General features: G+C 43.5%; 1 protein-coding gene and 1 pseudogene across 2 annotated transcripts; one reads left to right on the top strand and one right to left on the bottom strand.

Annotated features, from left to right (window-relative positions):
- Positions 1–23,958: 23,958 nt before the first annotated feature.
- pkia (cAMP-dependent protein kinase inhibitor alpha) lies at positions 23,959–110,757 on the top strand. 2 transcript variants are annotated; one of them, XM_033019250.1, is made up of 4 exons: positions 23,959–24,517; positions 97,943–98,120; positions 106,521–106,625; positions 108,454–108,562. In XM_033019250.1, coding segments are annotated over exons 2-4 (258 nt in total). In that variant the 5' UTR covers positions 23,959–24,517; positions 97,943–97,969; the 3' UTR covers positions 108,456–108,562. The 2 variants fall into 2 exon arrangements, with proteins under 2 accessions (XP_032875141.1, XP_032875143.1); XM_033019252.1 differs by lacking the exon at positions 106,521–106,625 and having other exon boundaries at positions 23,990–24,517; positions 108,454–110,757.
- LOC116972680 lies at positions 63,727–63,830 on the bottom strand (annotated as a pseudogene).
- Positions 110,758–126,274: the final 15,517 nt, after the last annotated feature.

Raw genomic sequence — 126,274 nt, 5'->3', positions numbered from 1 at the left:
CATCCCCCGACCCGCACCTCCTCGCCCCTCTCATGGTCTGAAAAACGACCATCTGACATTCTTGAACAAAATCATTTGAAAGGGTCACAAAATCCCTCACAACTGTGTAATTACTGTGAAGTATTTGTATTTTAAGTTAATATTCGTGACCTGGAAATGCTGGCCATTTCCATTCATTCCCATTACACATTTTAATCACTACGAGACAATGGCCCACTGCTCTGAAATCCCCCACCCTCCCTCTAATTCCACAGATCAGCACTTTGTATTTTTGCTTAAAACCCAGCTCCTTATCATTTTGCATTGTTCAGTGTCAAATCGACTTCAGGAAGCAAAGTGGTACACAGACCTATACATACCCATCCACACACATTGACTGTGCCAAAGTTGAGAGGGTTGAAAGCTTCAAGTTCCTAGCAGTAAATATCACCAGCAACTTGTCCTGGAGTAAACATAGAAACATAGAAAATAGGTGCAGCTGTAGCCTATTCGGCCCTTCGAGCCAGCACCACCATTAAATATGATCAGTATGTTCCTGCTTTCTCCCCATATCCCTTGATTCCGTTAGCCCTAAGAGCTATATCTCACTCTCTCTTGAATACATCCATACCAAAGAGTAGCCATACCAAAGAAATGACCAAAAAAGCACACCAACGCCTTTACTTCCCTAGGAGACTCAGAAAGTTTGGCATATCCCCAACTACTCTCACCAACTACTACAGATGTGCTGTACAGAGCACCTTATCAGGGTGTATCTGTTTTGGGAACAGCTTCATCCAAGACCACAAGAAATTGCAGTGAATTGTGGGCACAGCCCAGACCATCACTCAAACCAACCTCCCTTCTATTGACTCCATTTATACCTCACGCTGCCTCAGCATAGCCAGCGGCATAATCAAGGATGAGTAGCACCCTGTTCACTCCCTCTTCTCACCTCTCCCATCAGGTAATAGGTACAGAAGTGTTTCTTTTCAGCTACTATCATCAATTACTGATATAAACATCCACCTGGTAATGTCAACAACCAGAAAGCGGTTCTGACCTAGCATTTACTTCATTGGACACCCTCAGACTATCTTAAATCTGACTTTCCTGGACTTTATCTTGCACTAAACGTTATTACTTTAATCCTGTATCTGTGGGGGGGGGGGGGTCTGTGCCAGAGGTAAAGTTGCGGGGAGGGCGGGAGCGTTGAGAAGGAGGGGGTCAGTGTTCATACACATTGATCAACACAATCGTCGTGGCTATCTCTCGAGGTCGAGGATGATGGTCTACGTTAGTTGTTTTTATGGACTCTCAGGTGGCTTATTTGTCCAACCCTGGCTTTGAAAGTTCTTCGGCATTCAGGACAGGTAGTTCCAGATGGCAGATTGGGCTTTGGTTGTGGCTGCCTCTAATTCTGCACATCTGTTGGCTTCGAAGGTCGCTGTTCCTTCTTGGATGATGGTTCGCCAGGGTTTACTTCCCTGGCATTGGTTTAATACTGCTACCAAACAACTTTCCTGCTTCTGTCCAAAGTTGGGCGATTGAATCAAGTATTCACCGCTTCCGTGCTGGTTCTTGACTAGGAGCTTCCAGCCATCACGTGGCCTGCTCCCGTCGCCCTTCTCCGACCGCCGAAAGTCTTGAAAAGTTTTGTGCTGCTCACAGAACGAGGACGCCTGTGTGTGTGTTTGTTGAATGTGTACTTGATGTTGCACTCCAAGAAGCACACAGTCCTTCGCAAATCAATCAACTAATTCCAATGGCAAGGAAACCAAGACGATTGGAGCTGATAGATCTGTTGCAGCCTTCATCTGCCTTCACAGCCATTGAGTTCAAGATAACTTAGTTTGCCTGGTCCGCCGTTGAGATCTTGTAGGTTGGATTGTTCTTAGTCTGGACCCTCATCCTCGAACATACCACCATGGGTGGTCCTACCAGAAGCTGGTGCTTCCGATGGCATAGTGCTTGGAATCATGGGGTCACGCAAGCCTCTTCACCACGACAAGGTGGACATTAATGCAGATGGTGGAAAGATGTTATGAAGTCAGGAGACAAATGCAGATGTTAATATTGGCTAAATTAAAGACACCATAAAATGGAGGATCCCTGCACTTGTCAGAATTGCTTAACCCTTGTCAGCTGAACTTTACACACTTTGATTGGCACCAGGCAGTCCAGGCTCAGACTGATATGCAGGATGGTAAGGGGGTCCAGGTGTTCTTCATGTTTCTCTTAAATTGATAACATGTATAGTGGTTTTGCAAACCTTAAATGCATAATTTCTATTGGGTCGCTGCAAAAGCATAGTAAACAGTATTAATGATGTTGCAAGAAGGTCATCCTGTTAATTGATGATTGGTCGAACTGTTCAGCCTTGGAGAAATTGTTTGATTCTCAGGGCACATGTTTCAATGTTTGTTCCTGGTTGCTTCCTTTGAGAGCTTTCTTTCTTATACAATGTATGAGCTGTTGTATTATTGGGTTAGGGAAATGTCTGGTATGTATGGGGTTAATCGATATCTGTAATTGGGTTAATAAGAGACCACCCCCATGTGGTTCAGCCCCTCGAGGTCCCGGGACATATAAAAGTCCACTACCACGAGGTTCAGCATCGATCTTCTGGAGAGCGCTTGGGACTGCGTGAACTTCCGGAGTGTCTCTGTCTGAGCGAGGCCTAGAACAGGCAGATACGCGGATCGAACCCGCGGTGGGATAGGTAAAGTAGTTGAACTGACGCGCTTTTGTTAAAAGAAAATTTAGCTGTTTCAAGTGTTTGATTCAGTGTTTTTACTGAGATTAGACTGGGGGGAAGCTTAAAAACGAGCAATTATCACAGGCTAACCAGTTTTTTAGCTGCTCTTGGTATTCGCGTAGCAAGACTTGCTAAGTTTTTATCAGCACTGATTCCTGAGAAGTTGATGGGAGAACTTTCAATGTGTTGAATGGGCAAAAGGTTAGTTCATGATGGTAATTGTATGGCACTGGGGTGACTCTTACTTGACTGTCCCTTAAGGTTGTCCAGGGCTTTCTGCATTGTCAGGAACAGTTCGGTGAATGGAGACACAAGAGATTAGAGATTATAGGATCTTGAGTGGAAAAACAAAGTGCTGGGGGAACTCAGTGGTTCGGGCAGCATCTGTGGAGGAAAGTGAACAGGTTTTTTTTTGGTTTGGGCACTTCCTCAGACTGATGGAGTAGAGGTGAGACAATTGGTACAACTGGGAAAGAGCTAAGAAATAATAGGTGGGTCAGGAAAGCTAAATATTCTAAATTACAGACAAAAGAAACCCATCAAGTGAAGCACAACACACATTGAAAAAAAAAATTCCTCAGTAACTCCCTTGGTCAGGCTTGAAACAAAAAAAGAAACGTCACACATTGTGGATTAACAGGATTGGAAAAAAAGCTGTAACATTACAGACTTCACCCAATACAAGCACTATATTGCTGTTGGAAAGAGGATTTATGGTTTTAAATGTGTATACATGTCTTCCCCCTATAATTGTGTTTTATGTAACTGAAGAAAGCCACAGACAGTTTTCAAAAGCTTTTCTTTTCAGTGAGGCTGTATCTTGCAAGAGAAATAAAAACTGAAATCCATTTCAATTATGTCAAACAACAATCATTATACAATTCTACGTGCTTTGTTGTTGTTCAAATCCAAAGCATTACTTTTCCTCAGAGAGAGAAATTGCATTTCTATTTGTAATTTTTTTCAAATAGATGGAGATTTAACCCAAATAGAGAGTCAGATCAACTTCTTAAATTTGAAATGGCCAAGGAAAACAATGAAAATAGAGCTGTTCTAAATCAAGTTCTATCGTATCGCTTCCATTCATTGCATTGGACATTTCACCATCTTTACATAGAACAGAAAAGTACAGCACAAGAACAGGCCCTTTGGCCAACAACGTCTGTGACGAACATACTAAAATAAACTAAAGGTAGACAAAAATGCTGGAGAAATTCAGCGGGTGAGGCAGCTTCTATGGAGCAAAGGAAATGGGTGACGTTTCGGGTCGAGACTCTTCTTCAGACCTAAAATAAACAAATCTTATTTGCCTGCACACGATCCACTTCCTTACATTCCCAGCAAATTTATGCGCTACTCTAAAAGCCCCTTGAATGCCACTATCGCATCAGCCTCCAGCTCCACACTGGCAGCGCATCCAGGCATTCACCACCTTCTGTGCACAGAAACTTACACCGCGCATCTACTTTAATAGACAATTGACAATAGGTGTAGGAGTAGGCCATTCGGCCCTTTGAGCCAGCACTGCCATTCAACGTGATCATGGCTGATCATCCCCAATCAGTACCCCGTTCCTGCCTTCTCCCCATATACCCTGACTCCGCTATTTTTAAGAGCCCTATCTAGCTCTCGCTTGAAAGTATCCAGAGAACCTGCCTCCACCGCCCTCTGAGGCTGAGAATTCCACAGACTCACAACTCTGTGAGAAAAAGTGTTTCCTCGTCTCCGTTCTAAATGGCTTACTCCTTATACTTAAAATGTCTTAATCTTTGCCCCTATCACCTTAAAGCTATGCCCTCTAGTCTTTGACGTTTCCACCCTGAGAAAAAGGTTCTGAACTGTCAACTCTATCCACTCCTTTCATAATATTATATATATTTCTATCAGGTCCCCTCAACCTCTGACATTTCAGAAAAAAAACATGAATTTTTGTCCAACCTCTCCTTATAACAAATACCCTCGAATCAGCCAAGATCACAGGGAATTTACTATTCGATGCAGAGACCACATGGGAGCATCAACAAGACCAGATGACTGATCGGTACGGCACTGTGGCGCAGCGGTATACTTGATGCCTTACACCGCTTGCAGCGCCGGAGACCCGGTACAATCCTGACTATGGGTGCTGTCTGTACAGAGTTTTATGTTCTCCCCATGACCGCATGGGTTTTCCCTCAAGACCTTCGGTTACATCCCACACTCCAAAGATGTACTGGTTTGTACGTGGATTGGCTTGGTGTATGTGTAAATTGCCCCTGGTGAGTGTAGGATAGTGTTAATGTGCAGGGATTGCTGGTGGATGTGGATACGATGGGCTGAAGGGCCTGTTTCCGCACTGTATCTCTAACCTAAAGACTGGTTTGCACAAACGGTCGCATGCACAGTAGCATACTGCTACCGAGACCCAGAATTAAAGCAGTCGGCTTAAAGAATTGCTCACGTAATTTTGAGTTTACTTAAGTCGTCTATTACGCAAGTCGGAGAGTATCTATACTTAAACTTTATCATATCCAAAATTAGGTAATGTACCTTTCCTGCTTGGATCAGAACTCGCCGGTTCTGCCGTAAGTTACCCAACTATAACCCTTAGCTTTTCTCACTTTACTGACATTGCGTGATCTGCTGAAAGTTTACTAAAGCTCTGACATGCATTTTTTAAACTTTTACATATCACTTTTTGCACACCCTTTAACTGCCTTCATTAATGTATGAACTAGAACATTTCATCAACATCTGACCGTCTCGACTATCCTGGCTCCATATTATTAAATTACTTGATTGATAGATGCAAATTGCAAACAGGCCCTATGGTCCACCAATTCCATGCCAATCATCAATCACTTGTTCATACAAGTTCTATGTTATCCCACTTTCGCCTCCACTCCCTACAACCCAGAGGCAATTTACAGAGGCCATTTATCTTTCAAACCCACCCATTTTTGGGATGCGAGGCAGTGGGGAAACTGGAGCACCCTGAGGAAACCCACGTGGTCACAGGGAGAATGTGCAAATTCCACACAGACAGCATCCAAGGTTAGGATGGAACCCAGGTCTCTGGTACGGTGAAACTGCAGCACTACCAGTCCCTAACATTCCACCCTTATCTCTCCATTCTCTGTAGCTTAAAAATAAACTTGTGTAGGAATGAACTGCACATGCTGGTTTACACCGAAGACAGACACAAAATGCTGAAGTAACTCAGCGGGTCAGACAACAGCTCTGGAGGAACGGAAGAGGTAATAGAATATAATAGAATGCCTTTTATTGTCATTCAAACAGTCAAGGTTTGAACAAAATTTCATTCCAGCAGTCTTGACATTACAAAAAAAAACAAGACACACACTTAACACAATTTACACAAACATCCCCCCGAGTGAATCTCTAACACCTCTTCACTGTGATGGAAGGCAAAAGTCTTATCTCTTCCCTTTGTTCTTCTCCCGCAGTCCAGCTGTCCAACTGCAGCGTCGAGGCGACTGGGGCTCACGATGTTAAAGCCCCCGGCGGGCGATGGTAAGTCCCGTGGCCGTTTAAGCTGCGCTGGGCGATGTTAGGCCCCGCTCCGATTCTGGCGGGAGTAGTTGCCGTTGAGGGAGCTCCGAAAAGCAGTCTCCCACCAGGGACCAGCGAGCTCCCGATATTCCTGTCCATCGGGCCTGCGTCCGGAGCCTCCGAAACTCTGAAGTCAGGTTACAGCCGCACGCTACCACAGCTCTCCCCGTTCCGAAGTCGGCCAGCTCCGCAATGGCGAATCCGCAGGCTCCGCGACTGGAACCCTCAGGTTGGAGACCGCCGCCGGCTCCACGATGTTAGGCCCTATGACACCGGAGACCCGACAGGGAAAAAGTCGGGAAGAGATTAAACGGTTTCCCTCAACCCCCACATATACACAGCTAAAAAATAATTTAAAATTAAAACCAAAAACATACATCTAACGGGACAAAAAATGTTTAAAAGACAGACGGACTGCAGTCGAGCCGCTGCCGTTAGGCGCCGCCACACAGGGAGATAATGTTTCTGTCTGAAGTAGGATCCCGACCCGAAACATCATCTATTCCTTAAAAATGAACTTGTTTTCTAACTTTCCCAGAACTGAGAAAGGGCCTTTGAAATGATAACCTTGTTTCTCTTTCCATAGATGATGGCTGTGTAACTGACTACTTCCAGCATTTTTGTTTTGCTTTTATCCCACACAGACATATCCAGGGTTGACACATACCTGCTGAAAATCCTAGACACACTGAGAGATGTGTGCATCTGCCATTTCATTCCGTTGCTTATCTCTGCAAGGAATTGAAATGTACCGTCTAGCCTTGCTTTGTTTCAACCTCTCCAATCCTATGTAAATTGCACCTGTAGTAGAAGGAGAGACACTATTCATTTTAATGGGAGTCTCAGCTGTGGATCAATGAAATTAAGTGGTCCAATTATTTGATTTCAATATATTGGTTGATTTGTAATTGTGTTAAATAGCTTTTAACAAGCTTTATTTTTTTTAAAATAATTTTGAATGTTCAAACTTAAAAAAAAGGTTACATCTCTTTGTAATAGTATGTAAAAATCCCTGCAAGTGAACCGTTTAAAAAAAAAAAAAGTCTTCATGGTTTTTTAAAGGAGGCAATGGCCCATTCCCATCTTTGCTGTCTGGCAGTGACTGTGTAGGTAACAGGATGGATAGGGATTAAAGGCATAAATGGGACAGAATACTAAGGCTTACACCGTTTGATTATATCTGAGTGAGTGGCTTCAAGGAAGATGGAATTATTAGCAAAGAATAGAATTATTGAAAGAGCAAAAATAATAATTTTGGTCTTTGTGATGGTAAGTTATTCGAGGTACCTTATTTGTAAGTTTTTGAATTATTTGCAAATATTGGATTTTTATCAGGAACTGTCATGTTGCAATGCTGAGTAACTATATTCGACAGTCTGGTACCTTTCTCCCTGCTCTCCTTGATCTCCCTTCTGTACTTATTTTTGCCTTGATTATATTTGTGTGTAATATTATCTGATTTAATTGGATAGCACACAGACAAGAGCTTTTTTTTCTGCACCTTGGTGCACATTTGAATAATGAACCTGAACTTAATTCTGGAATTGAGGTAGGTGTCGTTTCTTCGCAAAAAATTATCAGCTCATTTTCAATTCCCAATATATTCAGATCTTGAATCCCTTTCTACATCTACAACTTCTCTTTGAAACTATGGCAGCTTTTCCAATGGCCTTATTAAGGAGAACAGGGGTAAAGGTTGGAGATACATTGCTCCAATTATAAAAGGCTCTGGAACATTGTGCACAGATCTGGTTTCCTTACTCAATGGAAAGATTTTGTTGCAATGTCATCAGTGCACCAGATTTGTGGCTGAGACATTAGAATTAAAGTGACAATTAAAGCAGCCTGGGCTATACTCTCATGAATCTTTAAGATTGAGATGTGATTCCAGAGGAATGTACAAATTTATTTCTGGGCTTTATATTTTTCATCAGTCTTACCATCACCTAATCCAGATACGTCATGACATTTTACACAGATTGTCTTGAAAGGCTGAAGTAGTGAATATGGAGGCAAGATGGTTTAGTTAATGAGACTCCCTTAATGAAACAAGGTAGAAAAACTGTAATGTCATATCAACAGCTCTATTATAGTAGTGGCCTTTAGCGAAACATTCACTTCTTGTGTATGTATCAAAACATCACACCATAATCTAATCACGCAACCATTTGATGATTCATCACAAGAATATCTTCTGTCATTACAAAATCAACAGGAAATGTTTTGACAGAATTGCTTAAAAGAGGAGTGCATGGGAAACCTATGAGGATGTTAAGATGCATTCCTTGTATGAGTGGTATAGTTGTAGGTCTGTGCATATTTAGCTTTACCAATTGTTTACCAATTCTAACAAATGCTTCGGAGTCACGTGAGTGACTACGTGAAGAACCCGTCCAGCACCCATGCGCGACATGAGCGTTCACGCAGTGCAACAGCGACGAACGGGAGTACAGGCGCTCCCGCTACAGCTTTAAAAAGACGGACCGTCAGGTAAGTTTATTCTGAGGTTGTTTTTTCGAAAAGAGTTGCTTTGTTTTGTCTCACCAGGTCGAGACAACTGGAACATGAACAAAACAAGGCAAGCCAATTCCGGAAGTGGCGGCGCTGTGAAACGGCTGCGGCTCGCCTGCAGTCTGTCTGTTTTTACTTTTTTGTGTTGTTTTTTTTTGTCTAGTTCAGTTAACTTTTTGGTTATTAGGTGGTGTTATGTGTGTGGGGGGGGGGGGTGAAACAGGGCTTTCTGTCTCTCCCTTCGGGGGAATGCGACTTTTTTGTCGTATCCCCCTTCTCTTCCCCCGCCTGAGCTGAGGCCTAATGGCGGAGCTGGCGGCCTCCAACCTGCGACCAACCTTGAGGATCCGGAGGTAGAGCCAGCGAGGCTGGCCGTCTTCGAGCTGCGGTGACGTTCGGGCAGCGGCACGACTCGGCACTCCGGCGAGGGCGGACGGCGCGGGGCTGAGACACTCCCGTGTGGGCGGCGCAGCTACCGGCTGGAAGGCGCTCCCGTGAGGGCGGCCTGGGTCCCGGCTGGAAGGTGCTCCGGTGTGGGCGGACCGGCTCCCGGCTGGAAGGTGCTCCCGTGTGGGCGGACCGGCTCCCGGCTGGAAGGTGCTCCCGTGGGGGCAGCCCGGTGCGGGGCTGAGACGCTGCCGTGTGGGCGGCCCGGTGCGGGGCGGAGACGGTGCTCCGGTGGCTGAGGCGGCGTTCTGGCGGCAGCGACCTGAATCCGGGGCTTGGCCGTGGGCCAGTGGACGACATCGTCGGGAGCTCGCAGGTCACAGGCTGGTGCCTGTTTTCCGGAGCTCCCGTGGCAACAGCTGCGTCCGCTGGACTGGAGGGCGGCAGCTTCGACCACCCCCGGGCCGTGGAGCTTGAACCGCGGGACTGACTTACCATTGCCCGGTGGGGTATCGCCTCAGCGCAGAGGGAGAAGAGGAGGGAAGAGACAGTAACTCTAAGACTTGTGCCTCCATCACAGTGAGGAGGTGCTTGGTGAACTCACTGTGCTGGATGTTAATTTGTGTTTATTGTGTGTTGTTATTATTACATGTATGGCTGCAGGCAACAACATTTTGTTCAGACCGAAAGGTCTGAATGACAAATAAAGGATTCAAACATAAAGGATTCAAAGCCAAGAAGATCGCCCCCCCGTTCGACTCCAATGGAGGAGCGTCCCATCAGTGGGTGGCAAGAGGTGGTAGGACCGCACACCCTGCAATCCGCCATCCCCGACACCAAGTCGAGCCCAGTCCCGCTAGCGCAGCCTGAGCAGCGGGCTGGATGTAAATCAACGCGGAAGACAAACTGGCCGGTGGTATCCGACTCTTCGGACGGGGACGTCTCACCGCCCGAACGCGGCAGAGACAGCCGCCTGAGCCGCATGGAGCGGCTCATGGAGCAAATGCTCCAGCGAGACTTGCTTCGGGAGCTGGAGCAGTCTTGCCAAGGGAGTTTAGGCACTCCCACCACAGTGCCTCACAAGGCACTGGCCATCGTTTCACCCTCAGCCGAGGGCAGCGTTGGCGACCAGAGCTGGGCAGGTCAAGAAGAGGGGTCACTGGCTGAAGATGTCGGGAGTACGCTTGGGGTACAGGACCAGGTAGAGCTGCTGGGTGTGGTAGACCGCTACGTGGCAGCTCCACGAGCAGGACGGCCATTAGAGCCAAAACTGGCGGCCAGCATTGATTACCTAACCTTCAAGCCCCTACAAGAGCAGGTAGTTAATGAGGCACTAGAGCTGTATTCGGCCCCAGAGAATTGTGCCTCGCTCAACGTGCCGGCCGTCAACAGCCAAATCTGGGGGCACGTTGGGCAGAACATCCGCAACCAAGAACTCAAATTACAGCGGATTCTCAGGCTCCTGACGTCAGCCATCACTTCCTATGCTCGTTCCGTGGATGGGGTGGAAATGACCACGAACCAGCAGGATACATTAGCTCTGCTGTGTAACACCCAATTCGAGATCAACAACCTCCATAAGGAGATAATAAGACCTGCCCTCAACCCAAAATTCGCAGGGTTGTGCAAAACACCGGCCTCAGAGCCACAAATCCTGCTCTTCGGCAAGGATCTCTCCAAAAAAGTGAAGGACCTGGAAGAGGAGTCCAAAACATTTGGCCTCATGAGGGCAGGCCCCGGGACGAGCAAAGCCACAAAACCCAAGCGGCAGTACCCCACCGCGTCCACCAGTCGACGTCAACCTCATGGGACTGGTGAAAGCTTGGGGTCCACACATTACTCCCGAAAGCCTTTTTTAGGTCAGGGCCCAGAGCGGACCCCATGGAAAATGCGCCACCCCCAACCAGCAGCACATCAGACAACACATCGTCCGGCGAAGAAGCAGAAGAAAAACCCGTAACCATGGAGGTAGGTGGGTCTGGTTCCTACCAGCATATAAGAAGTGGGGGTTCTATACTAACGGGGGAGATTACACCTGTTTGTGGAATCATGGAGATCTATCACGAATGATAAATATATACTCAATAGCATTCGTGGATACAAAATAGAATTTGCTCAAGAAACATGCCACCAGTTCAGCATACACCCCAAAGGGTATTTTCCCTCTCAGTTAAAGAAAAACTAGAGGGCCAAGCAGAACTGGTGAGACTACTCACAAAGGGTATCATTGAAAAAAACAAACATGAACCCTTGGAATTTGTCTCAAATATATTCACCAAAACTAATAAAGATGGTGGATGTCGCATCATCATTGACTTAACTTCACTAAATATGTTTGTTAAGTATATACATTTCAAACTGGAAATGTTTGTAACTGCCAAACAACTGATTTCCAAAGGATAATTCATGGCAAGCATTGACCTCAAAGATGCTTACTATTCAGTACCCATTCAAAAGGATCATCGCAGATACCTTAAATTTACCTGGATGGGGCAACGATGGCAGTTTAAAGCGTTGCCTAATGGGTTAACATCAGCCCCAAGATTGTTCACCAAGATATTAAAACCAGCCTTGGCAATATTAAGAAAACAGAAACATATTGTCATGGCATATCTTGATGATATCTTAATAGTAGGCAAAACCATGGAATTGGCTATATCAGCTGTGTCAGCTACCAAACAATTGTTTGAAACCTTGGGATTTGTCTTACAGCCAGATAAATCTAAGTTGACGCCATCCACAACCATGGACTATCTGGGATTCACAATTAACTCAGTCCACATGTCTGTAACCTTGCCAAAAGACAAAGCAGCAGAATTGGCACAAACATGTAACAATTTAATGGTCAACGATCGACCAACCATTCGACAAGTGGCAAGAGTAATTGGGAAAATGGTAGCAGCATTTCCAGCTACACAATTTGGACCTCTGCACTATCAAAACTTACAAAGAGCAAAAGTGCAGGCGTTAAAACGACATGCAGGTCACTTTGACCGAGTCATGAAATTACCCACTGAAGCAATATCAGAGTTACAGTGGTGGATAGGGAACATTTGGCATAGTTTCAGCCCTATCATCATCATTAACCCTACGTTCATTATTCAAACAGATGCCAATGCTCAATGCTGGGGAGCAACTAATACTATATCCAGCACAGGTGGTAGATGGACTAATCTAGAGTCATCTTTACTACAAACACTGGGTATAAATTATCTGGAAATGTTGGGTGCATTTTATGGCTTAAAAGCATATTCAACAAATATGCATCACTTGCATGTTCATTTACAAATAGTTAATACCACGGTGGTGGCCTATATTAACCATATGGGCGGTATAAAATCGATATCATGTGACAAATTGGTCAACACAATCTGGCAATGGTGTGTCGACAGACATATTTGGCTATCAGCAACTTACCTACCAGGTAAGCTAAATACAGTGGCAGACACCAGGTCACGCAAATTCAATGATAACACCGAATGGATGTTAAATCCCAAAGCATTTGCTAAAATTACAAAGCAATATGGCACACCAGATATCGATCTCTTTGCATCCAGACTAAATCACCAGGTACCAATGCATGTCGCTTGGGAACCAGACCCTGAGGCAGCAGCGATAGATGCATTTGCGCTGGACTGGGGAAACTATTTATTTTATGCCTTTCCCCCCCCTTCTGCCTCATCAGTCGGGTATCACGCAAAATACAGATGGACTCTGCTTCAGGTATTTTGATAGTACCCGACTGGCCTACACAGCCATGGTTCCCAGTGGTCCTCGACATGGTCGTAAGGACCCCAATGACTTTTCCCAGTAGCCCAGAATTGCTAACTCACCCAGTATCAGGCATAAGCCACCCATGCCACGATAAAATTAAACTCCTGGGTTGCAGATTCTGAAAAGGCCTCTGCTGGGCCTGGGATTGTCAGAAAACACCATCAACACAATGACAGCATCCCACCGCGTACCCACAAGGAAACAATACTTGTCAAGCATCAAGAAGTAGGAAAAATACTGTTCGGACACAGGAACCACATACTCAACCACAACTGTAACCAATGTACTGCAGTTCCTGGCAGGCCTTCACCAAAATGAAGGACTCAGCTACAGTGCCATTAAGACGGCCAGAAGTGCTCTGTCAGCCTATTTAATTCAGGCACCAGGACAACAGGCCATGGGATCCCACCCGATGGTGATCCAGCTCATGAAAGGCATATTTAACTCCAATCCCCCCAGACCTAGGTACACCCAAATCTGGGATGTCAGTGTGGTCCTGACATACCTTAGGGGATGGTCACCAGCCAGGTCCCTCACCCTGGAATAATTAACTCTGAAGACGGTCATGCTGATGGCATTTGTCTCAGCACAAAGAGTCCAGTCACTTCATCTATTACGATTGGACAACATGGTTGTAACACCAGACCGTGTCTCATTTACAATCCAGAGGCTGGTCAAACAGAGCAGGCCAGGAACATCAAACCCAGTCATGGAATTCCGGGCTTACCCACCTGAACCACGGTTATGTGTCATGACCCACTTATTGAACTATATTGACACAACAAGAATTCCCCGAGGGAGAGAAAAATCCTTATGGGTCAGCCACAAGAAACCTCATGGTCGGGTGACGAGCCAAACTATTTCAAGATGGCTCAAGCAGGTGCTGAAAGCCGCTGGTGTAAATACTAACGTGTATAAATCTCACTCCACCAGGGCAGCATCTACGTCGGTGGCTAAGAGAATGGACGTACCTATGGACCACATCCTGGCTACAGCGGGGTGGTCTGGGGAAAAAACGTTTCAATTTTTTTATAATAACCCGTTGGCAGAACCTGCATCATTTGCAGAAAAAATATTAGAATCTGCAAATATATAATTTAAGCCCGGGGGAGCAATTTGTTTTTTGTTATTGTTTAATAAACACCATTATTGTTTTTACAAACAGATTCATGGTTGATTACGATAACATACTTCCTCCCTCGAATGACTTCGGCAGTGAGTGAAGTATGAACTGTTAAACGGTTTGAAATCACAGGGCTTTAAAATCTTCCCGTAGTCACTCACGTGACTCCGAAGTAAAATAGTAAGATTAAATGAGAACTTACCAGTTTGAAGTTTGATCTGTATTTTATGAGGAGTTACGATGAGGGATTACGTGCCCTTCGCTCCCACCCTCAATTATAGAGATTAACTGGCATCTATCGCTGCACCACAGAGAGCATATTAATGTATGGCATCTCTGTGTGGTATCTCAGCTGCACGGAGGCGGAGAGGAGACCTCTTCAGCGCATCGTCCACAGAGCGCAGAGGATTATTGGGACACAGCTACCAGCCTTGGAGGGCATCTACTACATACGGTGCCTCAGGAAGGCCGTCAGCATCCATAAAGACTCCTCACACCCTTGTAACGGACTGTTCAAACTACTTCCCTCCGGCAGACGTTACAAGACCTACGCCCGAACCTCCAGACTCAGAAACAGCTTTATTCCCAGAGCTATAGCGGCTCTGAACTGGCCCTGCTGAGTGCCCCCCCCCATCCCCCCTGGACTGTCTCCCTCGGATGGTCACGTCACACAGCTTATTTATTTATTTTACTTTTCTTTTACATCGGTTGGAAGCGGCATACTAAATCTCGTTGCACTGATGTGCAATGACAATAAAATATATTATTATTATTATTATTATTTAAGTTCTCCTTTTCTTTACTATGTTTATTTCAATTATTGTGTCTTTCTGTGATTCCACACCGCTGCTTTGAAGTATGTCGCGCATGCGTGCTAGACGGGTTCTTCACGTAATCCCTCATCGTAATCCTCATAAAATACAGATCAAACTTCGAACTTAGAAGTTCTCGTTTAATCTTACTATTCTAACAAATGCTTCAATAGTATTATTAAGTGCTAATCTTATTCTGGAAAGATTTTTCAAATTCCGTGAGGTGTATTAGCTATAGAAGCATGCTGTTGATATTGTATTTATATTTGTCATGCGCTCATAATTTTCCAGTGTTCTATAGATTGAGGGTCAGCTCCTGTGAATTGGAGGATAGCTAATGTTATTCCACTTTTTAAGAAAGGCGGGACAGAGAAAACAGGGAATTATAGACCAGTTAGCCTGACATCGGTGGTGGGGAAGGTGCTGGAGTCAATCATAAAAGATGAAATAGCGGCACATTTGGAAAGCAGTAACAGGACCGGTCTGAGTAAGCATGGATTAATGAAGGGGTAATCATGCATGACCAATCTTCTGGAATTTTTTGAGGATGTAACTAGGAAAATGGACAAGGGAGAGATGTAGTGTACCTGGACTTTCAGAAAGCATCTGATAAGGTCCCAAATAGGAGATTAGTGGCAAAATTAGGGCACGTGGTATTGGGGGTAGAGTGCTGACATGGATAGAAAATTGGTTGGCAGATAGGAAACAATGAGTAGGGATTAACAGGTCCCTTTCAGAATGGCAGACAGTGACTAGTGGGGTACCGCAAGGCTCGGTGCCGGGACCACAGCTATTTACAATATACATCATTGATTTAGATGAAGCGATTCAAAGTAACATTAGCAAATTTGCAGATAACATAAAGCTGGGTGGCAGTGTGAACTGTGAGGAGGAAGCTATGAGAATGCATTAACTTGGACAGGTTGGGTGTGTGGGCAGATGCATGTCAGATGCAGTTTGATGTGGATAAATATGAGGTTATCCACTTTGGTATCAAAAACGGGAAGGCAGATTATTATCTAAATGGTGTCAAGTTGGGATAAGGGGAAGTACAACGGGATCTGGGGGTCCTTGTTCATCAGTCAATGAAAGTAAGTATGCAGGTACAGCAGGCAGTGAAGAAAGCGAATGGCATGTTGGCCTTCATAACAAGAGGAGTTGAGTATAGGAGCAAAGAGGTCCTTCTGCAGTTGTATAGGGCCCTAGTGAGACCCCACCTGGAGTATTGTGTGCAGTTTTGGTGCCCTAATTTGAGGAAGGACATTCTTGCTATTGAGGGAGTGCAGTGTAGGTTTACAAGGTTCATTCCCAGGATGGCGGGACTGTCATATGCTGAGAGAATGATGCAGCTGGGCTTGTATACTCTGGAGTTTCGAAGGATGAGAGGGTATCTTATTGAAACATGTATGATTATTAAGGGTTTGGACACGCTAGAGGCAGGAAACATGTTCCCAATGTTGGGGGGGGGGGGGGGTCCAGAAGCCGGGGTCACAGTTTAAGAATAAGGGGTAAGCCATTTAGAACAGAGATGAGGAAACACATTTTCACACAGAGAGTGGTGTGTCTGTGGAATTCTCAGCCTCAGAGGGCAGTGAAGGTCAGTTCTGTTGATACTTTCAAGAGAGAGCTTAATAGGGCTCTTAAAGATAGCAGAGTCAGGGGATATGGGGAGAAGGCAGGAATGGGGTACTGATTGGGGATGATCAGCCATGATCACATTGAATGGTGGCACTGGCTCGAGGGGCCGAATGGCGGACTCCTGCACCTATTGTCTAATGTCTACCTCAGGAAAAATGGAATAGGTGACGTTTCGAGTCGGAATGAACGTCGGGGAGAATTATGAAAAGGTACAGAACACATAAAACCCGGCACTGATGGCCAAGGAGCCTACAGTGGTGATTAGAGGAGATGATAATAAAAGGATATGAACAATGAAGGAGCAGGACGACTAGGGTGGGGAAGGGATGGTGAAAGAGGTAATTCAAGCATTGTAGTTTAGATATACATGCACGTTTAGCACTCTAACATAATAATCATTGTTGTTGCTGAGAGGCTGTTGCCTCATGGGCTCGAGCTCTGCTCCTGCTGAGGTGGCAGGACACTCTCACGAAGAGAGAGGAAGAGCGAGAGAGAGGGGGTTGTCCCGGGGTTTGTTATATATACCAGGACACACCCTATACCCCGTGACTACTCCTCCTTGCCATTGCCCAGTCACGTGACCCTACCCCCGACTGCTGAGAATTTGTGTAGCAAGTGGCACAACCATCGGGTGCTGCCACAAAGTTAGAGAAATCAATATTAATACCACTGGATTGTAGTGCTGTTCCCCCAATTTGCTTGTGGCCTCACTCTGACAATGGAGAAAGCTGTCATTCCTAATTGGTAACATTTTCCCTGAAATGATGGTGTTGAGTTGCATTATTAAATGGCCTCAGTCCACGAGATGAAGCTATTATTTGTAGAGGAGTTTTGAAATTTTACATATTTGATAAATAAGAACAGAGGATGTACTTCTCAGCCAGTGAGTTGTATCTTTTTATGACAGAGTAAAGATCACCAATGAATTAGTTGAAAGGAATTGGGTTTGAAAAACTGCCCTGACAAACCTAAAGAGACACATTGGGTTGACTGCCTTCCATCATTCATAACATTTCCATTGTGCCACCTATGCCTCGAACAGGAGGGAATTATTTTCATTCTTATTGCCATTGGCTTCAACTTCAAATGTTGACCAAATTAAAGATACGATAAAATGTAGGATCCCGGCATTTGTCAGAATTGCTTAACCTTTGTCAATGGAAATTTACAGGCTGTGGATGGTGCTGACCAGTTTGAGGCTCAGATTGATATTCAGGATGGTGAAAGATCCAGGTGTTCTCCTCATTTCCCCTTAATTGATAATATGTATTAAAACTCTGTAAATAAACTTAAATACATTGATATGATTGGATTGCTGCAAAGGAATTGTAAATAATGTAAATAATGTTGCAAGACAGTTACCCTGCTGTTTGTTGATTGGCCAAAGTGTTAAGCCCTGGCAGGATTGTTTTGAGTACCAGAATAAATGTTGCAATATTCAGTTACTTAGCTTCCTTCCAGAAGCTTCTACCAGAAACATTGTATGGAAGACTCTGTAATTGGTTTGGGGAACTGTCAATAATGTATTGATGTAATTAATATGTTTGATTGGACTGTAAAGAGATCACCCCCATGTAATTCGGCCCCTCAAGGTTTGTGGACCTATAAAAGGTAGCCCCATTTTAGATCGATATCGATCTTCTGGAGGAGCGCTTGGGACTGCGTATCCTTTTGGAATGTGTCTGTTTGCACGAGGCTGAAGGGCTTGGCCAGGCAGAGACAAGGATCGAACCCGCGGTGGTTTAGGTGTTGTATAGGGGAATTTGCTGTTCAATCTAAAAATAAAGTTTAGTTGTTTTTTACTGAACTAGACTATCTTTAGAAGAGTATTTACACAATAAGACTCCTTGGTGCTATACTAAGTCAAATACTTGTTCAAAGCCAAGGCACTCACTTTCACCTCATCCTGAAATTCAGCTCTTGGCCTACCTTTAGGACAAGAAGTTAGTAATGTCCTGAGCCAAATGTCCCGGACAGATTCCAAACGGAGATCAGTAGGCATGTTATTGTTAAGTACATGTCATCTAATAGAACTGTCCGATATACCTTCCAAAGCTTTTATGATAGTGAAGTGTAAACTAATGTGATGATGATTGACTGGTTTGGGTTAATCCTGTGTTTTTTGGATAAGAGTATTAATTATCCTGATAATCATGCAATGATCTGTGTTCAGGTTATATTGGTTATATAATCCTGTGTTCTGTGTTCAGGTTATATTGGTTCAGTTTGTCTAAATGAGTGGCTGGATCTGATACTCCAGCTGTGCTGTTAAGACTCGTTGTCCTTCTTGTATCCTGTGAGCTCAGCCACTTCTTGATATCAAGGGGGAGGGGGTCAGACACGGTGGCGCAGCAGTAGAGTTGCTGCCTTACAGCTCTTGCAGCACCGGTGATCCGGGTTCGATCCCAACTACGGGTGCTGTCTGACCAGAGTTTGTATGTTCTCCCCGTGACCTGCATGGGTTTTCTCTAAGATCTTCAGTTTCCTCCCACACTCCAAAGACGTACAAGTTTGTAGGTTAATTGGCTTGGCATAGGTGTAAATTGTCCCTAGTGTGTGCAGGATAGTGTTAATGCATGGGGATTGCTGGTCAGCACGGACTCGGTGAGCCAAAGGGCCTGTATCTCTAAACTAAACTAAAATCAAGTGAAGTGAATTGAATCAGCTGGCACCTGTGATGGTGGGTCCTCAGATATATCTCCTCCACGGTACTTCTAACTGAAGGTGGTTATGAATATGTCAGCATAGATGTCTCACTTTCATTCCGGGCCTTGCCGTGCCAGAGGATGGAAAACTGTATCCTTTCGAATGTTCGTCTTGGTTCTTGGTCCTCCAAAATATTCCAAATGAAATTTAAACTGGAGGCCATTCACAACTTTGACCCAGCCTTGAAATCAATTCTCTCAGTCTTCAGAACTTGAAGATCATATTCACAACCTTGAGCCCATTGGGTTGCACATCAAATCCCAGCATCTCCTTTCAACAAAAAACAATGTCAACCCTCATTATAATGAACCATGGTGTCTGTTACTGTTGATTGGCCCCAGTAACCAGTGATATATGGCATTTCATGTGTAGGGACCCAACGGTATAATTTAGGCTGTGCAAGAACTGCACTTGACAAAGGTGCCTTTTTTCAGCCGAAACATTAAAGCAAAGCCTTAAGTCCCTGTCCTACGATGCAAGTTTACCCAAGAGCTCTCCCGAGTTTAAAAAAAACTCAAACTCGTGGTTAGTACGTAGAATGTACATAGCGGGTACGTCAGAGCTCGTGGATGTCTCGTAGCGGCTTGTAATGCTAACAGCAGGTACTCGGGAAATGCGGAAACTCGTGAAGTTTTTTCAACAGTGTGAAAAATTTCCAAGAGTAAAAAAATACTCGTGATGATGTACCAAGAGTTTGATTATTTTTTTTTAACTTGGGAGAGCTATTGGGTGAACTCGCATCATGGGACAGGCCCTTTACCAGCCTTAAGCGACAAAGCTCCAGGATCTCATTAGAGCAATACAGGCGGTGTCAGCAGGGGTGGCCAAGGAAGCAGTGTGGGCCACGGGGTGATGTTGGCAGGGGTGGCCAAGGAAGCAATGTGGGCCAGGGGGTGATGTTGGCAGGGGTGGCCAAGGAAGTCGCCGGGGGTGGCATCGGAATTCCGGCCAGGCGGTGAAGTTCGGTCGGGCTGTCCGCTATCACCGAAATCCGTTATAAAGATGTCCATAAAAATGAGAGTTTACTGTACTTCTGTTCCCACAGCCAGGAGCCAAGAAACTTGGTGAGGAGGAATAGTATATACTAGAATATCTGCCATATCTCATCTCATCACCAGTACTATTACACAATCATGCCGACCCCTACATTACTTGCCCAGTGCCGCTGCCAGAACAATGGGCCTTTAAGGCCAAGTTACAACTCAATATTTTAGAGAGCTCAATACTTTAAAGCTGCAAGATGATGCTGGAAATGTAGCAACTCTTTCTGTACTGCATCAGAAGAAATCTACTCAATTGTTATGTTCTCTTAGTTATGTATGATTGACATCAAGTTCACCGACAACACCACCGTTGTGGGACGTATCACTGATGGAGACGTGTCAGAGTATAGAAGTGAGATCGACCGATTGACCAAATGTTGCCAGCACAATAACCTGGCTCTCAACACCAAGGAACTGATTGTGGACTTTGGAAGGAGTAGGATGGGGACCCACAGTCCCGTTTATATCAACGGGTCAATGGTGGAAAGGGTCAAGAGCCACATCATCCTGGCTACACACTCATCTCTCCGCTGCCTTCAGGTAGAAGGTACAGGAGCCTGAATCTGCAACATCCAGGTTCAGGAACAGCTGCTTCCCCACAGCCATCAGACTATTAAACTCAACTCAAACAAAAATCTGAGCTTTAATAGCCTATTGCACTTTATCTGGTTATTTATGTGTGTGTGTGTATATATATATTCAATGGTATATGGTCACACTGATCTGTTCTGTATTTATTTATGGCTACAATATTCTGTTGTGCTGAAGCAAAGCAAGAATTTCATTGTCCTATCTGGGACACATGACAATAAACTCTCTTGAATCTTGAATTTATATGTTATACTAAACAACTTGAGCTGAAATTCTCACTCTGCTGTCACTTGGCCACCTGTGAGATGTGCTATGATTTGGCTCAAAATGCTGGAGTAATGTACATATAGTGCTGAAGTAACTCAGCCGGTCAGGCAGCATCTCTGGAGAACATGGATAGGTGACATTTCGGGTTGGGATCCTTCTTCCGACAGGTCCCGACCAGAAATGTCACCTATCCATGTTGTTCAGAGATGCTGCCTGGCCCAGCAGAGTTACTTCAGCACTATATGTCCTTTTGTGTAAACCAACATCTGCAGTCCCTGTTTCTATGGTATGATTTCTTTGGATTGTCTGTAAAACAAAACATTTCTTTGTATGTAGGTACATGTGCCAATAAAATAACTTCACCCATGACTGTAACATTTCTTCTGCTATTCAGCATAAACTTGAAACAGGTAGGTCAATAATCTTCTGAGGTACATCAACGATTAACCAGACAAGTCTACTTTATTAATGGAATTTAGGAAAGCAGAGAGCCAGAATTTTGCCCCACCAATCTCGAAGTTCTTCACGCATACTAAAGGCCTCATCTCATCCCGCACATCACTTGTTTGCCCTTCAGCCCTCAGGAAAGCGTTACAGGTCGATTAAATCACACACCACAAGATTAACAACCAGTTTCTACCCCAAGGCCATCACCACTCTGCACTCTGCACTGAATACACAGCCCCCATAGCCAATATTTTGTACTGCCACAACACTATACTGTGAAATATTGCACATTCTGACTTGACTTGGTTTTCTTGCCGTTTTTGTTATTCGTTATTATTTATCTGATACGTTGGAGCTCTGTTCGGGCAGTGCGCCTGAAATTTCATTGTATGTATTTACAATGACAATAAAGTGTATTATTATTATTATTATTATTATTATTAGACAATGGCAAAGGGCAAGATAATCTCACAGCATAAGCAATGGGGGAACAGTGTAGCATTTTGCCCTTAAACTTTGGCGGTCCAATAATCTTGCTCTAACTCCTCAGTCCCTATGCTCCATGGACTTTGTGGAAACTGACACCACAGGGAAGTCAGGTGCTCACTTGATACGCTGGTGTTTCCTCATATCGTGGGGTTCTTACCAATTGTATTTGGTTCCAGGTGGATATGCAGGGAATCAAACTAGAGACTTCTTCAGTCTGAAGAAGGGACTCGACCCAAAACGTTGCCTAATTCTTCTCTCCATATATACTGCCCCACCAGCTGAGTTTCTCCAGCATTTTTTTGACTGCCTTAGAGACAGAAGGAACTGCAGACGCTGGTATCGAGCAAAACACAACGTGCTGGAGTAACTCAACAGGCCAGGCAGCATATGTGGAGGAAATGGACAGGTGACCTTTCAAGTAGGGACCCTTCATCAGACTGATGGAACAACGGGAGCGCAGCAGGAATCATTGAGGGGCGTCAGTGAGAGAGAGTCGCACATAACTCCCTTCAGAGAGAGGAGAGCGTTTTCCAAGTGGGCTTACACTGAGGACATTTTGCAGTGGAGTCGTAAAATGGAGACACAGGAGACTGCAGATGCTGTAATCTTGAGCAAAGTACAAATTGCTGGAGTAACCCAGTGGGTTTGGCAGCAACTGTAGAGAAATCCTAGACCTAATGAACACTTCACTGGTGACTTTAACGTCACCACGAAATATCAACTGGAACGGGATTTTCAATGGGGATTTCCTCACCAACAGACCACAGTCTGTTAGGGTCAATAACCTCACCTCCTCCACTATAACACTGAACACCGGCGTGCCACAGGGCTGTGTGCTCAGCCCTCTCCTCTACTCCCTCTTCACCCACGACTGCATCCCTAAGTACGGATCCAACGCCATCATTAAGTTTGCTGACGGCACCACGGTGGTAGGACTGATCAGTGACAACGATGAGTCAGCCTACAGAGAGGAGGTCCAGCACCTGACAACCTGGTGTGCCAACAATAACCTCGTCCTCAACTCCAAGAAGACGAAGGAAATTATTGTCGACTTCAGGAAGGTCAGAGGAGGCAGTCATACCCCCATCCATATAAACGGGACTGAGGTGGAGCGCGTCTCCAGCTACAAATTCCTCGGGGTACATATCTCGGAGGATTTGTCCTGGTCCCTCAACACCTCCAAGCTGATCAAAAAGGCACAGCAGCGCCTTTACTTCCTGAGGAGGCTCAAGAAAGCCCACCTGTCCCCCCAGATACTGACCAACTTCTACCGCTGTACCATCGAGAGCATCCTGACCACCTGCTTCACGGTATGGTACAGCAGCTGCACTGTTGCGGACAGGAAGGCACTACAACGGGTGGTGAAAACCACGCAGCACATCATCGGTGCCCCGCTCCCTGCCATGGATGCCCTCCACCGAAAACGGTGTCTGAGACGGGCTGGGAAGATCATTAAAGACCCCTCCCACCCCAACCATGGACTGTTTGCCCTCCCCCCATCAGGGAGACGGTACAGGAGCCTCAGGTCTCGTACCAGTAGGATGAGGAACAGCTTCTACAATTATACCATCACACTGCTGAACTCGGAGTCCCGCCGATAGATTTCTCCGGTCCCTCCGTCCCCATTGTTTAATTATTCTGTATTTTTGATTATTCTGTATCTTCTTTTTTTTTAAATTTCTATATGCACTACTACTACGGACTGACGCAAAACTGCATTTCGTTGTACCCATACTTAGTATTTGTGCAATGACATTAAAGTTGAATTGAATTGAATTGGATAACATTGGTCAATAATATTGTAAAATTGGGACGAAAATCTGCATGTTTCACACAGGTTCCGTTCTAGAAAGTCGGCATGTTGATATATCATAATGGGCAAACAGACAGGAGAGGTGTTAATTCGTTAAACTGCCCAGATGAATTGAATTAATCAGCGGTTTGAGTCTGAGAATCGTTTCGTGGATTTCCTGCCACACGCTCTCTCCCTTCTTGGCAACCATCCTTTATTCCCCCAACAAAGTGTGAGAATTCCACACGGCCGGTCGCATTAGCAAAAGAGAACGGTCCTTGCGAAGAGCAATTGGAAACATCGCAGCGTTGTAAAAGCAGGGGAGAGGGGGTAAAAAATGAACGGACAGAAGGGAATGAAAAGGAGAATTCAGCCTCACACCCGCGGTAGCTTTGTCAGATGGGGACCACAAAGGGTGGTATTGTATGTGTGAGAGCGGAGGAGAAACCCAGCGTCTGCTGGAGTGGTTGAATCCCACTTGATGTCATGCAGCAAAGCTGGTTCGCAGCTGCCCACAGCACAGCTTCTCTGGATTACCAAACAGGGCGAAGGCATTCAATAGCCGAGCGTGACAGCAGCTGACTTTCAGGTCAACAAAATATCCAGAATGCTCTAATCCATATGCGTATTTAACCTTTTCAAAGAGAGGTGAGTGAGTTTATAATTATTATTTTTTTAACAGCAATTTTTTTTGCTGCCTTTTAACAATTGAATGCAAATACTTTAAAGCGACGGTTGAAAGAAGCAAACGATTCGGCGTGTTTACATTACATTTTGTCAGAATTTCCTGTTTTGCAAAGGACATCGTTAGTGCTATAGGAATTTGGGGGAGAATTTAAAAGGCGTGGTTTTGCAGTAAAACATCTGGCGAGTAGGCTATTGTTTCATAGCACGAGGAGTGTCGATGAATTGCTCTGAGAGAACGCATTTGAGAATTTGGAATAGAAAGGCTTCTCTACTGTGGGAAGGTTGTACGCATCAAGCTTTCCGTGTGTTCTTCCAACACACTTACTTTTTTTTCTAATGCCAGCTTTCTGTGCGTATGTAAGCCCGTAGGGATGGGTATAATACACTTTGATGTTTCCATGTTTTCTCATTCTTTACAAAAATACACAAATCTGAATATTATGTCCTAAAAGCCGGACATGAAGTCATATAACGCTTTCATTAATGCATTTATACCATGTGCTATTGCTCAGAGCAGGTATAACACTAGCAATTTTGTTACATCCCTTCCAACTGGCAACACTGTTCTTCGTCAGATTGGTGAGATCTGCTTTGCCTAATATGAGGCTTATGGTCTTTCAACATATTCCGTGCAAGAACAAAAGAAGATAAATTGTTAACAGGGATCATATCTTCTAACCCATCGTTTTGCTTTTATTTTAACAATGATACATTTATTGCGAATGTAAGTGGGATTGGTCTGAACATAATTTGTGATCTCATGGATTTCTATAACTTGTGATTGATAGAATCGTCGGGTTAGCTTTGCTGTAGGGTTAAGCTTCCTCAACTGTTTAGCCAGTGTGATGTTTTCCCAACTATTTTCCACCACTGTTCCTTTGTGGTAAAGTCAGTTTATAACAGTTTCTATATGATTATCCTTAAGCAGAACAAAATGTTCTGGAGATGGTGAAGTGACTATCATTTCCAGAACAATAGAGGGCAATAGATGTAGTGCTATTAATTTTTATAAAAGGAGAAACTCTATTTGTATGAACTTGTAAACTTATAAAGCAGATCCCCCCCCCCCCCCTATTTGAGGATGGTAGGTCACCGTATGAGAGTACAGCACTTGTAGAGATTCACACCAAGGAATACCAACCAAGCAATCATCGATACAGATCAACCCAGTTATATGAACACTTGCAAATGCCATTCAATCGCACAATCCTTGGCCTTTCAATGGAATAATGTTTGATGTATATCTCAATTTTGTTGTGTTATCATACTGAGATATGGAGCTGACAGTCTCAAATCTTATTAATTCCATTTGAACAAACATGCGTACCTTCAGATGCAGTGAATCCCATCTTTTTGTGACGTCTTATGTACAACACTGCTTCCTGAAACCACTCCTAAAAATTATATTTATGTCCTTTTGAACTTCTATTTTCCTTCAGTTCTTCAACCAAAATCGTCCCTTAATCTACAATTTCTGTGAAAATACGCCCAAACTTGTACAACGTGCTCTCACAATTTAACCCTGTTGAGAGCTTTATCTTTCTGTCGAGGATTAAAATGTTTTTAATTGAATATAATTTTAAAGACTCATAGACAAGGCAAAATGGTCTTTTGAGAAAGAAGATGATAAATATTTGCAAGTTGTGGAGACAATTAAATAAGTGCAGGGAGATGCAACTACATACATTTATGTTCATTTTGTAAAAATGAGAAAGTAATCTTGCACTTTTGTAACAAATTAAGTGCCATGATTATTACATAGGCAAATCTTACTGCAAAATAACTGCAACCTGATACACAAACAGTTGGTATGATTTTGCTGGAAGGAATGTTGACCAGAGCAACATGGGAAATTCCCTTTTAAATAGTGATAAGTGATCATGATGTTTGCCTGAACCATTAGAATAAATAATCTAAGTTGCAATTTGATACCTCATCAAACGATGGATGGAGGATCTCCACTCAGTCCACCTACGTGACCTCCCAGATACTAAATACTTTAACTCCCCCTCCCCATTCCCACACTGACCTTTCTGTCCTGGGCCTCTCCCACTGTCAGAGTGGCCCAACACAATTTGGAGGAACAACACCTCATATTTTGCTTGGGCAGTTTACATTATAATCAATGAATATTGATTACTCTAACCAAGTAATCCTTGCTTTCCCTCTCTCTACGTCCCTCCCCCAACCTATTTCTCTGATTAGTTTCACTGTCCTGATTAATTTTACTGATTGTATGCCTCCTTGTCAATAGACAATAGGTGCAGGAGCAGGCCATTTGGCCCTTTGAGCCAGCATCGCCATTCAATGTGATCATGGCTGATCATCCCCAATCAGTACCCCGTTCCTGCCTTCTCCCCATATCCCCTGACTCCGCTATTTTTAAGAGCCCTGTCTAGCTCTCTCTTGAAAGCATCCAGAGAACCTGCCTCCACCACCCTCTGAGGCAGAGAATTCCACAGACTCACCACTCTCTGTGAGAAAATGTGTTTCCTCGTCTCCGTTCTAAATGGCTTGCTCCTTATTCTTAAACTGTGGCCCCTGGTTCTGTCACCTTCCCCTCAGCTAAAAATGTACCATTCTACATTTCCTTAACATTGTCTGCTTTGATCTGTCATTTACACCCCTTACCCCTCCATATCTCTAGACGCCCTCTCCCCTAACTTTCAGTCTGAAGAAGGTCTCAACCCAAAACGTCACCCATTCCTTTTCTCCAGAGAAGCTACTTGTCCCACTGAGTTACTATACTCCAGCAATTTGTGTTTATCTTCTGGAGGATCTTAAGGGCAGTGGACCTTAATGGTAAATTAACTCTCGCAGCTGGTTTGGCAGTAGAGTGTAATGAGAAAGTAAAATATTGTCCTTGGCCACTGACTTGCAGTGCAACTGTTCTAGAATCCCAGCTGTTAAAAGGTAGGGTATGTTAACTATTCTTGTTGTGCTTGTGATCAATTATTTTGAAGGTGAGCATGAAAAGTATTTCTAAAATCACGTATTTGCTTGTAAAACCAAGCTTCAAGAGGAAGGTCAATACATGCTGAAAGCTAAAAGAAAAACAGAAAATGAACACCCAGTAGGTCGGGCAGCATCCGTGGAGAGAGAAAAAGTTCATGTTTCAGGCGGAAACATTTTCTAGTGTTTTCAGCATTTTCCATTTTTATTTCAGATTGTCAGCATCTGCAATTTTTTAATTTACAGTTTCAATGAAAATCTATAAAATGGTGAATATATTTTGACGTATTTGTTGAAGGCAATATATGCTTAAGCACTGTGCATGTGCATGTGCTTCTAGCCACAGGAGCAGAAAATGAAAATAAATATTATTTACTATGAATTGACAGTATTAAATAGTCTTCCAATCAATAGTGTGTTTAAGAAGGAACTGCAAATGCTGGAAAATCGAAGGTAGTCTGAAGAAGGGTCTCGACCCGAAACGCTGCCTATTTCCTTCGCTCCATAGATGCTGCCTCACCCGCTGAGTTTCTCCAGCATTTTTGTCTACCTTCCAATTAATAGAGTACTGATTATCAATGACACGAAAGGAGACCATTCAGCCCAACAAATGCATCCAGCTCCATCAGCCCAATTCCCCATCATCTGATTCTCCTGGAGCCCCACAACTTACTTTCCTATATACCCACAAACTTTGCCCTTTTTGATCTTTCTGATTCTTCTAGTATGTACTTACGATAAGGGGCAACTTCCAGTAACCGGTTAACCTATCAGGGCCTGGAGGAGACCTTTGGACGGGAGAAGAATGTGCAAGCTTCAGTCAGACAGCACTGGACATCAGCATTGTACCTGGGTCGCAGGAGCTGTGAGGCACTGGTGCTCCAGGAAACCAGATTACCTTCCCAAGGCAGTCAGCCAGAACAAGGATACTGCAACCAACTCGACCTCCGCCCTGCCCCCATCCCCACACCACCATCTCCGACTCCCAACAGACCAATACTGTCACCTCCAACAAGACCCCTGCACCATGCAGACTTCACACCTACCCCTGCCCCCAAAGGGCTTGTGACAACACCCCCACACCACCATCAGACCACCCTACTGCCAAAGCACTACGCATCTTTTGAAGACACAAGAACATCCCTCGCCCCATTATTTAGAGACCTAAACAATCTCCGCATGCAAAGCTGCAATCAACCCATACACCCCCCCCCCCCCCTTCAATTCAGTGCATGTTGCAACACAGCAATGCATTTAATTTTAATTATACTTTAACAGAGGTCACGTTAGCCCTGTACAACTCTATCCTTATCGCATATACAGATTAATGTGTGTAGTTCTGGGCACCCCCTTGTTGTGCATTGGCCCAAAAGTTATGTTGCATTTCTAAAGGTGTGTTTAGCTGCTAATGTGCATTGTACAGTAAAGAGAAATAAATCACATTATTTATATGTAGTTTCTGCTTCTCCATCCCTCCTCCCCACCCAGGTGCTTATGGATGTGAACGAGCATAAAGTCTTCATGTCTACAAGCTCCAATATTGCAGACCTTCTAGATGATCCTAAGTAGTTCATTTTGGAGCAGAAGAGGGGGTGGATATCATTGAAGGTCCTTTTGGGTTGCTGTGGGGGTGGTGGTGAGAGATGGAGAACCTCAGGGTTCATCTAACAGGGATGGGCAGGAACCTAATGTTCAGATTGGGGAATTATTGGAGATGGAATCAGTTGGAGAGTGGCCAGGACATGATTAGGATGGAGTCTAAAAGTGAAGATCTGGTAGAAAACCTTGAAAGGAATCTCCCAAGAGGAGCACCCATGTTCCGGACTCCATAACCATGGACCAAGTTAGAGAGGTTCCTTTTGAGTAGCACAAAAGCACGGCTTCATGACATCTATTTCCATGTAAATGACCAATGCTTGCAGCCTGTTCAAGAAGGAACTGCAGATGCTGGAAGATCGAAGGTACACAAAAATGCTGGAGAAACTCAGCGGGTGCAGCAGCATCTATGGAGCGAAGGAAATAGGCGACGTTTCGGGCCGAAACCCTTCTTCAGACTGATGGGGGATGGGGGGGAGAAGGAAGGAAAAAGGGAGGAGGAGGAGCCCGAGGGCGGGGGGATGGGAGGAGACAGCTCGAGGGTTAAGGAAGGGGAGGAGACAGCAAGGGCTAGCAAAACTGGGAGAATTCAACATTCATGCCATCCGGACGCAAGCAACCCAGGCGGAATATGAGGTGCAGTTACTCCAATTTCCGGTGTTGCTCACTCTGGCAATGGAGGAGACCCAGGACAGAGAGGTCGGATTGGGAATGGGAGGGGGAGTTGAAGTGCTGAGCCACCGGGAGTTCAGGTAGGTTATTGCGGACTGAGCGGAGGTGTTCGGCGAAACGATCGCCCAACCTCCGCTTAGTCTCCCCGATGTAAATCAGCTGACATCTAGAGCAGCGGATGCAGTAGATGAGGTTGGAGCAGCCTGATTTCTTCAAGAAAATTAAATTAAAAAGGACACAAAGGGTCCGCAATGACAAACATATCATGTTTAAATACAAACAATGCAGGTTATCTCGTGAACTTGTCATACAAAGTTAAAAATAACTTTAATGGAAAGACAGCAAACATCTCAAAACTGGAGGCCAGAAGAAATACCTGTGAAACATACTGTGAAAGTCACTTTAATAACTGTTTAAAAATAGGTGAATAAATAGTTAGCTGTGAATGCATTAGAATATTTACAGGATAAAGTAACGTGTTCAAAAGCAACACAGACATTTACATTTTTTGCGTTGCTGGTTTGATAGATTAAGTCATCTGTGACATGTAGCTGACCAGAGATGAACAAAGTGGGCAGGAAAAAAAATTGGAGACTACCTCAAATATTTCTTGCACCGCGTTTGCTCAAAATCAAGTTTTTTTTATGTGCAGCTTACCTTCCTAAGGATCTTGCGTAAATTCACAAAAGGCAATGTCTTTTTAATTAATCAGGTACATCATTGCTGGTTAGGCTAGCAATTGCTGTTTTGCTGAAAGGAGGTTGACTTGAACTGTTGGTATTGATGCGGTCTAGCCTGTTGAATATTTCTAGCACTATGTTTTATTTCAGATGTTTTGCTTCTTAATTCTTGCCCACTGTTATTTGTGACTTTTGAGGGCAGCCAGCAGCCAATCACATGCAGGTCAGCCTGGGTGAAGATGGGTAAAGATGGCTGAATTTCTGCCCTGAAAGACAATAGTGAATCAGATGGATTACTACAACAATCCAGTAGTTTCATCTTTGCTATAATAAATTTTGGATTTTAATTCTCCAATTGCCCTTCATGGATGGAATTCAAAGACTCGACTCCATATTAGTAGTCAGGGCTCTGGATCCAAAACAGTAAGTTAATCACTATGCTATTGCACCTTAGTTTAGAGATACAGCACGGAAACAGGCCCTTTGGCCCACCGAGTCCGCACCGACCCACACATTAACACTATCCTGCGCATACACTAGGGACAGTTTTACATTTATACCAAACCAGTTAACCTACAAACCTGTACATCTTTGGAGTGTGGGAGAAATCTGAAGATCTCGGAGAAAACCCAGGTGGTCACGGGGAGAATGTATAAACTCCATGCAGAGAGCACCCGTAGTCGGGATCGAACCCGGGTGTCTGGCGCTGTAAGCGCTGTAAGGCAGCAACTCTGCTGCTGTGCCACCGTGCCTGTTTATGAATGTTGTCAATAGTTGGCTTTTATGGTCATCTGTATTCTATACCTTTAACAATATTTTTTTTTTTTTCTAATATCCTAAATGAAGTGGAGTCATAGCACTACATTTACATTTCCAATGTATACAATGCTGATGCATTTATGTTTTTGATGTCTACTGTATGTCTATGCATATTTGTTGATTTGAATGAATATTTGGTGCAACAGTGATCTCCTGACACCAACCAGAGAATAGAAGTATGGTGGGCACAAGGTGCTGGAGTAACAGCGCGTCAGGCAGCATCTCTGGAGAAAAAGGATGGGTGACATTTCAGGTCGGGACCCTTCTTCCGAATGGTATTCAGTTCAGGGTTTACAAAAATCATTTGGATAACAGAAGGGCGACATGCATCTCACAACATGAAGTTAGCACCCCTCATTTAAGTCTCTCAACTGTTAATGCATTATAAATGCTAAACCACATTCGTGCAAGCTAAAATAACTAATGGGTGGCCCAGCATATAGTGCGTCTCCAACACCACTTCAATCACCCGAGTTTGACTCTGACTTTGGATGCTAGCTGTGTGAATTACTTTGGCGTCATTTGTGCATCATGCAGGTGGCGCGCGAAGATTTTGTGAATCCCACGCGTCACTACCTACATCACCATGCACCATGCGTGCGTAATGCACACCATGCGCTCATCACGCATGTGTCGTGACGAGTAAATGATGTCGCGTAAATGACGCCCAAGTGGGACAGGCCTTTTACACACACTTCCCATGAGCATTGGTATTTCCCAGATTGCTCTGTCTTTTTTCTCACATTCAAGGGAAGTGCAGGTAAGTTAATTGGCTGCCATAAATCACCACAATGTAGGTAGGTGGCAGGAGAATTAGCTGCTACCTGTATGAATTACAACAATGTAGTTAAGTGTCAGGAGGATCGGGGAAGTCTATGAGCACATGAGAGAAAACAGATTTTAAAAGATAAGTGGAGGAAATGAGAATAACGGGAACATTCTGAGAGATGGAATGGACTACACCGGCCGATTGACAATCATATATGTTGATATGAAAAGGGCAATTCTAATCGCAACACATTGAACTGCAGGTGGTGGAAACTTGAGCAAAATACCAAGTTTTGGCGGAATTCAGTGGGTCAAGCAACGGAGGAAATAGATATGCCATGTTTCGGGTCTGGAACCTTTGTCGGGCTGATAGTAGTAGTGGGGAGAAAGCTGGAGAAGAGAGGTGGGAGCAGGACAAAGCTTGGCAAGTGATGGGTAGATACAGATGAGGGCGGTTTTGATTTATATAAGGGTGGAGTTAGTGACAAAGGCTAGTCATACACAGCAGATATTTCCTTTGCATCCAGTACCTGCTTTACTTTTCCCAGTTCTGATGAAAGGTCAATCACCTTCTAATTTAGAAAAGATTTTCCTGGTGACTATGGAGGGAGTGATAAAAAAGAATCTGATATCCCACATAGAAAGGACTTCAAGATTATGTAATAGGAAACAATATAGAAACGAAACAGAAATGGGAATTGGAAATGAATATTATTATTACTGACGAAATGTGGGAAAATACATGTCTTTTGGGTCATAAGTTAACAAACAGCCCCGCCTGGAGGGAGTTTGAATGGAAAACTAGAATGGGAGTATTTAAGACTCTTCTTATGTTAGCAAGATACAGCAACACCTTAGATTTATGCTGGAGACAATGCGGGAAGATTGGTGATCATACCCATATTTTTGGGGATTGTCCCAAATTGTATCAATATTGGAGAGGCATTCAGGCGGAGATCAAGCTAATCTTGGGAGTGGATCTACCTCTGGAGCCGGCATTCCTCATACTTGGAGAGACTCCAGAAAATATAGATACCAAAAATCAGACATACTTGCTTGGGGTGTTGCTATTGCTGTTGATTGCAAAGAAGATGATTACAGTGTCATGGAGAAATGTAAAGCCACCAAATGTTCAACAGTGGAGGGAAAGACTGAAAAGTATATATTTAATGGAAAGCATAACAGCTAAACTCCAGTTAAGGACGGATGTGGACACCGGCATTACTACAACTGCCAAGACTGATTAAGGACACGATTTCGCCATAGCCCCAGTGGAGGGGAGGAGTTTGATTGGTATTGGATATGTGTATTTGGAACCAAATGTACAGACATGATTGTGACTGTGTATAAGTGAATACCTAGTGGCGATCAATGACAAAATAAGTTCTTCAAGTGGCATAAAAGTGTCTGGTTTAACATAATGGGTGATTATATATTAAGTAGGATTAAATATGATGAGCTTGCTTGGGTGCCTGTGAATATGATGCTTATGCAACAGAACTCTAAGATGATCTGATGTGATGCTGACAGCCGCTGTGTGATTTGTATATCTTGTTTGTACGTGTACTTTGTCTTGTTAATAAATGTTGAGTGCAAAAAAAAAAGGAAGGTCATCAACTGAAGTGACGGTGTTGGTGGGTGTGCCTTATAGGACCAGGGACCATTGTTCTATGGCTTTAAAATAGTTTTGGATAAGGACAGGACTGGTCTGAAGACTGGTCTGCTAAGAGACAAGGCCAACTTTGGTATTAGACAGGAACTTGCTGAAGTTAGACATAAACTGCTGGAGTAACTCAATTGGTCAGGCAGCATCTCTGGAGAAAATTAATGGGTGACTTTTTGGGTTGAGATCCTTCTTTAGATTCTTCTTCTGTTATCCAAGTGATTTTTGTAAACCCTGAACTGAATACCATTCTGAAGAAGGGCCTCGACCTGAAACATCACCCATTCCTATCCAGAGATGTTGCCTGTCCCGCTGAGTTACTCCAGCATTTCGCGTCTATCTTCACTGTAAACCAGCATCTGCTGTTCCTTCCTACGCACTTGCTAAAGTTGATTGGAGTAGATTTGTGAACAAAGAGTGGGATGCTTTTTAAAGAATGTGTGATGGTGAGAGTTTAAAGCATGCATGCTCCTGTTTGAGTGAAGGAAAAGCAGCTGTGAATAATGAAGATGACAACACAAAGTGAAGCTGAGGAAAAAGAAGGAGATGTGGAACAGGTATAGGCAGCTGGTATAAAATGTATTCCTTGAGAATTTCCACACCATCGGAGATGTCCTCATTCTTCAGGGAATGGGGGTTCCCCTCTTCTACTATAGATGAGGCTCTCACCAGGGTCTCTTCTCTACCCCGTGACTCTGCTCTCACTCCCCATCCCCCCCACTTGTAACAAGGACAGAGTCCCCCTTGTCCTCACCTTCCATCCTACCAGCCGTCACATACAGCAAATAATCCTCTGACACCTGCACCTCCTCCAACCTAATGTCGGCTGCTTTACATCGGTGAGACCAAGCGTAGGCTTGCCGATCGCTTCGCCGAACACCTCCGCTTGGTTCGCAATAACCAACCTGATCTACTGATGGCTCAGCACTTCAACTCCCCCTCCCACCCCAGCGGTATGAACATTGACTTCGCTAATTTCAGGTTATCCCTACTTTCTCCTCCCCTTCTCAGCCCACTGACTCCACCTCTTCCTTTCTTCTTTCCGCCCGCCCCCCATCCTCACATCAGTCTGAAGAAGGGTTTTGACCAGGAAAGTTGCCTATTTCCTTCGCTCCATAGATGCTGCCTCACCCGCTGAGTTTCTCCAGCATTTTTGTCTTCCTTGAGAAGTTTTGGGTTCTGAGGCGCATACTTAAGAAGGAAATCAGAAGAACAAAAGGGATCAGGATATAGCTCTGCCAGACAGGATTAATGAGAATCCAGAGATTTTACAAGTATATTAAGGAAAAGAGGGTAACTAGAGAGAGAGAATAGAGCCGCTCAGAAAGCAAAGTGGTTATCTCTGTGTGGAGCTGCAGGACATGGGCAAGATTCTCAATTAGTATTTTCCATTAGTTTTGCCTGTGGAAAAAGGCATGAAGACCGGGGAACTTGGGTCAAGCAACAGAGATGTTTTGAGGGCAGTCTATATTATGGTCAAGGAGATGCTGAACATCATAAGCTGCATCAAAGTAGATAAATCTCCTTGGCCTGATCAGAGATATCCAAGGAAACTGTGGAAAATGAGAGAAGAAATTGCAGATGCCTTCCTTGGTTTATATGAATCCTTGCAAGACATGAGTAAGGCCAATTGGAGGGTGGCAAATGTGCCTCAATTTAAAAATGGCTGCTTGAAAAATCCTGGGAACTATAGACATGTAGTGATCATAACATCTGTGGTAGATAAGTTACTGGAGAAGATGTTGAGGGATAAGACATACAGTATTTGCATTTGGATAGAAAGAGACTGATTAGGGATAGTCAGCATGGTTTTGCCCATGGGAGGTTGTGTCACACTAATTTGATTGTTTTTGAAGGAATAACCAAGAAGGTTGACAAGGGCTTGGCCATAGACATTTTTAATACGAATTTAAGCAAGACATTTGATATGTTTCTACACAGTAGGCTGTTGGATCGAGGGGCCTATTTCAGTGCACTTTGACCTAACTAAAATGTTGATACTGATTTTCTTGCTACAGATGTTGCTTGGCCTGCTGAGAATTTACAACACTTCTTTTGTTTTAATCACCTGTGATTTAATTTCTGCGATTATATGGTACCCAAGAAATTAAGTCAACGCCATAAGATACAGCAAAATAACTTTCTTTGCACAAATTTCAAGCACTTCATTGATTAAAAAGCCGATTGCATTAACTCCTCACTCAGTTTCCTTGGGGAAAGAAACAGATAAGCAATCTCTGACGGTATTCCACTGAAGTGTTGAATTATTGAATATCAATCATGAATCTAAACTTTTTTTTATTTTTTATTTATTTTATTAGAAGCGATTGTACAAGGATATGGCGATTGACATAACAGTTATACAATTATTGTACAGCTTGATTTTTAACGTTAGAACCTAAATTTAAAAAAAATGAAAAAATTTGAAAAAAGAGAGAAAAAACATGAAGAAAGAGAAGTAAAATAAGAAAAAGTGAGAAAAAGACCCCTAAGCTACCAAAGAAGTGCAAGAGAAAAGAAAAGAAATAAGAAAAGAGATGGAGATGGAGATATACCTCCCCCCCCCCCCCACCCACCCCCCCCCCCTCCACCCATCCCTGGCATCGGGTTTAAAATTTAAAAAAAATTAAGAAACCACTATAATGTCTGACTTTAATCTTGAAAAGTTGAATAAATTAATTGTTCATACTGAAATGTCTTAGGTTATTAATGGGACTGGAAATTCAGCTTGTCACCACAGCAATGTTAAATACATCAAATAAATGGAATTCACATTCCTAACACAACTAGAATTGTGATAAATGTTTCTTTATCATGGAAAAAAAAGTTTGAAAGGTAGATGCTGCAGATTGCACTTTTATTGCCGCAGGTTACAAGCAGATAAAATATGTGGAGGATAACAGATATAATCAAACTTTATCGTGATTTCAGTTCCTATTTAACATTCCTTGAATACTAAGAAGAATACAAGCATAACACATTGTCCCTATTGGCAACCTTGCTTAGAAATGTCTGATGGATTACTTCATTCTGACAGACCACGGGACTAGGTTGAATAAGTTAAAATCAAGCTTCTGCCTCCTGGCCAAGCTGGTTGATCATGTGTTGATTTGATCCAAGCACTTGAAAAGTAATATCCAAGTCTACAATAAAGAATTTGGCTCGCCATTGACCAGAAACTTAACATTAAGACCTGGGGCTATGAAGGCAGAATGAAGCCTTGGTATCCTGTAGCAAGTGACTTATTGATGTCACACAATCTTTTCAGTACCCACAAGGCACAAGTCATGACAGTTTTTTGGAATGAGTGCAACTTCAACATCGCTCAATAAGCTTGGCTCTGTGCATGAGACTGCACAAAGCATTCACTCCCTCCACCGTCAGTGCAGCATACCCGCAGTGCATTCTGTAATGGTGAACACTGCAGTCAGTCACATGCGCTGTTCTGTCACCACCTCCCAAACTTGAAATCTCTACCGCTAAAAAGAATAAGGGCAGCAGAGTGGAGCAGCTGCAGTAGGCCTGCTGCCTTCCAGTGCCAGAGACCCGGGTTCGATCCTGTCCATGGGTGTTGTCTGTATGGAGATTGTACATTTTCCCAGTGACCCCGTGGGTTTTCCCTGGGTGCTCCAGTTTTCTCCAATACTCCAAAAACTTACAGGTTTGTTGGTTAATTGGCTTCAGTAAAATTGTAAATTGTCCCTAGTGCGTAGGATAGTGTTAGTGTATGGGGTGATTTCTGGTCGGTGTGGACTCGGTGGGCCGAAGGGCCTGTTTCCATGCTGTATCTCTAAAGTCTAAAATGTCTAAAAGTTTCAAGATGCATGGGACCTCCACCACCTGCAGGTTCTCCTCCAAGTCACACTCCATCCTGAGATGGAAGTGTCATTGTTGCTGGATCTAAATCCTGGAACTTGCTCCTCCAATAGCACTGTGAGAGCATCTTCACTGCAAGGACTGCAGTGGTTCAATTCGTGGTTACCGCCAAATGTTCAGGGCTTGAAAGGGACGTGAGGGGCAACTTTTGCACACAAATGGTGATAGATTCATAGAAATGTCCTTCAAATAGTGTTAATTACATTTAGATATTTACATGGATCGTAAAGGTAAAGAATGATATAGGCCAAACACAGGCAAATGGTACCAGCTCAGATAGCTATCTCAGTCAGCATGGCCGAGTTGGCAATGATGGGCCTGTTTCATTGCTCTGTAACACTGAGTCAATGACTGGCAATTTCCTGTCAGCAATTAAAGATGAACAATAAATGCTGGCACCGTCTGTGATGCCAAGATCACTAAAAGCGGAAACATTTCTAAATTAATTCTTTCGGGATAAAAAGATCAAGAAAGCACTGTAGAGGTCTTATAAAATGCAGAAAATAATTGACAACTGGATGTTGAAATGACAGAGTAATTATGATGTAAGAGTGGTTAACTTAATAAACGTCTTTTGCTAACCATTCTGATGTCCTTTCCAGAAAGCTAGATGCTTGAGATAGCATGGTGTTACAAGTTCAAATCTTTATTTTATTTAGCTTTATTATTGTACTGAAAAAAAGCTTTGTTTTGTGTGCTACTGATGAGATTAATTGATACTATACATAAATACAATCTATTCAAACTCAAGTACAATCGATAGAGCAAAGGAGAAGATACAGAGAGCAGAATATTTGAAGGATATTTCTACAGCTTCCTCTCAGCATTGTGGTGCACCCATTCCATAGACAAAGTCTAATGTCCACAATGGGATAGAGATGAATACATGAAAGATGGTACATTAGTTTATGGTAGTAACGGAGGGGAATAAGCTGTTCTGGACTCCAGTGGTGTACGCTTTCAAGCTTCTGAGTGTCAATCGAGTCAATCGAGGCTGGTATTAATCTCAAAATTACTCTGGAGATTGGCAAAAGTTCTGCCTTCGCTTAGAAACACTAATAAATGGGTAAGAGAAATTGTAAAATGTTGATGCCCAAAATGAAACCTGCCACCTAGATTACTAGGTTAATGAAACAATGTAAACCAAATGAGAGTTGTGCATGATATTGGAAGGGAAAGATTGGGCTGGTCAAAATTAGTACGGTAGTTTGGCCGCAAGAACAATCTATAAGTATGCAGAATATATTCACATGGACATTTTAAAAGCAGGAGTGTAGATAGAATCAGTGTAACCTTTCTGCATTACATAGACTAGTTAGTAGATAAATTAATGAAATGTTATAGACCAGTTAGCATGACATCGGTGATGGGGAAGATGCTGGAATCAATTATAAAAGATGAGATAGCCGCACATTTGGATAGCAGTAACAGGATCGGTCCGAGTCAGCATGGATTTACGAAGGGGAAATCATGCTTGACTAATCTTCTGGAATTTTTTGAAGATGTAACTAGGAAAATGGACAAAGGAGAGCCAGTGGATGTAGTGTACCTGGACTTTCAGAACGCATTTGATAAGGTCCCACATAGGAGATTAGTGGGCAAAATTAGGGCACATGGTATTGGGGGTAGAGTGCTGACATGGATAGAGATGTGGTTGGCAGACAGGAAACAAAGAGTAGGGATTAACAGGTCCCTTTCAGAATGGCAGGCAGTGACTAGTGGGGTACCGCAAGGCTCGGTGCTGGGACCGCAGCTATTTACAATATACTTCAATGATTTGAAGTAACATTAGCAAATTTGCAGATGACACAAAGCTGTGTGGCAGTGTGAACTGTGATGAGGATGCTATGAGAATGCAGGGTGACTTAGACAGGTTGGGGGAGTAGGCAGATGCATGGCAGATGAAGTTTAATGTGGATAAATGTGAGGTTATCCACTTTGGTAGCAAAAACAGGAAGGCAGATTACTATCTAAATGGCGTCAAGTTGGGAAAAGGGGAAGTACAACGGGATCTGGGGGTCCTTGTACATCAGTCTATGAAGGTAAGCATGTAGGTACAGCAGGAAGTGAAGAAAGCGAATGGCATGTTGGCCTTTATAACAAGAGGAATCGAATATAGGAGCAAAGAGGTCTATGGAGACCACACCTGGAGTATTGTGTGCAGTTTTGGTCCCCTAATTTGAGGAAGGACATTTTTGCTATTGAGGGAGTGCAGCGTAGGTTTACAAGGTTAATTCCCGGGATGGCGGGACTGTCATATGCTGAGAGAATGGAGCATCTCGGCTTGTACACTGGAGTTTAGAAGGATGAGAGGAGATTCATTGAAACATATAAGATTGTTAAGGGCTAGGACACGCTAGAGGCAGGAAACGTGTTCTTGATGTTGGGGGAGTCCAGAACCAGGGCCACAGTTTAAGAATAAGGAATAAGCCATTTAGAATGGAGATGAGGAAACACTTTTTCTCACAGAGAGTGGTGAGTCTGTGGAATTCTCTGCCTCAGAGGGCGGTGGAGGCAGGTTGTCTGGATGCTTTCAAGAGAGAGCTAGATAGGGCTCTTAAAAATAGCGGACCCAGGGGATATGGGGAGAAGGCAGGGACGGGGTACTGATTGGGGATGATCAGCCATGATCACATTGAATGGCGGTGCTGGCTTGAAGGGCCAAATGACCTACTCCTGCACATATTGTCTATTGTCTACTGCCTATTGTCAGCTGTACAAGTCATTAGATCAACCATGGCTGAGGATTTTTATGGTAGTTTCAGTCACTTATTTGTGGGATGGATTCCAGAAAGGTTCACCTGCAATGATTCCAGGAATGTGCTCGTTGAGAAAAAATGCTTCAAAAATTCAGATTTTGAAAAAATGTAATCATCTAATAGAGGGTTCCAAAATTCTAAAATGTATTGATATGATAAATATTGAGATATTATTTTCCATGCTTGACGAAGCTATGTCCGAGGCTAAGCTAAGGCATTTAGCGAAAGCGAGCAGAAGCATTTTCACTTATTTAACATCAAATTTTATCACAAGACAGAATATAATTTAGCAATGCTTTGGAAGGAAAAGAAGAATATGAGAGGGTTTGGGTGGAGTTATATACCACTATTTCTGTATTTTAAGCAAACAATCATATGGAAAAAGTTTACAAGGCTGCCTGGTATTTCAGGGGAATTTCCCTCACTGTATCTCAGTGGGTTAAAAAGGAGGGGGGAAAAATATGATTCTATCATTAATCTACTGTTACTTAAGAATGAATCATTGTGTTGTTTACCAGCCAAGACATATATGATAGTGTCAACGAAGTTCAGACTTTTCAATTTACTTAAAAGGATCCTACCAGGCCTTGATCAATATATATTTTATGTCATGCAATACTGCTGTGTGAAGAGTGTTTTTGCTACAGGGATTCAATTTCTCTAGCTGCCGTTACATGAAGGAGTTTGTTCATTATCTCATCAATTTATCAATAACGGTGATACACATAATTCCAAAATTCTTTCAGCCGTCGATGAGAAGTCATGCCCTGTTAAAGTGATAAAGTACATCCTGGCATAGAAAAATTAGATGTTCAGAATTGAGTTCTGAAAGTACCAATGATATTTATTTCCTGCACTCCTGGGTTTAGTTGTCTCGTGCATATTATTTACACTCGCTCACTCCGTTTCTGGCACACTGAGCAAAATAGAAAGCCAAGTATTCTTCCTTGAGAGTAATTTGTGCTGCATGGTCTTTACTGCAGTGAGATTTTGAGATTGGTGTTAGAAGCAAAATAATTAAACTATAATTGTGGCAATCAAAATTATGCAAAATTAAAATAGGGAAAAGGTGACAAGAATATCTGTTCATGTAGAGGTTTATGAGAATGTGGAATGATTTTTCATTTAATTAAAGATGTTATAATGTAATTATATTATGAATGTTTGAAAAGATAGAATATCAAAGTATGTGGGAGAGAGTACAGGCCAATAGGATTAGCTTATAATAGCTGTCCCGCCTACTCCCCTGACATCAGTCTGAAGAAGGGTCTCGACCCGAAACATCACCCATTCCTTCTCTCCAGAGATGCTGCCTGTCCTGCTGAGTTACTCCAGCTTTTTGTGTCTGCCTTCAATTTAAACCAGCATCTGCAGTTGTTTCCTACATAGGATTAGCTTATAACTCTAGTATAATACCTATTTAGTATGGGTACAATAAACTGACTAATTCATTTCTGCCATATTTTCCGTGATTTTAAATTCCATAGAAATATTACCAAGAGCCCCGTGAGATTGGATGTATTATCACCCTGAATTATGCAGATGTCGTAAATTGAACAAATTGTTAATTTACTTTGCCACTAGTTTATTAAGACGAGGGGGGGGGGGTTATTTTTGAAAAGTCCTTGTATGAAACAGCTTCAGTGGTGTATTGAATGAGTCATAAAATTTCCATGTTACTTCAATTGAACTCAAACAAAGCGCACCCTTAATGTTTCAATGATTGCATAAGCATTAACTGAATAAAAATTACACCCACAATCTACCTCAAAAGTAAAATTGCATTTAAATGCATGGGTGCCATGTGTTTATTCATTCCAACTGCTAATTCAAAATGCTGGTGCTGCGAAATTTGTTCCTGGTCAGTAATAGTAAATATGTTGTTGAGAAGCAACTGTGCATTTAGTGCTATTATCTTCTCTGGAGTATAATGACGCACATATCATCCTAAAATTCCTGCAATACTCAGAGAAATTGGGAGTAATTAAATCTATAAAGCAGATTGTGTCATAGATAATTTACTCATGCATTCATTTTGTTAGTTTTAATATTTTCAGCTAATCTTAAAATGTATTAATTGCGGAGTTTGCTGTAGATCAGCTGTTCTCTCTCCATTTCCATTTTGTTGCAATGGTACAATGGAGCTTTTAATATTGTTATGAATAAAGCAAATGCAATTTTACAAACAATTAAATGTATAATACTTGTGGCTTGAAATAGATATTCCAAATTTGGTCAGAATTTAAGGTTGAAACGTTTAAAAAAAAATAATAATAATAACCGATTCACATTTGGCACAAAGATAATATATTTGATATGCATTCAACATTGACATTACTTCATTAATCTTCTCTTCCAGCTAAATTTAAATGATTGTTTGTAATGTAGGTTGGGATTTGATCATGTCTCAGTCTTTTAAAGATTGACAGCAGGCCAATAATAAGACTTAGAAAGGGGTAAACAAGTGGTTAAGGGGTGAATTGCTTCCAATGCGAATCAAAGGGCTGATTTTTGCCCTGCATTCTTACTGAGAATGCAATATCAAATGGTTAAAATATCAACAACGCAATCATTTCTTTACAATGCCCCAACACACACCCACTCCTCCTCCCAAGTCAAGTCAAGTCAAGTGAGTTTATTGTCATGTGTCCCTGTATAGGACAATGAAATTCTTGCTTTGCTTAAGCACACAGAAAAATAGTAAGGCATTTACTACAGTACAGATAAATGTGTCAATACACCATGATATAAATATATACACACATGAATAAATAAACTGCAAATAAAGTGCAAATAACAGAAAGTGGTTGTTAATAATCAGAGTTTTGTCCGAGCCAGGTTTAATAGCCTGATGGCTGAGGGGAAGTAGCTATTCCTGAACCTGGTTGTTGCAGTCTTCAGGCTCCTGTACCTTCTACCTGAAGGTAGCAGGGAGATGAGTGTGTGGCCAGGATGGTGTGGGTCTTTGATGATACTGCCAGCCTTTTTGAGGCAGTGACTGCGATAAATCCCCTCGATGGAAGGAAGGTCAGAGCCGATGATGAACTGGGCAGTGTTTACTACTTTTGTAGTCTTTTCCTCTCCAGGGCGCTCAAATTGCCGAACCAAGCCACGATGCAACCGGTCAGTATGCTCTCGACTGTGCACCTGTAGAAGTTAGAGAGAGTCTTCCTTGACAATCCGACTCTCCGTAATCTTCTCAGGAAGTAGAGGCGCTGATGTGCTTTTTTGATGATTGCATTAGTGTTCTCGGACCAGGAAAGATCTTCAGAGATGTGCACGCCCAGGAATTTGAAGTTCTTGACCCTTTCAACCATCGACCCGTTGATATAAATGGGGCTGTGGGTCCCCCTCCTACTCCTTCCAAAATCCACAATCAGTTCCTTGGTTTTGCTGGTGTTGAGGGCCAGGTTATTGCGCTGGCACCATATGGACAGTTGCTCGATCTCTCTTCTATATTCTGACTCATCCCCATCAGTGATACGCCCCACGATGGTGGTGTCATCAGCGAACGTGATGATGGAGTTCGCACTGTGGTTCGCTACGCAGTCATGGGTATAGAGTGAGTACAGCAGGGGGCTGAGCACGCAGCCTTGAGGTGCTCCCGTGCTGATTGTTATCGAGGCTGACACATTTCCACCAATACGAACAGACTGTGGTCTGTGGACGAGGAAGTCGAGGATCCAGTTGCAGAGGGATGCGCAGAGACCCAGTTCTGCGAGTTTGGTAACCAGTTTGGAGGGGATGATTGTGTTAAATGCCGAGCTGTAATCAATGAATAACAGCCTGACATATGAGTTTTTGTTGTCCAAGTGGTCCAGTGCGGAGTGGAGGGCCAGCGAGATCGCATCCACCGTTGATCTGTTGTGGCGGTACGCGAACTGCAGTGGGTCCAGGTTTTTGTCGAGGTAGGAGTTGATTTGCTCCATAATCAACCTCTCAAAGCACTTAATCACCACCGGCGTTAGTGCCACTGGTCGATAGTCATTGAGGCACGTCACCTTAGTCTTCTTGGGCACCGGTATAATTGATGCCCTTTTAAAGCAGGTCGGGACCTCAGAAGTGAGAGGTTGAAAATGTCCGTAAAAACTCCCGCCAGTTGGTCCGCACAGGTTTTTAGAACACGACCGGGTATACCATCAGGACCAGGTGCTTTTCGGGGGTTCACCCCTCTGAAGGATTTCCTGACATCAGCCTCTGTGACTGAGACTGAAATGCCATCACAGCGAATGGGGAATCGGGAAGGCACATCAGTATTCTCCCTGTCAAAGCGTGCGTAAAACGCATTGAGCTCGTCAGGGAGTGATGTTTCACCGACATTCGAGCTGCCTCCTGGTTTCGCCTTGTAGGAGGTGATTGCATTCAGGCCCTGCCACAGCTGCCGAACATCTGTCTCATCCTCCAGCTTGGAGCAGAAGTCCCTTTTGGCCTTTTTGATGGCCTTACCAAGGTCGTATCTGGTCTTCATGTAGGCCACTGTATCGTTGGAGGTGAATGCCCTGTGTCTGGACTTTAGAAGAGTGGGGATCTCAAAGTTCATCCAAGGTTTCTGATTGGGAAACACTCGGAAGGTTTTTGTAGGGATGCAGTCCTCCACACATTTCTTTATGAAGTCTGTAACGACTGTGGCATATTCGTTCAAGTCCGTTGCCGAGTCCTTGAACATTGCCCGGTCTACAGATTCCAAACAGTCCTGTAGTTGTTCTTCTGCCCCCCCCCCCCCGACCAGCTCTGTACTGTCCTCACTTCTTGGGGTGCCCTCTTTAATTGCTGCCTGTAGGCAGGAAGAAGCAGCACCGCGGTATGGTCGGACTTGCCGAAGTGAGGGCGAGGGATAGAATGATAGGCATTCTTGATGGTGGTGTAGCTGTGGTCGAGGGTGTTAGGTCCTCTGGTGCAGCAGGAGACATGTTGGTGGAAGTTGGGGAGTGATTTCTTGAGGTTCGCCTTATTGAAGTCCCCAGCAATGGTGGTAAATGCCTCGGGGTAAGACGTCTGGTGTCTGTTGACCACGGCCTGCAGCTCCTCCAGTGCCAGACGGACGTCTGCCTGGGGTGGGATGTCGTCCGCGGTCAGGATAACGGAGGTGAATTCTCTTGGGAGGTAGAAGGGATGGCACTTCACCGTCAGATGTTCAAGGTGTGGAGAGCAGGAGTTGGACAGGACTGCCACGTCTGAACACCACGCAGAGTTGACCATGAGGCAGACGCCCCCTCCTCTCCCTTTCCCAGATGCCAGGGTATGGTCCATACGGTGGATGGAGAACCCTTCAGGCTGGACCGCTGAGTCTGGGGAGCTGGGGGTGAGCCATGTCTCTGTGAAACAGAACACAGAGCATTCCCTCAGCTCCCTTTGATAAAGCAGTCTTGCCCTTAAGTCTTCCACTTTGTTTTCAAGGGACTGTACATTAGCTAGTAGGATAGTAGGGAGAGGGGGCCGAAGTCACCTGCGTTTCATTCTGACCTGAAGTCCTGCCCGTCGGCCACATTTCCGGACACAATGCAGGCTTCCCCTTTGTTTCCAGGTGCTGTACCTGCTGTTTCTGCGGACCTGTGCTGGAACGGGGATTCCCTCACAGACGGCAGCTCCAGCTCTGTAACGAACAGGGTTCCCTCAAAGTCGGCAGCTCCAGCTCCGTTGTTCCTGGAAGATCCAGCCCGTCGGCTCTGGGGGTCATCCTGGGGTTTCAAGGTACAGTACCTGGGATCCTCAGTCGGGTCGGGAGTTCCGCAGCCAGCGTGGGAAAACATCATCCCATCGATGTTAACACATTTATTTGGGATTTTACCAGAAGTCCTTGCCCCAAGTATCCTCTGACTCAGACATTGGAGCTGATGATATCATTGAGTGATGACATTTTAACATTATTACATATTCAGTATCTGTTGCCAGAGGAAATTAACATGCCAAAAATGGTTGAGAAAATAAGTTAGTTGTGTTTCTACATACTGTGTTGTTGATCCAGTTGAGTACGGGGGGTCAATTCTGGGCTGACCCTGAAGAGGGGTGTGCAGAACATACTCCTAGTGTGCATGGGGTGCAAGAAAACCTATTGGATATGGTGTCCCGGTTCATTCAACCCGACCAAACTGGCCAAAACCTGGAACCTAAAATAGCTGCAAGTATTGACTACATGTCATTCAATCAGCTACAAGGACAGGCATTACTGGACACCACAGCAAGACACTTACCACCAGGGAACTGCAAATCACTGAATGTTCCCAGTGTCAACCAGTGTATTTGGAAACATGTCGGAGCATCAATCAGAGCCAGGGACTTGAAACTACAAAAAGTTCTGAAAGTCCTAACAGCGGGAATTACGGTTTTCGCCCGCACAATAAACGAAAAAGACATGACACAAGATCACCAGGATGCACTGGCTTTATTTTTCAACTCCCAATACGAGTTAAATAGTATTAGGAAGCGTGCCATCCAGCCGGCTTTAGACCCCAAATTTGCAGGCCTGTGCAAACCTGGAACCTCCAAACCACCAATATTACTATTTGGAGGTGACTTATCCAAACAGGTAAAAGAACTTAACGAAGAGGCTAAAACCCTGGGGCTCATTAAAGCAACGTCTAAAAACTACTTCGGCCAGAAACAGCACCCCTACGCACCCACCAGTCGGACAAGACAAACTGGTGAAAGCTCGAAGGCCAGGTACACTCAACATCGGTCTTTTTTAGGCCATGGCCCAGACCAGCTTTCCTGGAAAATGCGCAAACCCTCAACACTGACCCAACTACAGACCCAGACACCGGCGCCTCAACGTCCACGGAGGATACCGAAAAAGTAATAAACCTACCACTGGTAACCATGGAGGTAGGTGGGTATGGTTCCTTACGAATTGAAGGGAGCATGGAGGTTGGTGGGAGATTACACTTCTATCTGGAAGCATGGAATAAGTTAACTACCGACACTTATATTTTAAGCAGTATCCAGGGTTATACCATAGAATTTATACAAAAATATAACCCTCCAGTTCAGCATGTACCGAACCGAATGTTCGTGCTTACAGGCAAAGAAAAATCAAAAGCACACGCTGAACTACAGCGGCTTTATAAAAAAGGAGTAATTGAGAAAACCCAACACGAATCACAGGAATTTGTGTCCAATATCTTTATCAAAAACAAGAAAGATGGTGGGTGCCGCATCATCATAGATTTGACTAATTTGAATACTTTCGTACAATATATTCATTTCAAGATGGAAACCTTTGTTACTACTAAGCAATTGATTTCCTAAGGTTACTACATGGCTAGCATCGATTTAAAAGATGCTTACTATACAGTACCCATCAGAGGTGACCACAGATGTTATTTAAAATTCAACTGGATGGGTCAGCTCTGGCAGTACAGGGCACTACCTAATGGGCTATCATCATCCCCAGGCTGTTCACTAAAATTTTGAAACCAGCCCTAGCGTTTCTGCGGAAACAAAAACACATGGTAATGGCATATCTAGATGACATACTTATTGTGGGCAAAACTTTGGAATTGGCTAAACAAACGGTAACAGCCACAAAACAATTATTTGGGAAAATACTGGGGTTTATCATCCATCCAGTTAAATCTAAATTAACGCCTTCAACCACAATGGATTATCTGGGGTTCACCATTAACTCAGTTCACATGTCAGTGACTTTGCCGAAAGAAAAGGTTACAGCCTTAATAGAGGCTTGCAGCAAAATCATTGACATCACTAAACTATCCATCAGACTGGTAGCAAGAATAATTGGCAAAATAGTAGCTGCGTTTCCAGCCACACAATTCGGACCTTTACATTATCGAAATTACAGAGGGCTAAAATACGAGCACTCAATATTAATGGTGGTCATTTTGACAGACAAATGAAGCTACCAACAGAGGCCATAATGGAACTAAAATGGTGGAAAGATAACATTAAGCATTGTTCCAATCCAATCATTATCAGCAGACCCTGGGGCAGCGGCAACAGATGCATTTTCGCTGCATTGGGGGAAATTGTTTATTTATGCATTCCCTCCTTTCTGCCTCATCAGTCGGGTATTAAGGAAAATACAGCAAGACTCTGCGTCCGGTATTTTGATAGTACCCGATTGGCCTACTCAACCATGGTTCCCGGTGATACTCGACATGGTATTAGAACCATGTATCACCATCCATCATAGACCTAATTTACTGGTTCATCCCGTAACAAGGGAAAGTCACCCATGTCATAATTATATAAACCTATTAATTTGTAGAGTTTGAAAGCACCTCTACTACACCTGGGACTGACGGACCGAACAGTGGATATTATTTCAGTGGCCCACAGACAGTCCACCAAAAAACAGTACTTGGTGTACATCAAGAAATGGGAAATGTACTGTCACAACAATAACATCACCCACAGATCTATGAACATCCCGTCTGTTCTGGAATTCCTGGCAAGCCTCCATTACGACGAGGGGCTCAGTTATAGTGCCATCAACTGCGCCAGAAGTGTTCTATCAACATACCTGTGGCAAGGAACAGAGCGGCATTCTGTTAGGACACACCCCCTGGTAACTAAACTCATGAGGGGCATTTTTAATGTTAATCCCCCAAGAACCAGGTACCCCCAAATATGGGATGTGAGCATTGTACTGACCATGTTAAGAAACTGGTCTCCAGCTACAGCGCTGTCCCTACAGAAACTGACTATGAAAACAGTCATGCTGATGGCCTTGGTCACGGCACAAAGGGTCCAGTCGCTACAGAAACTAAGGCTGGACAACATGACTACTTCATCTGGAAATTTAACTTTTCACATCAATTAATTAGTCAAACAGAACAGACGGGGTCAGCAGGCCTAAAAATAGAATTCAGGGCCTACCCGACAGATGATCGTCTCTGTATTGTAACACACTTGCTATTATATATGGAGTATACTAAGATCATCAGAGGCAAAGAAATGGCACTTTTAATCAGCTACAAACAGCCACACAAAAAAGTGACAGTCCAGACCATCTCGAGATGGCTAAAACAGGTCCTAATAAAGACTGGAGTAGACACTAACATTTTTAAATCTCACTCCACCAGGGCTGCAGCTACATCGGCAGCTATGAAGTTGGATGTTCCTATGGACCAAATCCTCAAGACAGCAGGATGGTCAACGGAGAAAACTTTCCAACGATTTTATAACAAACCAGTAATTGAACCTGGAACATTTGCAGAAACAATTTAAAGTTCTGTAATATAATTTTACCCCATAAATAGGGGCTATAATTTGGTGTTCACGTATTCCCTCAACGTTACTCCTCATAAAATAATGATCAAACTTCAAACTGGTAAGTTCTCGTTTAATCTTACTATTTTGTTTGACCCAAACTCCTGCCCATTTCCCATTTACACCAGCCAGACCCATGCACTTGCCTGACTGCTAAGAACCATTCATGTGTATCCCCACCCTCTTATATCTGCATAGTTCCCTCAGGATTGGAATGTTGGTCAAGCTCAAAATAGATTCATGAACTAATACAGCATGGAAACAAGCCTTTTGGCCCAAATCATCTGTATTGATTTATCTACTCTAGTCCCATTTGTCTTACATTTGGCCCCTACCCTTCCAAACCTCCATTCTGCACTATACAACCAATTCTAGTGTGCCTGAAAACTTGCTAATCATGCCACCTACATTGCCTGCCAAATACCTAATATATACAATGAACAATAAAGTTCCCGGCATTGATCCCCGTGAAATACCACTGGCTACAGGTGTCCAATCTGAAAAGTAACTCTACACTTCCTCAAATACAATTCCTCCTAATTTTGTATCCAGTCTGCTGTCTCACGCTGCATGCCACATATTCCAACTTTCCTGACCTGCCTACCATGTAGGACTTTACAAAGGCCTTGCCAAAGTCCAAGTAGACAATGTCCACTGCCCTGCCCTCATCAATCCTTTTGGTCACCTCAAAAAATGCAATTACATGTGTGAGACATGATCTCCACTGAGCAAAGTCATGCTGATTATTCCTGAATATTGGGGGAATGGGTGAGTGGTGGAATATTGTGTTGGGGAAAGGGTTGCATTGGGGAACCAGGCCTCCTATGTGACAGGGACCCAACGGGTCCCACTTAGTCTATTTAGAACTTAAATGCATTAAATGTAATAAAAAGGAACTGCAGATGATGATTCATACCAAAGATAGACACAAAATGCTGGCGTAACTCAACAGCTCAGGCAGGTTGCATCTCTAGAGGAAATGGAAAGGTTTTGGATCAGTACCCTTCATTAGAACTTACATTTATGTTTGTTCCATTTGAGTTATAGAAATGGAGTCATCTTTTTATAAGGTTGAAGCCAAGAGCTTTAAAAAGAGTGGGAGATATAACGTTTTTAAACAATATATATTTATGTGTTAAATGGTTTATGTCCAGTGAGGCATAATAAAGTTGCTCTTTTGAACAGTACAACATATAATTTGACATTTCCTACAATGATTTGGAGTAAAGTTTGATTTCTGAGTCACTGCAGGATCTACCTGTGAAAGCTGTCAGCAGCTTAGCATGTCCCTCACTGCTGAAAATATTTACTGCAAGTGGCCTTGGACATTGAGTTCCTGTCCTTCAAATAATTAATAATTGCACCCAACATTTTTACTTTTATCCTGAAGATCTTTTGTTAACAAAAAATTCTCTAACTTGTAAAACAAAATGACCTTGCATTTGCAAAAGAGAACTTGAAATTTCCATCCTCCTCTGTGTTGAAGTGTTTCATAACCATATCTGAAAGCTTTGGTTTAACAAGGGTGGATGGAGAGAAAGTTAATATTGCAGTTCCCTGCGCAATGGTCTTTTAGAGGGAGGAATTCATCAATGTATTCTAAGATGTCTCTGAGAACCATGCAGGTAAATATCAGAACATGCTGACTTTCTTTATTTGCATTTGCATGAGCCTCCATAATCCATTTCTAAAAGAGAGCTTGCTGACCCGGTCTAATAATTGTTTTATGAAATCATCTTAGAAAGATCTCCTTCAATGCATTTACCTCCTTACCTTCCTTGTGTCATGTACAGTGGTAGGTGGGAGTGTTCAATGTTGTTCATATCACAAGCAGATCATTAGAACGGAGATGAGGAAACACTTTTTCACACAGAGAATTGTGAGTCTGTGGAATTCTCTGCCTCAGAGGGCGGTGGAGGCCGGTTCTCTGGATACTTTCAAGTGAGAGATAGATAGGGCTCTTAAAGAAAGAGGAGTCAGGGGAAATGGGGAGAAGTCAGGAACGGGGCACTGATTGGGGATGATCAGCCATGATCACATTGAATGGTGGTGCTGGCTCGAAGGGCTGAATGGCCTACTCCTGTCTATTGAAATATCTTCTGTATATTTTTTTTAAAAACATCATGAAGTATTTTACAGACCATAGATGGAGCACCAGAATAATGGCACTTCCAACATGTCCTTGGTACTACATTTCTGTGCCAGCCTAGACAGCAAGTATCTGAAGTCGCAGGACTGTGCAGGATGCTTGTGCTTTCAGAGTCCTGATTCACAGTAATAATGGAGTCTGAGCAAGGTGCTGGAGTAGTTGACATGCAGCAGGGCTCTCGCTTAACTTTTTTTCCCTGTTGCCAGCCGGGCAACCTCAGCAGCTTTTTAGGTTGCCAAATGACAAATGGTCATATAAGATGGCTTGCATGACGCGTGTGATAATGTGCTCGGACGAAGTGCGTAGTTACCAGTCGGAATTATGGTCAATGAAGCATTCACATATTATTTCTGCTTCAAATAAAGTCACAAACTAAACATATTCACCAATCAAGACATGATATATACCACAATGACATGCAGCAACATTATAATACAGTATCTCATCTCCTTTTACACATTGCAATAAATGCAATTTCTATTATTTCTTTCCACGTCCAAACAAAAATCAGGTTGGATTATTCAGTGTATGATCAACCTCAGTGTGACCAAGTGCAGGCATGGCGATCGCTTCGCACAACACCTACACTCAGTTCACAATAACCAACCTCATCTCCCGGTGGATCAGCACTTCAACTCCCCCACCCATTCCGAATCCGACCTTTCTGTCCTGGGCCTCCTCCATGGCCAGAGTGGGGCCCCCCGCAAATTGGAGGCGCAGCACCTCATATTTTGCTTGGGTAGTTTTCACCCCAGTGGTATGAACATTGGCTTCTCCAATTTCAGGTAGTCCTTGCTTTCTCCCTCCTTCTCCTCCCATTCCCAGCTCTCCCACAGTCTACTGTCTCCGCCTCTTCCTTTCTTTCCCCCCCCGCCCTCCCCAACATCAGTCCGAAGAAGGGTCTTGACACGAAACGTCACCTATTTCCTTCGCTCCATAGATGTTGCCTCACCCGCTGAGTTTCTCCAGCATTTTTGTCTACCCATTCACACAAGTTCTGTTCTCCTAGTTTCCTCACCCACTCCCTACACATTAGGGGCAATTTTACAGAGACAAGTTAACCTACAAAGCCAATGGGATGTGGGAGGAAACCCGCACGATTGCAGGGAGAATGTGCAAATTCAACACAGACAGTGCCCGAGGACAGGATCGAACACAGATCCCTGGTGTGTGAGGCAGCAAGCCCATCAGCTGTGCCACTATATTTTATTTTCCAACACACAAACAATTATACGTTGATAACTTTTGTTACTAAAAAAAAGAAACTATCCATTTTCAGTCTTAAATCTCCAAGTGACACTATTGAATTGAATTGATTGAATTGAATACCTTTATTGTCATTCAGACCTTACGGTCTGAACGAAATTTCGTGCCTGCAGTCATACATACAATCATACAATAATAAACAACAATAAACACAAATTAACACCACCACAGTGTATCCTCCAAGCACCTCCTCACTGTGGTGGAAGCAAAAATCTTAGGGTTACTGTCTCTTCCCTCCTCTTCTCCCTCTGTGCTGAGGCGATTCCCCACCGGGCAATGGCACAACAGTCCCGCGGCTCACCGAACCCCGCAAACGGGCCGGTTCAAACACCGCGGCCCAGGGGTGGTCGAAGCTGCCGCCCTCCAGTCCAGCACACGCAACCGCTGGCCCGCGGCTGAACCCGCCTCAGAACGCCGTCCCAGCCACCGGAGCACCGTTCCAGCCCCGAGCCGGATCGCCCTCACGTGAGTACCGTTCTCCCTCGGGCTGGGCCACTCCGACGGGAGTGCCGTTCTCCCTCGGGCTGGGCCACTCCGACGGGAGTGCCGTTCTCCCTCGGGCTGGGCCACTCCGACGGGAGTGCCGCTCCTCCCTCGGGCTGGGCCACTCCGACGGGAGTGCCGTTCTCCCTCGGGCTGGGCCACTCCGACGGGAGTGCCGCTCCTCCCTCGGGCTGGGCCACTCCGCGGGAGTGCCGTTCCACCCTCGGGCTGGGCCACTCCGACGGGAGTGCCGTTCTCCCTCGGGCTGGGCCACTCCGACGGGAGTGCCGTCCTCCCTCGGGCTGGGCCACTCCGACGGGAGTGCCGCTCATCCCTCGGGCTGGGCCACTCCGACGGGAGTGCCGTTCTCCCTCGGGCTGGGCCACTCCGACGGGAGTGCCGTTCTCCCTCGGGCTGGGCCACTCCGACGGGAGTGCCGCTCCTCCCTCGGGCTGGGCCACTCCGACGGGAGTGCCGTTCCACCCTCGGGCTGGGCCACTCCGACGGGAGTGCCGTTCTCCCTCGGGCTGGGCCACTCCGACGGGAGTGCCGCTCCTCACTCGGGCTGGGCCACTCCGACGGGAGTGCCGTTCTCCCTCAGGCTGGGCCACTCCGACGGGAGTGCCGCTCCTCCCTCGGGCTGGGCCACTCCGACGGGAGTGCCGTACTCCCTCGGGCTGGGCCACTCCGACGGGAGTGCCGCTCTTCCCTCGGGCTGGGCCACTCCAACGGGAGTGCCGTTCTACCCTCGGGCTGGGCCACTCCGACGGGAGTGCCGTTCCTCCCTCGGGCTGGGCCACTCCGACGGGAGTGCCACAGCCCCTCACGGGAAAGTCTCTCAGCCCCTCGCCAGGCCGCTCTCACGAGAGCGCAGTTCTCCCTCGGGCTGGCCCCGGGCTGGGCCGCCCTCACGGGAGCTCAGGGCGAGTCCTGTCAGCTGCCTCTAGTCCCGAGGTCGCCAGCTCCGCCATTAGGCCTCAGTGTAGACGGAGGCAGAGAAGGGGGATACGACAAAAAGGTCGTATTCCTCCGAAGGGAGAGACAGCAAGCCCCGTTTCACCCCCCACCCCCCCCCCCCCCCCACATAAACACGACCTAAAAACCAAAAACGTAACTAGACAAAACGAAAAAATACAACACAAAAAAGTAAAAGACAAACGGACTGCAGGCGAGCCGCAGCCGTTCCCGGCGCCGCCACTTCCGGATCTATGTCCCCCTCTACAGCTACTGTATGTTTTAATTCAGTTCAAGGCTATGGGGTGGCACATTGGCCATAAAGTTGTTGCCTAAAATTGCCGGAGGCCTGGAAATGATCCTGAATATGGGTGCTGTCTGATGGAGTTTGCTATTTTCCCCTTTGATCGCATGGGTTTTCTCCGGTTGCTCTTGCTTAATTCCACATTCCAAGGTTGTGCAGGAACTTTTTTCAGACCCATCCTATAACGTAATATTTTCCTTTTGTCCAGAGATTCTGTCGGACCTGTTGAGTTACTCCAGCTTTTTGTATCTATCTTCAGTTTAAACCAGCATCTGCAGTTCCTTCTTTCCTACACACACGATACTATACGATATAACTTCATTAATCCCAGGAGGTAAATTCTATATATATATTTATATGCTTATATATTCATATATAAATATACATTGTTTTGTTTTCTCGTTTATAACATTGTTTACAGAATACTATGTTTACATATTCTGTTGTGCTGCTGCAAGTAAGGATTTCATTGTTCTAACTGGGACGTGAAAGAATAAAACACTCTTGACTCTAGACTTACATCGCTAAGGTGTGGGATAGAACTAGTGTACAGGTGATCAGAGGTCGGCGTGGACTCGGTGGGCCAAAGGGCCTGTTTCCACGCTGTATCTTTAAACTAAAGACACTAAAACCAGAGGAAATGTAAAGAAGGGTCTCTACCTGAAATGTCACCCAATTTTATTCTATCCAGAGATGCTGGCTGCTCCATGGAGTTCCCCCGCACAATTAAAGCATGGAATAGTCTTCACCCTACGATAGTTACCCAACCAGACGCAACTAAATTTAAGGTAGCTCTTTTTTCAGAAAGAACCCTTTTTTGCTTAAGTCCAAGTCAAGAGTCAAGAGAGTTTTAATGTCATGTGTCCCAGATAGGACAATGAAATTCTTGCTTGCTGCAGCACAACAGAATATGTAAACATAATAAAGAACAGAAGATAAAAGTTTAGTGTGTCTATATACCATAGACCATATATATATATATACATATATACACAATTAATAAACAGATAAAGCGCAATAGGCTGTTAATTTTCAGAGTTTGGAGTCTGGTGGTGGTGGGTTAAATTCCATTTGTAATATTTTTGGTGGACCAAGAAACCAAGAAACAAGAGTTACTCCAGCACCAGGGAGTGATTCTGCGTTGGTTTTCAATGGTCACGGCGAGGCGGCGACCAGACAGCAATGGCGGCCAGATCTCCCACAATGCAAAGGTAGGGAGAAAGTGGCTGACGTTTTCTTGAACCAGTTTGTTTTAACCAGTACAGGAGCAAGGAGGTCCTACTGCAGTTGTACAGGGCCTGGTGAGATCGCACCTGGAGTATTATGTGCAGTTTTGGTCTCCTAGTTTGCGGAAGGACATTATTGCTATTGCGGGAGTACAGTGTAGGTTCACCAGGTTAGTTTCCGGGATGGTGAGACTGACATATGATGAAAGAATGGATCAACTGGGCTTATATTTACAGGAATTTAGAAGGATTAGAGGGTTTTTTATAGAAACATATAAAATTCTTAAGGGATTGGACAGGCTAGATGGAGGAAAAATGGTCCCGATGTTGGGGGATTCCAGAACCAGGGGTAGGCCATTTAGGACTGAGATAATGAAAAACATTTTCACACTGAGAGTTGTGAATCCATGGAATTCTCTGCCACCGATGGCAGTGGAGGCCAATTCACTGAATGAGAGTTGGATATAGCTCTAAGGGTTCAAGGGATATGGGTAGAAAGCTGGAACGGGGTACTGATTCTGAATGATCAGCCATGATCATATTGAATGGCAGTGCTGGCTCGAAGGGTTGAATGGCCTACTCCTGCACCTATTTTCTATGTTTCTATGACACCGACTAGTTGTGTGGCAGTATGCATGTGCAGGGCGGCCGATGGTTCGCTGGCCATGGTTGTGCGCATGTGCAGGGGAAAGGATGTGCTGGCCGTAGCAGTGCGCATGTGCAATGCGGCCTGCCGTGCCGGCGGATGAGGAGCGGATGGAGAACGGAGACCCGGTGGCCCGGACACGGATACGGGTGGTGGGCAGAGAAGGAGAATGACGGAGAGAGAGATAGAGAGGGGGCCCGCTCAAAGTTGCTTGCCAAGCCGGGCAAAATGGGACGGCTGTTAGGTTGCCCGACGGCACTTTAGGTTGCCATTGGCAACCGGGCAACCGCTAATTGCAACCCTGTGCAGTCAAACAAATGGACGCAAGCAAATGAGGGGAGAAAATTGCCAAGCTAAATGCAGTGGGATGGTATTTACGGTAACATTAAGGGAACAGGAGGTTGTCAAATATTAGCACTCCAGCAAGGAAGCTCAAGAAACAGGAACTAAAGGAGAAAATTTGAAAATCATTTGGGAAATATCTCTATTGTGTCGTGAAAGCATGCATTTAGATTACCATAGATTAGTCATCCTGATATTTCAATACTAAGAATAGGACAAAAGATGTCACTGTGATTGAGGTATCTTTCAAAACATGTCACCATATTAGTGTAAAGAGAACTGCATTTCACAAGGGAGGTAGTACAATAGTGTTCCAAATTATTTATTTTCAGGATATATATTGGAGAACCACATTGATCATGCTTGTGTTTACCAATGGGTAGAAATGTCCTGTGGTACGAAACAGCCAAACATCGCACTAGACTAGAATCTTATCCAGCATCTGCGGCAACTGATTCTTTTAAACTCTCGCATGTAATCACTTTGAAGTTAAATATCAAAACTCTTTGCACATTTGCGTTCTAAAACCGACAATCATGAGCCAAAAAAAAGGAAACCAATGCACAGTGATGAGGACTATCTTTGGTGCGATGAAATGCATTCTTGCATATTAATTAAGGTACTTGTGCATTATGAACTCGCTGATTTAATTCCTGACAGATATCAAAGAGATGCCAAATAATTGTCATGTCTTTTTTGTGGTTGTCATTTCTTACAATGGGCAAGTATCTGTTGTTCCATTTTTTAAGGCAACCATTGTTCTATTGCTGACCACACTTGAGAGTAAAGCATATGAACTGGCAAAACTCTTCAATTGACATCTGTCATCTGTGATGCAATGTGTAACTGTTATTGAAATTATAACTAAAATAAATGTTGAATGATCATCTAAAGAAAATCTAGAGAATAGAATGAAACATATCCTAATATAAAGGCTTGCACAGAATATTGATTTAAAACATTGGTCTACAAATCACCCCTGGTCGATATAAACACATTAGCGATTCTATTAGTAGACTGATTTTCATGGGCTCTTTGAAAGTACTGTATGATTGGGCCTTGTATCTAGGCTTCCTGCCAGGAGTGATAGACTATAAGAAAACAGATGCTCTTTTTCTTGTGAATCCAGGAATAATTGGATGCCTTAGCAATGGCACACCAAGGCAGTCATTTATTTTTCAATTGGCTTTTGACGTAAGTAAACTGAAAACATAATAAAAGGCAGACCAAGTTCTAATTTTTAAGAGCACACTGACGATCAATTGTAGCATGTGAATTCTCTTTAAGTACATTAATATGCAAATAACTCGTGCAGATAAGTGTGATATGAAGCATTTGGTGAAGTCAAACCAGGGCAGGAACATCATAGTGAATGGTTAGCCCCTGGGGTGTGCTGTAGAGTGGAGGGATTTATGGTCCTGTCCCACTTCGGCCATTTTTTTTTAGGCAACTACAGTTTGTCGCCACATGTTCGCCGGTGGTCGCCAGGTGTAGTCTCCTCAGTTGCGCAAAAAGTCGTAGCGTCTTTCTGGCCGCCGTTAAATTTTCAACATGCTGAAAAATTTGCGGTAACAGTGGTTTGATGCCAATGAGTGTAGCTTGACTTCTCCTGATGTCGGTGCTGTCGTAGGTTGTCGCCAGGATGACCTAGGTTGTCGCCAGTTTTTCGGCGACCTGCTACGACTATGGCAGTCGCCTAAAAAATCACTAAATGGAACAGGCCCATAAGGAGTACAGGTACACAGTTCCCTGAAAGGTAGATGGGGTAGTTAAATAAAACTTTTGGTACATTGGTCTTCATCGGTCTGGGTACTGAGTATAGAAGTTAGGATGTTAAGTTACAGTAGTCCAAGACATTGATGAGGTCCCATTTGATATATTGTGTTCGGTTTTTATCACCTTGCTATAAGATGGATACCATTAAGTTGGAAGGAGCACCGAGAAGATCCATGAGGATGTTGCCAGATGTCGAGGCCCTGCGCTTTAGTGAGAGATTGGGCAAGCTACGGCTTTATTGCTTGTAGCATGGGAGGCTAATAGCCCTGTCCCACTTAGGAAACCTGAACCGAAACCTCTGGAGACTGCGCCCCACCCAAGGTTTCCGTGCGGTTCCCGGAGGTTTTTTGTCAGTCTCCCTACCTGCTTCCACTCCCTGCAACCTCCGGCAACCACCTGCAACCTCCGGGAACCGCTCAGAAACCTTGGGTGGGGCGCAAAGTCTCTAGAGGTTTCCGTTCAGGTTTCCCAAGTGGGACAGGGGCATAAGGGGTGTTGTTATAAAGGTGACCAAAATCTTGAGGGAAATTGATCGGGTGAATGCACAGTCTTTTACCTAGGGTAGGGAATGAAGAGGATATGGGTTTAGAGAGAGGGAAAGATTTAAAAGGAACGAGGAGCAACTTATTCACTCAGATATATGGAATGCGCTGCCAGAGGTCATAGTTGAGGTTGATACTGTACAATATCATCATTTAATAGACACTTGGACAGGTAGAAGGTTTAGAGGGAAATGGACTAAATGCAGGCAAATGTGACTAAAGTAGATGGTGTATCTTTGTTGGCATGAATGAGTTGGACCGTAGGGCCAATTTCCATGCTGTATGCTGTTGTAGCAGCACGATGGTGCAGCGGTAGCTTTGCTGCCTTACAGTGCCAGGGAATCGGGTTCAATCCTGACTATGGGTGCTGACTGTTTGGAGTTTGTATATTCTCCCTGTGACCACATGTGTTTTCTCTGAGTGCTCCGATTGCATCCTACATACCAAAGATGTACAGGTTTGTAGGTTAATTTGCCTCGGTAAAATTGTACGTTGTCCCTAGCTGGTAGGATAGTGCTTGTATACTGGGTGATTGCTGGTTGGCGTGGACTCAGTGGGCCAAAGGGCCTGTATCTCTAAAAGCAAAACAAGTCTAAAAGTATGGCTCTGACTCCACCAGGGCCTGGAATCACATAAGTAAGCAGCATCTACGCAAAATCTCAATGTTTGCACCAGGATTATGACCTTACAAATGCAAAAGTGGTGGTTTTCAATGAGAAAATAGACACAAAATGATGGAGTAACTCAGCAGGTCGGGCAGGTCGGGCAGGATCTCAGGAGAGAAGGATTGGGTGATGTTTTGGGTTGAGACCCTTCTTCAGAATCAATGGGAACTGCTGCAACATTAAGGACTGAAATAGATATTATGCCTCTCACAAATTATTGGATATTGGAATGATAGACGTGGACAGCCTTGGGAATCTTTAGTGTTTATGGATTTATCGACCTCCCTCGTCCAACACGTCAGAGTAAGAAGAGTAGGCCATGATCATAGCAGTTGGCTTCAGCTGTGGATTCCCTGGCAACATTTGAGATGAGACTGGGGTCGTTCCAACATTCGCAAGCAGTCTGTATTCCTGTCATTAAGCCTTCTTTTCCATTCAAGATCTTTAACACTTTCTTGCAGCAGTAATATCAAACCTGCATTGCACGTCAATTGTGTAGGAAGGAACTGCAGATGCTGGTTTAAACCGAAGATAGACGCATAAAACTGGAGTAACTCGGCGGGGAGACAGCATCTCTGGAGAAAAGGAATAGGTGATGTTTCGAGGCAATTGGCAATTGGTGCCACTGCTGGCTCCATGTACAGATGTGTCTCATGCAGCAGGTCTGCATTCCAGTTGTGCATTGTGTACAGTATGCACAGGAGGTTTTTACAATTACGTTTGATTTCGTATAAATCCTACAGCTCAAATAAAACGTGCTGAGAGATTGAATTTCTAGGCACTCTGCTTCCTCCCTCAAGCATCTGCTGCCCATTAGAATGACTTCTGGAAACTGCCTCATGTTCTCTGCAACTTGCTGTTGAAGTGAACATACAGCATCGAGAAAAATGATGCATTGACTTGAACAATTCTTTGACTGCGGTCAATGTTGCAGAGAATGTCAATCGTCACATCGTGCCCTGAAATAGTCCTTGCCTAAAAATAGAATCCCTTAGCCATAGTGCTACATTGTATGATACAGAGGTAAAATAAAAGGTAATGGAAATTGGGGGCTTACTGTGAATTTGCATGGCGCTTGATTTTTGTTCTGAGGCCTTCGTACCTTGCACATCCAAATGGAGAGTCTTATGTCATGCAAGGGCTACTTAGCAACGCATACTTTAGGCTTGAATGATATTGATATTTCTGGCTGCAGGTTTGTATGTGTTGCATTGACTAGTCCCAGTGGCTACAATTAAATGCACGCTAATAGTAAGATTAAACGAGAACTTACCAGTTCGAAGTTTGATCTGTATTTTATGAGGAGTAAAGTTGAGGGAATACATGAAGAACCCGCCAGTATGCATGTGTGTCATTCTTCAAAGCAGCGGAGTGAATCACAGATACCTGTAATGACTTAAGCATAGTAAGATTAGAGAAAAGATACCAGTTGTGTTTATGATCAAGGGTGGGAGCGGAGGGCATGTATTCCCTCAACGTTACTCCTCATAAAATACAGATCAAACTTCGAACTGGTAAGTTCTCATTTAATCTTACTATTTTACTTCGGAGTCACGTGAGTGACCACATGAAGATTTCAAAGCTCTGTGATTCAAGCCATGGAACGAGTCCATCATCACGTCTGCCTTGGTTTTGGGGAGAATAGTGATAACATATTGAACATCAATATGATATATATAAATAACCATAAAGTTAATAATAATTGATAGCCCCTGTTTTTTGGGGTAAATTATGGTACAGAAACTTAACAATGTTTCTGAAAAATTCCAGTTTCCATTACTGGTTAGTTATAATCTTTAGAATGTTCTTTCCGATGGCCATCCTGCAGTCCTGAGGATTTTATCCATAGGAACCTCCAATTTAAATGTTGCCGACGTTGCTGCAGCCTGGTGGAGTGAGATTTTAACCCAGTTAGTGTTTACACCAACTTTTGTCAATACTATGTTAGCCATTTAGCTGGCCTGGCCTGTTATTCTTTAATGAGGCTGTCTGTCATTGATGAGAAGTTCCTCTTCTGTGCCACTGATGGTCTGGGTTTGTTCCATGTATATTTGTAGATGTCTCACAACACAGTCAATCATCTGTAGGGTAGGCTCTAAAAAAAATAAATGTTATTTTAAGGCCTGCTGACCCCTGTCTGTTTGGTTCCCTAATTCCTGAATATAGAAGTGTAAGTTGCCAGGTGAACTGGTCAAGGTATCCAGCCTTAATTTGGTAGGGACTGAGTCCTTTGTGCCGTGACCTAAGCCATCAGCATGACAGTTTTGTAAAATGCCAAAAACTGTAATGACAGCGCTGTGGCTGGAGCCCAGTTCTTTAACAACGTTAAGACGATGCTGATGTCCCATATTTGGGAATACCTGGTCTTTGGGGAATTCCCATAAAAAGTGCCCCTCATAAGCTGTTATTCCGTTCTCTTGCCATAGGTAAGTAGATGGGCCACTTCTGGCACAGTTGATGTCACTAATACTATGCCCCTGTAGGTTAACAAAGCTTCCAAACAGGCTGGATGATGTATTATGGTTGCAACACATCTCCCATTAGTTTATGTATTTAGACATTGTCTTTAGGTTGATTGTCTGTGGCCCGCTGTGATCATGTCCATTGCTCTGGCCGTCTGTTTTGGATGGTGCTGCATGGTTCTAATCTCATTCCCAGTACCACCTAGAACCATGGTTGGGTAGGTCAGTCGGGTACTATTAAAACACCAGACGCAGAGTCTCGTAGTATTTCCCTTAGTACCCCCCCCCCCCCCCCCCCTGATGAGGTTGCCAAATTGTGTTGGCCAGATTGTTACATGATGTAGATTCCCTTTCACCCATGTGGTTGATATGTGCTACCACAGTAGTGTTGTTAATTTATAATCTAATAACCTGTTTAATATATTCCAGAGCAACATGACTTTAGGCCATGAAAAAACACCCAACATTTCCAGGTAGTTATGCCCAGTGTTAGTAATAATGATGCTTGCTGTGTATTCCATCTTCCTCCACAGCTGGAGATGGAATTGGTAACACACCATCCTAGTGCATAGTATGCATATGTAGGACCATAGACTGGTTGCTGACAATGATAGGATTGGAGCAATGCCCAATGTTATCTTTCCACCATTTAGTTCCAATATGGCTTCTGTATGGCTTCATCATTCTATCGAAATGATCACCATTAATTTTAAGAGCTCATATTTTGGCCCTCTGTAAATCTTTATAATGTAAGGGTCTGAATTATGTGGCTGGAAACCATATGTTGCCAATATTCTTGCTACCAGTCTGATGGATGGTTTATCCTCATGTCAATGATTTTGCTGTATGCCTCTATTAAGGTTGTAACCTCTGTTGGCAAAGTTACTGACATGAGGAACTGAGTTGATGGTGAACCCCAAATAATCCCTTTAGTTTGAAGGCTTAAATTTTGATTTAATTGGATGGATAATGAATCCTAGTTTCCAAATAATTGTTAAGTGGCTGTTACCGTTTGTTCAGCCCGTCCTAAGTTTCCACACAATTAGTATGTCATCCAAAGAAGCCATTACCATTGTGTGGCTGGTTGTCATATTTTGTAAATAACCTAGGTGCTAATGTAAACACATTAGGTAGTTCTCTATACTGCTGGAGCTGAGCCATCCAATTAGATAAAAATAACGTCCGTGGTCACCTGTTATGGGTACTGAAATTGTAAGCATCCTTTGAATCAATGCTTGCCATTTTCGTTCTTAAAACAAATATACTTAACAATAGAAAAGGTTTCTGTTCTTAAAACGAATATATCATTTTATTTATTTTTTACTTTTTTTTTTTCTTTTTTTTAAATTTTATAATATATGGTCCCTAGATAAGGGACATATCAGATATGTAAACTGATAAGAACAGATATTATACTTGATCTTAGCCAAAAACCCGAGATCTGATCTATGTTTGATGCGTCAAGCGCCATATCCTATTTTGTTAGGAAGGGAATGCGTAGATAATAATTCTTCCCTTGCAATGCAGCTAAAACCCCATCTGTTGCTGATGTCCAGTGTCCGTATCCCATATGACATATTTGGTAATTGGTGATTATGTCTGGATACGAGTAGATTGGCATCTGGTGTTCCATATCGTGTAGAAACATCAGCAAATACTATAGCCCAATATCCATTTGGTGTTCTCCTCCAAATTCCTCTCTCGATATATCAGCTGGACTAGAAGATTATGTGCTGTAAAATTCTATTGTGTATCCCCGGATACTGTTTAAGATATGAGTGTCAAAAAGTTATTTATTCGATGTCTTCTCGCACCAACCTCCTTGCTTCCTTCTGGTTTTACTGTTTTCTTCTGGATCCCCGAGGCCATGTGTTGTGGGTGTACACATCTTCCAGCATAGGGGCGATACCTTTGAGGATGATGTTTGGACGTTTAGATGAGCTCCAGTTTGGCTTCATTGTCCAACTCCGTGACCTTCTAGATAGGTCACCCCCAAATAAAAAGATTTTGCTAGGAGATTTCGGGTTTACACAGGCCCGCGTCAATCCCGGTTGGATGTAACCAGATGCATAAATTGATTAGTTTAGTACATTCAGGGATTTACAATCCCCGGTGGCAAGTGACAGCCATGGTGTCAGCTAATGTTTGCCCCTGCAGTAGATAGAAAACATATGGTCTATGCTGGCTTCCTACCTGGTTTGTAGATCTTTCCCAGTTAGCTTTACTCACAGCTGTACTGTTGTTCCCCCTGAAACATAGGCAGACATTCCCGTGTGACTTCCCAGATGGGAATGGAATTTGTCAGTAAATTTTTGGACTGCTAAATCCTTCAGTCACAACATAAGTATTCCTGTTTTCTATCAGGAAAGGACCAATAATGCACTCTATGTACTTTGTGACTTAGAAAAGGCATCACCTCATTGTTACAGCCCTTACATCTGTTTACCTGTCCAGGGTTTGCCCTAGACTTGACCCCAGCACTCTTCTGACAGAAGAGTCTACTGGGGAGAGAGAAGCATGATTATAACCCTATAGAAAAGGTGCTGCTTCCTTCTCCCTGAGTCTGTCTTTTCCTCAAACACTTCCCTGTAATAGTAGAAGTGAAATACAGCCCTGTATAAGGTGCTGCTATGGGACTTACCCACTGGAGGATTTCTTCTTGGACCTGCATCGCTGCAAAACGGTATGTTCTCGCAGGTGCAGGCCCCGCAGTGCCAATGCGGTGCAATGTACACGGTCACTGTGCCGCCTGTATCCCCGTTGGCCTGCGGTGCTCCAAAGCGCGGTGCAGTGCTCACAGCACTGAGCCGCCCGTACTTCTGTTAGCCTGCGGTGCTCCAACGCGATTCAGTCCCTCGGGGAGCTGGCCGCTCGCAAACCGCAGGTATGGCAGTTTTAACGCAGTGCAGTGCTCTGCACTGTGCCGCTCCTTCTCCACTTGGGCCTGCGGTGCTCCAACGCGGTGCAGTCCTCTCGGGGAGCTGGCCGCTCGCAGCCGCAGGTATGGCAGTTTTAACGTGGTGCAGTGCTTCCCGCACTGTGCCGCTCCTTCTCCACTTGGGCCTGGGGTGCTCCAACGCGGTCCAGTCCTCTCGGGGAACTGGCCGCTCGCGACCCAGGCCCAGCGGCTCCAACGCGTACTCGGTGCTCTCGGGCACTGACCGCTTGCCGCTATTTTTAGTGCTGTGGAAAAACCCAGCACCTTCCAGCCCCTCGGACCCATGTAGTATAGGTCCGTGGGCTGTTGTCCGAGCCGTCGGAATGATGGCTCCAGAATGCTCCACCGCTGTCGTCGTCCTGCTGGAGCTGAGGTCATTTAAGGGAGATAGTGGTGCCCCCGGCCGTTGCTGGCTGCCTGCAGTTCTGCAGACTCTCCCCAGCCAGTTTTCATCAGCCTGCCTGTAAAAAAGGTAAGTCAAGAAACTAAGTTCTCCTACCTTACTTGTTGCAGGTTCAACCCTGCCGTTTGGGAGGAACGTCCTCCCCTCGTAATGGCTTGTTCACAATGCGTGTAGCGATAATGACACACATGCGTACTGGCGGGTTCTTCATGTAGTCACTCACATGATTCCGAAGTAAAATGTATGTCAATGAAGACCTGTGTGACCATTGAATAAATCCTTGCCTGGAACGAGACCGCAACAAAACACTTTGAAGACCATTATCACCTTCACTAGCGCTACCAACAGCACTTTTCTGATGTTGCCACAGATCAGCCCACCATGTCCGCACCGACCAGCACTTTAACACTACCCTACACACACTAGGGACAATTGTACATTTATACCAAGCCAATTAACAGACAAATCTGTATGTCTTTGGATTGTGGGAGGAAACCGAGGATCTCTGGGAAAACCCACGCAGGACATGGAGAGAACATACAAACTCTGTACAGATAGGACCCATAGTCAGGATTGAACCCGGGTCTCTGGCACTCTAATGTAATAGCTCTACCGCTGCACCACCGTGCAGCCCAATGTCTGAGGTTTTTGAGAGTGAGAGAGCCTTCTCATGTGGTCATCCTTAATAATGGCAGGTTTGCCGTGCTACATGCTGTGAAGCCTAATCACATGGCCCTATTGGTCCCATGTTTTAAGTGCAAATTGTGCATGAAGATGCACAATTATAGTTTAAAATAGAAGCGCCAATTTCTGGGTGAATTCCTGCCCATTGAAAGATAGGACTTGGCACTTCATAATCAATTCACCTTGCTCCAGCCATGATTTTCAGTAAATCAGTTTCAGTTTAGTTTATTGTCACATGTACCGAGCTTTTTTTGCATGCTAACCAGTCAGTGGAAAGACAATACATGATTACAATCAACCCATTCACAGTGTACATGATAAGGGAATAACATTTAGTGTAAGATAAAACCAATAAAGTCCAATCAAAGATAGTCCGAGAGTCACCAATGAGGTAGATAGTAGTTCAGGACAGCTCCTGGTTGTGGCAGGATGGTTCAGTTGCCTGTTAACAGCTGGGAAGAACCTGTCTCTGAATCTGGATATGTGTGTTTTCACACCTTTACATTTTGCCTGATGGGAGAGGGGAGAAGAGTGAGTGGCCAGGGTGTGACACATCCTGGATTATGCGGCTGGCCTTGCCGAGGCCAATTGTGTAAATCAATTACATAAGTCTTTAGATCATCAACAGTTTGAAGTCATCAAAAGCACGACCTATTTTCTTTATCAACAATGGATTTTGGTGCAAGGGGTGGCAATATGGTGCACCCACACCATATTGCCAGTGATACATGAATTGAAGTGTCCATGGGACATCAGTGAATTTCATCCTGACTGTGCCAGGCCAACTGATCAGTAACCTGCTTGTGCAGCTGTATGTATGTATATGTGTGCTTGTTAGTGTGGGCGTACGTGTGTGAGAATGCCTGCAGCAGCTTTTCACATCTGTTTAGAAAGAACTGCAGATGCTGGAAAAATCGAAGGTAGACAAAAATGATGGAGAAACTCAGCGGGTGAGCATCAACAGAGCGAAGGAATAGGCAACGTTTCGGGTCGAGACCCTTCTTCAGACTGATGGGGGCGGGGAAAAAGAAAGGAAGAGGCGGAGATAGTAGGCTGTGGGGGAGCTGGGAAGGGGAGGGGAAGGAGGGAGAAAGCAAGAACAACCTGAAATTGGAGAAGTCAATGTTCATACCACTGGGGTGTAAACTACCCAAGCGAAATATGAGGTTCTGCTCCTGCAATTTGCAGTGGGACTCACTCTGGCCATGGAGAAGGCCCAGGACAGAAAAGTCGGATTGGGAATGGGAGGGGGAGTTGAAGTGTTGAGCCACCGGGACTCAGCACTTCAACGGTGGCTCAGCACTTCAACTCCCCCTCCCATTCCAAATTTCCATTTCCACCACCTCCCGTTAGAGGTGGCGGAAATGTTGCAGGATTATGTGTTGTATGCGATGGCTGATGTGGTGGAAGGTAAGGACTAGGGGGACTCTGTCTCTGCTGCGAGGACGGAGCTGCGGGGTACCGAGGAGACACAAGTGAGGGCCTCATCTATGATGGGAGAGGGGAAGCCCCGTTCCCTAAAGAATGAGGACATCTCGGATGTCCTGGTATGGAACTCCTCATCTTGGGCACTGATGCGGTATAGACGGAGGAATTGGGAGTAGGGAATAGAGTCTTTGCAGGATGCAGGGTGGGAAGAAGTGTAGTCGATCTAGTTGTGGGAATCAGTGGGTTGGTAATAGACATTGGTCAATAGTCTATTTCCTGTGATGGAGACTGTGGAGGGAGGTGATGGAGATGGTCCAAGTAAATTTGAGTGTAGGATGAAAATTGGTGGTGAAGTTGATGGTCCATGAGTTCTGCATGGATGCAGGAGGTAGCACCAATGCAGTCCTCAATGTAATGGAGATCGAGTATGGAGATAAGGCCAGTGTATGCCTGGAACAGGGATTGTTCAACGTACCCTACAAAGAGTCAGGCATAGCTGGAGCCCATGCGGGTGCCCATAGCTACGTCTTGGACTTGGATGAAGTGGGAGGAGTCAAAGGAGAAGTTGTTGAGGGTGAGGACCGGCTCCGCTCAGCGGAGTAGAGTGGGGAAAGTAGAGGGAAATTAGATGGTTTTGCGGTCGAGGAAGAAACGGAGGGCTTTATGTCCTTCCTGGTGGGGGATGGAGGTGTTGAGTGACTGAACATCCTTAGTAAAGATGAGGGGGTGGGGGCTCGGAAAGTGGAAGTCATTAAAGAGACGAAGGGTATGTGAGGTACCTTGGACATAGGTCGGGAGAGATTGGACCAGGGGGATAGGATGGAGTCGAGGTATGTGGAAATCATTTCAGTGGGACAGGAGCAGGCAGAAACAATAGGTCTGCCAGGGCAGTTGTGTTTATGGATTTTGGGGAGAAGGTATAATCAGGCTGTGCGGGGCTGGGAAATGATAAGGTTGGACGCTGTGGAAGGCAGACAGCCAGAAGTGATGAAATCAGAAATGATGTGTGAGATTGAGGCCTGGTGCTCGTTTGTAGGGTCATGGTCCAAGGATAAGTAGGAGAAGGTGTCTGAGTGTTGTCACCAGGCCTCAGCCTGGTCGAGGTCAGCTCGCCAGACAACTACGGCACCTCCCTTGTCGGCGGGTTTGATTATAATGTCGGGGGTTGCTGCAGAGTGAGTGGAGGGCTGTACGTTCAGAGGGGGTGAGGTTAGCGTAGGTAAGGGGAGCGGAAAAGGAACTGCTGAAGTTGGTTTATACCAAAGATAGACAGAAAATTGTGGAGTAACTCAACGGATCAGGCAGCATTTCTAGAGAAAATGGATTGATGACATCTTGGGTCGGGACCTTACTTCAGACTTCAGACTGTACATGAGTTCCGATCCAAAATATCACCTACTCATATTCTCCAGAGATGCTGCCTGACCCATGTATTTTATGTATGTCACCATATCTGTTTTGTACATGATTTAGGCAATAAGTACTGGACTAGCAATGAGGTAACAAGCAGATCCAGAACTGAACACATAGGCAGGAGCTTGCAGACAGCAACATATCAACGTATCAGCCAGCCGGGTGGCACAGTGGCGCAGCAGTAGAGCTGCTGCCTCACAGCGCAAGAAACCCTGGTTTGACCCTGACTATGGGTGCTGGCTGCTGGGAATTAGTATGTTCTCCCTGGGACCACATGGGTTTTCTGTGGGTATTCTGGTTTCCTCCCACACTCCAAAGACGTACAGATTTGTAGATTAACAGGACCTAGAGTCAGCTTTAATAATCTGTAAAGGCTTTCAAATACATTTTCAGAACTTTACTACCTTGTTAAAGTGAATTCCCCCCCCAAAAATCAAAGAATCAATGTTATAGGTCAAGATTCCATCTTTCTCAATTAATATAAAATAGTTGAGCAAAAATACAAAGTGCTGTCGGAAGTCAGTGGGTCAGGCAGCATCTGTGTAGTGAATGGACAGGCAATGTTTATGGTCGGGACCCCTCTTCGAACTCTGTAATTGGCAGAATTCACTGAGATCAAGCCAGTTGATCTATGTTCAGATTCCAGCATCTGAAGTTATTTGTGTCAGCATAATATATTTGTTCAATTAGCTTGATATTTCCCAATACTTTACGCATGTTTTAGAATTCCAAAATGTAGCTTTCACCAGGAGATAACAAATTCAAGTTCCATTAGCTAATGTCTCCCAGCAGTGTACGGTTTCAATCACTGAAAGAATTGCCACATGATCACTTGGTCTAAAGGGGAGACAATGACATGTATCATCTGATTTCATGTTCTAAGTGCATTCTGCCAATTACAAAGAAAGTAGCAGATTTAACAGGAGGAAGGATGTATGTGATCACATGTGAAAGACTAATTGTATTTTCTCTAAAAAACATTAATCATATCACTTGTGATAATGTTAATTGAAGTATTATATCTGAGCTGTAATTTATTTACATTTTAAGCTTAGAGTTTGAATTACAAATATATTCTATACTACAAGATGCCCACTCATGGAAAAATTGAGAAAATTGAAAGAAATTAGTTCATACTGTAATTCTTGAGCATTTCATGTGAAGGCTCATTTAATGCCGTGCTGCACTTTAACCAGTTTGAGATCAACCTGACTCATTATACAACTTCCTTTTTCTTCCTGTGGAAAGCACCAGGATGTAACCACTCAGCTGCCGCAAGGAATTCTCACAGCTCAGAAAATGTGAACGCACTCCATGCTCCACCCACTGCAGAGGATATTGGAAAATGAGCCCATGTAGGTTATTTCTAATGAACAGTAAATTTATGCTTTCACTCTGGAACTTCTTGCTTCTCCTAAATCTTTTGGGCCTTTCTCATCCGGGTCCTGTCATCCCCATTATGCAGCCATGCCATTATTCATTTGTCAGTCTGAAGAAGAATTCAACCAGAAACGTCACCCGTTCCTTCTCTCCAGAAATGCTGCCTGCCCCGCTGAGATGCTCCAGCATCTTGTGTCTTATCTTCCATTGTTCATTTCTCCTATGTTAAGTATGTACTGCAAATATTTGCCATTCCTTTGACTTTGTGTTCTCCTGCTATAATCCCGCTATTGATGAGCCTTGGGTAAAGCTGATATAGTGCTGTTGCTCGACTGTAAAAAGCAACTTGAACTAAAAGGCCTTGGGATCAAGGGGAATTTAGCAGCTTGGATCCAAAGCTGGCTTGGTAATGGGAGACAGTAATGGGAGATGGTTGAGCGTTGCTTTTGCAATTACAAGCCTGTAACCCATCGTATACCACACGGAGCAACGCTGGAACATTTACTGTTTGTTATATGATCTGAATGTAAACCTAGGAGGTATGATTAGTAAGAATGCAGATACCACAAAAAGTGGCGATGGTGTGAATGGTAAGAAGTGTAAAAGTTGGCAAGAGAATGATATGAGCTGCTAAGGTGGAATTTAAAAAATATGAGATGATACATTTTGGAAGGACTAATAAAATTAGGATGCATGTCATGGATGTACTGAGGAATAGGGGAACCTTGGTGTACATGCCTAAGGATTGCTATGGGCAACAGCACAAATAGATAAGGTGGTGAAGAAGGCATACAGTATACTTGCCTTCTGAAGAAGGGTCACCAATCCATGTTCTCCAGATATGCTGCCTGATCTGCTGAGTTACTCCAACACTTTGTGTCCTTTCCTGCCTTCATTAGCTGGGACATAGAATACAAGAGCAGGGAGGTTATAGTACAACTTTGGATTATTGTGTGCTGTTCTTGTCACCACATTATAATAAGTCAATTGTATTGTAGAAGGGGCTGAGAGATTTATTCTATCTTTTCCTATTAACCATTTCTAACTCGGAGCACATTATTCCAGAAATTCAACCAGGTATCTCCTGGCTCCTCTCACAAGCTGACAAAAAAACCAGGTATCTCCTGGCTCCTCTCACAAGCTGACAAAAAAACAGAAAGACATAATTCCCTGGGCAAATGTCCCTTTAGAGCAACACAGGATAGCTGGGATCATACGGCATGGCAATTGCCAGGTACTTCAGGGACCACTTAGATTTACTAACGCATTGCAAACCAGGGCATCTGCCAACTAATTGAGTTAACTGCTAGAGGAACTCAGTGGGTCAGGCAGCATCTGTGGAGGGCAATAAACAGGCAAAGTTTCAGAAGAGTCCCGATCCGAAATGTCATCTGTCCGTTCCCCTTTACAGATACTGCATGATGAGGATAAGCAAAGAGCAATGCAATTTGAACAAATAGTGGCAAATCACGACTCGTGCCATATCTTCTTTTGTTTGCAAATTGATGTTCTTTTCAGAATGACTGACATTGTTAATGTATTGTTAGTTTCTGAGGAAACTTGGCACCATTTTTCAAATGCAGCTCAATTAAGTTGTATATTCAAAGGTAATTTCAAAAGCATTCCCCACGACAAGTAGGACAATGCCAAAGCCACATCATTATCTATCGTAGATGGACGGCTGTTATTTACCGAGTGCATGTGACTAAACTAGAAGGCATAGTGGTAGAGCTACAGCCTTACAGTGCCAGAGACCTGGATTCGATCCTGACTACTGGTGCTTGTCTGTATGGAGCTTATACGTTCTCCCCGTGACCTGCGTGGATTTTCTCCGAGATCTTCGGTTTCCTCCCACACTCCAAAGACGTACAGGTTTGCAGGTTAATTGGCTTGGTATAAGTGTAAAATTGTCCCCAGTGGGTATAGGGTAGTGTTAATGTACAGGGATCGCTGGTTGATGTGGACTCGGTGGGCCGAAGGGCCTGTTTCCACGTTGTATCTCTAAACTAAACTAAACTCAGCTTTGACTTATTACTCAACTTGGAGAATAGGGGGTGCAATATTTCAGATTGGAAGGAATTGTGCTTTAAAAATCATCCTTTACTCATATGGAATACCTAATTTACAGAAATGAATTGTAATACAGTGTGGGAAAAATTCAAGATTTATTAATATCACATATTTACTATTAATTCAATTAGCTGTTCATACTGACATTTGACTGAGATACCTGGTTGATCTGCAGACATTTTGGCAGTCAAATTATATATCTGAGTGAGTGTTTGGATACCCAATACTGTTGTAAATTTCAAGGATTCTATCCAATAATGCAAAGGTCTTTTAAATTCAATAGAATAACATTTTGCCCAGCTTTATGCATTTGAAAAATGACTCGCAAAATGAAATGTAATAAATGACTAATTCTGGTCATTTGAAATCACATCAGAAATGTGGACATTTTCCAGACTTCACCCTTCTGCCCTTAACTACTTTTACATACGAATTCCCAGAATGTCTTCCTATTTGAGCATTGGGGGAAGTCAGATTATCTGCCATGTTGCCCCAGTTGTGACTATCATTGGCCACTTCTGTCACAACTTGGTTTTAATAGACCAGAAAAACCAAAGTACTGGAGGAACTCAGTGGGTCAGTCAGCACCTGTGAGGGGACTGGACAGTTAAGTTTTGGGTCATAACTCTTGTTCAGTAGGAGGAAGAAAGCTGGAAAGGAAAGGTGGGGGTTTACTCCATTCCCTCCACAAATGTTGCCTTACCCATTGAGTTCTTCCAGCAGTATGTTTTTTTGCTGAAGATTCCAGCAAGATGATTTAAATGGCCATTAATTTATGGGAATTAAACACTAAATTCCTTCCATTTGGCCTATAAATTCATGACAATAAGATGTAAAAATTATGTTATATTGTGAATTCTTGTGTGAATGTTATTTGGACACTTGGGCTATTTAAAAATGTTAACCTTTTCTTAAGAAATGAATAGATGTTTAGATCTAGTAATTGAATTTTTGTAATTAGCTACAATTAGGTAACTAACCAATTATATGCTTTAATTTCACGTCATCCAAGTAAGATTGTTTCATATTTGTTTCACAATGCTTCAATCTATAATAACTGAAATCTCATTCAGTTCTCTTAATTTTTAAGAACGTTATGGGCTTTTGACTGTCCTCGGTCACAGCTTTTGTGTTAAGTCAATGGAAAAGCAATAGGGAACAAGATGCTAATTTTAGAGTATGAAAATGGCCATAACATTTTTAATACTGAAGATATGAAAGTGAATTAGGTGTCAAATTAAACTTCTTTTTATGCTTTATCTGATGGGATAAATTGCAGACTTGATTTTTAAAATCTCAAAATTTTGTAACATTGCTATTTTCACCGATCTGCATTCAATGTCTGATTTTCCACTATTCCCAGGCCCCTGATCATAGGGCTCAGTCCTTACCATTTTTACTGAGTCCTTCTCCCATCCATTTCATTGCTGGCTTTGATCTTTGATTCAGATGGCCTCATCATCCACACCACTTACTTTGGTTTGCTCCAACTCACCTTTCCCATCACCCATCCAGCTCGTAGGTCCAGCCTTTGTTTCAGTGGCAATGTTCCACTATATACAAATGCAATGTACTTTTACGGTGTATTCAAGACCATCACACTACTGATGTTCACAGCAGCAGACCTATGATGATGCGATGATTAACATTAGATATTAATGCCCAACGTGCACTTGAATCTCTAGACGTGTTTATCTTCTTTGATAATAATGAAAGGAGACTGTTTTCTTTCTCAGTGGGTTTTTTCCAAATGGATACTATCAAATTATAAAACTGTAACCCCACAAACCTGGGAATGCATGCTCTGGGATTCTTCAACCTGTCATGCCGCGAGTCCTTCCCAGAGCTAAATTTCCTAATTTCCGAAGTTGTATCCATTTCATACATGAAACATATTCAGTGCAAATGCCAACTTCAACCAAATGTACAAATTAATAAACAGCATTACCCTGAAGTGTTAATAACCCAGGAAATTAAAAGCTGACTGCCTCACTGGTTTCAGAGCATCCACTGCATCCCAGATGTCTTGTGAATAGTTGATAGTTTATTCAAAATAACTAATTAAAAAGGAGGAAGAAACCCAGCTACTTCCTGTTTAATATTTGAAGGGATAAACCATAATCCTCTTGAAAAGTTTAATATCCTCATGTATGACACTTGGCAATGCTTAAGGTCATACTTGAGAGACTTTAATTAATGTTGCCAAGCAAGACTTTCCACTCCTGGCAGTAACATGGTGTATAATTATTGTCTAAAAATTATATTATCCATCCAGGACAAAGAAATGTGTTTGATCAGCCTCTATCCACCAAGAAACAGGTATTTAGTGCCACCAATTTACCATGGCTGTTAACTATGAAGTGACTTCTCAAAAATAACTCAACCCCATAGCACACAGTCTTAGAAAAATCCACTGTGGTCTTTCACCAAAGATCGTTCATTTCCTTCCATGATGCAGCCTTAAAGAGTTCAATAAAATGTGATAGCTAAAGAAACAAAACCGAATGGCAGAAACGATCGGCTGGGCAAGCGGAGAAACAGGATTAACGTTTGGGTCAGGGACCCTTTCTCAGAAATGAAAAGGTGAGAAGTGCATTAAGTTGCAGAAAGGAAGAGATGTGATGGAGAGAAGGGGGTCTGCAGAAGGGCCTCGACCCAAAACATCACCCATTCCTTCTCTCCAGAGATGCTGCCTGACCCGCTGAGTTACTCCAGCATTTTGTGTCTATTTTTGAAGGAGAGAGGGAATGTCTACACAGATCAATGTTGTCAAGGTAACAATGAATTTAACAATCAGCAGCTGGAACAAGATGAGGCAGAAAGAATTGTTCATGTAACAAATCAAAAGAGCATAAATTTTAAAGAAAGATTGAGATAACGACATCTGTATACGTTCTCTGCAGTACAAATAATACCAGGCACATGCTTGTCAATAAGATAGATCATGAGGCATCTCAGAAAAAAAATCTGAATGAATGTACACTTCAAACCATAATGGGTAAATGACGAGGCATTTGATTCCTGATGAGGCATTTGATTTGCTTTGATTCCTGAGAGGTCCCGCTCTCTCTCTAGTTACCCTTTCCCCCCTTATCATACACTTGTTAAAAGTCTGATCTTGTACGTTTTATATTTATATATATATATAGTTTTATAGTTATAAGGATAAGTCGAGAATAAGTCGAGAAATAAAGCATGAAATGTTCAGATAAGATGAACCCGGCCTCGACGGGAAATATGTCAATCGGAATATGTAAAAATGTAATCGCTACCGCATAGTGTTACCGCAAAGATATAAAGACAACCACACACACACTAAATATATAAAACTCTGATCTTGGATGTGTGTTTGTGTGTATTTGTGTATTTATTGTGTATTTGTGTATTTATTTGTTCATGTGCGATCACATCTTCTTGAAAAAACGACACTCTAATGGTAAAGTTATTACATATTCTGATAGAGATTTATCCCTTGAAGTCAAAAATCGCCTTATCTGAAAAATTCATGCATTATTTCTGGAGTTATTAATCAAAATGGTCAACAATCTGAAGAGACTTGGAATAAAATAACTGCTTTTCCCCTGTGCTTACAACTGTGACATCACAATGGGATTGTAGCCCTGCTCACAACATTGTTGCTATCCAAGTACACCGAGTCCTGCTAGCCCTAGCAAGTGCAAATGCATTTTTATTATGTCATAGTATACTGAGTTCTGCTAGCTAGCAAGTGCAAATGCATTTTTTTAAAGTTTAAAAATGAGGGAGGGTGCATAAGGCGAAATGAGCAGCCCCTGCGCAGTTGTCGGCTATGGATGAATGGTGGAATATTGCATTGGGGAACGGGTTGCATTGGAGGACCAGGCCTCCCGTGGCGGCTATGGGTGAGTGGTGGAATATTGGGACCTACTTGGTCTAGTTACTGATTAAAAGTCTAAAAAAGTTAAAAGACTTTGAAATTAAAACCACCAGCTTCAAGTGATGATGTCACAATGGCTCTGCTAGCAGTGAACAGCCTCAGTGAAGATTTCATCCTATATTTGACATGTTATTCACGATTAAAGCTTTAAAAATGCCAACTTTCACAAGATTTCTACATTCTGATTAACATTTTTCCCCTCTAGGCAGGGGTCACTTTCACTGAACATTTTATGCTTTATTTCTCAACTTATTACTGATTAAAGTTTAAAAAAATCAAAATACTTTGAATTTCAAACCGACCAGCTTCAACTGATGACGTCACAATGGCTCAATTAGCAGGGGGAAGGTAAATTGGAATCATAGGATCATAAGGTCATAAGTGGTAGGAGCAGAATTAGCCCATTTGGCCCATCAAGTCTACTAGGCCATTTATTCATGGCTGATCTATCTCTCCCTCCTAACCCCATTCTCCTGCCTTCTCCCCATAATCTCCGACACCGTGCTAATCAAGAATCTATCTATCCCTGCCTTAAATATATCCACTGCCTTTGCCTCCACAGCCTTCTGTGGCAATGAATTCCACCGATTCACCATCCTCTGTCTAAAGAAATTCCTCCTCATCTCCTTCCGAAAAGAACATCCTTTAATTCTGAGGCTACGATCTCTAGTCCTAGATTTTCCCACTAGTGGAAACATCCTCTCCACTATCCAAGGCTTTCAATATTCTGTATTTGTCAATGAGATCCCGCCCCCCCCCCCCCCCCCCCCCCCCCCCCCCCCCCCCCCCCCCCCCCCCCACCTCCGGCCTTATTTTTTTAAACTTCAGCGAGTACAGGCCCAGTGCCATCAAACGCTCATCATGTGTTAACCTACTCATTCCTAGGATCATTCTTGTGTCACGGATTGCTGCAATTTTAAGGATAGACTAAATGAAATGGCCCAAACTTCTCTCATTTTAGGCTGAGAAGCCTTGACTGTGACAAATTAAACAAGATTCTGACATCAAATATTATAGGTGAATAAATTGCCAGTTTGGAAACATCTCCAGCATTGCAGGTACTGAATTGCCTCCAGTGCTATTGAAGTAGTTTAAAACATTTCTTTCAAAATCAATTATACCATTTCATGCAAATGTTGAGCAAATGTTTCCAAAATATGTTACCCAAACTCATGAGGGTTTCATTGGGATTCTTCCTGGTTATAGATTGCAGCTCAATAACCTCTAGTAATGTCTAATTTAAAGCAGATTGAAAAAGTAGAAGCAAGAGTGGGCCAGATAGCCATTACCTTCTGCTTTAATGTCATTATGACTGTTCATCTGCCTCATCAATTCTCCTGTCAACTTACTATAGTCTCCTTCTATTGCTGATCAGAAGAATGTCAGTCTCAATGTTGAGAATGCTAAACTCCCCACTATCCATTGCCCTCTTGGATAGTGAGTTGTGAAGATGCACTTTGTTAAATTCTCAATACACTATCCATGTTCTCCTTCTCTCTTGTTTTGGGGCTGACTTTTTATCTTGAGACCAGGCTATCACATTCTCCATTCCCCGGTGAAGGAAATGCTCTTTCTGTATCTGCTCTGTGAATTTCTGCCCAGGATCTTGTACATCTCTATGAGAACACCACTAATTCATCTGTTCTCCTGTAATTATACACTAGTGTGATTCACTCTCCTCAAAAAAAATAACCACCCGCATCTCAGAAATTAATCTTGTGAGTTCTTCCTTGATCACCTGACACTGTTTAAAGTATATTAGCTGGTTGAATGGTATGAAGAAAGGTCTTGACCCGAAACGTCACCCATTCCTTCTACCCAGAGATGTTGCCTGTCCAGTTACTCTAGCATTTTGTCTATCTTCGGTGTAAACCAACATGTGCATTTCCTTCCTACACTGAATTTTAGGTTATTTTATCGTAGCTAAAAATAATAACAAACCCCCAAGCGTGATCCAAGGCAATTATTCTTTACAGCTGTGTCGAGTTTCCTTCAGATATGCGTTCGGGTCACATCTTATTTTGAGCTACACTGGTTTGGTACCAGGGCAATTTTGCAGGTGTGTCAGGAATCCGTGCAGTGTGCTCCTGATACACCCCACGTTTATCATCGTTACGCGCTATTGATACACATTTTGGAATCACGAGGACTCTGTAAAGCAGAAAATAGGCAGATCTTGATCCCAAAGATGTTCACACTTTTTTTTACCCATTGTATTTGCTGCATCTTGCTACGTAAACCTATTATGTTGTACATGCTGTAGTATAATAATAATAATAATAACTTTATTTATAAAGCACTTTAAACAACTGCAGTTGCCACAAAGTGCTGTACATGAGAACTGCTGCTCAAAGTGCTGTACATGAGTAATGCTGCTCTTTTTTTTTAAACTCTACTGGTAATTTTAAAGTGTGTCTGTCTTGTTATCTTGCATAGAAACTTTGAGAATGGAAAATTTAGTACACATTTTCTCCAGAATCTACCTCTTCAAGTTTAATATTGACCAGAACCATTTTGCCAGGTGACAAATGCAACATCAAACAGCTTTTTGTAACATTGGTTTATATTTATTTAATCCAGATGTATGTGAACAATTCATGCTAACGCCCCCATTTCCCAGAATGGATTTATCTTGTAGTTCTGTAAAGTAAAGTGAGTAAAAAACATTGGCTCTGTTTGCATAGTAAATTATTAAATACAGAGAACGGCAATAGAACATGGTATCAGATGATTATAATTGTCTACGAGTTGACTATTTTCAGCCTTTCACCATTCATGAATATTTTTGTAGAATTAGTAACAGGAGCTTCAGCAGTTTTGTTTTAATTTCTGTGAAGCAATCTATCTTTTGGATTAAATGGCAGTTTTCAATGTCGAAAGCACCTTTACGAAATGAAGTGAGTCATCCAATGATGCTAATATTTTAGATGAGTGCTGGCAAGTTAGTGGAGCCAGCTGCATCGAATTTAAGGGAAGGCAGTGAGACCTTAATAAATTAAAATAGAACAACGGCTTCTGGGAAGGATTTGTCTGAAGATAAAAATATTTACACTTGCCTGCAGAACCTCTGCAGTGATCTAGTGACGTCAGCCTCATTTGAAACCTTCTAAGCAGCTTCCCTTGATGTTTAGAGAGGGATCTTTGCTTATTCTTAAAGTGGTAACTTCTTGTACTTAATAAATATAGTCAACCTAACTTTAATAGAAACTTTAGTCGGAGGATGATGAATCTGTGGAATTATTTGCCACACAAGGGTGTGGAGGCAGTCAGTGGATATTTTTAAGTCAAAGATAGATAGATTCGTGATTAGAACGGATGTCAGAGGTTATGGGGAGAAAGCAGCAGAATGGGGTTAGGACGGAGAGATGGGTCAGCCATGATTGAATGACAGAGAAGACTTGATGGGCCAAATGGATTAATTCTACTCATGACCATATGACAAAGAACTAATAACCAGTAGATGCTGTTTTATACCAAAAATAGACACAACGTGTTGGAGCAACGTAGCACAGTCAGGCAGCATCTTTGGAGTAAAAGGATGGGCGATGTTTCAGGTAGGGACACTTCTTCAGACTGCACAGTTGCCCATCCTTTTTGGGACCTATTAGACAGTTCCCACAATCTTCCCAATATTTAATTGTATGGTTGCGCTGTCTGCCAATGATCTCAGCAGTCTCAGGGGGAAGGTTTGTTCTGGTCCATCCACGATCGGATCATGTTGCATAAGCCATGGTACCATTTGTGGATTGCCAATGGGTCCGTGCCAGCCAGTGATTCTTCAGGCAAGAGTAAGAGGTATGTTCTAGCGAGTTGCATTTGTCAGTAGCAAGCGTGAGCAGTTGTTTGCACCCACCTGTGTATACATCCCCTATAGAGCTTCTTTAGACACCCTAGTTCCCCAGTCATTTTGTAATATGGGTCACAAATAGTTAAGGTCCATGCACTTGATTCTTCAGTACACTAGTCACAACCTCTCTAACTGAAAATTAGATGCTTGTTCCTATTCTGTTTTGTATCTCATAATCATTTTTCAATCCATACTAATGCATTGCTTAAGATCTTAGGAGTTCTAATATTTTTGAAGTACCCTCTTTGGTTCCAATGTCAGATGCTCTATTTTTTGTTCTTCCTCATCTGTTCCATTGGTTATTACCTCAAAAAAACATTTAGTCTTGTCAAATAGGATTGTGAGTTTTGTGAATCTATTTTGATTTGTTCTATTACTGATTTTTTTAAACTGGTAATGCATTCAATCATTTGGCCTCGTTGGTGAGGCTGTATTTAGAGTATTGTTTAGGGAGTGGCTGGGCAGGCTGGGACTTTATTCCTTGGTGCGCAGGAGGATAAAAGGGTCATCTAAAAAAGTTGTATAAGATCATAAGGGCAATAGATAGTGTACATGCACAGTCTTTTACCCAGAGCAGAGGAATCAAGAACCAGGGGACATAGGTTTAAGGTGAGAGGGGAAAGATATAATAGGAACCCGAAGGGAAACTTTTTCACACAGAATGGTGGGTATATGGAATGAGCTGCCATAGGAGGTGGTTGAGGCAGGTACCATTACCAACATTTAAAAGACATTTGGGCAAGTTCATGGAGAGGAAAGAATTAGAGGGGTATGCGCTAAACATGGGCTGGATGTGCTGGTGTAGATGGGGATCTTAGTCAGCATGGGCAAGTTGGGCTCATTTCCATGCTGTTTAGCGCTCTGACACCGACTGTTATCAGGCTGATCATTCATTTTGTCCAAATGTTCCCTTCCATTCTTTACTTGAATAGGATGGACAATTCTAAAATCTAAGAAATTTTAGAAATCTAGGAAATGTTACCTTGATCTAGGAAATGTTGCCTCGCCAATAGTCTGTCGTTTTTTTCGTCTTTTTTGTTATTTTTGGGGTGTTTTAAAAGTATGTGCTAATGTTCTCTGGTTAGTTTTATGTGGGGGGGTGGGGGATCGGGTCGGGTGAAACTTTTTTCTCAATCTCTTACTTTGACGGAGATGCGATTGTTTTCCGGATCGTATCTCCGGTCGCCCTGCAGCCTAACGTCGTGGAGCTGGAGGCCTTGCTCGAGTCTGACTTTGAGCCCCACCAGGGGGACGTGGACTTACCATCAGGAACCTGCGATCCCTTGACTGGGATCGATGCTCCAACCGCGGCCTGCGGATTCCAACATCGATGAGCTCGCAGTCTCGGGTAGAGGCTGATGTTGGGCAGCTTCAAAGTCGCAGAAGGATTCGACCAGCCCCGAACGGGGTAGATAGCCCGGCGCGGGGAAACTGATACCCCCCCCCCCCCCCCCCCCAATGCAGGAGCTTGATTGCCCCGACACTGAGGGCCCGCCACCGGCTACGGGAGTCAAGATCATCTCGTCAACGGAAGGGTCGAGGCCCCTGACTGCGGGAGAACAAAGAAGGGAAGCGATTGAACTTTTTTATGCCTTCCATCATAGTGAAGAATGTGGAGGAGTCACTGTGGTAGATGTTTATGTTAAAATATATTTTGTTTGTTTTATTGGTATGGCTGGCAAATCAAATTCCTCGTATGTTGCAAAAGATACTTGGCTAATAAAGTAGTTATATGTTCCATATATACACCTCCCACTGTGTGAAAAATTACATCTCTGGTTCCTGTTAAATTTTTCTCCCCTCAGCCTATGTCCCCTGGTTGTTGATTCACCTACTCTGGGTAAAAGGCTCTGTGTATTTACCCTATCTATTCCCCTCATGATCTTATAAGGTGACCCCTTATCCTCCTGCGCTGTAAGGAATAAAGTCCTAGTCTGCCCAACCTCCCACTTTAGCTCCGGCTCTCAAGTCCAGGCAACACCCTCGCAAATCTTATCTGGACTCTTTCCTGCTTAACATCCTTCCTATGGCAAGGCGACCAAAACTGAACACAACACTCCAAATGCAGCCTCGCCAATATTTTGTACAACTACAACTGTAGCATTTAAGAAAACTGAATTATTCCAACTTCTTTCCCTCGTTCATCACACAGACTTTTTGCAGCCTTGCTTCAACATTTGGCCGATCGTAAATCATCTTTGTTTTCTATCTTCCTGTGTGGCCTGTTCCTATATTTAGTATTGGTCTTTAGCATTGCATTACTGGAGATTAGATTCCTTCGCGAGTTGTTCCCTGGGGAATGTGCTGAATTTCCAAAGGTGCCTCCCACCTTGTAGGCTGTATCCGTAATTGAAGGGCCAGGGCATCCATGGGAAAAGGACAGGAGGAGAGTTGATCCCAGTGTTTCCATTTCTGCAGCCTTTCCGCCAACGTTTTCGGAGATGAGTCGGAAAAGTTTCAGATATTCTCCCCACCCACCTCATGTAGTGACTAGGATCAAACTTGAACAGTAACATTTTGGCTACATTTTGAACTCTGACTTTTTATGGGCAGAGTTACCACTGTATGACCAGCAGTGCCTAAAATCAGAGATATAGAAAGTAGGTGCAGGAGGAGGCCATTTGGCCCTTAGAGCCAGCACCGCCATTCATTGTGATCATGGCTGATCATCCACATTCAGTAACCCGTGCCTGCCTTCTCCCCATACTCCTTGATTCCTCTAGCCCCTAGAGCTCTGAATGCCAATTGCTCCTGAGGACTGTAGCGATCATAGGGAAAGTGCTTGGGCAAGGAATCAGTCCTGGACTGCCTTCCTCCGATAGTGGTCCTCGGCACTGAAGGTGTGAGGGGGGATGTTAGATTGGGCACTGTCGAGGATGGTGTATTGAAACAGCCTGCTAGGAGAGAGCACGATTGCAATTCCCGTGGAGTTTGGTGCAACCTTCTAGGAGCTGCCCAAGAACAATGTCATTTTCTTTACTTTCAGAAAAAAAATCCACCCACTCGCCCTTTGCTGCGCACAGAATCTGGAGCTGGTTCCCACTCATAAGCATTTCAAAAATCTGTTGCCAGGAAGCTGGGACCCACATTTTTAACAGAAGGGCCCTGTGTGTGCATGAATTGGCCGTGAGCCATTCCACTGTCAAGCTGTATGGTTCCAGCTATTTCACGCTTTACAAACCGCTGCCACGCATAGCAATCTCTCCTGTGTCGGCACAGTATGGAGTTGCCAGTGGAGCTGAGCAATGTGAGAAAGAAACACTGTCACCTTGTGCTTCTGCAGATGCAACTGTAGGTTGATATGACGTTGCTTAGCAACCACAGCTAAGCATTGTGACGAATTTGCCCAATATTTGACCTGCCTTTGAGTGGGATTCAGAAGCTCGGATCTGCATTGATTGTAGAAGATACCTCCTCGAATATTGGCATCTTTGTAAGGCATTCATTCAGGTCCCGTTTCATTGTCCTCGTGTCCCTGGCAATATTTTCCTCGCCGTTTTCCTGCTATCCTTCAATTGTGGTTTATACGTCATGTGTACCGAGGTACAGTGAAATTCTTTTGCATTCAGTTCAGTAAAGTATTATTAAGCATAGCCAGTTTTAGATTAGGTACAAAGTGTATAGAAATAGTCCACTGAGACAATAAACAGAGTCGGGCAGCATCTCTGGAGAAAAGGAATAGGTGACGTATTGGGGAGAGACTCTTCTTCAGCTGTTCCTTCTCTCCAGAGATGCTACCTGACCCGCTGAGTTGCTCCAGCATTTAGTGGTTATCTTTGGCATCTGCAGTTCCTTCCTACACAATATACAAGAGTCACCAGGTTTTGGCACCATTTTCAAAGACCAATTTGCTTTAAGTGCAGCTGACCATAAAGGCCCGTTGTCCTGGCGGTGTTGCAGGGTCGGCCTGGCCAAGCAAAATTGTCGGTGTTCCCACCACTGCTCCACCTCTCTGTACCAATGCAGGCCCCGTCCGGTCTGCACGCTCGGTCTCGGAGCGGTGCTCGATTTTGAGGGTGCGGAAGGTAAGACCCCGGTTCTTACCCGCCCTTTGTTCTTTGCATCTGCTGCCACTGCCGCCATCTTCGCTCTCTCCGCCCTCCTCTCCGGTTCTCCAGTCCTCTGGGGCAGGCAGGGCCAGGGCTCAGCGGCTTCCCTCTCGAGGTCAGGCTTCACGACTCCATGGTGGGTGAGTCTGGCCTGGGGTGGGAATAGACGCGGCACCATGGCCTCCCGGGATTCCTTTTTCAATGAAGTGATTAATGACACTGGACTCGTGCTGAGAGAGCCATGGATAATATTGGAGAGAAGGTATCAAACCGTCCCACCTAACCTATGATTTATTAGCCTTTCTGTGCTACAGGATGCATTTCCACAGGGTCATGAGGAACTGCAGATGCTGGAATCATGAGCAAAACATGATGCTGGAGGAACTCAACAGATCGGGTAGCATCTGTGAGAAGAATGGGTAGATAGACGTTTAGGGACGGGACCCTTCTATAGACCGTTTATAGTAGAGGTCAGAAAAAGAGATGTGTTTAAGCACAGCAAGTGATAGGTGGATGCAGATGAGGAGATCATTGGTAGATGGGTGGAGTAAGTGATAAAGACTAGAGGTGGCCAAGGGGTGTCAGATGAGAGGAGAGGAGTGAAATGTAAAGCCAAAGCTGGGGATATAGGTGGAAGGGGAAGGGCGAGGAATAGGGGGTGGGTGGGTGGGGGGAGTGGAAAAAGAGGAGCAGGATTGCAGGAGAGGGGAGCGGAAAAGGGGTCACAGGAAAAGGAAAGGGAGTAGGGGAAGTATTACATAAAATTGAGAATTCAATGTTCATACCATTAGGTTGTAAGCTACCCAAGTGGAATGTGAGGTGCTGCTCCTCCAGTTTGCGTGTGGCATCATTCGGGCAATGGAGGAGCCCGGGGATGGAAAGGTCAGTATGGGAGTGGGAAGGGGAGCTAACATGAATTCCCACATATTCCTTGAGAATTGTGCAAAATGCTGGAACTGTTTTTCCTGCATTCCCATTTTCTTCAACCAGAAGTGCAGGAACTGATCAGGAGGAGTGATCTAGTGCATGGGCTTGGATGCCGGTTTACCCAAAAGATAGACACAAAAAGCTGGTGTAACTCAACGGGTCAGGCAGCATTTCTGGAGAAAAGGAAAAGGTGACGTTCCGGGTCGAAACCCTTCAAAAATTGAAACGTCTCCTGATCCTTTTCTCTGGAGATGGTGTCCGACCTGTTGAGTTATTCCAGCTTTTTGTGTCTAGCTTTGGTTTAAACCAGCATCTGCAGTTCCTTCCTACATAGTACATGACCTTCTTAAGCGAGATGCTGGGAACGTGAAATGGAGAGAAGCAGTTCTGAGGAACAAGTTGATGTAGCAGCTGGCAGTGTCCAGATTAATACCAGACGCCACCCTGAATGTAGTTTTAGTTGTTTGCCAATGTTGCTGTCTCACAAGGACATGATTTTTATCACAGCGCAGGGGGAGTGGTTAGGAAGTTGATTTCCTGTATCATTCTGATTTCTCAGCGTTGGCGTTAAGAAACCTCCAAGCTGGATTCTGCATCCTCAAGCATGAAGATGTATGGCACTGCTCTGAGATTTGCAGTTGACTCAGCTTGGCAGTGAGAAAGAGATAAATGGAAAATATGCCGGAGAATTAAATAGGTTCAAACATGGCGGAGGAAATTCGGTGTTGGGAAATGAGAGGAAATAGTGTAACTTGGGTGCAGCACAGAAACAGGCCCTTCAGCTCCCAATGTTTGTGTCGAACATGATGCTAAGATAAATTAATCTCTTCCCACACACGATGCACATTCCTCCTTTAACCTATATATCCATGTGCCTATTGAAAAGCCTAAAAATGCCACTATTGTGTCTGCTTCCACCACCGCACCTGGCAGTGCACATCCCAAGCATCCACCACTCTGGAAAAATAACACCCACACTGGGGCAGTGCCAGCGGTAGAGTTGTTGCATTACAGAGCCAGAGATTCGGGTTCAATCCTGACTGCAGGTGCTGTCTGTACAGAGTTTCTACATTCTCCCTGTGACCTGCATGGGTTTTCTCCGGGTGCTCTGGTTTCCTCCCATGCTCCAAAAATGTACAAGTTTGTAGGTTAATTGGCTTCGGTAAAATTGTAAATTTTCCCTAGTGTGTGTAGGACAGTGTTAATGTGCAGGGATCACAGGTCAGCGCAGACTCGGTAGGCCAAAGAGCCTGTTTCCGTGCTGTATCGCAATCTAACTAAACATATCTCCTTTGCCCCTCTGTCCATAAATCTATACCCTCTGGTCTTTGACTTTTCCGTGCCGAAGGGGAGGGGGGAAAAAATGTTTCTGCCTATTTACCCAATCTATTCCACTCATATTTCTATATACCTGGGGTAAAAAGGAGCGGAGAGACAATGCGTGATAGGATATGATTTAAAAACTGATGGCAATGACCTTGGTAGGTTGACAAAAATGCTGGAGAAACTCAGCGGGTGAGGCAGCATCTATAGAGAGAAGGAATAGGTGACGTTTCAGGTTGAGACCCTTCTTCAGAACCTTGGGGTCACTGAGCACAGATATGTGAACTTGGTAAGACTGGTAAACGCAGAATCTAAAGCAGTGAATACCGTTGAGGTGCAACTTAGAGTATTTTAAATATTTCTGGGCACTGGAGCACCAGAGGCAAGATCTTGGACAGAATCGAGAAGCAATTTGCCAGAATCGTTTAGCGATGCACACTACATAGTTACGTGTATTGATTAGGGAAGCTAGGGCAGTGGTTGGATTTTAGATAGAGAAGGCTAAGATTCAATTCAATTGAGGTGCTTAACTTTATAAAAGATTCTGATGGTAGACACAAAATGCTGGAATAATCTGTGTCAAAACCACCCAAAACGTCACCTATTCCTTTTCTCCAGAGATGCTGCCTGACCCATTGAGTTACTCTAGCATTTGTGCCTACCTTCAGTGTAAACCAGCATCTGCAGTTCTTTCTTACACAAGGATTCTGGTAGCTTTTCTTTACCAATGTCTGGAGAGTTGATAACCAAAAGAATCACCTGATTTAAGGTAATTGACCAAAACATAAGGATAAAGCTGTGTACAATGAGTATTTAGGGTTTTATATGCTCTGCCTGAATTAGGATCGATCCTGAATTCGGAATTAGGATCGATCCGAAAGGCAGTAAGATGAACACATAAAGATAATTTACAGGGTGATTGGGCAGTAATGCCCCTGTCCCACTTAGGAAACCTGAACGGGAACCTCTGGAGACTTTGTGCCCCACCCAAGGTTTCCGTGTGGTTCCCGGAGGTTCCCGGAGGTTTTTGTCAGTCTCCCTACCTGCTTCCACTACCTGCAACCACCTGCAACTTCCGGGAACCGCATGGAAACCTTGGGTGGGGCGCAAAGTCTCCAGAGGTTTCCGTTCAGGTTTCCTAAGTAGGACAGGGGCATAAGACTACCTGCATGGCCATTTGAAAGAATCAGCACAAAGTTAGTAGGCTGAATGACCTCCTGTGCTTGAGAGTTAATTCTCAACGAATTAGAGAGGCACATGAACCTTGGACTCATTCAGGGTGCAACAGTTAAGTAAAAATCCAATGTCCTTGCCACAATTATGAATGTTGACCCATTCACAGCGTCAGCACACCTCCTTGTCCAGGGTGAATGTTGTCAGAATTGAATGATGCAGCTGATAACTAACACAGACTAAGATAGACTGCACTCAAGGGAGAAATACTTCTGATAAAATCAAATGAAGAAAAAAATATGCTTTTAATATGCTCAAATACGGGAAGAACCCAAAGTGAGAACCTGAGATTTGAAAGCATGCCGCTTTCTTCCTGTAATGTAACACTGTTAGCCTTGCCATTTGTGAGAGTATCAGTCTGATGAAGGGTCGCAACCCGAAACGTCTCCCATTCCTTCTTTCCAGAGATGCTGCCTGTCCCGCTGAGTTACTCCAGCATTTTGTGTTGGTCTTCAGTTTAAACCAGCATCTGTTACAATAGCATCTGTTACAATAGCAACCAGCATCTTTTACAATAAAATAAATCCTACCTTCTGAAATATGCTGCAACCTACAGAATGTATATTTGAAACCAGATCCTCTGGATAATGGGAATTGCTTTTAACTGAGTGTATTTGCATAGATCAGTTGTCTGCACAGAGCTGGTCTGGGCAGGCAGAGGAACAGCTTGGAGTCAGTAGACTGGGCAATGTTCAAGGACTCGGCAACAGACCTGAATGAATACGCCACAGTCGTCACAGACTTCATAAGGAAATGTGTGGAGGACTGCGTTCCTACAAAAACCTTCCGAGTGTTTCCTAACCAGAAGCCTTGGATGAACCAGGAGATCTGCATTCTTCTGAGTACCAGATCCTGGGCATTCAGGTCTGGTGATGCAGAGGTCTATAAGAAGTCCAGATACGGTCTTGACAAGGCCATCAAAAGGGACTTCCGCTCAAAGCTGGTGGATGGGGCGGATGTTTCGCAACTGTGGCAGGGTTTGAATGCCATCACCTCCCACAAGGCGAAACCAGGAGGCAGCTCAAGCAACAGCGAAGCATCACTCCTTGATGAGCTCAATGCGTTCCACGCATGCTTTGATAGGGAGAACACTGATGTCCTTCCTGAGTCCCCATATGCCCTGATGGTATTAGTCAGTCACAGAGGCTGACGTCAGAAGATTCTTCGGGGTGGGGCTCAACCCTCGGAAAGTGCCTGGACCTGATGTTATACCCGGTCGAGTTCTCTGAACCTGTGCAGACCAACTGGCTGGGGATTTTGCAGACATTTTCAATCTCTCACTACGGAGGTCTGAGGTTCCCATCTGCTTTAAAAGGGCATCAATTATACCGGTGCCCAAGAAGAGTAAGGTGATGTGCCTCAATGACTATCGACCAGTGGCACTAACGTCTGTGGTGATGAAGTGATTTGAAAGGTTGGTTATGGTGGATATCAACTCCTACCTCAACAAAAACCTCGACCTACTACAGTTTGCCTATTGTCACAACATGTCAATGGAAGATGTAATCACACTGGCTCTCCACTGGTCCGCACTGGACCACTTGGACAATAAAAACATTTACAGTACGTAAGGCTGTTGTTTATAGACTGCAGCTCAGTGTTCAATACCATCACCCCCTCCAAGCTGGTTACCATGCCAAGCTGGCCATCGCGAGTCATGGTGCCAGACGGTGGAGGGCTGTACCCGAGCCGGCTGCCTGCCCCTTTTCCGGGGTTACGTCCGTGCCCGGGTGGGGTTAGAAAGGGAATACGCCCTGTCCACGAGCACCCTGGGGGAGTTCCGGGACCACTGGGCTCTGCAGGGTGTTAAATGCATCCTTGACAAGGAGTGTAAGATAGCTGGATATAGTTTATTAAGGATATTTATTTGCATTGTATTATGGTGGTGTGTTCTGGTTTGTTTTATTGTAGTGTAAGATTATTTTTTAATAATTGAATACATTCTTTGAATAAAAAAAATAAAAAAAGCTGGTTACCAAGCTCACTGAACTCTGTTCGAATTGGCAGAAATACTTCTTCCTCATTAACAATCAATACGGGAGCACATCAGGACTGTGTGCTCAGCCTCCTGCTCTACTCACTCTATACTCATGATTGAATAGCCGGACACAGTGCGAACTCCATCTTCAAGTTCACTGACTACACCACCGTTGTTGGACGAATTACAGATGTTGATGAGTCAAGAGTATAGAAGTGAGATCGACTGATTGACCAAATGGTGCCAGCACAACAGCCTGGCTCTCAATATCAGTAAAACCAAAAAAACTGATTGTGGACTTTGGAAGAGGTGGGATGAGGACCCACAAACCTGTTTATATCATCTGGATGATGGTGGAGAGAGTCAAAAACTTCAAATTCCTGGGCATGCATATTACCGAAGATCTCTCCTGGACCCAGCACACTGATGCAATTATAAATAAATCACATCAACGCCTCTACTTCCTGAGAAGATTACAGAGATTCGGTATGTCAGAATGGATTCTCTTGAACTTCATAGAGAGCATATTGACTGGTTGCATCACGGCCTGGTTCAGCAACTTGAACGTCCAGGAGCAGAAAAGACTGCAAAAAGTTGTGACCACTGCCCAGTCCAGCACCGGCTCTGACCTTCCCACCAATGAAGGGATTTATCGGAGTCGCTGCCTCATAAAGGCAGCCAGCAACATCAGTTGAAACCAGTACTTTTCTCGTTCTTGATTTAGAATTCTGTGTCACTTGAAGCCATGCTATTGAGAATTCTTTCTAAAATAAACACCACTTAATCTGCACACGGGAATACTAAATATTGAAGCCAATTTAGCAGCTATGCAAACTGTGCACCATGTCAGCTGCTCTACATCGGTGAGAACAAACGTAGGCTTGGCCATGGCTTTGTCCAACACCTCCGCTCGTTTCGCAATAACCAACTTGATCCCCCGGTGGCTCAGTACTTCAACTCCCATTCCGAATCCGACCTTTCTGTTCTGGGTCTCCTCCATGGCCAGAGTAAGGCCCACTATAAATTGGAGGAGCAGCACCTCATATTTCGCTTGGGCAGTTTACACCCCAGCAGTATGACCATTGACTTCTCCAATTTCAGGTAGTCCCTGATTTCTCCCCCCCCTTCCCAGCTCTCCCTCAGCCCACTCTCTTCCTTTCTTCTTCCCGTCCCCCCTCCGCTACCCTCACATCAGTCTGAAGAATGGTCTCGACCCGAAACATCGCCTATTTCCTTTGCTCCATAGATGATGCCTCACCTGCTGAGTTTCTCCAGCATTTTTCTCCACAATATATTGACAGTGTATTTTTCTGTTGTCTTCAGGAAATTGGACAGAAGGAAGGGAGTAGAGTGGGGGGTATGCGGTGGCGAGAATGTGGCATGGTTAAATGAACTGCTGATTTATCGTACACCTATTTTGCACATCCGAAATATTGAGGCTGGAGGAGCAACAGCAATAAACTCCCTCTGCTGGTTAAATGTTGCTTTAACATTGGATATTTTCTACCCACAAAAAAGTCAGTCATACAGCACAGAAACAGGCCCTTTGGTCCAACTTGCCCATGCCGACCAATATGACCCATCTGTACTAGCCCTGCATTAGGCCCATATCCCTCAAAACCTTTCCGATCCATATACCTGTCCAAATGTCTTATATAAATTTTTCAAAAATCTACAAAATCCTAAAGGTATTTGCATTGCAGAAAATAAGCTGCATTGGAGAGAAATGTACTTAATAGCTATTAAAAATATATTTCTATATATTCATTTATAATCAATCAATAGCAATGGTAAGTTGCCCTTTTAAACAGCACTGTTGTAGCAATATTCTTCATGTTGAAGATTGTTGGCTGAATGTCATCAAGCAATTCAATCATAGAGTCATAAGACTTCATACTGGAGTTGGGCGTTTCAATGCCAGCATGTGGAGATGGGGACTCCGCTAGAGCCCAGCCTGAGAATGCGGAGCAGAAACACAGACAGCCAACCATGTCATCTCTGTGTGCCCGCTCTACCACCCACCAAATGGAGCTCAGGGCCGGGCAGACATTGACGCAGAGACCACAACCAGGAAGCATTGTCATTGAAGGTACACAAAATTGCTGGGGAAACTCAGCGGGTGCAGCAGCATCTATGGAGCGAAGGAAATAGGCGACGTTTCGGGTCGAAACCCTTCTTCAGAAGCATTGTCATTGTTCCCTTCTTGCCCAACTTGTACAAACTAACCAAAGTGTTCCATCTAAGCAAGTCCTATTTGGCTCATATCCCTCTAAACCTTTCCAATCCACGTACCTGTCTAAATATCTTTTAAGTGTTGTTATTGTACCTGCTACATCTAACTCCTCTGGCAGTTCATACCATATACCCGACACCCTCTGAATGAAAAAGTTGCACATTGGGGATATTAAATCTATCCCCTCTCAGCTTAAACCTGTGACCTCTGGTTCTTGATTCCCCTGGGTAAAAGTCTCTCTGCATTTACTCTGTCAATTCCCCTCAAAAGTTTCTACATCTCCATAAGATCATCCCTTAGCCTCCTGCGCTCCACAGAATAAAGCTGTATCTTGGCCAATCTCTCCCTATAGCTCAGGTCCTGAGCAACATCTGATAAATCTTCTCTGCACTCTTTCCAGCTTATCCTTCCTATTGGTGAGCCAAACTGAACACAATGCTCCAAACGATCACATAAAATATTGTACAACTGTAACAAAACATCTCAACTTCTATAGACAATACCCTGACTGATAAAGGACAATATATCAAAAGCCCTTTGCTTTCTTCCATGAAACCAATTCTGTATCCAGCATGAAGCCGATTCTGTATCCTATACGTAGCATTGTGCAACAAGAGCGGTCCTCAGTAAAATCCTTCCCATATCTATATTAGTAAAGTCACAATTTTGTTTCAATACCCATTACACCAAAATTACTGTGATATCATCTTTTCATCCCCTTTGGAATCAATTAACCTTAACAGCATATCTACCTTGTCTGTGTTGCCTCTGTATCTCTCAGCTGAATCCATTTCATAATATTCCATGAAGTTTCTTGAATAGGCTCCTCTCAGCCATTCATTATTAGCAACATCAAATAGTGCCAAGGTCCTCCAGCAATGCAATCCATTCAAAGTATACCAAAGATACCCCCAGACTCATTTTCGCTAGTCCTGTCCTTGCTTGGCCTTCACAGTAAAACATCTAAAACCAAACACAATGAATCTATGTATTTCATAAATTTCGAACCCATTCCTTCTATTACCAAACTTCCTGTTAATTATCTGCCCTTTACAATTGCAAGCCTGAGCTAACTTTTTATTCCACTTTCTTTTCCTCCAAACCCTACTCTCTGCTAGATCAATTTGTTCCTACCTCCAGTGGCCTGGGCCATTAAACTGTCCTTCACTGACCTTCCTTCCTGATCCAACACTCCTCAATAGACACTTCAAATTCATCTTCATTCCCTTCCTCCTCATCTTCATCATTGACCTCTGAATTAACAATTCACTATGAACATTTGTTCATACCTCCAAATCTCTGCTTCCCTCTATTCCTTGTTTAAATGCCTCAAATCCACTATTCATCCCTATAATATCAGTGAAATTGAGTGACAGTAACCACGTTACATTATTCCCCATCGTTGTCCTTGACTGCGATAGGACCTTTGAGTCTGATCACTCAAAGGATCTTTCAATAGGATGCTTCTGTAATCTGTTTTAGTATAAATGTCTTTGTTTGACTACATTCCTCTTGATCTTCTCATCTTTGGCCATGTCTTCTGTTCCTTCATTATACTCTTACTTCTGGACTTCCCCAAGGCATGACCTGTTCCCAAATACACACCATCCCCGACGATATATTTTTGACATTGGTTATTTTCTTTTGAATATTGATGATAACCATGATTGCCAACATTATGCACCCATAATAAGGAGATTGGGGCGCAGGAGGGGGCATGTTGTGGACATGGCTTGTAAGCAGGATTACACCAAGTACCACTAAATAACATGAAGATCCTAGGATTCGTGAAGGCTCAATTGGCCAAGCATGGCCATTGAGCGAAAGGAGAACAATTATGTGCAAGAGATGCAATGACCGACTTGGGTTCTGAGGACCACCTGGTGGTGCTTCAAACTATAATTGATCCCCTCCAGAGTTCCACCTTATTGTCAAAGTCAGAAGGTTAATTGACCAATTATGTCTGAAGAGTTGAGGTTATTGGAGTAAAGAAAACATCATGTAAAGCACAAAATGTTGGAGTAATTCAGCAGGTCTGGAGGACATGGTTAGGGAACATTTCGGGTCGGGACTTTCTTCCAGCCCAAAATGTCACCTATTCAATGTCCTCCAGAGATGCTGCCTGATCCAGTGAGTAACTCCAGCACTTTGTGTTCTGCACTAAATTCCAATGCCTGCAGTTCCTTGTGTCTCCATGAAGCCATCATGTGGACAGTTGAAGCTCCAATCTCAAGTCCAAAGTCAGTAAAACCCAAAACAGCCTGGGTGCTAGGTTCTGATTGCTACTGGGAAAAGCTTGTTGAAAATTGATCATTTTGTCATCTGGATGAGAAATGAATCTGGATTGGTTCATTTATCGCAGGACCGATTACCATTACTTTCTGGGCAGAGGTCAGGAGAATGTAGTTATTAGTTCGCTGCACTTTCTCTTTCTTCATCTGACATGATGCCACATTGAAAAGCTGGAAAATCAATATCTCCAGACCACACTTCATGAGCTGCAGGATCTTTTTTTAGAGTAACAAACTAAACAACAGGAAAGTAATCCTATGAGAATTGCGTTAAAAGTCTGGTGTGTCTTCTCAAAGCATTTAACGGATTTTTTTTTTTGAACGGCAAAATAAATATATTCTGAATATTGTGATTTTTTTTTCTAAAATAATTTATCTTTATACATTTGTATTCACTTTCCATCACCATTTGATTATGTCTCTAATTTTTGTGGGAGTCGCTAATCTTCATTTAAAAGATGTATTTTTGATCGTTCTTTCTTGCTCTCGTGCCTGTTACAATAATCTCGTGTTGGATGTCGGAGGTATACAGAAAACATTGTCAAAGCGGGTTCAACGAATCTTCTGGCTCAGAATAATTATGTTCAAATTTTGATCACAAAGCTCGATGCTGTGAGCAATTTTAAACAATGCATCTCATATACCTTTCCAGCACCTGGGAGATCACAGCCAAATAACAAACTCTATTAAAAAACTTTACGGTTTTCTGACTGTATTAAAAAAACATAGAAACATAGAACATGGAAAAATAGGTGTAGGAATAGGCCATTCGGCCCTTCGAGCCAGCACCGCCATTCAATATGATCATGGCTGATCATCTAAAACAAGTACCCCGTTCCTGCTTTTGCCCCATATCCCTTGATTCTTTTAGCTGTAAGAGCTAAATCTAACTCCCTCTTGGAAACATCTAGTGAATTGGACTCCAGCACCAATTCACTAGATGTTTGATGCTGGAAAAAAAACCATGCCGTCACGGGGAGAACGTACAAACTCTGTACAGACAGCACTCGTTGTCAGAATCAAACCCGGGTCTCTGGTGCTGTAAGAATGCAACTCTACCACTGCGCCACCGGGCCACTCAGTGCTGTGCCGTGCAAAATGTGATGAGAATTAAAAAATTAGAATGAATGCAAAATTAGTGTTAATGGGTCGTCGAAGATCAGCGTCGACATGATGGAACAAAAGCCTGTTTCTATGCTGTATCTCCCCAACTTGTTAACTGGGATTGCAGGCACTCCCCGACTTATGTAATGCGACATATGTAAACTCGCACTTACATGAGCATTCTGCAAGCTACTAACGTCCATGTGATCTCCGCGTTAGTGCTCCCCAGTGGTCTCCACGTCAGACAGTACATTTACGCCTGCACAGTAGCACTTCCAGTTCCGACTTGCATAACATTCGAGTTACGCAAGCGCCCGCGGGTTGTAACCCTTGTGTAAGTCAGGGAGCGCCTGTATAGGCCAGTGGGCAGGCCGACGAATGCAACCCCAAGTGATTTAGCCTCTCAAGCTTCTTCCCTCTTCTCTCATCTCTGACCTATTTCTGGCCTTGTACATCCAGCAGAAGTCTCCCTTCGGGAATTAATGTTGAATCAGTTAATCAGAAATTCAAACCTTTCCATCATCCGTTTCCAACATCCATCATCTTTTTCCCTCTGTCCTATCTGTTGATGAATTTTAATTATTCTATCTGCACATCTTCTACACTTTTTGTTATTCAGTCATTTATTCTTTCACAGACTCCCTTGTGTCATTCATTCTCTCCTGCCTTCAACTAGTATTATTATTATTATTGAATCGTTGAAAACTTTAGCAACGCAGTGGAGCTGGTTTCCGATGGGCATTCCTCACAATGCTATTTACGACAGTGATCGCAACTTCTACTGCATTGGCTCACTAGGAGCTCATCCGCCCTTTGACAGGTCTTGTTTTTGGTCCTGCTGGGGGTTCACAGCCCTCTACTCACCTGGCAAACCAGATGGGGGAGACGGTTTAAGGGCCTGTCCCACTTTCACGATCTAATTCACGACCTCTGGCGAGTTTGCCCTTGACTCGTACTCGCAGCATGGTCGTCACAAGGTCGTAGGAGGTCGTAGGTAGGTCGTGATGCTAGTCGTAGGTACTCGTGGCATCAAGTAGGTCGGGGCATTTTTCTAGCCTGTTGAAAAATGTCCATGAGTAAAAAAGGTCATGAATTTGGTCATGAAAGTGGGACAGGCCCTTTAAGTCGCCGATTATCTGACCATGGAGCAGGTAGCACGGGATTACATAGTACCCGTGGCGGAGGGGAACACCCCCCTGACCTGGCATCAACACTGATCTAGAACTTCCCTTTTTGTTCTCATTCCTCTCTTCCCCGCCAATCAGGGTGCTCTGGTTTCCTCCCACATCTCAAAGGCATGCAGGTTTGTAGGTTAATTGGCCTCGGTAAATTGCCCCCAGTGTGTAAGGAGTGGATGTGACATGGGATAACATAGAACTAGTGTGAACGAGTGATTGATGGTTGGTGTGGACTCGGTGGGCTGAAGGGACTGTTTCCTTGTTGTATCTCTAAACCAAACTAAACTAAAACTGAAGGTACACAAAATTGCTGGGGAAACTCAGCGGGTGCAGCAGCATCTATGGAGCGAAGGAAATAGGCGACGTTTCGGGCCGAAACCCTTCTTCAGATCTAAACTAAAACTGAAGCAGCATTGTAGGTAATATCTACACCTCGAGGACTGCAGCAGTACAAGAAGACAATTCACCACCACCTTCTCCAGGGAAACTAGGGATGGGTAATCAAGTACTAGCTCAGCCTGCACAGCCCACATCCCTTCAATAAATGTAAACAAAATATCTGTGTGTGCCCCCCCCTCTTGATCCTCCATGTTTAGGACTGTGATGAGGAGAAATTCTTTCACACAGGGTGGTGTGAGATGCAGTACCATTGTGATTCAAAACTGATTGATTGATTTACAACTTTCAAGGAATTGAGGAACTTGGTGATGGATCAGGGAAGTAGCATTATGGTGGATCATTATTTTGGTGAAAATGAAACGCGTTATGGAAGAAAACGTGCCTATTATGTTATGGCGGAGACAATTAAGCAGTTGGCGACCAAATATATGAGAGAATGACTGCCTAAAAATTCTTACTGTTTTTGATTATTTTCAGAACACTATAGTTCTTTCATTTAAAATTGCATTTATAACATAAATTATAAAATGTCTGTTCTCTTTAAAACATAAGCTGACCTGTTTCAGCTAATATGATATCTTGATATTAGCAACAAATTTGTGGTCACAAAGTGAACAATTATGGCTCTGGTGAGATTTATAATTTTGTAGCTCCATTTAAGGAATGTGAGGCTGTTGGTGCTGCGTATTCTGTATATATTTGATATATATTAATATTAATATATTGATTTATGTAGATGATATTTTATTGCACTTTACTTTCAGGCATTGCTATGTGGAAACCTGTCAGCAATGACTGATGTTGAAACCTCGTATGCAGACTTCATTGCTTCAGGACGGACGGGCCGGAGAAATGCACTGCACGACATCCTGGGTTCTCCATCAGGTGTAAACACGAGTGATTTAAGCCTTAAGTTAGCAGAGCTGAGTATTGACAAAAAAGGTGAGGGTTTACCACCGGACATTCAATTGGCTGTGCTCATTAATCATTGTCGAGGTATAATCTTGTTTTTATATGATGGACTATGCTAGGATATAACTAGTGGTTAGAAACATAGAAAATAGGTGCAGGAGTAGGCCATTCAGCCCTTTGAGCCAGCACCGCCATTCAATATGATCATGGCTGATCATTTAAAATCAGTACCCCGTTCATGCTTTTTCCCCATATCCCTTGATTCTTTTAGGCCTAAGAGCTAAATCTAACTCCCTCTTGAAAACATCCAGTGAATTGGTCTCCACTGCCTTCTGTGACAGAGAATTCCACAGATTCACAACTCTCTGGGTGAAAACGTTTTCCCTCCTCAGTCCCAAATGGCCTATGACCCCTGGTTCTGTACTCCCCCATTTTTCCTGCATCTAGCCTGTCCAATCCTTTAAGATCTTATATGTTTCTATAAGATCTCTCCTCTCATCCTTCTAAGGTTGTCCCAGTAAATCTGTCAAGAGGTTTAGGTGATCGACTGTTTAATTGTCATATGCACCGGGACTGATACAATGAAAATGTATTACTTGATGCAGCTTTACAGATGCACTAAACACAACATAACAAATAAATACACAATAAATTGCTGCATGACCCACTGAGTCATTCCAGCACTTTATGTCTGCCTTTTACAATAAATTATGTTGATAATTTAGGTAACAATACCTTAATAGTGCAAGTACACAGTGCAACCTTATAGGAAGTCCACAGTAGTTCAGTGCTGAGATCAAGGTGTGGTGGGGGTTGTGTCGGTTCTTGAACCTATCACTGTTTATTAATCTCGTATGAGGTATTATCTATTAATTAGTGACTACTGACCCATATTATTTACAATACATGGCACTGGAGTATTCTAGGAGGATCGCAAGGCTTTATTTTACCTTTTCTAAAATTGGATAAAGATTTTGGATCTTTACTGGATGTGACAGGTTTTTGTTATATTTTCTGCACTAGTTCACTTTGATTGAAGCTGAATAGCTGCTTTTCTACATTGTATAACGCATGGACCAGGCTCGAGCACCAAAACCATCACATACTGATACTTGCGGCGAATTGGAGGAGGTGGTCCTAATATCATCACTCCGGGTTGAATATAATAATTAAATTAAATTTTTTAAATTTTAAATTAAATTTCTTTATTTATATAGCACATTTTTAGTCAACTTGCCCTGGGGCAGACTGACGGAAGCGTGGCTGCCATTCTGCGCCTACGGCCCCTCCGACCACCACCAATCACACACACACATTCACACACATTCACACACAGGCAAAGGTGGGTGAAGTGTCTTGCCCAAGGACACAACGACAGTATGCACTCCAAGCAGGATTCGAACCAGCCACCTTCCGGTCGCCAGCCGAACACTTAGCCCATTGTGCCATCTGTCGTCCCAATACTGATACTTGCGGCGAATGGGAGGAGGTGGTCCTAATATCATCACTCCGGGTTGAATATAATAATAATAACAATAATAATAATACATTTTATTTATGGGTGCCTTTCAAGAGTCTCAAGGACATCTTACAAAAATTTAGCAGGTAGAGGAAAAACATGTAACGGGAATGAAATAAATAGTAGAGACATGACTAGTACACAAAGTAAAGACAGAATACAATTCAAAACACAATATGAGGCAATTAATGCACAGATGAAAAGGGAGGGGGACGTGGGGCTAAGGATAGGCAGAGGTGAAGAGATGGGTCTTGAGGCGGGACTGGAAGATGGTGAGGGACACGGAATTGCGGATCAGTTGGGGGAGCGAGTTCCAGAGCCTGGGAGCTGCCCTTGAGAAGGCTCTGTCCCCAAAACATCAGAGGTTGGACTTGTGGATGGAGAGGAGACCGGCTGATGTGGATCTGAGGGACCGTGAGGGTTGGTAGGGGGAGAGGAGGTGAGCGAGATATGAGGGGGCCAGATGGTGGAGGGCTTTGTAGGTGAGGATCAGGATTTTGTAGTTGATCCGGTGGGAGATGGGAAGCCAGTGAAGTTGTTTGAGGACTGGAGTGATGTGATGCCAGGATTTGGTGTGGGTGATGAGTCGGGCGGCTGCGTTCTGGACCAGTTGGAGTCGGTTGATGTAGGTGGAGCTGATGCCAAGGAGAAGTGAGTTGCAATAGTCCAGTCGGGAGGAGATGAAGGCATGGATGAGTCTTTCAGCAGCGGGAGGTGTGAGAGAGGGTCTGAGTTTGGCGATGTTGCGGAGATGAAAGAAGGAGGTTTTAATGACATGGCGGATGTGTGGCTCAAGGGAGAGGGTGGAATCAAAGATCACGCCAAGGTTGCGGGCCTGGGGAGATGGGGAGAGGGTGGAATCAAAGATCACGCCAAGGTTGCGGGCCTGGGGAGATGGGGAGACAGTGGTGCCGTCGATGGTGAGAGTGGGGTTATTGATTTTGCTGAATGTGGCTTTGGAGCCTATGAGGAGGAATTCTGTCTTATCGCTGTTGAGTTTGAGGAAGTTATGTTGCATCCAGGTTTTTATAGATGACAAACAGGAGTTGATATGGGAGAGTGGGGGGGGGGGGTTGTGGGGGGATTTGGTGCCGAGGTAGATCTGGGTGTCATCGGCGTAACAGTGGAAGTCCAGGTTGAAGTGGCGGAGTATCTGACCAAGGGGGAGGATGTAGATGATGAAGAGGAGGGGGCCGAGTACGGAGCCTTGGGGAACGCCTTGAGTGACTGTGGCTGTAGCAGAGGTGTGGTTGTGGAGAGAGATGAAGTGGGATCTGTTGGAAAGGTAGGAACGGAGCCAGCTGAGTGCAGAGCCTTCAATGCCGAGGTCTTTGAGTCTGGTGAGCAGGATGTTGTGGTTCACTGTATCGAAGGCTGCGCTCAGGTCGAGGAGGGTGAGGATGTTGCGGGAACCAGTGTCAGCAGAGGTGAGGAGGTCGTTGAGGACTTTGAGGAGAGCAGTTTCTGTGCTATGGAGGGGGCGAAAGCCAGATTGGAGGGGTTCAGGTAGGTTATAAGCAAGGAGGTGGGAATGAAGTTGCGATGCAACGATACGCTCCAGGGTTTTTGAAAGAAAGGGAAGGTTTGAGATTGGGCGGTAGTTAATGAGAGAGGAGGGATCAAGACCAGGTTTCTTTAAGATTGGTGTGACAGCAGCAGTTTTGAAAGCGGAGGGGACAATTCCTTGGGACAATGAGGAGTTGAAGAGATTAGTGAGGTAGGGGCAGAGAACGGGGAGGCAGGACTTCAGCAGGGGAGTGGGGAGAGGGTCGAGGGAGCAGGTAGTGGGTTTGGAAGAGCTGATGAGTTTGGAGATTTCAATAGGGGTGACCAGGTCAAACTGGGAGAGGAAGCAGTGTGGAGGAGGGGTAAGGAGGTCAGTGGAGATGTTGAAAGGAGGGGCCTTGGTAGGTGGTGGAGTAGATGCTGGGGAGTCGGGTACAGGGGATAAAGATTGATAGATGGTGCTGATTTTATCAGCGAAAAAGTGGAGGAATGAGTTGCAGAGAACCGGAGTAGAGGTAGGGAGAGTGTTTGCTCGAGGCTTGAGGAGGTTGCCCACTGTGGAGAAGAGGGTTCTGTGGTTTAGGCAGGGATCAGTGAATATGGAGGAGAGGTAGGCAGATTTTGCAGCAATGAGGTCATCTTTGTAATCAGTGAGGTGGAGTTTGTAAGCTTCAAGGTGGACTGTGAGAGATGATTTCTTTGTGAGTCGTTCAAGTCAGCGACCAGTCTGTTTCAGTTTACGAAGTGCAGGTGTGTACCAGGGTGAAGATGTGTTGAAAGTTACGGTTCTTGTTTTGAGGGGGGCCATAGTGTTAAGGGAGGTAGACAAGGTGGAGTTGAGATGGTTTGTGAGATCATCAGGTGAGATGGGGGCTGAGTCCAGGGGGAGAGTGGTGGAGAGGAGGTCAGAGAGATGGAGGGGATCAATGGATTTTAGATTACGGAAGGTGATTTCTCGGAGGAAGCGGGGGCGAGGTGTCGGAGAAGGGATGGTGAACTGTATAAGCTTATGATCAGAGAGGGGGAAGCGGCATGGATGGAGGTCGAGTACCGGTTGATTTGTGGAGCAGACCAGGTCAAGGATGTGACCTTTGTCATGGGTGGGAAAGGTGACGTGCTGAGTGAGAGAGAAGTTGTCAAGTAAAAAGGCGAATTCAGATGCGAGCTTGCAGGTGGGGAGCCCATATGAATATTTAAGTCACCAAGTAGCAGCAGACGCGGGGAGAGGGATGAGGCAAGTGTGAGGAGTTCAGTGAACTCAGATAGGAAGGAGGGGTTTGGTTTAGGTGGCCGGTAAATGAGGATGACTGTCATGGAGGAAAGGGTTTTGAAGGCGAGGAATTCAAATGATGCTACTGGGGGGAAGGTGAGTTCAGTGATCCGAAAATTCTGGTTGAAAATAACAGCGAGGCCACCTCCATGGCGGGAGGGGCGGGGTTTGGAAATGTAATTAAATCCAGGTGGGGATGCTTGATTGAGGGAGAAGAAGCAGAGCAGGTGCAGCGAGGTTGTTGCCAGGTCTCAGTGAGCAGAAGGAAGTCCAGAGTGTAGTCAAGGATTAGTTCATGGAGGGCAAGGGCTTTGTTGTTGAGCGACCTGGTGTTGAGGAGGGCAAAGTTGGCATTATGAGAGGGTGGAGGGATGGGGGCAGGCTGGAGAGATCTGAGGTTTCCCGGTTGACAGTGCGTGCGGTCAGCTGGGGTGGGGGGTGACGCAGTTGAGGGGGGGTAGAGCGTGGTAGTGAGCAGATGGATGGAATGGAACGTCCGTGGTTGAAGTAAACAAGCTTGCGCCGAGAGCTTCTGTGGATGAAACGGGGTCGACGTAGAAGTCTAAGCTGTTTAATGACTTGGATGCAGGATGGGACGTGGTTGTTGAAGAAACCAGTCATTTGTAGAGTTGAATATTTGAGCATGATGGTGAGGGTGCAGAGAGTTGTCCAGCGGTGCAGGTGGAGGTGGAGAGAGTATCCAGCGGTGAGGGAGCAGAGAGGTTGTCCAGCAGAGCGGGTGCAGCGAGGTGTCGAGCAGTGAGGGAGCAAAGAGGTTGACCAGCAGTGCAGATGCAGCGAGGTGTCCAGCATTGAGGGAGCAGATAGGTTGTCCAGCAGTGCAGGTGCAGAGAGGTTGTCCAGCAGTGCAGGTGTAGAGAGGTTGTCCAGCGGTGCGGGTGCAGAGAGGATCCAGCTCCCTCACTGGTGCAGGGAGGTGTCCAGCGTCAATGATGCACAGGCACAGGAGGTGCCCAGCGTCCAGCATCGATGGTGCACAGGCACAGGAGGGAACAGATAGGCAGGGAACAGACAGGCAGGTAGGTAACAGGTAACAGGTAGTTAACAGACAGGGGGGGAGGGGGGGAACAGTGGGCGGAGAAGCGGCGAACAGTCAACGCCAGCATCCTCTCCGGGCAGCGTGCAGGGATTCTAGCGGTTCTGGCGGCTAGCAGCTAGCAGCTAGCAATATAGGCCGCAGGGGGACGATCGTTCAACGGCCGAAAACGGCCAAAAAACACCACAGACCACCGCAACCGGAGCGACCTTCCAGTGGTCCCACGTCAGGTGGTAGGTCAAGACCTCGTCCGGGATGGAAATAAACCGCAGTCGGCAATTGAAGCAGTTGAAGCCGATTCGCGGTAAGGGACCGTTGTTAATTTGAATCTCCTGCCACCGCCATTTTTTTCCCAATGAATATGAATGAAAGCATAAGAGGGCATTGTGCCAAATCAGAGATATATTGAGAGATAAACAAACCAGAATCCTTTCACAGTAGCAGAAAGATGGGGCCCCTGAAGGAGCAGAAAAATTGAAAGGTACATGTAAAGTGATCGGAATGTTTAAGAAGGAACTGCAAATGCTGGCAAATTGAAGGTAGCTAAAAATGCTGGAGAAATTCAGCGGGTGAGGCAGCATCTATAATAGGTAACATTTCCGAAATATGTAACATTTCGGGTAGAGACCCTTCTTCAGACTGATGTGAAGATGGGGGTGGGGGGGGGGGGGGGTGGGTGTAGAGTGATCGATGTAAGTTCAGTATTGGGTGGGTTATATAAAAGAGCTAAAAGAAATGCATTCACAGAAACGAGGAACTGCAGATACTGGTTTATACCAAAGATAGGCACAAAGTGCTGGAGTAACTCAGCGGGTCTGGCAGCATCTCTAGAGAAAAAGGATAGGTGATGTTTCGGGTCAGGAGCCTTCTTCAGACTGCAAAACTTCAACATTTATAGTTGGGTGAAGCTCTGGTTTGATCCCATCCTGTTCAGTTATGGACTCTTGAGCCTTGAGAGGAATATTTTTTTCTGGGTTGGTTTCCTGACTTTAAAGATAATTTCCTCCTATTCTAGTTCTGTAGATTCTGAAGTGGCTAATGAATCTAATGTGATGGCTCAGATTCTTACACAGACAGGACTGGGCGGAGGGATAACTGGGCAGTCTGTAAGATGTTGCACTCCTGGCATTGTCTATGTTAAGCTTCCATGTGCTCCCAATGTACGGACTGCTGATACTCAATGTTATTCCGTTCTTCTCTACCCAGAGTAGACATGGGTCAGGCCTTCTTGGAAGTTAGTGGGCATATTATTTTTTTATTGGAAGAAACTTCAAGATCTTTATCTTTTCCTTCCAAGCATTTTCCTCCCATCCCTTGCCATGATGGAGTTTGAAATATGCTATGTTTCAGGAGCCTGATGCTGGGCCTACCCACTAGTGCCAACTAAGTGTCAGCAGGGCCTTAATATGATTGTAATAGATTCTCAATCAATTTGCTCACGATCTACTGTGTTTTTGAGGGCTGGATTAGCTGCAGGAGGCACCTCAAGGCATTGGAACAATACAGCCAGGACTATCAGTGCAGAATCCTCTAAATCCACTGTGAGGATAAACAAACTAGGAAATAAATATTGAAATGAAAAAAGGAAAGCAGAAAACACTCAGCAGGTCAGGCAGCATCTGTGGAAACACTAATAGTGTATTATTTCCAGTTACGAACCCCTAATCAAGTTTTGACCGGAAACATTAGCTCTATTGATTTTTCCATAAATACTGCCTGAGCTGCTGAATATTTCCTACAGTTTAGTTTTGTTTCGTTGAGTTTAATTTAGTTTATTGTACCGAGGTACAGTGAAAAACTTTTGTTGCATGTTAACCAGTCAGCGGAAAGACAATACATGATTGCAATCGAGCCATTTACATTGTCCAGATAGATTTAGAAGTGTGGGGCAATTGTAATATATGATTATAGATCTGGTTCTGTGGCTAACACACAAATAGTCGCCTGGGTAGGGCGCCATCTTAGATTTTCTATTTTTATTCCTGATTGAATTGTTTGTGTGTGTGTGTGTGTGTGTGTGTGTGTGTGTGTGTGTGTGTGTGTGTGTGTGTGTGTGTGTGTGTGTGTGTGTGTGTGTGTGTGTGTGTGTGTGTGTGTGTGTGTGTGTGTGTGTGTGTGTGTGTGTGTGACAACAATTTAACAAATCTGCTCATCTTCTCCAAATAACCTACTTCGGTGCTTGTAATTTGAAAGTCCAATCTTTGATGCCATTAGAAGCCACTAATTAAATTCAACTGTTCAATACATGAATGCACACTATATTATGCAAATGTTGATTTAATTGTAGAATTTAACCCTGTGATTAGACACAACCATTGGGCAAGGATATCGCGTATAGAGAACTTACATAAATGGTATAATAAGCAAAAGATAGACATAAATGCTGGAGCGTCAGGCAGCCTCTCTGGAGAAAAGGAATAGGTGGCGTTTCGAGTCGAGACCCTTCTTCATGCTTCCACTCTAGGCTTGCATGTTGTGACCTGGGCAATGAGCCCAATGTAGGACATGTAGATGCTGCCAACGATTAGGTAGGAGGTTACTGAAGGGCTACTTTGTAGGTAGTTTGTGGAGGTGGTGCACTCCTTCCATGAATGCTGGACTTCCACCTGCTCCCGTGAATAAATGAGCTCTCAATGCCATCCAAGGTTTGAATGCCCCTTCATAATATTCCATGAGCTTTGCAAATTACTTGCTGTAGCAGCATCTAAATCATTTGCAATTTATGTCCCCCAGGACACTTGGAACTATTTGCTTCTTTCTCTGTATTTATATAATATGCCTCTTACTTCTTCCAAAATAAACACTCACACATTTTACTCACGTTATATACCGTTTGCTAGATCCTTATCCACTTACTTAAATTTGTCTATTTTCCTTTGTAACCACATTATGACCTCGTTACTTTACCCCTTATCTCTGTGTCAATGCCACATTTGGCAAGCATGCCTTCAGAGCTTTTATTCAAGTCATTAAATTGTAAGATGTTGATACCCAGCACCAGACCCTGTAGCACTCCACTCATTGCACCATGCTATTTGAAATAAGGCCCATTTATACCTACTTTCTTTTTCCTGTTAGATAGCAAATCATCTGCGCACACTACTAGTACGTTACCTCCTACACAATCAACTTTTGTTTTCTGCAATAATCTTTGTGGTACTTTATCTGATGCCTTCTGCAAATGTAAGTACGCTACATCCACTGATTTATCATTATTCACTCCAAAGTTGTATTCCATGTTGGGAGACATTGGACTTGGTTATCCTTACTCCTTCCCAACCATACCTTTCATCTTCCCAGAGGATTCCTTTCTTTCCGATCCTGGCATTGAAGTTGCCCAGTTGAATCAGTTTATCTTCCCATGGGTGGGCTGAGTGTTTTTCAGGCTGGAAGACCTCCTTGCCTACATTCTGATACTAATGACCATAGTGTGCTGGTTATATGTCAGAGGTGGAGGGTCATGAGAAATTCACATCCCACAAGGGGTAGGGTTCTTGACAGTAAAACTTACCGTGTAAAGATAGCTTTCCCCTCCCAGCTTTCCTTTACAGAAGTGGGTGTACCCACTACTTTGTTCTTTGAGCTGGCCATTCTATAAGCTCATGTGATAGGAGCAGAATTAGCCCATTTGGCCCATCAAGTCTACTCTGCCATTCCATCATGGCTGATCTATCTCTCCCTCCTAACCCCATTCTCCTGCCTTCTCCCCATACACCTGTACTAATCAAGAATCTATCTATCTTTACCTTAAAAATATCCATGCACATGGCCTCCACAGCCTTCTGTAGCAAATAATTCCACAGATTCACCACCCTCTGATATTCTACCAGATATTTCTTGCCCTCCATCAAACCCCATCCATCTACCTATCCTCCCTTGCTTACTTCCTTGGCTTCCTCCTTCCTTTTTTGGACCCCTGTCTCTTCTCGGATCGCCTATTCCCACCCTTTCCCCATTCCTTACCATGCCCTCACTTCCTTTCTAGCCTTAACAAACCTGTCCAAGAAAGCTTGTTATCTGCAAGAAATTAAAACCCCTGTTAACCGCTTGAAGCTGTCTGAAGAACTTCTCCCCTGCGGTTTTGCCGGAGTTTCGCATTGGCTCTTTAAGTCCACGTTCACACTCCATGCAAGTTAGGATCATGCTACCACCTAGTGTGCTGCAGACGGATTGAGTCCGACTGTCTTCTTTGCCAGTCGATGGGGTCAAATTAGTCCTCAACCCAAGAGACGGCTCACACCTCCCTGTGATTGGAAGCTGCAGTCCTATAGACTGGGATAGAGACAATATTTAAGTGCCCCTCCTCCCGTTCCTATTATACACCTTGCCATACTGTTCTTTTATTTATTATACAGGTGGTTCTGCAATAATGCAATGGTTGCGTTGCTAAGAAGCCATGCATTATAGAAAATTATGTTAGAACAGCTTTTGTGTCAATGGGTAAGGGAAAGGGTTAGGGGTGAGAGAGTTTTAGACTTGCAATAACATTTTTTTTCCTTGCAGGATATTCAAAAATTAAGGATGCTTTAGTTGTTTTAAGTTTAGTTTTGTTATTGCAAGCAAAAAATACTAAAGGCTGAATGTTATATCATAAGTGATGTATAATTGGCATGTACCTAAATATTCAAAATCCTTTAGTTTTTCACTATTGTGATAAATTTTTAATTTTGTAGTATTTTATGTATCGGATAAATTACTGAGACTATGTACCGAAGAGAATATGTAAAGTCTGTATTTAGCTAGCTATAATTAATAAAACGGTATGATGCAGTATACCTGCACAAGTGTTAATAGAAACACTCGCTGGTCACTTTCTATGGCCACCAGTGGTGAAACTGACAGACTGTGTTTATTAGGACATTGTGATGTCTACTTACTGCATGAGGTTACATAGAAAGGTTTGTTTTTGCCCCTCACTATTTTCCCGCAGAAATGGTAAAATCATTCTTCTCAGCTAAATCTTTTCAGCAGCATTTATAAATATTTCTAACTTCTTCTTCCTTTTTATTAGAAGGGGATGCTGAGAAGGAAACACAGACAACAACAAACCAACCTTCTGGATCTCAGGAGACACAAGAAAAGGTCAAAAGCTAATCTGTCAAACGCTTCTGGAACTTGTTGATTCTGCTCAGCACTTGAGTTTCCTAACGTCATCAGAGATCACAAGGAGAGAGCTTAAGAATTTGGAAAATGAGTACCTTCAAAGATGGGCATTCAGTTTATAGACAATGTAGTGTGTGGACTGAATATAACACAAGATACAAACTGGATTCTACCTTTCTCTTCCTCAATGGTTGAAGAGTTGTGGAACTGAACTATTTAAGCAAAATAATGTGATTTATAGGTCAATTACATCTGCAACTAGATTTGGAAGGATGATCTAACCAATTGAGAATCTTTCTGGTTATTACAGTATGTCAATTGGTCAAGACAGAGTAACCTATCAGATTTAAGGAAAAAAAGATTTGGTGATTCATAAAGGGAATACCAAGTGGACAATAAGCTCTATAGTGGGAATTATGATACGGTTTTCATTTGATATTTGGAGGTGACCAGAAGTAATGCTCTACTGATGCCCGAGTGCTCTCACTCCTGTTTAACGGAATGCATGTCAACTAGAAAGTGTGTTTGGTCAAATGTAGTGAAAAGGATAGAACTTCTGTAATATAACTGACCTACATGGTACTTGCAGTAATTATTTGTAAAGATTTGCTTTAAAGTCATTGATGTTGTACAGTTTCCATTAGCTTACTAAAATCTCAAAGTACACCTTGCTGGGAGTGTCTGGTTCTTGGGATCTTGTAGTTCACTATATAGCAACTGTCATGTTTATAAGCCAAACATTCCCAGAGACACACATAACTAATTGTTTAATTTGTAAAATATTCCATCATCTCAATTAACACCAGAGTTTATGGAGAGCAAAACTGTATTGGAAGAATTCCTTTTGTCCATGATGATTTTTGTCAGCGTTAATTCAAATATTAAAAAGTAACGATATTATAAACTAAACATTGCATGTGTATTTATAGATGTTTTCACAGGATTAACTCCTTAAGTTGGCAGAACTCTGTATATGCTTTCAATGGAATGTCTCCCAGTAACACCCTACAATGTACTGTGCTATTTTAATCTTGCTTCCAACAATACAAGTTGTCATCCTTTTTACACCTTTGTTGATTAATGTACTAGCCTGTTGAACAAAATATTTGAACTAAACTCTATTATTTCTACTGGTAATTCTGCTGCAAAATTGGGAACTTTTCCGTGTAAAGTAAATATGTTGCTCTCCAGCAAACTTAAAAGGAAAACGTACATCACATTTCTAGACTTTTAAAGATCTTTCTTTTCCAAGAAGCAAGTAATTATTATGTACTTTTAGAGCTTTGTAAACCTTTGATACACTTTCTGTATTTCTTTTTTATCTGTCGACCATTTGAGATTATGAAATATAGTTTTACTGAAGATTGTGAAAAGCTAACCATGTACTGTTTGCAAATTAAGTGTCCGTTAACCTTGAACAAACATCATTTTGTGAAACATATGGCTATAATGCATAGTTTTAATTCTTCTATTAACATTTTGATTGCTGATTATTTTTTAAAGCCTAGTAGTTGTATAAGCTAATTTTGCACTGCTATCCTAATAATTATCGTATGACTGTTAGGAGGAAGCTTCAGACGATTAATGAAAATAAGCAATTTAAATGCGAGCTAGTTTAAGTCCCAAGGTCTTGAAGTACATTGTTTGTCAGTATAAAACTTGTATTTTTATGATTTCCCACAATGACTAACATGTTGGTATTCTAGTTTAGTTTTTATCAGTGAAACCTCCAATGTTCGACTCACTTTTGTATATATTTTTAGTGCCCCTTTGTATTTTAAAATGTTCTTTTAAACAATTCAAATAAAATCCACGTGTAATTGTGATCCAGAGAACATATCAAATATTTTTTGAAGTCTTTTAGTGGATGTACATTTCCATTCAGTCTTTTTAACAGGATCAGAATTAGCCAGACAAGGTGGTGTAAAGTGGACAAATTGCAGACCAACCCGTTGCTACACATTTCTCCTGATTTTCATTTACACTAAAGTCAATGGAAGTGAAAATTGAAAGATATGTGTAAGGGGCAGCTGATATCACGTTGCCAATGTTAAAATGATCATTGGTGTCCTGCATTATTCAATGAATTTGAACCATGTGAAATGAGAAAAAGTGGTTGGAAAAAGCAGTTACCAGCTGCTGGTGATTGTATGTTTAGTATTCTGTATGTATTTTCATGAAATAAATTTGCACTTGTGCTTATAAATGTGAATGAATTGGCACCTTCCTGTAGCAGACATACATCTCAGTCCCTACACACTGTGGCAGCCAGACTTCAAACATCTGTCAGATTGCTCAGAGATTATTGGTAATATATTGCCATAAACTAATCATAGCAGTAAAAACTATACTCCACAAGTAAATCTATGAATAAGAGAGTTATTTTTCTTCTGAGCATGTTAAGTGCTCAGCAATTAATCTTCTGCACTATGGATTCCAGACCACCTGCACAATGTTCTCACTGTGAGCTTTTCATATTGCAGGCCTGTGTTGGCGTCATTAAGCAATGCCCGTATTATGCCACTAACCAGTTTGGGTGGCCATTGCCTTTCTGCCTCAGGAAAACATCTTGCAAAAGTAACTCGTGAGGGCGGCACAATGGCCCAGCGGTAGAGTTGCTGCCTTACAGTGCCAGAGCACACATTCGATCCTGTCTGTGGGCGCCATCTGTACGGACTTTGTACGTTCTCCCTGTAATCGCATGGGTTATCTCTGGCTGCTATGGTTTCCTCACACACTCCAAAGACATACAGGTTTGTAGGTTAATTGGCTTCTGTAAATTGTCCCTTGTGTGTAGAATAGTGCTGGCGTACGGGTGATCGCTGGTCAGTGCAAACTAAGTGGGCCGAATAGCATGTTGTCATGCTGTATCTCGAAAGTCTAAAAGGTAATATGACAATATTCTAAAATCTTTTACAGGGTGACCTCAGCATTATAAAGGAAGGCATTAGTATAATGGTCTGTTGTACATTGGGAGGCACTGCAGTACTGCAATTCTCCCAACTCTACCATTGTGAGATCTGGTGGAATCTGGCTCTTTTCCTTCAACAACAAGCTGCCTACCTTGGATTGTTCAAGTGGAAAGATACAAACATGAAGTCATACTTTTGGATAAAAAATGCCTTCTACCTCCAATGTTATTCTGAAACACTCTGCCATGCATTGTTGACAGGCACAAAAAAATAGTTCATTTAACTGTTCAGCCAGAGATGTGGCTAAACCATAAAAGGAAGTAGATGTAGAAGCAACCAACAGCAAATGTTAATTTACAAAAAAAAATCCAAAGTGCTGGAGTAACTCAGCGGGTCAGGCAGCATCTCTGGAGAACATGAATAGGTGACATGTCGGGTCAGGATCTTTCTTCACGCTGATTAGGGTGGGAGAAGAACAAAGTCCAGCGAGTGAAAGGTGGAGACAGGACACAGGTGAGGGAGGGTTTTGATGGTTGGACAAAGGCCAGAGATGAAAAGACAAAAGGTGTGAGATGGGGATTCAAGAAGGGTGAAAGGGAAGGAATATAGATGGAGGGAGGGGAGAAATGGGTGTGAGTTCAGGAGGAGCACAAGGAACGGTGGGGAAGGGGGGGGGGGGGGGGTGTTGGTTAGTTAACTATAAATTGTAAATTCATTGTTCATACCGTTAGGTTGTAAGCTACCCAAGCGGAATATGAGGTTGCGTGTGGTCTCACTCTGACAATGGGGGAGGCCCAGGACAGAAAGATCAGTACAGGAATGGAAGTACATGTTTTCCTTTATATAATCTTGCTCGCAATAAAAACACACACTTCTCTGCTGGGGATTTTTTTGTTACAATTCGTGGACTGACCAGTTGCAAGGAAATTGCTAAAATTGGCATGGTTTAATATATTGACTAATAAACTACATACATTAAGAAACATCAATATATATTGAACTGTGTTATATTCCTCATATAATTACACATTATTTCATTGCCATTCTCCATTATCTGCGATTCCTGCTATTTATTAGTGGGTGGAGGAAGAATAACTAACGATGACTAAACTTCACCAACAGTGAATATATTGTCAGAGAAATTGCCAAACTCAAAATTATGGAAACAGAAATGCGTGGGCAACATGTGGGCACGGGAACATGTAGATAAAATGAACCATTACAAGAAACAAATCTCATCGAAGGGTTCAAAAATGCTTCAAAAGCACAGAAGCCCATTTACCAATATCAATAAATATCAATAGTTGGTTTCAGTCATTGGTCAAGTCATACATGGGGTCATAACTGTAAGACTTGCCAATGCATAGTTTTGCATTACGTCCACGAGTTAATTTAAACCAAATCAATAGGCTTGTTTCTGGTGACAAAAACCTCAATGGGTGCAGGTTTAAATTTGTTCAGATGAAAGATAACTATCCATTCTTTCTCCACTTGTTGGTACTGCTTGACCTGCTCAGCACCTCCAACATTTACGATTTTTGGTTTGGATTTCCAGTAGTTTTTGCTTCTTGGATGCAGGTGTATTAATTATAAGCACAACAGGTAAATTTCATCCAGTGCAAACTAAATAACCTCTGTCTGTTCCTTGTAACTCTAGAGGCTTGTCCTCTGAGTGACTATACTGTGGTCCCTTAACCTTGTGCAGTGACTGTAGCTTCTTTGTCTCTTTGGCACTCTTGCTCTCTCTTGTTTGTTACCTGAAATGATTTTACTCTTAACTCCGCAGGGTGTTGAATGCATCCTTGACAAGGAGTGTAAGATAGCTGTATAGTAGTTTATTAAGGATATTTGTTTGCATTGTATTATGGTGGTGGGTTTGGTTTATTTTATTGCAGTGTAATATTATTTTTTTAAATAATTTAATACATTTTTTGAATTAAAAAAAAAGATTTTACTGTAATGGTCTCCTGAGCTATCTTATCCTACCACTCAACTGCAGATCTTTATGTTTTATTCAATGAATTTAATGTTTTATTCATTAATTCATTAAATGTTATGTTTTATTCATTATCCCTGGTCCTTCTTTCTTAGGCTGGGCTAACCTTGATCTGGGACTGTCACATAACCTGTCACATACTCTGCCGTAAATATCCATGCTTCACTGGTGAGGCCTTCATCCCCCATTGTCCCCTGCTTAATTCACTTTTGTAAAAGATATTGTCCTCCATTCCTTGTTTTGAATTAATATTTTGTCCACAGCATCCATTGTCTCAAGTGCAATATTTCCCCAATACATCATCCTATATTCACTGTGTGCAACTTTTAAAAATTCCTTCTTTGACCCTTTAGTGCAGATTATATTATTTTAGATTTAATTGACCATCATGCTTTTCTGTTTGACCTTAAATAATATTAATGAGAAAATATACATAATTTTACAATCTATTCAAATATTGCAATGACAACAATGATTAGAACACTAAGATAGACCACAAACAGTTCTATTTCAACGTACACTATACATCTAGGAACCTAAATATATATTGCATTCCTTGAATTTGTTTTAACATCAAGAACTCTTAGTAAAGTTGCTAAGCATTAATAGCAGCACAGTAGCACAGGTGGGAGAGCTGCCAGAGGCGCAGCTTTGTGTGCAATTTGCATTTTCCCCGTGACTTCCACTAGATACTCCAGTTTCCTCACACATCCCAGCAATGTGCAGGTTGGTAGGTTAATTAGACACTGTAAATTGTCACCAGTCAATATAAAAACTAAGCACAGAAAAATAATAAGACATTCAAAACGTCAGCCTTTCAAAATATTTTTGCACTAATGAATCAACGGAGATATGCATATTAACCAACATATCATCAAAGTCTGCTACTTAATGTAATTGATTTTTTAGTTTTACAGGCTGGTGAGAGAGACTGGCACCATGTTCCACCACTAATAAACCTCCAGCATTTCCTAAAGGATACCATTGATGAACAGTATGGAGTCAACCTATGCTCATCGTTATCACACCATTAGCAGACCAACATCCTAAACAAGCCTGCAGCCATTCCTGTCCAGGTCAGGGGAAAGAAAATCAAACATAAATTCCAACTGAATAACAAAATACTTTATTCTTGAATATTTAATAACTCTTACTGAGTCCTCAACATCAATCAAAATAGTCTTTTTGGATGGATTCTCTGTGAGATTCTTGTCTCTTCAATCAACTTTTTCTGGACAACAACCCTGAAGTTTGCGGAAAGTGTAATTAGTTTCTGATGCAGCAGGCCATAACTTGAGTGCTGACTTTTCCAAAAATAAATTTCCTTTTGAAACAACAAATTGTGCTTCCTCGTGCGATGCTCCCTGCAAATCAAAGGTGGGGGAGGAACAGGTCAAGGGAATTGTCCCAGGCATGAGAAGCTATGTCCATTGTGACTGATATTTAAAGAGCAACAAACAATCGAGGGTCCACTTATTTACACTCATGCAATACAAGCTCCCCCACGAATTTCATTCCTCAAGTATTCAAGAGAATGTACAGGTTAAGTTAAACTCGAAGAATAAAACCACCAATCAATCTTACATCTTTCCTCTTCGTGTTCCATAAATCCAGACTTTCTCCATAGATGCTACCTGATATGTTGAGTATTCTCTTCAGAATCACATTTCCAAAGCTGCCATGCTCAGCATCTCACAATTGCAGTTTGATTTTTGTTTCTTTTTTTCGATTGCTCTTATTCATCTCTACTTCCTCTGCTCCAGACTGATTTGATTTATAGGAATTTATCACCCTCTTTTACACAGCATCAATTGCATTTGTGCCACTTGTTCAAAACTTGGGACCACAGACATTGTCTTTGTTCTCTCTAACCCTCCCCATCTGCAATTTGAAATATGTTTGTTACTTTTCAATTCTGATAAAAGGTTATTGTGAAAAGTGATAATTCTGTATCTTTCTCTGCAGACACTGTCTGATCTGTTCAGTGTATCAGGCTTTTTCTGTTTTATTTCAGATTTCGATCATTTTCAACTTTTATGCTGAAGATATGGCAATAAAACTCAACCACTTGAATTTGAAGCATTCATGCATGGTGGAGGTATGATGTAGTCATAGAGTAATAACGTGTGAAAACAGGCCCTTCGGCCCAACTTGTCCACACCCGCTAACATGTCCCAGCTACACTACTTGCTTTTGGTCCATGTCCCTCCAAACCTGTCCTATCCATGTATCAGTCTAACTGTTTCTCAAATGTTGGGATAGTCCCTGCCTCAACTACCTCCTCTGGCAGCCTGTTCCATACACCCACCTCCCTTTGTGTGGAAAAAGTTACCCCTTAAAAAGTTACCTCTTAAAAGTACTTCAAACAAAAAACATGGAAATCCTACAATGCACTAAAACATGATTTTAATACATCAGTCAAAAAGTCCCTCCCACACCCTCCCCCCACTCAGTCGCTCCACTCCCTCGCCAGGTACCCCCAAGGCCACTGATCAGTGATCGCTCGGACCCCCACTTTCAAAAACGCTTCGCTGCCCCTGGTTCAGACGGAGAGCACTGCCAGATGTGAGCGGGGAACTGAGGCCAGTTGTCCGTGATGTCTGGATCCCAAAGCTCAGCGCTTCGTATTTCGGAGTTGGCTAATGTTATTGATTTGTAATTAGCCTGATTTGTAATTAGTTGACAAAACCTTAATTTATTAATCCGGAATATCCAGGAGGATGGGATAAGTGTAATATTAAAATGACATGCAAGGTGTCAGGCTGTCTGTCACAACATACTGCCCCGATAACCCATTATTTCCTTCAGTTAGATATTGGGAAGGTAGCACTATTGTCATTTGCCACTCAACTATTATGTTTGTTTACCTCACCAACTATTTCTAAAACCCCCCCCCCCCCTCAAATTCCTTTGACAGGTTGAATTGAAATGTCCCCAATCTCATTGTTTTATTAATTGAACACATAGATGAACATCCTCAAGCAGTGTAATCAGATGGAAACTGATTCAGATGCGATGTTTAAGAGCTTGTTCAAAGATGGGACATATTTTAAAGGAGTGACAAAGATACTTGCAGGAGAATGTGTGAGGAGGTTATTATTTGTCTTTAGTTTTAGCTGAAGATTCAATGTTTAATATAGTAATTGTGCTGATACTGACTCCATCCAACCATGTAATGAATATCATCCATTCCAGAGGTTTTATTTTTCTGATGCCATTTAAACTTCACTTGGATTTCAATCACTTCAATGTAAAAGTAATTGGGAATGCGGAGCATTGGAACAAAAATTTGCACTTGATACATATATACTGTAATATAATAATGTATGCTTGTTGGTAGGTGCAATCAAAACAAAGATCTTTTTATCATTGTTGTGAATACCACAGAAAATATTATGTACTCTCAAGATCACATTAAATTGAATATTATTGCTTAAATATATAGTTATTGCACTTTGCATTTCGGAAAAGTCCCAGCTTAGACGAAGACAACAAATTACTGAAAATATTGAGGGTGAAAATGACCAGGACAGTTTGTTAGGAAAATGAAGGAAATGGTAACAGAATACTTATACAGCTGAGTAACTATAATGTTATGGATGAGAAATCGTGTTCAACAAATTGATGACATTTGACAAAGTAACTAGCATGTTAGATAACAAGGAAGCCAATGGATGTTGCAAATTTTGTTATACATGCTTATACAAAATTTGCCCCATGAAGTGCCCCATAAATTTGCCCCATGAAGTGCCCCATACCGCATTAGATAAGCACCTGTGGACTTGAACATAATAGGTCCAAGGGGTCAGATAGGGAGCTTTATGTGTGGGCCAGATATATTGTCAGTGTATAGGGGCTAGGAGCAAGGCCAAGTGTGCATCCAGAGTCAAGGTCTGTAATAGTACTAGGTGTGCAGTCAAAGCTCGGACAATGGGAGTGTTCAGCACTGAAAACTTAAGCAGGTAAGCAGCTATGATCAGGGTAGAATAGCGGGCCAGGTGTAAGGCTGGACCCAGGGTCAGAAATGAGAGAAGGTACGCAACTGGAGTCAGGGTCAGGAGTAGTACCAGGTGTGCAGTGAGACCCAGGTTGGTCAACATGGGCCAAGTGCTTGATTATAATCTGATTTCCATACATGAATAAATTAAGATCATTCATGTGCTGCACCTGTTGATCAGAGCCTGGCTCTACTGTGGAATATAATTAGGAATGTATTTTAGCCTAACCTTATTCATGGCTAATCCAATTTAAAGCATAAATATTGCATTCAAGTGCAAGTTAAAAGACTTGCTATAGTATGCACCAGATTGCACAATTTTAAGTTGAAAAATGCAAAAGCAAAAGCTCCACACCATCCCCCACTCCCTCCCTCGGTTGCTACGCTCCCTCGGGCTTGGTCTCTCGCATTTTCTCACTCCCAACTCTCACCCAATGTTGGCAGCCCTGTCAATAGTTCACTATTTCAAGAAGTCAGACTTTATCGTAATATACCTTGTAAAATGTAAAACTCTGCCCTGGATAAGCCAGAGGAGGCGCTGTCCTGAACGGCTGCCTGTCCTGCAGCTGTCCGTTTTTTTTCCCTTCTTTTTTATTATTTTTAGTTCGTTAAGTGTACAGTCAGGGGGCCTAATCTTTTTATGTGTGGGGGGTGGTGGGGGGGAAGGGGGAAACTGCTTTTCAAGTCCCTACCTGGTCGGAGGGGTTGCCTTCCTCCGAGCAGCGTCTTCGACCTGTCCTCGCGGCCTACCAGCGGGTCCTGGAGCAACGTTTCCCTGAGGGGACCTGGCCAGAACATCGGCTTTGGCGGCGGCGCAGAACATCGGCTTTGGCGGCGGCGCAGCGCTGGAGCGCTATTGCGGAGCGGGCGATGCCTTTCCTGGGTCGCTGCGCTGGAACTCCAGTATGCTGGGACCGCCGATAAGAACATTGTGGAGCCGCGGTTCTGTGGAGCGGCCAGCTGCGGCGTTGAACTTTACATCCCGGAGCCTGGGATCTCTCACCGAGATCGCCAGTGTGCGGAGCTCCGTCTGGCGCGGTCTGTTGGCTTGGAAGCCGCGGCCTCCGGTGGGAAGGCGGCCGTTCCTGGCACCCCAAGCCGCTGGGGGTTCTCCCGACGCCGGAGCACCATCACCCGGCGAGAACATCGGGCGCCGTGGCGGCGACTGTGGAGGCCTCAATAGGCCCGACTTTGGGTGGACAAGAGGATGGGGACTGGACTTTGTGCCTTCCCCCACAGTGGGAATCACTGTGGGGGGATGTTTTTGTGTTGAACTTCTTTTTGAATGCTATGTTGTATTTTTATTAGTGTGCTGCAAGGACATCAGAATTTCCCCTGAATAAGGGGATTAATAAAGTTTAATCTAATCTAATCTAATCTAATCTAAAAATGGAATTCACTATTCCATGATACATTGAGGTTAATAAAGAGATACTAGGACCAGCTAACATTCATGCATCTGAGAATCCTCAAGGAATTATATGTGGAAATTAGTGATGCTTTTTAGTGATTAGAAATGCTTTTGATGTTAAGAGTTCCATAAGCACAAGATAAACATCTGAAGAAGGACAGAATTGAAAATTGGAGAACATAAATGCATTATAATGAGGGGTTAGGAGCAACTATGGCAATTACAGATCAATTAGCTAAGTAGAAGTTGAGGCATCTTAAATAATGCCATTAGTGGAGATTTAATGATTGCACATATCAAAGGACACAGCCGGCATGAATTCAGCTGTAAAGACATCTCACTGGATGCACTGTGAGGCGAAGTAAACTATTGTTCATGGATATTTCAAGCAAGCAGTTCTGTATGAAAAGGACTTAACTTGTTTACAATGTTTTTTATGTGTGAATAACCAGGTCTCTTCCAATGTAAGGTAGCGGGTGATCATTGGTTACACCCATCAAATGAAATACTTCTGATTTCTATTGTAATCACCTGCAGTCTGCTCCATATAACTAATTTTGATCGTGAATGTATACCTCATATAATAAAGTAACATAATTTCCACAGTTCTTTCATTGTAAAATGTAACACCACAATCTCCAATTTCACCAGTGGCTGAACTTATGCAGGGAATTTCCTTAGGCATTGCGATGTAATACGATACGATAGAATTGTATTTATCCTAGGAGGGAAATTGGTCTGTCAACCGTCATAAAGCACAACAAGATACATGAAACGTGAAATTAAAGCGATGAGTGAGTGGAAAGTCCAGATTTGAGGATGTGCAAAGATTGGGGGAGGAGGGGAGTCAGTCGACCCCATGTCAGAAGGGGGAGGAGTTGTGCAGTTTGAAAGTCACAGGGAAAAATGATCTCCTCTAGTGTTCTGTACAGCATCTTAGTGGAACAAGTCTGTTGCTGAAGGTACTCCTCAGTTTAACTAGTCTGTCATGGAGGGGGCAAGCTGTATTGTCCAGGATGCTCTGCAATTTAAGCACCATCGATGCACCAATCTAGTAAAACTCTGGACAAGTTACACAAACAGCAGCCAACCAGAGGAAGTCTACAATGAAATTCCAGATGAAGTATGGCCATTTTGAGTACAGTATTTGGCCTGTTTAATATTGTAATATTCAGTTCAGTTTAGTTTATTGTCACGTGTACCAAAGTACCGCGAAAAGCTTTTGTTGTGTGCTAACCAGTCTGCAGAAAGACAATATATGATTACAATCAAGTCATTTACAGTTATAAATACATGATAAGGGAATAACATTTAGTGTACGACCGGTGTTATGCATCTGGCAAATCATGTTCGTGAAGAAAAGGCTCTTTGCATTCTTCATTAACTTAGTGCTCAACAGAAAGTCAGTCTTCAAGTAGAGGTTATTCATTCAGCCATAGCTTTCATCATATGCATTTTCCTAACTGGTTTCAACAACTGCGATGCCATTAACACAGGGAAATGCCCCATGAGGTAGATGTATTATCAAATAACATAACACTGAGCCATAAAGAAGAAGTCTGAACAGATAAACAAAATTTGGGGAAAATGATAGGTTCCAAGGAACAACACGGGAAAAAGATGGAGAGGTTTAAGCATTTGAATTACGTCTAAGCATTTGAATCACTGCTGTTCAAGACTGCCCTGGAATAACAAAGATTAAAGATATTAAAACATTGATGAAGGTGGACTGTGTCAGGTAATGCCAAGGAGCCATACCTCAGTCTTTGTATGGCATTGACGTGCTCTCAAACTCTTCTCAGAGTCACTTTAAATATCAGTTCTGAAATATTTCAGACAACAGTGTCAGACAATTGACTAGGAAATGCCCAGGGAACAGAATCGGTGGCAGGGACTGCAAACAATGGCCACACTTTTCCCAACATTTAAACAAGAGGAAAATTCTGCTCAACCATGTTACAAAATAGTTTTTTTGTATTTAGAAACAATAGCAAGTATCTTCAACATCCATGTGGAAACTGACGCTGGTCAAGGACTGTAGGCCTTTGATCTTGGGAGCCACAGAAGTTGCAGCAACAGGTCCATTCCCAAAGTAGCTATTGGCTGCATCAAGATAGGGCGGCACGGTGGTGCAGCTGTCGAGCTGCTGCCTTACAGTGGCAGAGACCTGGGTTTGATCCTGACTACGGGTGCTTGACTGTGTGGAGTTTGTACGTTCTCCCTGTGGCATCTGTTGTAGGGGGCGCTGCTCTGGCAGCAGCCATGTCATGCAGCTCGTCAGTTTTTCAACCTTTTTTTATTTTTTTAGTATGTTTTAAAGTCTGTATTTAATGTTTCTTTGTGTGTTTTATGTGGGGGGTGGTGTGGGGGGGTGAGGGGGAAACCGCTTCGGTCGCCTCCTCCACAGAGAGGCGAGTTTTTCCAGGTCGCCTCCCCCGTGGCCTAACATCAAGGATCGACGCGGCCTTTCCCGGAGACGCGCCCGGGGCTTCAGCGGCGGGCGCAGCGTGGACTCTCGGCGTGGAGCGGGTGAGCCCTCGCTGGGGCTCGCTGGAGGGGAGCGCTCCGTTTCGCTGACTCGGGGCAGCCGGCAGCCTGAAGTCGCAGCCTGAAGCCGCGGTCTGCAGAGCTCCAGCTGGTGCGGCGTCTACAGCCCGGGATCTCACGTTGGGGACCCGGGGGAAGAAGAAGCCATCACTGCCGGCCCGCGGCCGACTTCTACCGCGGGTCTGGCATGGACTTACCATCACCCCTGGAGGGGAGCTTCGACCACCGGCCCTGCAGTCTACGGTGCTTCTGGCTGCGGCGGGGACTTTAAATCTTGACCGCCGGCCTGCGGCCTACAACAACTTAAAGCCGCGGTCTCCGGTGAGGAAGAGCCGATCCTGGACTGACTCTGGACTCTGGTCCTGACCACGGGGGGGAAATGGAGGAGGACTGGCCAAATTTTGTGCCTTCCACCACAGTGATGAATGCTGTGGTGGATGTTTGTGTTACAGTTTTATTGTGGTTGTGTGTTCTTTATTATTGTATCGCTGCAGACAACCCAAATTTCCACCAGCCTGGCTGTGTGGCAATAAATTATATCTAATCTAATCTATCTAATCTGTGGTTTTCCTCGAGATCTTCGGTTCCCTCCCAAAGACGAAAGACGTACTCATTAGTAGGTTAATTGGCTTGGTATAAATATTAAATTGTCCCTAGTGTGTGTAGGGCAGTGTTAATGTGCAGAGATCGCTGGTTGGTGCCGACTTGATGGCCGAAGAGCCTGTTTCCACACTGTATCTCTAAACTAAACTAAACTAAACTAATCAAGACATCCCAAGTCACAGTGCTTAGAGCCATAATGTTTTGGAAACTGTTGCCAAGAATCAGCATTTAGATGAGTAATAGGGAAGGAAAGAATAAATCCTTAAGAGACACCAGAAGTAACAATGAATGCAATGGCTTTCTTTTCAAAATAATGATTTAATAAATGAGTTCACTGATTTGTTTCTCAATGCCAATAATGTGTGAGTTTGCACATTTCCTGAATGAGCCTAGCTGTTGTGGCAAAGTCAAATATCAAAAAGTAGATCAGCAGTACTGCAATAATGTTAACATTTATTGATAGAAAGACATTTGGTATTACAGGTCACACCTGGGTTAGAAACACCTGATCTATGGACACCCCATGCATACATACAAACTCCTATATATCATTATTAAATTCAAAAGTCAGTCATATGTACATGAACAATGTACATTCATTCATAAAAAGAGCAGCACTAGTTTCCTGTCTCTTTCTGTCTCTCTCTCTCTCTTACTTCCTCACCATTTTTAGTAATTGGTCTTTCTTGTTTGCCTTATGAATCTTTGGTGGCAATCGTTACAGGAGGCGTGGTCATCATATCAAGTGTATTTTCTGGCATGGGTAAAATTGACTTATGAATGTCTATAAAAACAGAACACATTAATTACCCGAGGATGGCTTATTTGAGCTGCACATTTCAATCAATAAAGGCTGCACTGAGCCCATGAATAAGTAACGGAATAAACTTCCATCAACAGTAAATAAGAGACATTTCTTTCCACATACTGTTGTCATGAATTCTGCATCTGAAAAGTTCATGTACTCTGCTGCTATAGTATAATCAGTGTGTATTGTTGAATTGAAAACTAATGGATCATCTGTATTGAGTGAAAAGTTTGCTTTATCTTTTATGAATCTGTAAAATAAATGCAGCATCATAAAATTAACATACTGTGAACATTTCATCATGTATTGTTTCAAAATTAATTTGGTGGTAAAGTACGGCTGTTTGGTTGCATCGCAGACTGCATCTTAAAGAATTTATATTGACATTCTGTTTTTAAAATTCAATTCTGTTTGGAATATTACAAGTTGTGCCTTGTCCAAAAACCAATCTGTAACCAAACTCTACCTAATTATGCATTAATTCCATTGGGTAGCCAAAATCCACTGATCAAAGACTTAAAACGATTATTCGAGTGCCCTTATAAAAATAATAGTTCCTAATCTCTCAACTTAATAACTTATCTCTGATTTTATGGTAGTGCTTCCCGTCATGGATGCTGCTACCAGCAGATAAAATATTTCTATCTATACTAAAGTATCATGCAGGGGAGACATAATTAAACTGAGCCGCCGCTTATGTAATGGAATGAAATATCTAAGATGGAAGCCTCCTAATGCATATTTCATTACATCCTCCAATTCAACAGGAACGTTGCAGAGATAAACCTGATCTGCGATTTCCAATGGTAAATATATGTGAAAATATATCAGTTTTGCTTCCAACTACTAGAAAGGTAATGTTTCCAGGCACACAAACTTCTATGTAACATTCCCTAAAAAAATGACGATCGCCAGATTTGCCTCAAAAGTAAGAGAAAATTAAGAAAATGAAGAAATACCATTATCGTGCAATATTTGCATTCAGAAAGGCGAAAGGATGAAACTGCAAAGTGTGCCAATAATTAAGTAAGGTTGCTACTGTGCGAGACTATTAAAAGTTCAAGCACATACGTAATATTTCTCAAGACTTTAGACTTTACTTTAGACTGTTAAACTAAGCAGATTAATTTTGTGAATAATCTGATGAGGAGTGAGTTTTTATATGACTGATTGGGTGGGTTTCAATGTGGATGGGGAAAGAAATCAGGAAAATATACAAATACATTGTGAAGCTGTCTGCCAATCTGCCAAATTCTACTTTTTGCTCCTACTGTCAACTGTGAATGTCAAGTGTGACTTTGTGCCTGCAAGTGATTGTTAATTGTTGGAAAATTAAAGACTTGTTAATCTTCCATTTACAGTAACATCAAGAGGGTTTGGGGATTTAATGTTAGGTCTCGGATTTCATTGGTGAAAGCAAGGTGAAAAGAAAGTAGAAATTGAAGAATCAGATGCCATGGGTTGGAAATATGCAATAGGGTACCTTGTACTGTTGTTCTACCTATTTTATTAAAAGGCTTATTGACAGCAGCAGCTTGGAGCATGTCATCTACATGCTGGAGATTCAGAAGCATGATTTGTACTTTAGAAAATTAATATATCACATCAGCCTGGCTGACACTTTTTCTGAATTAGTTTGGAATCCAGCTGATCCATCAAGTGTACCAGCAGCAGAAACAGGAGCTAACCCCAAGGCTTTGGTTTGGAGAACTGTTCTTCAGCACAACAGAGGGTATGGCTCCTGGGAAGTCATGCTTGACATACACAGTCAACAATCAAACAATGTGCTTCAACATGATGGAAAACCATTGTCTCAGATGGCTTTCAATGTCATTGCAGGTCGTGGCAAACATTAGCTGCCTTTGAAACAACGCCTTATGACTCCACTTTAGCCGTGTATCTCAAAGCTCCATCCAAACTACAACCTCAGCTTCCTGCTGGGATTTGCAAGATGCTTTTGACGTGTTCTCCTAATCGGCAGCTACAGATGCCAAGGACACATGACGATGTGTTTGTTGGGGCTGGAAACTGTGCCAACTGATGGCAGCCAGAAGGAAATTGTTCTGAAGATTGTGGCTCTAACTGGTTCCACTTAGACACAAGATGTCAGAAAATGTAAGCATCTGACAAAAGCAACACCTTGAGATGATTAATGAGTGTTTTCGTACAGCAAAGTACTTCCACGTCACCAAAATTGCATCATAAAAATGTGCGAGATTCCTGAAAAATGACGACGAGGTATTCATTCCTGATCTCTACATGCCTCAAATGTAATGTTGTACTTCCGGTGGCGCTGGTGCCAGCAGCCTCCACCTACAGCCCGGTATCTTTTTACGTTTAGTTATGTAAAAGTGTGTTTTTTTGTGGGTTTTTTGTGTTTTTATGTGGGGGAAGAGGGTACGGTGCGGGGGATACCGTCCTTCAGCCACTTCCTGGTGAAGACGCGACTATTATTCGAGTCGCGTCCTCGCTCCCCTCCCCCCCCCAGCGGCCTACCTACTGGATTAGCGTGGCCTTTCCTGCCGGGATCGACCAGATCGACCGGGATCGACCAGAGCTCCAGCAGCGGCGGGACAGCGCTGATACATCGCGGGGCTGGCGATGCCTTACCGGGATCGCCGTCTGGAGCCCGGAGTGCTGGACCTGTGGCACCGACATCATGGAGCTGCCGTTTGCAGAGCTCCCAACGCGGGCGACGCTGATGGACAGCGCGGGGTCCTGCGACTCTGCCCGGCTCGGCCTGCGGACACGGGAGCTGCGGACTCCGGCTGCGGGAGGCGGCTGATCAGGAGGTCCGGGCCGCTGAGGAGGATGTTCACCGTCGGGGTTCGGCGTCGGCGTTCCACCAGCCCGGCGTGAGGGCCTGAACATCGGGCCACCCGGGGCCGCGACTGCGGGTGCTAGGAAGGCCTCGACCACGAGTGAACATCTGGGAAGAACGGAGTGGAGGCTGGCTGGACTATGGTGCCTTCCTCACCTTGGTGCTACTGTGTTATGTTGTGTCGTGGACTTTCACTGTTTGTGCTTTTTTTTAATTCTATTTTATTTTTAATATGTTTTATTATTTAATATTATTTATTTATTTTTATTTTTATGATACTGCCTGTAAGGGAAATTCATTTCGTTGTCTCTAACTGAGACAATGACAATAAATTTGAATACAATACAATACAATACAATACTCAAAACAGAAATATTACTTGGTTGCTCCGAGACAACGGGAGACTATTTAAAGTATGGCTGATGAAACTAAGGAATCATTCTTGGTAGCGAAACAATCAATGGCAACAAAGATCACATATATCATCAAAAAAGCCTTGGGCAGAATGCAAATGCATTTGGGGTAACTGGAGAGATCTGGGAAAGTAATAGCCAGAGTCTCCGGAATGGCCATTGCATGCTCTGCTTCACACAACATTATGCAACTGAACCTGCAGGAGGAAGGTGCAAAGCAT

Source organism: Amblyraja radiata, chromosome 4 (assembly GCF_010909765.2).
Source record: "Amblyraja radiata isolate CabotCenter1 chromosome 4, sAmbRad1.1.pri, whole genome shotgun sequence".
NCBI lineage: Eukaryota > Metazoa > Chordata > Chondrichthyes > Rajiformes > Rajidae > Amblyraja > Amblyraja radiata.
Note: the sequence above shows the minus strand (reverse complement) of the source record. Positions and strands in the feature narration are given on the sequence as shown.

Bases quoted from the DNA above. Each gene is read 5' to 3' on its own strand.
- pkia (XM_033019250.1), top strand. From the start codon at position 97,970: ATGACTGATGTTGAAACCTCGTATGCAGACTTCATTGCTTCAGGACGG. The intron at 98,121-106,520 runs GTGAGGGTTTAC...TTTTCCTGTTAG, and splicing joins GCTGAGTATTGACAAAAAAG to ATAGCAAATCATCTGCGCAC.